The following is a 142,237-nucleotide window of genomic DNA, read 5'->3' as shown; positions in this document are numbered from 1 at the left end:
GATCCACACTGACTGTGGAGCCTGCTTAAGACTCTCTCCCTCTCTCTCTGCTCCTCCCCTGCTCACAAGTGCATGCTCTCTCAAAAAAAAGAAACAAAAATACACAAAGGGAAAAAAAAAAAAAAGAGAGAGAGACAAACCAAAAAAATAGACTCTCAACTATAGAAAACAAACTGACGGTTACCAGAGGGGAGGAAGGTGGGGGTAGGTGAAATAGGTGAAGGGGATTAAGATTACGTTTATCTATCATGATCAGCACTGAGTAGTGCGTCCAATTGTCGAATCACTATATCGGACACCTGAAGTGAATATAACACCGTATGTTAACTATAGCGGAATTAAAACTAAAAATTTAATTAGAAACAAAAATACCAAAGGGGGGGGTGGAAACCCAGGGAGAAGCAACAAACATTGTCTACATTAATAAGGGAAATAAACATGCCCATAGTCAGGAAATTACAAGGGTTGTAGACACTCTGTGCCAGGAACCAGGGCGAAAGACCAAATACATGTTTCTTACATCACAATACCACACGAGGGGCTGTCACCTTCTTCTGTCACATTTACATTTTGTATTTGCACACAAGGAATATTCCAACTGTTCCCATGTCAGTGTAATGAGCCCCCAAACCGACACCTTGCCCCCAATAGCATCTTTTTCCAAAATTCTTTTTTGTTTTAAGTTTACTTAGTTGAGAGAGAGAGAGAGAGAGAGAGAGAGAGAGAGAGAGAGAGAATGAGCGGGGGTGAAGAGGGCAGAGAGAGAAGGAGACAGAGAGAATCCCAAGCAGGTTCCATGCTGTCAGCACAGAGCCCGACATGGGGCTCAAACTCACGAACCGTGAGATCATGACCTGAGCCGAAATCAAGAGTCGGATGCTTAACAGACTGGGCCAGCCAGGTGCCCCTCTTTCAAAATTCTACATATACATCTTGGTTTCCATCGTTTACAGGATGCTAAAGGATCACATTTCTGATCCTAGACCAAGACTCTTGGTGGCTTTGCCTTCCATTTTTCTTAGAACTACTGGATGCATATACACCACTGCCACTCAGTTAAAAAGGGAGACCACACATCCAAGGACAATACAAATCCAACTTACAGCTCCACCATTCTACCTCACTTACTAACCAACTCCCGACAGTTAGCCTGGAAATAAGTTACGTCTCCAACGATGACCCCATTTATCCATGTTTCCCCCACGAATTCCTTCTAAACCTGGCCTTCGTGTGGCTGCAGTCAGGCTAATCCTCTGACAGCCTCCACACGGCTGTGCCCATTCCCACACTCACACCTGCGTTCTTTGCCCTTCATCATCTTTACTCCAATCTTATTTATGCCTCCCACATATCATGCCTCCCTTCTCCCACTCTGCATCACTGTGAACTGTTTCCCCTCGGTTTCTAAAGTACTCCTAGCTTTACCGTTCACTGACAATTAACTTCACCCAGCCCAGGACTGTAGCACGAGACGCCTCATTCAAAGCGGAACTTCCATGTTTGACATGCCAATTTGTCCCGTTTTCTTTTTTTTTTTTTTTTTTATGTTTATTATTTATTTTTGAGAGAGAGAGGAAGAGTGCACTCATGCATGTGAGCAGGGGAGGGGGAGAGAGAGAAGGGGGACAGAGGATCCAAAGTGGGCTCTGTATTGACAGCAGAGAGCCCGATGCGGGGCTCCGACTCACGAACCTGCAAGATCATGACCTGAGCCGAAGTCAGACACTCAACCAACTGAGCCGCCCAGAAGCCCCTGTTCTCTATTTTCTACTAAAATCCTACTTCTAGAATATATTGCTTTACTTCTCACTAAATTCAATTTCTTCCAGCACATATGAAGACTGTGGCTCGACCAATTAGGCTCAAGAGGGCCTGTTTTACAGCATCATATATAGACCAGCCCAGGCCATCACCCTGAAGCTAACAAAAACACGCTCTCAAAAGAAAGGGTCTGGGAAACCCTGCGTTTAACAAATGGCCACCTTTCTGATTCCTAGCTGTCCAAGGCTCCTTTATTTATTTATTTTTTTTAGATATCTATTTATTTTTGAGAGAGAGAGACACACACACACAGAGCATGAGTAGAGAGGGGCAGAGAGAAAGGGAGACAGAATCAGAAGCAGGCTCCAGGCTCTGAGCTGTCAGCACAGAGCCTGATGATGGGCTTGAACTCACAGACGGCGAGATCATGACCTCAGAGGAAGTTGGACGTTTAACCGACTGAGCCACCCAGGCACCTCTGTCCAAGGCTCTTCTTAATCTGTCCACATACCACACGAGATATACTCAATCCATATTTCCATCTCTAGTCCTAAACTCTCCCTGGACTCCTCTGCCATATCCAAATTCTCCCAAATTCCCATGCATGCAGAGTGGGAGAAGGGTCAATGGAAACCAAGATGCCCATGCATCTCCCAAATTCTCTGAATTATTCTAGCAAATAATCAAATTCAAGGGGGAGGAGGTCATGGGAACCTCGAATTTGTAGCCAAGTCAGACAGAAGCTGTGAGTAACCTGATTGATATCTAAAGTGGGGGGCAGTCTCATGGGATCTGCCCTTAACCTATGGGATCTAACACTACCCTCCAGGAAGATAATGTCAGAACTGAGTTCAATCGTAAGACACCCAGCCAGTGTCACAAAGAACTGCTTGGTGTGGGGAGAAACCCCAACACGTAGCATCAGAAGTTCTGTGCATGTGGCCGTGGTGTCAAAGGAGAGATACGAGAGGTTTTCTACACAGCCCGGATGCAAGATGGGAAGATCAGAAGTTACGTCCCTCCCAAATTCACATGTTGAAATCCTAACTCCCAATCAAAACCGGAAGTGAATGTTAGGAAGGGAAAATGACGTTATCCAAAGGGACAGGAAGGGGCACTGGTCAGAAGACGGGGCTCAAATTGAACACTTCTCTTTGGAGAGAGGTGTGGAAGGTGGAGTTTCGGAGCAAGGGAAGCAGAAGGAACAGGTGATGATACAGCACTGGGCAAAGAAGGCTGATGAGATTTGAAGATTTGAAAAAGAAACCCAGAGAGAAAAATAACGGAGACCTGTATGAAACAACCACAAATTGAACCCAAGCAGAGACAGGTCCTCTAAGCACCTAAAAGAGAAAGGACCCTTCTACGGGAGATTCTTGGAGCTCTGTGACACACGTCCTCAGACACCCTTGCAGCCGTGACACTCTGAGTGACTAAATGCGACCTCCTCACCATCTACCCCACTGGCTCTCACCTGGACAGATCCAACGGCGGGTTTCATCTTCTGTCATCCACCGTCCCCCTCGTTCCAGTCTGGAGAGTGCAGCCGGCATGCTGGCCACATACCCTGTTCGTGGGAAACGACAGAAGAGGCAGGCTCTGTGAACTGGGCCGTGGTCTGCCAACACAGAACAACGTTCTATGTCAGGGGCCATGCAATTGCAATTTCCAGGCAGGCAAAGATAAAGGGCTTGTCTCGGGAAAGGCACATGACACCCTCGAATCTGGGGCCAGAGGGGACGGACTGAGAACCTACATGTCAGAGCAGCACAGACACGCCAGAGCTCTCCGAAGCTGACAGAGGAAAGGCCACTGACTGGGAACCCCCTAAAAGAGAGACACAGGGGAGCCGTCCTCACCCACTGACACCAGGTTCCTGAAGTTCTCCAGCATCACGTCCCGGTACAGGTCCTTCTGGGCGGGGGCCAGGAGCCGCCACTCCTCCTGGGTGAAGTCCACAGCCACATCCTCCAGTGTCAGCGATTCCTGTAACAACACAGTCCTGTTTAACATGACTGTTCCTTGAGTTCCTGAAATGGAAGGAATATAAGGGGAGTTGTTCTCATTTTCGCCACATAGACCACATATGTACATTTAGGTCTTTGGATATATTTTTTTAATTTATTATTTTTTGTTTTATTTTTAATTTTATTAAAAAATTTTTTAATGTTTATTTTTCTTTCTTTTTTTAACGTTTATTTATTTATTTATTTATTTATTTATTTATTTATTTTTTAAACGTTTATTTATTTTTGAGACAGAGAGAGACAGAGCATGAATGGGGGAGGGTCAGAGAGAGGGAGACACAGAATCTGAAACAGGCTCCAGGCTCTGAGCTGTCAGCACAGAGCCCGACGTGGGGCTCGAACTCACGGACCGCGAGATCATGACCTGAGCCGAAGTCGGCCGCTTAACCGACTAAGCCACCCAGGCGCCCCAATGTTTATTTATTTTTGAGAGAGAGAAAGATAGTGTGAGCAGGGGAGGGGCAGAGAGAGAGGGACACACAGAATCCGAAACAGGCTCCAGGCTCTGAGCTGTCAGCACAGAGCCCGACGTGGGGCTCGAACTCACGGACCGCGAGATCATGACCTGAGCCGAAGTCGGCCGCTTAACCGACTAAGCCACCCAGGCGCCCCAATGTTTATTTATTTTTGAGAGAGAGAAAGATAGTGTGAGCAGGGGAGGGGCAGAGAGAGAGGGACACACAGAATCCGAAACAGGCTTCAGGCTCTGAGCTGTCAGCGCAGAGCCCAACGGGGGGCTTGAACTCGTGAACTGCAAGATCATGACCTGAGCTGAAGTCAGACACTTAACTGACTGAACCATCCAGGTGCCCCCAGGTCTTTGGGTATTTAAAAAAAAAAAAAATTTTTTTTAACGTTTATTCATTTTTGAGAGACAGAGAGAGACAGAGTGTGAGCAGGGGAGGGGCAGAGAGAGAGAGGGAGACAAAGAATCCGAAGCAGGCTCCAGGCTCTGAGCTGTCAGCACAGAGCCCGACGCGGGGCTCGAACTCACGAACCACGAGATCATGACCTGAGCCAAAGTCAGATACTTAACTGACTGAGCCACTAAGGCACCCCAGATATTTTTTAAACTATGTTGCTATAGAAGCAAAATACATCCATGTTTAAAGTATGTATAACAAAATGCTCAGTAAGCACGCAGTGAAGTATCATTCAACAGATCAGAAGTTTCTGTAATAAGTAGTCATTAAATTCTGCTAAACTAAAAACATTTCTAATATATGTATTTGAAGCACTGGCTGTATATATACATGAAGAAGAATCATAGTTTTGCTATATAACTCTGTAATCATTAGAGTTTTTTACCTTTAAAATATATCCAGACTGTTCTATGGGGTTAATATTTAAAAGGTAATAGAAGATGGCACCTGGGTGGCTCAGTCGGCTCACTCTCGATTTAGGCTCAGGTCATGATCTCACAGTTCATGGGTTTGAGCCTTGAGTCACAGGGCCTGCTGGGATTCTCTCTCCCCCTCTGCCCCTCCTTCACTCTCACACACACTCTCTCTCAAAATAAATAAACTTTAAAAATATACTGTATTTCAGTGGGGTGCCTGGGTAGCTTAGTCAGTCAAGCGTCTGACTTTGGTTCAGGTGTTGATCTCACAGTTCATGATTCAAGCCTCACGTCAGGGTGCTGACAGCTCAGAGCCTGCACCCTGGTTCAGATTCTGTGTTTCCCTCTCTCTCTTCCTCTCCCCCGCTTTCTCTCTCTCTCTCTCTCTCTCTAAAATAAACTTTAAAAAAATCCTTAAAAATATACTGTATCTCAAAAAACAAATAAAATAGGGGCACCCAGGGGCACCTAGGTGGCTCAGTCAGTTAAGGGTCCAACTTCAGCTCAGGTCATGATCTCACGGTTCATGGGTTCAAGACCCGCGTCGGGCTCTGTGTTGACAGCTCGGAGCCTGGAGCCTGCTTCTGATTCTGTCTCCCTCTCTCTCTGCCCCTTCCCTGCTCATGCTGTCTCTCTCTGTCTTTCAAAAATAAATAAATGTAAAAAAAAAAAAATTTTTTTAAATATGGGTGCCTGGGTGGCTCAGTCGGTTAAGCATCCGACTTCAGCTCAGGTCATGATCTCGTGGTCCGTGGGTTCAAGCCCTGCATCAGGCTCTGTGCTGACAGCTCAGAGCCTGGAGTCTGCTTCAGACTGTGTCTCCCTCTCTCTCTCTGCCCCTCCCCTGCTCATGCTCTGTCTCTCTTTCTCTCAAAAATAAACAAACATTAAAAATATTTAGTAAAGGGGCGCCTGGGTGGCGCAGTCGGTTAAGCGTCCGACTTCAGCCAGGTCACGATCTCGCGGCCTGTGAGTTCGAGCCCCGCGTCAGGCTCTGGGCTGATGGCTCAGAGCCTGGAGCCTGTTTCCGATTCTGTGTCTCCCTCTCTCTCTGCCCCTCCCCCGTTCATGCTGTGTATCTCTCTGTCCCAAAAATAAATAAATGTTGAAAAAGAAAAAAAAAAAAATTTTAAAAAAAATATTTAGTAAATAAAATAAAATAGGAGACAGTAGAAATTGGCTTTGAACATGAGCAAGGAGCATGTACTATCTTTCATTAAGGGGGAGTTTGAAAGCAAACTGCCTGGATCCCAACAACCTTACCCAACAGTACCTTCAACTCTCTACTGCCATATTTGAACTCAAACACCAACCAGTTCAGCCCCCTGTTCATAAGGACTTTTTAAAGTCATGCAGTCCTTCCATTTTCTTAGGTCACCTGGGTTTTATTTTCAGAATAACCCTGATGGTCGCAAGGCTGGATCCATGGGCTCTCTAGTTATGGTCCCAGAAAAAACTGTGCCCACTGAGGTCTCCTGGTCTATTCTCAAAGAGGACTCTGAGGAACCCTGTTTTGCATTTAGGAGAAAGTGGAAGTTCAAGACACCATCTCACATCTAGGAAGCACCCCTAGACAAAAGTCCGGATGCCTAGGTGCCATGAAATATATAGTGACATCCTTGTGGAACCAGTCTGCTTTCTCCTCAGTCATGGTCTATCCTGTGATCATCGTGATTCTCCGGTTATGACGGCCATCAAAGACATCAGACATAAGCCGACAGCTAACGTAGCCCAAAAGATGCTCCAGTCACACGGGATGTTCTAACACGAGTTAGTGTGGATCCTAACAACAACATGTTCCTGAGCCTATCTGCCTCGATACTGGAGTTGGAATCTAAATCTATTTCTGCACAAATCCTATTTACCAATGTATACTCTTCCATTTTTTTTTTTTTTTTTAATTTTTTTTTTTTTTTTTCAACGTTTATTTATTTTTGGGACAGAGAGAGACAGAGCATGAACAGGGGAGGGGCAGAGAGAGAGGGAGACACAGAATCGGAAACAGGCTCCAGGCTCTGAGCCATCAGCTCAGAGCCCGACGCGGGGCTCGAACTCCCGGACCGCGAGATCGTGACCTGGCTGAAGTCGGACGCTTAACCGACTGCGCCACCCAGGCGCCCCTCTTCCATTTAATTCAGTTGCATTTTAAAGTCCTCCAAAAATTGGGGCGCCTGGGTGGCGCAGTCGGTTAAGCGTCCGACTTCAGCCAGGTCACGATCTCGCGGTCCGTGAGTTCGAGCCCCGCGTCAGGCTCTGGGCTGATGGCTCGGAGCCTGGAGCCTGTTACCGATTCTGTGTCTCCCTCTCTCTCTGCCCCTCCCCCGTTCAGGCTCTGTCTCTCTCTGTCCCAAAAATAAATAAACGTTGAAAAAAAAAAATTTAAAAAAAAAAAAAAAAAAAAAAAGTCCTCCAAAAATCAATCACAGAATTAAGGGAAGAATAAAATAAAGTCACCTGGTCTTTAATCATTTTCTTCTGTTATTGGAAAACAGCCAGTAACGGGGACGCTGTGTCTCTAGTTTCTCCTTGCATTGCCCTAAATTCCTGGTTAGAAATCTTGGTCTCTGGTCAGTGGTGTCCCCACAAATGACCGCACGCAGGTCCTGAGACCCGCTCCTTGCTTCGCTTGATGGATTTTGCTCCCAGAGCTGGGACCTGTGGGCTGAAAAGTAAGTTCACTTTGAGTGCACATTTCCTCTGGGCCCAGATGCTATCACTGCTACTGTCACTCACCTGATTTCAAGGCCATCTGTCCCTTTGTATGGAGCCCCAAAGGCTACTGCACTCTGGAGCAAAGAAACACCAGGCTGTGAGTGTGTGGGCACTTTCTTCTAGGAAGTGAAAGTGGGGTCTGCAAAAGGCGCCATGAAAGGAGAGACAACACAGCGTGACGCCCTCAACGGGGGCCTCTCACACAGGTCAGTGTTTGGGAGAAGAAGTAAAAGGTGAGAATTTGGACATCTATTCCTTTAAAATCACATGTGTTAGTGTACCTCCTCAAAAGTCTTCATACATGGCTCAGTTTGAAGACCCAATGTGCTCAGCAAAGCATTATCTAACAAACCATTTTCATTAATTGTTATGTGAAAGAAATAAAGCCAAACCAATGGGAAAAAAAAATTAAAGCATATTGGACAAGGCTATTCTTTCTGGCTATATACACATTGAATGAAACTATAAAAACATGCTTTATATAAACCGAGTTCAGGGGCGCCTGGATGGCTCAGTCGGTTAAGTGTCCGGCTTCAGTTCAGGTCATGATCTTGCAGTTCGTGAGTTCGAGTCCCACATTGGGCTCTGTGCTGACAGCTCAGAGCCTGGAGTCTGCTTCCGATTCTGTGTCTCCCTCTCTCTCTGCCCCACCGCTCCCCACCCCGCTCGCACTCTGTCACTCAAAGATAAACATTAAAAAAAATTTTTTTTAATAAAAAATAAAAAAAATAATAAGCCAAGTTCAAGAAAGTCATAGTAGTGCTTGGCTGGCCCAATCAGTGAAGCGTGTGACTCGATCTCAGGGTTGTGGGTTCAAGCCCCATGATGGGTACAGAGATTACTTTAAAAAGGTAAAATCTTAGGGCGCCCGGGTGGCTCAGTTAAGCGTCTGACTTCAGCTCAGGTCATGATCTCACAGTCTGTGAGTTTGAGCCCCACATTAGGCTCTATGTTGCCAGCACAGAGCTCGCTTCAGATCCTCTGTCCCCCTCTCTGCCCTTCCCCTGCTCATGTGCGTGTGCGTGTACTCTCTCAAAACTAAATGAACTTAAAAAAAAAAGGGTAAAATCTTTAAAAGAAAGAAAGAGAAAGAAAGCCATTATCTCTGGGGGGGGGGGGTGGATTAGAGGCCATCACTTAAGTTGCATTTGCAGTCAGTGAATTTTTTTTTAAAGATTTTTATTTGTTTATTTATTTTTAAGTAATCTCTACACCCAACGTGGGGCTCAAACTCACAACCCCAAGATCAAGAGTGGCACACTCCTCCGAATGAGCCAGCCAGGCGCCCCGCGATCAGTTTATTTCTTTAAAAAGTACCAGTGACCAACAAAACAAAACAAAACAAATCAGGTACATCATGAAGGAAAATTCCCACTGAATGACAATGACAGAGTGGGAAGTTTCAAGGGCCCATAACTCCACAGAAACATCAAAAAAACAAGCAAGAACTGTCAGAATAAAGAACAAAACAAAACCTTTATCATAACTCTGAAGAACTCTAAACTCATAGGTTTATAGCAGCAGAGTGATCACTCAATCAAGAAAGAGGCAATTTGGGGGGGTGCCTGGGTGGCTCAGTCTGTTAAGCGTCCGACTTCAGCTGAGGTCATGATCTCACGGTTCATGGGTTCGAGTCCTGTGTCGGGCTCTGTGCTGACAGCTCAGAGCCTGGAGCCTGCTTCCGATGCTGTGTCTCCCTCTCTCTCTGCCCCTCCCCCTTACTCATGCTCTGTCTCTCTCTGTCTCTCAAAAATGAATAAACGTTAAAAATAAAGAAGAAAGAAATAAAAGCACCAGTGCATACTGGGGAATGTATAAAGCCAAGTACATGCACAGGGCAGGACACCTACTCAGAAAAAAACCTGAGAAGACCCTAAGCTTTCCCTCTGGCTGATCTCTACACTCAATGCAAGTAGGAAATGAACGGTAAGGCAGAGTTGTAAACAAAATAGTCTGGCTAAGCACTGAAGGAGCACTCCGGGATACAACACACAACCATGAGCCATAGCAAGTGAAACAAGCCAGACACCAAAGGTCACATGTTGTATGATTCCACTTCTATGAAATATCCAGAATAGGTAAATCCACAGAGACAGAAAGCAGATTGGTGGTTGTCACAGTCTGGGGGAGCAGGGGAGTATAGAGTGACTGCTTAATTGTTAGAGGATTCCCCTCAGAGTGATAAAAATTGCTCTGCAACTAGACAGAAGTGAGGGCACAATGTTACATGTGTACTAAAATCCACTGAATTGTTGACTTTAACATAGTTGACGTTGTTTTGTGAATTTCATTCAATAAAAACAATCCAATACCTCCTAAATATGTTCAGTAAAACAATAAAGTACCTTCTTTAAACCCGAGAACAAGAAAAGGATGAGCAGTAACACCTCGTCACATTATCTGTACCTATTCTGGAAATGCTACCCAGTTAATTTCATAAAGAATCAAGTAAGAGAAAAAAAGAATCAAATAAGAATAATCAGTATCAGAGAAGAGGAAGGATATGATTAAAAGTTCCTTCAATGTGATTAAGGGTCAGAACTTCAGAGATTTGAGCGAACATATATCAAAAATAAGTTTTTCATCTTAACATTCTATGAACTAAAAAAACAATATTTCTCGTATAAAAAATAAGTTTTTGGTCAGATGGCTGATTATAGGACTTCTATCTAAAAGTGGATAGCATTCTGGGGGCACCTGAGTGACTCAGTCAGTTAAGCATCTGACTTTGGCTCAGGTCATGATCTTGTGGTTTGTGAGTTCGAGCCCCGCGTCGGACTCTGTGCTGACAATCAGAGCCTGGAGTCTGCTTCACATTCTATGTCTCCCTTTCTCTGTCCCTCCCCTGCTCACACTCTGTCTCTCTCTGTCCAAAATAAATAAACATAAAAAAATTTTAAATAGATAGCATTCCAAAACACACATTTCTTACAGCAGTGTTACGTGACTGACTATTAGGGGAATGGCTTAACACTTCGTATTGAACACTTTCAATAGAGATTTCGCTAGAATCCAAAAAAAAAAATCCACTTTTAGGAAAAGTTGCAAAAGAAATAATGGAACAAGCAGGCCAAGTTGATATAAAAGTATAATTTTAGGTCTGCTAATAGAGAATTAATTGAATGAATAAAAGTATACACATCCAGTGAAATATTATGCAGCTATGAGAAATGCTAACAATCTATATTTAGTGAAAAGATATATACCTTGAAGTTATGCATAGCATAAGCACATGAAAAGATGCCCAATATCATTCTTCTTCAGAGAAATGAACATCGAAACCACAATTGAGATATAGTAAAAAAAAAAAAAAGAAAAGAAAAGAAAGAAAAAGAAAAAAGAAAATTGCAAGCGTTGATGAATATGTGGAGGAAATGGAACCCTCATAACTGCTCGTGGAAATGTAAAATGGTGCAGCCACTTTGGAAAATAGTCTGGTGGTTCCTCCAACAGTTAAACATATTTACCGTGTGACCCAGCAATTCCACACCAGGTTTATATCCAGAAGTAAAGGCATGTCCACACAAAACTTTGTACACACGGGTGCCTGCGTGGGTCAGTCCCCTGAAGCGTCTGACTCTTGATTTCCACGCAGGTCCCGATCTCACAGCCATGAGAAAGAGCCCCACTTCGGCTCTGTGCTAACGGTGTCAAGCCTGCTTGGGATTCTCTCTCCCTCTCCCCTCTCTCTGCCTCTCCCTCGCTCTCTCTCACAATAAATACATAAACTTTATATATATATGTATATATATATATATATATATATATATATATATATATATATATATATATTATTTTACTTGTGTTACAGTGGCATCGAAAAGAAGTGTCTCCAAGTGTGTGTGTATGTGTGCACACAGTAAACTTCCAGAAAGGGCAAAATCCTCATCTTTAGTAGAAACCTTACCACTTTGGTTGTGTTTAATGCTCGATTTCCAACAAAGCTCTCATATCTAGGGGGTCGAGAGGAAGAGATGCGACCCCGAGGAAGAGAAGAAGAGAGGAAGGAAGGCAAACTAGGGCTTGGATTAGAAGGGCTGACAGGGAAAGAAACGTTGGAACCCACCCACCCACCTGCTTCAGCCCTCACAAACCTCTCAAGGGCCGACACACCTGGACTTCCCCCAAACACTCGTCACCCCCCACCCTGGAATAATCCCGAAACCTGTACCAGACACCTGTGTTAGCTAACCGCGCGCCCTCGCTCCTGTCAATGAGCCACAGGGTAAAACCCGAATCCGAAGCGGACACCGCTTTCATGAACAAAACCCACTTCCAAAACTAGTCCTCAGTCGCTGGGCGCTACAGACGGGCACCGAACCTTGACCACAGACTCGGAAACGTGGATCTCGACAGACGTGTAATCACTGACCCTCACAATTCTTCAGGACCGACTCCAGAGGCACTGCACCCACACACACCCGACCACGGGCTCCCACTTCCGTCCTCTCCCCATGGACCCCACAGTCACCTCGGTCCTCTCACCCTGTTCCCCAGACGGACCCACACACAGACCTGATTTTCTAGAGACCCCACGATGACCTCCTACAAACTGCACTTCCGCGAACTCTCCTGCCGCGCCCGTGCCCAGCTCCCCGCCAGCGACGGCGGCCGGCGAGGGCCAGCGGCGTTTCTACGGAGCACGGACGCCTGGACTTCCGGCTTTTCCCGGAGTCAATATGTCCGCGCCCATTTGGCCACGGGTGTCCCAGGCGGCCATCCTTCTGTACTTGACGTACAGAAGGCGAAGTAGTCCTATTGGCGAGTCGCCAGGTAAGGCTCGGCACAGTGAGCACCTACCGAAAACACTCCCATTTCTCGCACCTTAAATCTTGCGCTGCAAACCGCACGGATATTCAGAAGCTCGAGTTTACACAAGACAAACATGGGGTAATAAGCTATGTCCATCTCAGCGGGCTCGCGAGAAAAGTAAACGACTTTGCGCAAAGAAAGATTGCCGAAAGACACAAGGCGCAGTCTTCTTAGAAGTTTGGTGTCTCTACAAAGGAAAACACCTGTCAATGGAGGATAAAGGGCAAACATAAAGGGTAAATACCCCAGGAACGCTGATGACTGGATATAGAGGGCAAGAGGAAGATTTGGAGAATCTTCAGTATCTTCTCCAGTATCTGGAGAAGCACTCACAATATAGGGAGAGTGATAACGCCATCCAAGGAAGTCAAGAACAGCGACTGGAAGAAACCAAGCTTCCTTTGGGGAGGTGGAGGGAGTCACTGCAGCAGGATTCTCACACAGAGAGATGGGACACATAGGCTTTTCAGTCCAATACGCAACTTTATTTGTCGTGCCTGCACAGGCTCAGTGGGTTCATACCCAAAAAACTGAGCTTCAGGCACAGAGGAATGTAGCTTTTACGCAATTTATACTTCTTTGTCTCCCATGTATGGTGACATACAGTCTGACCGGACACAGTCTAAGTTACAGAGTAATGTCAGAGCTACGCATATGCCTATAGGAGTTGATTGGGCTACATTACCTTCCTTTGTTCTGAGGAGGCCTCCACCACATTCCTTAGGGAGGGACTCTACCACATTTCCTCCTTTGATGCTGGAACCCCCTTCCTTTGGGTCAAAGAGCATCACCTTGGTTTAGAGGTATGTATTTCCATAACATCATCACATGCATGGCCATTTCTTTTTGACCATTGCCTCAATGAGGCTGGAGACAGACGGTATAACCAGGGGAGCTAGGCAAGGTAGGATTAAGCAAGTTCCCAAAATCAAGAGAATAATATCTATGAGGGTTTTGAATCCTCCAAGAGTTGAAAACCAATCTCCAAATAACTCCCCGGGGTCCCAACCTTTCCAGATCCGGATGGGACATGAGCAATCTTTCTCATTCGATCTGTGATCTCCTCTATGACTTTTCCTTCACCATCTATCTGTAGGCAGCAGTTGTTCAGGTTAAACTTTCCACAAAGTCCTCCTTCAGAAGCAAGCAGATAATCTAAGGCCAAGCGATTTTGATAGATGGTATTGCACATTTTGGTTCTCTGTTCAGCTAGGAAGTTAAGAGCCCTGGCAGTTTCATTGGTTATAATTTCTACAACTGCTTACAGTCTGACTAGTCTGTTTAGCATGTAAATGGGAGTGTGGTAACCCCAGGTCCCATCCTCTGCCCAGGTGGCAGGACCATAATATTGGATTATATGCTAGGGAGGCCATTCACCACCTTTCCAATTGCCAATTTGTAGGGCACATCATTTCCTTTGAGTCTCTCTGTCCCCATACACTTGGACTCCAAAATATTCCCCTCTGGCAAGTGGGAGCAGGAAGAGAGGATGGATGAATAGTTTCCAGCACACATAACCCTGACCAGCCTGAGGGAAGTGCTGTATAGGCTGTCCTTCCACGTATCCAGTATATTCACCTGGGCCCGCCATTTGATGGCTGTGTCAACATGATCCCAGGCCTCTCAGAGATGAGAGAAGTTAGACAAGGGGTGGGGATCTGGTTCAAGGTGATCTGGGGACCCCCACCATTGGGTTTCCCAGGTGGTTGAGTTATAAAATCTTTGGCCTAGGCATATTATGTTTCCAACAGAAATGGTGAGCTTTCTTCCCCACTGGGCAAGGCAATTTTTCCCTATAATTGAGTTTTTGAGGAGCCAAGCCCCAGTAGTAGGACTGGGGTATTCTGTTCCATTATAAGCTTCACAGGGATCTAATTCTATAGCCTCCCATGGCCATTGATCCCCCATGTTGGTTCCCCTGCATACATAGCAAGAAGAGATCTTTAGAGTTTGGGCTATGTCTCTCCTAGGGCTAGAAACAAGTTTCTTACTGTGACTGAAGTGGGAAGGGGGCTACTTCTTATTTCTCCATAGAAGGCATGGAAGACTTGATGGAACATGGTTGGATGGGCGGTAGTGACTCTCTTGAAATATAGCACAGTCCCTGGGTCTCTGCCTCACCCATGGATCCAGATGCCAATTCAGGTGCCCCATTGCCATTTGGAATCTCCTGGGTTAATAATGGTAAAATTAACAGGGTTACAGGCCTTCGATCGACAATCTGATGTAGTAGCCCCTTCTGAAGGAGCACTGTTGTGCCTTCTTTTTTCCAAGTAGCCCATGAAACACAGCTCCAGCTGGGGCATAAAAACTCAGGTGTATAGGCACATAAACCGCTTTCCTCACACACGTATTTGTCATTGAGTCAGTATTCCGGCTCCCAATCTAAGCCTCTGCATGGTATATCAACAGTCTGTGGGCCCTCTATGACGAGCACCCGCTTTTTTCGTATGACAGATGCCCCTGGGCCAATACTTATAACCACACAGACGTCAAACAGCATTGACACAGGTCGCTTTGGGTTAGTAATTTATGTCTGGCTGACAAGCCCCCCCCTCCAGCCCCCACCCTTGGTAGGATTGGACTTCTAACCAATCTTCACTGGGGGAGTATTGTGGGCCAAAGCAAATGTATTGACTCTCCCGTTGGCAGATAGAATAGGTGGTCTTATTGTGTCTGCAGGGCCCCAGGACCCTTCCCTGGCATGAGAAGTGGGTATGGTATAGTAAGGTCCAAGTCACTCCCTGGCCTGACCTGGTTATGTGAATACATGGGTCACGTGATGAAGAATCTAGGTCTACAGAAGAGGTGCAGATTAGAAGCAACCAATGCCAACAAACTATCCTATCCACAAAAGGAAGGCGAATGCTAACAGAAACCTCTCACCACACTCCCCGCTGGCCGGGGTGGCCTCTGCCAATCCTATGGCAAAAAGTAGAGCAAGAATCACAATAACATCGAGAGATGAAAGGCGACAGTGCATCAGAGTAAGGAAACAGATACAGAAAATACAGACAGTCTATTTGTTCCACCGGACCGTCGACTCCTCAAGCTTCTGCCATGCATGGATCAGTCAGCTTCCGGAGTGACTAAAGCAGGGCTGCAGTCTCCCGGAGCCTCTGGAGTTGCAGATTGCTTCTTCCGTATGGTCAGCTTGCATGGCATTGATGGATCAGGAATGCACTCCCAGTTTGGAGATGCCAGCTTCACTCTGCTGTGGTAAATCCAAGGGACCCACCTCGGCCACCTTTACTGCAGGAGGGGCAGACAAAATGACAGTGACCGGGTCCCTCTAGAGGGGTTTTAGGGACTGGACATTCCACTCCTTCACCCATATAGCATCTCCTGGTTTAAAGGGGTGAGTGTCTCTGTGGTCAGACTCACAGGTAATTGCTCCCTAACCCAGTGGTGGAAGATGGTTAGGGTAGAGCCAAGGGCCCACATCTGTTGTCTTAGGATTAGATTCCCTATCGCATTTAGATCCCTTCTTATGCCCTTGAAAATACAGGGAAGGCGCACATAATGGATTTCATAAGGGGAGAACCCCATCTGCTTAGTGGGGCTACACCTTTCTTTTAAAAGTTTTTTTTTGTAATTTTTAATGTTTATTTATATTTGAGAAAGAGCAGAGAGAGATGGCCACAGAATCCGAAGCAGGCTCCAGGATCTGAGCTGTCAGCACAGAGCCCGACGTGGGGTTTGAATCCATGAAACATGAGATCATGACAGAGCTGAAGTAGGACGCTTAACCTACTGAGCCACCCAGGGACCCCTACACCTTGATTCTTAACAAGGCAATTTGCAACACCTGGTCCCAGTATAGGTGGGTTTCCTGACATAGTTTACTTACTTGCAGCTTCAGGGTTCAGGTCATTTGTTCCACCTCCCCGGAGCTCTGGGGTCGGTATGTTGTGTGTAACTTCCAGGTGATTTTTAACCCCTTTGCCACCAGATGCACCACCTTGGCCACGAATGCTGGCCCGTTATCTGATCCCATAGTGATAAGGATCCCAAATGGAGGAATGATTTCTTTTAGAAGTTGGGCCACTTCATGTGCCTTTTCTATGTGAGTAGGGAAGGCTTCCATCCAGCCAGAGAAGGTGCACACCAAGACCAACAGATATTTACAGACTTGGACCTGGGGAAGCTCAGTGAAGTCCACCGTCATATATTCTTTTTTTTTTTTAATTTTCTTTTAATGTTTATTTTTTGAGAGAGAGAGAGAAAGAAAGAGAGCGTGAGCAGGGAAGGAGCAGAGAGAGAGGGAGACACAGAATCTGAAGCAGGCTCCAGGATCCAAGCTGTCAGCAAAGAGCCCAATGCAGGGCTCAAACCCAAGACCTGAGCCAAAGTCAGATGCTTAACTGACTGAGCCATCCAGGTGCCCCCACCATGATATTTTCAAATGGGGATCCCCCAACACTCTGTACCCCAAGGGCAGCCTTGGGTCCCTGACATGGGTTATGCTGGGCACACATTTCACATTGCTTGCCTACTGCTCAGGCTATGCTAGAGAGTAAAGGGATGTAGAAATGTAGGCTCAAAGTAGTCTCAAGAGCTGTCTGGCCAATATGGGTTTCCTGATGGAACTGCTTGACAAGAGTAAGGGCCAGGGCCTTAGGAATCGCTACTCGGCTGTCTTCGAATTTCCACCATCCACCTAGGAGGTAGCTTCCATTTTCAGTCTTAAACCAGGTACATCATGTTGTGAGTAATTAGGGTCCCACTCTGCCCAGTGGACTAGGGAACAGTGTGGTGGTTAAAGCCGCTGATTCCGCTGTTCCTTTGGAGGCTGCAAGCTTTGTCTCTTGGTCTGCCTTACAGTTTCCCCGTGCAGCCGTGGTGTCTCCCCTTTGATGTCCCCAACAATGCCTGACTGCCACTCTTTTAGGGGCTCACACAGCGTCTAAGAGTTCAAGGATTTCCTTACCATACTTTGTGTATTTTCCTCGTGAGTTTATTGACCCTTCTTTTTATAGAAAGCCCCATGTACGTGGAGGGTGGTGAAGGCATACTTACAGTCTGTGTATATATTAACACGTATCCCTGCCACCAGTTGGAGGACTCTGGTTAGTGCGATGAACTCTGCCTTCTGTGCCGAAGCCCCCTTTGGCAGGGGTTTGGCCTCGATACAACTCAGGGTCACCATGGAATACCCTGCAAGGCGTTCTCCCTCTTTCACAAAACTGCTACCATCGGGGAAATACTCAGAGTTGGGGTCCTTGAGGGGCTGGTCCCTCAAGTCTGGTCAGCTGGAGAACACCTCATCCATGACTTCAATGCAGTCACGATCTGGTTGACCTGGCCTGACAGGCAATAGGGTTGCAGGGTTTAGGGGCTGCACTACCTCTAGGTGAATGCATGGGTTCTCACATAGCATTCCCTGATATGTGATCATCCGGGCGTTGGATAGCCAGTACTGTCCCTTGTACTCCATAAATGTCAATACTGAATGTGGCACTCAGACTGTCAGTTCTTGTCCCATAGTTAACTTGTCAGCCTCAGACACTAAGAGGGCCGTGGCTGCAAGTGCCCGTAGGCAGGGTGGCCAGCCTTGGGCAACAGAGTCAAGTTGCACAGATGTGCCACTGGGAGGTGCCATGACCCCAACATCTGAGTTAGGACTCTCAGCACAATGCCAGTATGTTCATGAACATACAAGAAGAAGGGCTTGGACGTGTCTGGGAGCCCCAGACCAGGCATGTTGGCAAGGGCCCACTTGAGCTCTTTAAAGGCCCTTTGTTGTACTTGCTCCCGTAACAGGCATTCCTGCTCTCCCCGCTTGTGGCCTCATAAAGGGGTTTTGCCAAGACTGAGAAGTTAGGTATCCAGATTCTACAGAAACCTGCAGCCCCGAGTAACTCCCGAACCTGACGTCGGGTCGACAGGACCGGAATTAAACATATGGCCTATTTTCTCTCCAGGCAGAGTTGGCACTGTCCCTGGGAGAGGTGAAAGCCAAGGTGCTTGACTTTCTTTTGACAGATTTGAACGTTTTTCTTGAGACTTTATAGCCAGTTTCCCATAGGAGGGTAAGGAGTTCCCGAGTTCCTTCCATGCAATCCTCCCGAGACCTTCCAGCCAACAGTAAATCATCTAATACGGAAGCAGGACACAGCCATGTTGATCCGCTGGGAAGGCTTTTAGGTCTGAGGCTAATGCAGTGCCAAAAATAGTTGGGGAGTTTTTGAACCCCTGAGGCAATCTGGTCCAAGTCAACCGGTCGGTGTCACCATTTTCAGGATTCTCCCACTGGAAGGCAAAGACTGGTTGACTCTGGGGGGCTAGGTGGATGCAGAAGGCATCCTTGAGCCCTAGGCATGTGAAGAAGGCAGCTTCTGTGGGGATAAGATCCAAGAGAGTGTATGGGTTTGGGACAACCGGGTGTAGGGTGACAACGGCCTGGTTTACTGACCTGGTGATAGCATGCAGGTCTTGGACTGGCTGATAGTCATCGGTGCCCGGCTCTGGACTGGTATGAGAAGCATGTTCCAAGATGACTGACGGGGTTGGAGGATCCCATATTTTAGAAGTCTCTCCAGGTGCTTCTGTAGCCCTACCTGTGCCTTACGAGGGATGAAATGTTGTTTTTGGTGGATAGGCTCTGCCCCTGGCTACAATTACTGGAGGTATGTTCCAGGCCAGTCCTGGGGGGTTGTCCTCAGCCCACACAAGGGTACTCTGAAGGGCAGCTCAGGTCCCTGTTGTGGTTCCTCCATGAGACTGTAGAGGCGCCATTCTTCCCCTTGAGGAATCCTGACAGTCATAATCTTTGCTTCCGGCTTTCGTAGGGTCCAGAGCAGCTTGTCCATGGGAGTTGAAAGTTATCTGGGCCTGCAGCTTTCCCAAGAGGTCCTGGCCCATTAAAGCCACAGGGCAGGAGGGGAGGTACAGGAATTCATGGATGACTTCATGGCCGCCTGAACTGCATTACCGAGGCAGCAGGAAGGGACTGCATGTCTGATTGCCTGTGGCCCCCACAACAGTAGCTTGTCTCTGCGAGAGGGGGCCCACTGGTTGCATCACCACCGAGTGTTCTGCTCCAGTATCTACCATGAAGTCAGTGGGTCAGCCCCCCATATTCAATTGGACCATAGGCTCTTGGGGGCCTAACAAAATAGAGCCCAGTCTGTCCTAGTCCTCCTCATAGTCCTCCATGGCAGCTCCACAAAATCATCTTTGGGGGCCCCATGAGGCCATGATGCTGGTTGGTACTGGCCCTGGACCACATGGCCCCTTTGTTTCTGCTTGGGGCCCTGCTGAGAATTACCCAGCCGCAGGGGGCACTCATTTTTCCAGTGGCTCTCCTGATGGCAGTGAGCACACTGGTTCCACCCTAACTTTGGTCCTGGGCAAGATGATCCTCCCCGCCTGTCCCCTTTTTGGCCCCGGCTCCATCCCTATGGGGCACCTTTCCAGGAGTGTTCCGATTGCTCCACCAAGGCAGCAGCTAACAAGTCTGCCTTCTTCTGCACCTTCTGGCATTCTTTCCTCCATGCCACCTGGTCACTAATGACAAACACCTGAGTTGCTACTTCCAGCAACTGACTGGCATTCATGCCAGCAAAACCCTCCAGCTTTTGCAGCTTGGGCCAGATGTCCCGTTGGGCCTGACTGACAAAAGCCCATTGACCATACGCTGGGTCACGGGCGCTTCTGGATCAACACGGGTGTAGAGATGAAATGTCTCACATAATGTCTCGTAGAACTGGCTTGGGCTCTCCTCGGGTGCCTGGAGCACTTCTGATGTTTTACTCACATTTATGGCCTTTTCACCCCCTTCCTTCATGCCATTTAGAAGGGCTTCTTGAGACTGTTCAGTCCTTGCGAGCCCTCCATCTACACTTGAGTCATGTGGGATCCTCCCCAGGGAAGTGAGCTTGAGCATAAGCCTGGGTGTCTAGCATCCCAGCCGGGGCATTCTCCTGTAAGCATTTTAGGGCTGCCTGGGTAATTCCACAACGCCCCTCTGTGTCAAAGAGGGTCAGGAGGAGTTGGCGGCAGTCCATCCAGGTAGGTTTGTGGGTGTGAATTATGGATTAGTTCAATCATAGCCTGGGCTTCTCCGTATGGGAAGGAGTATGGTGCTTCCAACTTAGGAAGTCTGTAGTGGTAAAGGTTGGGTACACAAAAACATGCTGGTCTCCTCGGATCTGGCCTTCCTGATCATAAGAGACAGGTCCCCTAGTTTCCCTTAGTGGCATCTGTAGGGCTCTGGTGTTGCTGCAGGAAGGGACTGTCTCTGCTGGCCTGATCTTCTAGTTGCTTTCCAGGAGGGGTGTATGGGTTTAGGACAAGTTGTCCAGGCAAGCCCATCACATCTGGAGAGGCCGGTGGTGCTGGAGGTGGTGAGGTCTCAGGACTAGAGGCAGGCTCCGGTAGGGTTTCGGCAGCCCAGTGGCTGGAGGCACAGGTGGCAGTGAGGGGGACAGTGGGGCATATCGTGGTGGGGTCTCAAGTTCTCCTGACAGCATGGGTTTTTCAGTTTTGGGCTGGCATTTGAAGAAAGCTGTGACACGAGCCATCGTAACTTTACAGTTCTCCTCAATACAGACTTTTAGCCAAGGTAGCCAGGATAGGACAAGGTCTTGCCAAAAATCAATGTAAGGAAATTGGTTGGGGTGGCCTGGATCCCCCACAACAACCCTGAACACTCGGCCAACTAGTTTCTTATCAATGAGTCCTCAGAGGGCCAGCCCACCTTGAACGATGGCCAATCAATTTCACAGATTGTCTGGAGCTTTCTGGGAGTTAATTTCATACCATAGTCTTCTGAATATCGCTTTTTGAAATTCCTCAACATACACTCTAGGGGAGTCAGTTTACTCTGCTTTCCACCCATTTCCTCCCCCTAACGGACAACTTTCACGCACAAGAGAGGAAAAAAGGGGAAGGGAGGGACTAATTTGGACAGGATGCACACTCGCTTTGCCAGTTTCCTACCGCTCTCCTCTAGGAGATATTGTAGGCGCCTCTTAGCATTGGCGGGTTCAGTATCAAGTCCTGACAGGGATCAGACTCCTGAGGAAGTCTGACACCACCCTAAGCCGTATGAGGTCCCCACGGAACCGCAGCGGGGACTCAACACTTACTGTGGCCCAATGGTCAGGTAGGAACCTTTCCACTGTCTGTCTCATTCACACACAGTCACATAGGGACTCCAACCCACCGTCCAGCACCCAGCGCCTTGAAATTGCAGTTTTGTCCCTTATGGAACTACTCAGGCAACTCTGGGAGATGATCAGGCTCCCCTTCTGCCTCTTAGGGACAGGTCTACCAAAATGAACCCAGGTTCTTACCAGTCTGATGGGCGGTGCTCCCTGAGCTGGTTCCTGGGCCTCACTGGGTTCCATTGTGCATCCTAGCCAAGTGGTCCACTGACGCTAAGCAAGGTCACTTCTCCTGGAGCTCCAAGGTTCGCACCATGGTGACAAAGGAAGTGGAAACACAGTCTCTGGATCCCAGATGTGAGCCCCCAAGAACACAATTACCGCCCAGTAAAGGTGAGGAGAGCAGTCTCCAGCCAATGTCCAGATGGCAAGTTACATGTGGTAGCAGGCTCCCCATCCTGCTGTGGAGCCAGTGACAAGGACCATTGGTTCTCTGAGAACCAAAGGCCAGAATTTCTGGAAGGAAGGAATAAGGCAACTCCAGGGAGAATAAAAAAATTGTGCAAGAAAGGAAAAATAATCATAGTATACTACATGGCTGAGCTATAAGTAGTATTTACATAGTTATCATAAAGTAAACACCAATCTAATCCAACCAAAATTGACATGTAACTTGGGGGTGCCTGGGTGTCTCAGTTGGTTAAGCACCTAACTCTTGATCTCAGCTCAGGTCATGATCTCCGGGTGTGTGAGTTCAAGCCCTGCACTGGACTCTGCACTAATGGTGCTGAGCCTGTTTGCGGTTCTCTCTCTCCTCTCTCTGCCCCTCCCCTGCTTGTGCTCACTCGCTCTCTCCAAATAAATAAATAAGTAAACATGAAAAAAATATATACAACTCGATTGGAAGAATGAGGAAAAGGAAATGCCTATGGCAGAAGACTATATTTGCGGGAGAGTGTTTTGAAGTGTCCTTCATGATAAATCATGCCCCCAAATAAATCCATTAGAAGTATATCCATCTTGGGGCACCTGGGTGGCTCAGTCGGTTGGGCGGCCGACTTCGGCTCAGGTCATGATCTCGCGGTCCGTGGGTTCGAGCCCCGCGTCGGGCTCTGTGCTGACCCGCTCAGAGCCTGGAGCCTGTTTCGGATTCTGTGTCTCCCTCTCTCTCTGCCCCTCCCCCGTTCATGCTCTGTCTCTCTCTGTCTCAAAAATAAATAAACGTTAAAAAAATTAAAAAAAAAGAAGTATATCCATCTTACTTAAGATATCAGAAATCTTTAAAAGACTAAAAATCCTTTCAAAACTAACTCCTAAGATTAAGAGAATTGCAAAATAAAACTGAGAACCATATGAGAGCAGCAGTTCCACTCCTAGATATCTACTCAACAATGCTGAAATGGTATATCTTCAGGAAGATTTACACAAGAATGTTCATAGCACCTTTATTCAAATAGCTCCAAATGAGAAACAATATAGGTGTCTGTAAATATAAGAGAATGGGGGTAGAATTAATAGGTATAAATGCCCCCAATATGATTAAGAAAAAGATAACCAATTTAAAATACTGAGGGAAATGGAAGTAAACAATTTATAAAATAAACTAGAATAAGATTTAAAAAAAATTTTAATGTTTATTTTTGAGAGAGAGAGAGAGAGAGAGAGAGAGAGAGAGAGAATGTGAGTGGGGGAGGGTCAGAGAGAGAGGGAGACACAGAATCTGAAGCAGGCTCCAGGCACTGAGCTGTCAGCACAGAGCTGGACACGGGGCTCGAACCCACAAAAGGTGAGATCGTGACCTGAGCCAAAGTTGGACACCCAACCAACTGAGCCACCCAGGCACCCCACCCTTAAAATGGGCACAATTTAAAAGATTGATGAGGTGTTGAGGAAACAGACATTCTGATACATTTGGCCTTCCCCCCCCCCCCCATATGGGAAGTGAGGGTAATGTTTAGGATCACCATCTATAGCTTTCAGAGTACCAAGATAATCTAATTATTATGCCTGAAATAGTTTCCTGTTCAAAAAATGTGTATACACTTACTAAAAATTAGCTATTAGTTTTAGGATATAGTCCTTCAAGAAGGGAAGCAGCCAGTAAAATGTGTCATCAATAGGACAGTTTTGGACAACAATCTGGAATTATCTACCCAATTAAACTTTTACATTCTCTTTGACTCAATTCCAATTACAATAACTTCACTAAAAATTAAATGTGAAAACATTTGAATTGAGGTAAAGCCTGTTAATTAATTTCTACCAACAATTTCTAGTCTTCTATTCCTAGCATTTCGCCACCCCTCTACCTTGGCCAATACCGTTACCTCTCCCTCACTACTAGCTCTACCTACCCTGTCACCTTTCACCGGGAGATGTCACCGAAGGGCCACCAGCAATCCTGTCAGGAAGAGATCTTTTCCTTAAACTAAATTAGTTTACTCTGTGCCCACAGTGAGGCATGCTGCCTTTGTCATACTACTTTGGCTTCTCCAAGCCCTATATTGTTCTTCATAAGCACTTCCTGAGATTGTCCCCCCTGCTTTGCACTCCCTAAAGGACGACTCCCTTTCCAGCACGGATATGTGCACCTTTGTCAAAATGGCCGCGCCTGCTGTCAAGTTTTGCTGCTTGCCAAGTTTTGCTGCCTTTGGCTTGGTGCGCCCCCGGGTTCCAAGCAGACGGGAGCAAGAGCATCGCCCTTTGCGTCGCTCACAATTGACGTAACGTGGAGTAGTACTGTTATCTAGGGCAGAAAAAGATGTTGTACGGCATCTTCCAATATGGCGGCTCCCGCATAAATCGGCCAACAGGGCGCCGCCATACTATCTCGTAGTGTCTTTGTCTAAAAGACCGAAAGCTGAACGGAATCTTCATCGGTGGAAGGACGCCCCCGGTGCGGTGGTTGGCAACCCGCAGACTCGGATACCAAAGACGTTAAACTTGACCTGGGAGGTGCAATAGTAGCGCTTGTGAGTCTAAAGCCGAAGTGATGGACCGTGGCCCTTTCTACCAACCCAACTGGTGCGCGAAGGCTCTATTGAGGGGTCTCAGTTTCGCGTTCTGGGAGCGGAATCAGATTGAGCTTGGCTTGTGGAGATTTGGGGTTTATGGTAGGGAGGTTTTGGGTTGTCCGTGAGGGAAGCAAGCCGTTGTGGGCGGTGGATGCATTCCATGATTGAGGAAGCGGGATTGTCGGAAATGGTGCAGGTCTGGGCTGGTGAGGGATTGGAGTGGCCTGGAGAAAGGTGTTAGGACTTGGGGTATTGCTTTTGTGGGGTAGGTCAGTGACTTGGGCTGCGGTCTTGGAGGTAAATCAGTGACTGGCGTTTCCTAGACGTTGGGTCAGTGTTTGGAATGCGCTTAGGGTTAATGTTTGGGGTGTCTTTCAGGTTAAGTCACTGATTAGAGGCAAATGATGGGGAGGTCAGTGTTTGGGGTGTTCATGAAAGAAGTCAGGAATGGGAGTGCCTTTGGAGGTGGTCAATGAATGGAGTGGCTTGTGGTCAGTGCTTGGCCAGCTTTGTTGTCTTTGAGCGTTTCCAGTGGTTATTTAATTTTTTATTTTCTGGTAGATATAAAAGCAGCTATTAAAAAAAATGTTTTTCTCTTTTCTTTCTTTACTGAACCCTTATTACTAATGTAACTACGAATTGATTCTTGTAGGTTTTCCAGGTAAGCAGTCAGAGTACCTGCAGGTAAGTTTAATTCAGAGAAAAGAATATGGACTTTGGATTTGGGCAGACCTAGGTTTTTATCCATATTCTGTCACTTTACTATGTAAACTTGAGCAAGTTTCTCAACCTCTCTGAGATTCTTTTCTCATTTGTTAAAAAAAGCAAAAAAACAGAACAGTACTAACTACTCATACAGTTAAGGATCACACAGTGGATACCCAAGACAGGTCAGCAAGCAGTATTCCAGTATTTATACCCGTTTCTCTGGATTTTTTAGGCTTTTAAAATTTTCCCATTGGACATTTTTCTCCCCTACTTCTTTGCAATGGTCTTTCTCTAGGTGTAGATTTAGTTTTGAGTACAGTTTCGGTAAAATTACATAATTTAATGGTGACACTTTATTGTTAGTGTTTATTACATAATAATTATTGAGCCATCAGGTAATACATATTACTTGTTTTCTTTAGACGATTATATTTACCTAAAGAAAACAATTTTTTGATATACCTGTATTTGTGTATATCTAAAATACATATACACATACAAATGAGGACTCAAACAACTCAGAAAAATCTGTTATACTCACAGTTACAATTTCTATAATTCCCAGGTCCTGGCTTCCTGGGATAAAATAGTTCTTATGAAGGAAGGAAGTGAAGATACAAAGACCAACGCTGCATCCTTGACCAGAGACCTTGAACTAGAGCTTCAGAAAACAGCCCAGAATCAACAACAGAGCAGATATTAGACTTTCTGACGGTGTCTAAGGGCCCCAGAAAATGTCCAAGTCCCCAGTGAGTTGTATATTTATATATATTTTTTCCATTAGTCTTTGCAGTGGGTTTGGGGAGATTTAATAATACACCTATTAAAAGAATATGTTTATTCAGTATTTATGCTGACTACTCTATACCAGATAAGGCATGAAGAGATAAATGTCAGAATGTGGGGAAAAATAGACAAAGAATCAACCTCACAGCCAGGTAGCAATGAGGATATGTAAATCATATGTTATACACATTGTTCTAAGTTAGAATATAGATTATAGTCCACAAAGTTCTAAATCATAAAATTGAGCTACAAACTTGTCTTTAGTATTTCCTGTTCCAGTTATTTATTGCTGCATAACAAGCCACCCTGAAACCTGGTGATATGCATTTAATTTTATCATCCTCATGGAGTCAGTGGGTCAGGAATTCAGTGGGTCAGACGGGGCCCCTTGGTGGTGCCTTACCTGTTCATGAGTTCCCAAGACCACCCTCAGAATCAGTGATTTGTTAGAATTCAGAGTGCTCAGAAACATTGTTATATTCACGATTATAGCTTATTACAGCAAAAGGATACAGATTAAAATCAGCCACAGAGAAAGTCTGTAAGGTCAGATCCAGGAGACACCAGGCAAAAAGTTCTCTCCGTGGAGTCACGTGGACAGTGGTGAATTTTCCCGGCAGTGATTTGTAACAACACATATTGAGTATTGCTAATCAGGGAAGCTCACTCACACCTTAGTTTCCAGGGTTTGGAGTTTTTAAAGAGAGAGAGAGAGAGAGTGTGTGTGGTGCAAGAGCAGGGGGGGAGGGGTCAAGGGAGAGGGAGAGAGAATCTCAACATGGACATGGGGCTTGATCTCACGACCCTGAGATCATGACCTGAGCCTAAATCAAGAGTCAGACACCTAACCAACTGAGACACCGAGGCGCCACTGCAGGGTGTTTATTTGATTCGGGCACGTAGGCAACACTCACTACATCAATGGCTGACTTTAGTCTCCAGGCCTTTCAGAAGTCAAGCTGCTACGGTGTGGCCCAAGCCCCCCACCGTGAATCACATTGATAGCATAGATCATTTGGGGTAGCTCAGAGTTCTCAGGTAAAGATATTTCCAGGGCTCAGAGGTTACTTCCTATGAACAGGTAAGGACCAAACCTTTCTTTGGCATGTGCAGGGTGTGGACAACCCAGACTGCTGTGTTACTCCTTTATTGCAGTTTGTCTCCACACCATGGTTCTGGAACCTCAGCTGGGAAGACTCAAAGATTGGGAACTGGAATCATCTGAAGGCTTCTTCATTCCCGTATCTGTTTTCCAGGACGACATGACTCAAAAGCTAGGCTGGGCTGGGGCTATTGGAGTATTTATGCACGGCCTCCCAGGGTGGCTCGGGCTTCTCAGAGAATGATGCTATATGATGACAGAACCAGACTGAAACTACATGGCCTTTTCTGCATCATCCCTTCAGCTGCATCCTCTCTGTTACAAGCAACACCTTAAGACAAACTAGATTCCAGGAGAGGGGAACAGGTTCTGCCTCTTGACAGGGGAGTAGCAAGGTCATGTTGCAGAAGGCTTTGGAATGGGACATATTATTGTAGTCATCCTTGGGAAATATAATCTACTGCATGGCTGTCAATAAAAAATTGTTGGTGAGGGGCAACCAGGTGGGTCAGTCAGTCAAGCATCTGACTCTTGATTTTGGCTCATGTCATGATCTTTAGGTTCATGAGATCAAGACCTGAGTCGGGCTCTGTGCTGAAGGCAAGGAGCCTGCTTGGGATTTTCTCTCTCTCTCTCTCTCTCTCTCTCTCTCTCTCTCTCTCTCCCCCTATGCCTCTCCCCTGCTCATCTTTGTATACTCTCTCTCAAAATAAACTTAAAAAAACAATCATTGGCAATTTGCCTTACCTTAAGGAGAAAGCTCCTCTAGAAAAGTAGATAGTTTCTGTCACATAAGTAGAAGACATTTCTTTGGTGGGTATTTAGGTTAGATTGCTTAGTGCTCAGTGCCTTCTACATATAGAAAATGACTAAAAAAGTGGTGAGTTTCCTTTGATTATTTCTCAGCCATCCACAGATAAGCCAGTGGTGTTACACCAGAGCCAAACTCAGTGATCAGAGTGCTTTAGGGGTTCAAAACAGTGTAGCTCACGTCCACAGCTTCCTGGTGGTCTGACTGTATTCAGGGATAACACCTAGATTATCAACAAGAATGGATGGATTCTAAGACCATCATTTGGTCTTCCACAAACAGCTCTCAAAATTAAATTTTTTCTTTAAATCAGTGATTCTCAATTTGAGATGATTTTGTCTTCCCAGGGGACATTTGACAATGTATGGGACTTTTTTTTTAAGTTTATTTATTTACTTTGAGAGAGTTGGAGACATCACAAGCAGGGGAGGGGCAGAGAGGGAGAGAGAGAATCCCAAGCAGGCTCCGCACTGCCAGCTGCAGAGTCCAATGTGGGGCTTCAACCCACAAACTGTGAGATCATGACTGGAGCCGAAATCAAGAGTCTGACACTTAACTGAGCCACCCAGGCACCCCTCTGGGACATTTTTGATTGTCATGACTGTTAATGGGATCTAGTAGATAGAGGCCAGGGATGCTGGTAAACATCCTACGGCACACAGTACAGGGCTCTATCACAAGAAGTTATCCAGCCCAAAATGTCAGTAGGGTTGAGGCTGAGAAACCCCAACCTATTAGTGAAGTCTTAGAATATTTCCTTTGTAATCTTTTCACACCCCAAAATGCAGATGTCAACTGTCAGTTCATAGTTCATTTCTTCTATTATAAAATTTTTCCAATTATATTAGTAAACCTTAAAATAGTCTCAATGTCTAAAGTTGCAAATAGTACAGAAGTTTCTAGAGATAAACTTGTAAGTCCCTCATTGATCCTTTTTCACCACCCTCAAAACAAATAATCTAAAAAGTTATATGTATTGTTTTGAATTTCCCTGTCAGCAATTACATGTATAACTATGAATTTTTATATATTTGAGTTGGGGGTCCTTGACCCACCCTCCATCTTGATGATTCTCCAGAAGAACTCAAAAGGACTCAAAAAAGCTGTTATACTCACAGTTATGGATTATTACAGTGGAAAAAATACAGACTAAAATCAGCAAAGGCAGGGGCACCTGCTTGGCTCAATTAGTTAAATATCTGACTCTTAATTTTTTTTTTTTCTAATTAAGCATCTGAGTCTTGATCTCAAGGTCATGAGTTCAAGTCCCGTACTGAGCTCCACTCTGAAATTTTTTTAGGGGCGCCTGGGTGGCGCAGTCGGTTAAGCGTCCGACTTCAGCCAGGCCACGATCTCGCGATCCGTGAGTTCGAGCCCCGCGTCGGGCTCTGGGCTGATGGCTCGGAGCCTGGAGCCTGTTTCCGATTCTGTGTCTCCCTCTCTCTCTGCCCCTCCCCCATTCATGCTCTGTCTCTCTCTGTCCCAAAAATAAATAAACGTTGAAAAAAAAAATTAAAAAAAAATTTTTTTAAGTAAAATCAGCAAAGGCAAAAGATACAGAGTAGCATCCAGGAAAGACTCGGCATCAGCCTCCAGCTATCCTAACCCAGTGGAGTAACTCGAATAGCACTTAATTCTCCCCATGACGATGTGTAGCAACAGGTGGAAAGTGCTGCCATCCAGGGGGGCTCACCTGCAGCTTGGTGTCCAGGGTTGTATTGAATGTCAGTCAACACAGGCATTTAGCATATGTGACTGACCTCAGCTACTCAGTCTCCAGGCCCCCCAGATTCTAACTGATAGAGCGTAGTCCAAGCCTCAGGAATGTGGAAACACCTTTATTGGGCTGGATATTCCAGGGGTTCAGAGGTTATCACCCAGGAGCAAGTCAGTGGCTGGTCTTCCTGAAGACAGGCCTTTCTTTGGAGCATGCGGGGTTTGGGCAACCCAAGCCTGCGGAGTCAACCCTTTTCTGCACGGACCCTAATAACCCATTGTCATAATTGAGATTATAGTTCATGTACTTTTCTGTAACTTATTAAGTGTACTTAAGCCAGTACCTTGGAAATCCATCCCTATCAACATTTCAGTAACAAAAAATAATAAGTGAACATTTTTTTTTTTAAGTACTTACAGTGTGCTCTACCTGCTTTAAATTCAGTCATTTGATTTCACAACTCAGGATGTATTTGCGGGTTTTAAATGCTCATGGCTTTTCATTGTGCTGTCATTCATGTTACTTCTTTCTTGTATTTTTTAATGTTTATTTTTGAGAGAGAGCACACGCATGCTCATGAGTGGGGGAGGGGCAGAGAGGGGGAAGGACAGAGGATCCAAAGCAGGCTCCGCTGTGACAGCAGAGAGCCCTATATGGGGCTCAAACCCTTGAACCATGGGGTCACGACCTGAGCCTAAGTCACACACCAACCGACTGAGCCACCCAGGTGCCCCTCATGTTACTTCTTTCTTGAATTCCATGTACCTCTCTCCTTACCCCTCTGAAGTTCAACCTTTATAATTTTTCTGCTCCCCGTTGGTGCCCACATGGTATGTATTTCTTTCTTGTCTTCTATATATGTATTGTAGACTTGTGCACCTCCATTCCTCTTTCTGCAAGCCAGTATGCTCCTTCAGGGTGGAAGCAAGTCTTCCGTACAAAGGAGTATCCAGTGCAGTGTCTGACATAGAGGTGCGTTCACATAGGTTGTAGTTGGTTCCAAGATTAAAGGATTTGAGGATGCTCTAGTCTATGTCTCTTATGAAAGAGTGAACATGTACATCAGTGAATGATTGGAAGCACCAAGATAGGATATTTAAAAATTTTTCATGTTTATTTTTGAGAGAGAGAGACACAGCGTGAGCAGGGGAGGAACAGAGAGAGAGGGAGACACAGAATCCGAAGCAGGCTCCAAGCTCTGAGCTGTCAGCACAGAGCCCAATGTGGGGCTCGAACCTACGAACCATGAGATCATGACCTGAGCCGAAGTCAGATGCTTAACTGACTGAGCCATCCAGGTGCCCCAAAGATAGGAAATTTTAAATAAAAAATTAGTTTTTCCTAAAAAGTATGATGCAAAACTAGTTATGTAGAAGACAAATGACTTACCACCTGAAAAATTATTATGTGATACTTATTTTTGTAGTATTAACCAATGATGATCCCTTTAGAATGAATAGGAACGTTCTATTGCAGGGCTTACTGTCATTCAAGGATGTGGCTGTGGTTTTCACATGGGAGGAGTGGCAGCTACTGGACCCCATTCAGAAGCACCTGTATCAAGATGTGATGTTGGAAAATTACAGCAACCTGGTATCAGTGGGTAAGCAGAGCCTTCCGAGGGGAATGCAGGCAATCAGTTGCCTTTCTTTTCTCAGCAATGAAATGTGTGGAGCCTTACAAGTACCTTACTTTTTTGAACTTGAGTTTCATACCTCATAGATTTTAGTACATTCTGGCCTTTAACAAACAGAGTGCTTTTCTCTCGCTCCCAAAATAAAAGGCCTTTACTTGGCTAAGAGGCAAATTGTTCGGGCCCTTAAAAACAACCTTCCCCGTTTTTCAGAGGCCTTCTAAGCCCAAGTATGTGGGTCCATGGATCCGCTATAATTTTCCTTGAGTAGGGTGTCAAGTTACCAAAGCAGATGCATTCTACCAGTTGGAACAAGGACCACCATGGATAACAGAGGAAGAAATCCAGAGTCAGATTCATCCAGGTGAGTGAGAAACCATCCCCGGGGCATAAATGGAAGTAAATTTCTATTTGGTCAGAAACGGGGAGGTACCTATTGTTGTTCAGAGAAATCTTGAAGTTTTTAAGCTCTGAGTATGACTTAGAACAGGGGATGTAAGCTCCCACATAACATTAATACTGACTCCACAAAAAAAAAAAAGTGTTTTTTTTGTTATCTCATTCTTTTTTTTTTTAATTTTTAATTTTTTTAAAGATAATTTATTGTCAAGTTGGCTAACATACAGTGTATACAGTGTGCTCTTGGTTTTGGGGGTAGATTCCCGTGATTCATTTCTTACATACAACACCCAGTGCTCATCCCAACAAGTGCTCTCCTCAATGCCCATCACCCATTTTCTTCCCCTTTCCCCCGCACCCCCGCCGTCAGCCCTCAGTTTGTTCTCTGTATTTAAGAGTCTCTTATGGTTTGCCTCCCTCCCTCTCCGTTTATAACTTTTTTTTTAATGTTTGTTTATTTTATTTATTTTTTAAAAATTTTTTTTTCAACGTTTATTTATTTTTGGGACAGAGAGAGACAGAGCATGAACGGGGGAGGGGCAGAGAGAGAGGGAGACACAGAATCGGAAACAGGCTCCAGGCTCCGAGCCATCAGCCCAGAGCCTGACGCGGGGCTCGAACTCATGGACCGCGAGATCGTGACCTGGCTGAAGTCGGACGCTTAACCGACTGCGCCACCCAGGCGCCCCTAATGTTTGTTTATTTTTAATGTTTGTTTATTTTTGAGAGAGAGACAGACTGTGAGTGGGGGAGGGGCAGAGAGAGTGGGAGGCACAGAATCTGAAGGAGGCTCCAGGCTCTGAGCTCTGAGCTGTTAGCACAGAGCCTGACACAGGGCTTGAACTCATGAACCGTGAGATCATGACTTGAGTCAAAGTCCGATGCTTAACCAACTGAGCCACCCAGGTGCCCCTAATGTTTGTTTATTTTTGAGAGAGAGAGAGAGAGAGAGAGACAGAGTGTGAGCAAGGGAGGGGCAGAGAGAGACAGAGGGAGACACAGAAACCGAAGCAGGCACCAGGCTCTGAGCTGTCAGCACAGAGCCTGATGTGGGGTTCAAACCCACGAATCATCAGATCATGACCTGAGCCAAAGTCCGGCACTCAACCAACTAAGCCACCCAGATGCCCCTTGATTTCACTTTTTAATCTCTCCATATTAGGATTCTTTTGTTTGGTTTTTATTTCTTTTTAATGTTTATTTATTTATTTTGAGACAGTGAGATAGAGAAGAGGAGGGACAGAGAGAGGGGGAGAGAGAGAATCCCAAGCAGGCTTCACACCATGAATGCAGAGCCTGACATGTGGCTCAATCTCACAAACCATGAGATCATGACCTGAGCCAAAACCAAGAGTTGGATGCTTAACTTACTGAACCACCCAGGCTCCCCTTTTTCTTGGTTTTTAAAAGAATACATTTCTGGGAGCACCTGACTGGCTCATTCAGTAGAGTGTGAGACTCTTTTTTTTTTTTTTAATGTTTATTTTATTTTTGAGACAGATAGAGACAGAGCATGAGCGGGGGAGGGGCAGAGAGCGAGGGAGACACAGAATCCGAAGCAGGCTCCAGGCTCTGATCTGTCAGCACAGAGCCCGACACAGGGCTCAACCCACGAACCGCGAGATCATGACCTGAGCCGAAGTCAAACGCTTAACCAACTGAGCCACCCGTGTGCCCTGAGTGTGCGACTCTTGATCACAGGGTCATGAGTTCAAGCCCTGTGTTGGGCATGGAGCCTACTTCAAAAAGAAAAATTAAAAAGAAAATAAAATAAAAGAATACATCTCCTTCTCTTTTGTATTTGGATCAGATCCCCCTCTAGTGCATCTTGGAACTTGCTGACCTAATTAATCTTTCTCCCTGGCATCCTCAGTTTACCTGCCTTCTCCTCATCTTTGTTTCCCTAACCCACAGTTATAGCTTTCTTTTCTTATATACTCAGCATTTGTAAATTGTCCCTCTTCTCATTTTCTAGTTTATTCCCTTTTTTTTCTTCCTTCCACTTAGAAATGTCTCAGACTTTCACTGTGTACCCAGTCTCGTTTCCTCTTCTCTGCTTGGCCTTTGCTATGAAATTCCACTCCTTCTATTACATGATCATTGTGGTTCCTTGGTCTCCTTTCTAGATGACACCTGGCAAGTGGATAGTCATACAGACTGGCACCAAGAAAACCAAGGCAACCTTGAAACTATGGAGAGTCACCACATAAATAACCCATTTAGAAAAATATTGTCTCTAAGCTTAAATTCTGATGTCCCTTTAGCACAAAGATCCCATACCTTTGACGTACTTGGGAAACACTTGAAACCTAACGTAGAGCACATTATTCAGAATAAAAGCTACGCAAGAAACGAAGTGGAATTTAATGGGTACGACAAAGTAGTTCTTTATACCCAGCATGGGAAAATTCATAATGGAGAAAAATATGATGAATTTAATGAACATTTGAAGGCTTTCGGCCATAAGTCACAGCTTATTGAACATTGGAAGACTCGAGCAGGAGAGAAACAGTTTAACTGCAGTGAGTGTGGGAGAGACTTTTCCCAGAAGGCAGACCTCCTTAAGCATCAGAGAACCCACACAGGAGAGAAACCCTATGGTTGCAGTAGATGTGAGAAAGCCTTCAGCCGGAAGTCCCATCTCATTTTACATCAGAGAACCCACACAGGAGAGAAACCTTATGAATGCAATAAATGTGGGAAAGCTTTTACTGATAAGTCATGCCTTAACAAACACCAGAGAACTCACACAGGAGAGAAACGGTTTGAGTGTCGCGTATGTCAGAAAAGCTTCGGCGGTAAGTCACAACTCACCTCACATCAAAGAACGCATACAGGACAGAAGCCCTACAGGTGCGGTGAGTGCGAGAAGAGCTTCAGCAACAAGTCACAGCTCATTATTCATCAGAGATCTCACACGGGAGAGAAACCTTACGGTTGCGACAAATGTGGGAAAAATTTCCCCCTTAAGTTTAGCCTCATTTTACATCAAAAAACTCACACAGGGGAAAAACCTTACGGATGCAGTGACTGTGGAAAAGCCTTCATCCAGAGATCTGAGCTCATTAGACATCAGAGAACTCACACAGGAGAGAAACCTTATCATTGCAGTGAATGTGGGAAAGGCTTCAGTGTAAAGTCACTCCTCAATACTCACTGGAGAACTCATACGGGAGAGAAACCCTATGGGTGCAGTGAATGTGGAAAGACGTTCTCCATCAAGTTTAGTCTCATCCTACACCAAAGAACACATACGGGTGAGAAACCTTATGAATGCAGTCAGTGTCAGAAAGCTTTCACCCAAAAGTCACACCTCACTATTCATCAGCGGTCTCACACCGGAGAGAAACCTTACGAGTGTAGCGAATGCCACAGAGCCTTCAGCCGGAAGTCCTATCTCCTCATTCACCAGAGAATTCACTCAGGAGAGAAACCGTATGAATGCATCCAGTGTGGGAAGACTTTCTCTCACAAGTTTAGCCTTATTATTCATCAGAGAATCCATACAGGAGAGAAACCCTATGGATGCAGTGAATGTGGGAAAACTTTTCCTATTAAGTTCAGCCTCGTTTTGCATCAGAAAACACACACGGGAGAGAAACCCCACGAATGCAGCGAATGTCAGAAATCTTTTGCCCAGAAGTCACATCTTATTATCCATCAAAGAACTCACACGGGGGAGAAGCCTTATGGATGCAGTGAGTGTTGGAAAACTTTCTCCCACAAATTCAGCCTCCTGTTACATCAGAAAACTCATAGGGGAGAGAAATCATGAAATATCCAAAACTTGTCTTTGAGAGTGAATGGCTCATAACACCAGAGCTTACATAGGAGCAAAACAAAGGCTACCAGTGTGGACACGCTTTTTTTTTTTTCCCCAAGCTCGCACGTCATCGCTTATAAGAGGATGGTACTGGGTAGAATGCCAGACAACAGGAAATCCCTTCCCCAGTACATTTCAGGTGAATGTAGCCCAGAGGGAACAAATAGGAGGGAAGATTTGTGTGTGTGTGTGTGTGTGTGTGTGTGTGTGTATAGATTGTGAAGACGTTGTTGGCATGAAATCCTGCTACGCTGATAATCAGAGAACTGACACTGAGGAAAAAAAATCTATACTTTAATGAATCTGAGGAATCATCTTTCATGGGTGTTGTTTTATGAGGGATGTCATATTCTGTAATTGTGACACAATAGACAATTATGGGAAATATTAAGTATGTAAATATACCTGTCAGAAAATAAAGCAAAAATTATATAACTATATGAGAATATGGGTTTTACATCTATTTTTACTATTGAAATGATTGTTCATAATTGGGAATTGCTTGTATTATCATACCAATTGGGACTCCCTAGGACACATATTTAAATGTACACAAAACTTGCCAAAAGAATATTTGCATTGCATTTTTACATCATTACATCTGTTGTAATTGAACTACACGGTTCATTATTTTAGTAATAAAAAGTTATTAATAAAAATAAATTTATATTATAAAATTAATAAAATTTGTTTTATGAATAAAAATTAATAAAATACTGAATATCTCCTCCTCTGCCATGCCTCTATTTACTGGTATTTGTAAATGGGCCTGGAAGATTTGTAGCCTTTCTTGAGTAAAACATTTTTTCAACAATTCCAAGATAGAATTTTTTCCCCCACATAATTAAAAATGAAGTTAAAATGGAGCATACAGTTGATGGTTTGACATCTTTAAATTAAAAAAAAAATTTAATGTTTATTTATTTTTGAGAGAGAGACAGAGCATGAGTGGTGGAGGGGCAGAAAGAGAGAGAGACACAGAATTCAAAGCAGGTTCCAAGTTGTCAGCACAGAGCCCGACACAGGGCTCAACCTCACGAACTGTGAGATCACGACCTGAACCAAAGTCGGACACTTAACCAACTGAGCCACCCAGTTGCCCCAACATATTTAAATTTTTTTAACGTTTTTGTTTATTTTTGAGAGAGAGAGAGAAGCAGAGTGTGAGTGGGGGAGGGGCAGAGAGAGAGACACACACACACAGAATCAAAAGAGGCTCCAGGCTCTGAGCTGTCGGCACAGAGCCCAATGCAGGACTCGAACTCATGAACTGCAAGATCATGACCTGAGCTCAAGTGGGACGCTTAACTGACTAAGCCACCCATCCGCCCTTATGGTTTAACATATTTAAATAGAGAGCTTAGTACATAAAATAATGGTGCATCACACAACCAAAGGTATTTTAGATCGGATGCAATACAATGGAAGTATCTTTAAGAAAGAATTTTGTATCTTCCAAACTGATCAGATATTTAGGGTTGGAAAATGCCAAGTATTCACACATTGTATACCCCTGTGAATTCTAAACAGTTTGCGAGATAGTCCCTGATATTAAAAGACAGAAATAAATACTAGCTTTGGTCCTGGTATTGCTTGATTGGACAATGTAACTTGTTCCCATAATAAATAAAATAGGCTTCTATTTTCCCTATACTACACAAGCTATGCTTCCCTTTGAAAGAGCGTAAGTGAAACTTTAGAGGTGTTATTAATCCTTCCGTAGAATGTAGCTGGAAAGTCTCACAAATTATTTTCTTTTTAAAAAAATGTTTATTTTCTTTTTTCTTTTTTTTCAACGTTTATTTATTTTGGGGACAGAGAGAGACAGAGCATGAACAGGGGAGGGGCAGAGAGAGAGGGAGACACAGAATCAGAAACAGGCTCCAGGCTCTGAGCCATCAGCCCAGAGCCTGACGCGGGGCTCCAACTCACGGACCGCGAGATCGTGACCTGGCTGAAGTCGGACGCTCAACTGACTGCATCACCCAGGCACCCCCAAAAAATGTTTATTTTCAAGGAGAGAGAGCAGGGGAGGGGCAGAGAGCGAGGGAGAGAGCCAAGCAGGCTCCACACTGTCAGCACGGAGCCTGGAGCCCAATCAATTTCATTGACCATGAGATCATGACCCGAACCAAAATCGAGAGTCAGAGTGGAGCCATCCAGGCACCCCCTCATGGGAATTAAACTCTAAGACAAAATGAGCTTAATTTTACTAAAGTAGGTTTCCTTTCCAAGCACATTGTTTTACATTAAAATGGGGGAAGTACCACTACAGCAGGTACCCAGTTTGAGGTGACTGAATGGACTCCCACAGCTCCACGACTTACACTTACAGAAGACTCCAGTAAAGACAAATGCTACCACATAGCCTGAGAAAAAATAAAACAGGTAAACCTCAAGGTGCTCTGCAACATGCGGGCACAGATTCCAGGGACCTTTTTCAGTCACAGCACACTGTCTCTAAATCATAAGCCACCAACATACATGTGAAGTGTCTCAGTTTCGGGGAAATCAAGGTACAAGTTTACTCAGGGGTCTTTTATACTCACTGGTCACACAACCAGAAGCAGCCTTTGTAAAGGGGGTAGATCCTCTTCCTCTGTTTTCAATAAGCGATGTAGACTAGGTGGTAATGCCCACCCTGAGCAGTACAGTACAGCATGAGACAAAAGTCAGAAAGGCTCATGTTTGGGGCGCCTGGGTGGCTCAGTCGGTTAAGCGTCCGACTTTGGCTCAGGTCATGATCTCATGGTTTGCGGGTTCAAGCCCCACATCGGGCTCTGTGCTGACAGCTCAGAGCCTGGAGCCTGCTTCGGATTCTGTGTCTCCCTCTCTCTCTGCCCCTCCCCTGCTCTCACTCTCTCTCTCTCAAAAATAAATAAACATTAAAAAAAATTAAAAAAAAAAAAAAAAAGAAAGAAAGGCTCACGTTAATCCCAGGGACGCTGACAGACTTTCTATCCCAAACCCAGGCACCGCTAGTCTTGCACATGGGGAAAGTTTGCAAATCTTGAGGGTGTGAAGGGTCATAATGGCATGTCAACTACAATGTGACATTATGGTTAGCAAAATAAATACTACTGTTCTACTGTGTGCATTCCCAAAGGATTTGTTCTGGAATGACTGGAAGCTCTCCATTGTCTTGAGTGTAAAGCCTGGGAAGTTGAGAACACTATTGTCTTGAAGACAAAGATTCTTACCTGTGAGCCCAGAAGCATTTCAGTGAATCAAGAGTCTTCACCATCTTGACCCTCCAGAGCTCCCACCCCAAACCACTTTCCAACAGGAAAGTCAGCAGGATAAGTGCTTCCCAACTTTGCCTGGCCATGTTCAAAATATTAAAAGGGGAAGAATCTACTCACTACCAAGGTGGAAAATATGTGGTTCATCGCTCATCCTTGCTCGCTCTGTCAGTCAAACTGTATTTGCAGGGAAGGAACTGCTATCAGATACCAACCAAAGTACAGCAAAGACTACTCTCACTTCTCTCTCAAATTTTAATTCCAAACCTAGACTTTCATCAAAACATTTACAGCATCTACAGGATCCTGTGAGATTGAAGGTTAAATAAACTACCTCTTTCTTGACAAACCCATTGGCAATGTCATTTGACTCAATTCTTTCACTATGACGTGAGACTAGGAGCTAGTGATCGAATTGCGGGCCCCATGGCTTCTCTCTCAACTAGCCATGGTTTGCCTGGGGTGCAAGAAGTGTAACAGTGACAGAAGACTACTTTGAGCTACAGAATCTTTATCTTTTTCACCTTGTGCTGACTGTCAGCATTGTGGGGGCTGGTGCAAAAACATGTCAAGCCCATATTAAAAAAGAATAAAGCTTTGCATTTATTCTCACAACATGGTACGGGCCCCTCCGAGTTTACTTCCCCATCCTATCGTAACAGGTAACAGCCCTAAAATTGGCAGTGGGTTTTCAGAACTGGCATGTTGAAGAAATATCTGTAGAGGACTTATCTGGCGATGGTCTCCTTGTGGACCCTTGTTACCACGTGGACTCAGGTCCTGTTGGTATTTTTACATCAAGACTTGCCCTCTACTGAGCATCAGATTATATAAACCCAAGGATCACTGGTTTATCTCAAAATTCCTCAATCAGAAAAATAATCTTGATGAATGGAAGGCATATATTGTTGCTGGATAGTGGGAATTAAGAATTTTATTTGTGGGGCGCTTGGGTGGCTCAGTTGGTTAGGTGACGAACTTTGGCTCAGGTCATGATCTCACAGATCGTAAATTCGAGCCCTGCGTCGGGCTCTGTGCTGATGGCTCAGAGCCTGGAGCCTACTTCAGATTCTGTGTCTCCTCCTCTCTCTACCCCTCCCCTGCTCATGCTCTCTGTCTCTCTGTCTCTCAATAATAAATAAATGTTAAAAAAAATTTTTTTAAAGAATTTTATTTTTTATGTGACTGAAGTTTTTTTTCTTTTTTTTTTTTAATGAAAGATAAAAGCAAGGAACACATGGTCCCAGAAAGCTGTAAAAAACAGAAGGCAGAAGGCAGAGGTATACACTTGACATTACTGACTAGCCCTACATTCCTTAAGCTGGATATCCAGGTTGGCTCACCTGTGTGACTGAGGCTACCCCCAGTGTACATGGGTTTTAGAAGACGTTGCAAAATGCTCTTAAAATCACTGACTTGTCTTGTAATCCAGCAATTTAGCCATGAGGTCCCTGGTTTTGTCAGTGTTAAGTACACGTTTCCAACACCTATCAGACCCTCTGATTTAAATGCTATACTTTCTAGGGCCTACAGTCCTATGCACAATTGCATCTCCATTCTTTCTGTCATTTTCATTTTTCATACCCCCATTATTTCAGTCCTTGTAGAGGGCTGTGAAAGTCATTAGGGCTGGCCGTTCACAAGTCTTTCTCCTTTGGGACACACACAGAACAACTGTGCTTCTCCACGTATTTGAAGTTACATATCACCATGAGGTAGGCTTGGTTGACGAATCAGCAGAAGCCTTAGCCAGTTTGTACTCTTCTATCTTCTGGTTCCATCTCTTCTAGGAACCAGTAATATTCCAGGGAGGAGTCCTATCCAGGGGTCCCGAGTGAGGACAATGATGATGTGGAGCAGAAGTCCCAGGCGACCCACAGGCACATGCAATACGAGTGAGAAGTTGATCTTTGTTGTTTTAAGCCACAGATATTTTGGGGTTGGTTTTATTATAACATAATGCAACACGCTCACTCAGTCTGGAAATCCTATTAAGAAATTCATTGGGGCGCCTGGGTGGCTCAATTGGTGAAGCGTCTGACTCTTGATTTCACTTCACGGCAGGATCTCATGGTTCGTGAATTTGAGTCCCACTTCGGGCTCTGCACGGACAGTGTGGAGCCTGCTTGGGATTCTCTCTCTCCCTCTCTCAAAATAAATAAATAAACATTAAAATAAATAAATAAATTCATTTGTAGCTCTCTATGGACTTAAAAAAAAGTCCAATCTCCTTGACATGCTATGCAAGGACCTTGTATTATTATCTATTGTGTAACCAAAAAGCATCCCGATCGGGTTTCTATAATCCTAACAGGCCAGTCCTAAAATTCTCACAGGAGACAAACTGCCAAAAAATATTTCAAGCAATTCTAACACAGAAACATGATGGGGGTTTTGCTCTACTTGATAACAAACAAGATTTACTCTAAATGAATAGTAATTAATATATTGCAGTATCAAGTACAGGGATAGAGACAGATTACAAATTGTAAAAGACAGCTCAGAAATTGATCTATACACATGGAAATTGGATATGGATATCTGAGATGGCATTACAAGTCAGTGCAAAAAGGGGTATGATTCAGAGTTAGTTAAAATCAAGGTTAAGGGTACTGTCCTCAATTCAGCCACCAGCTATAAGTTCAGGGGTTCCCAGGGCCACTCTCACCTTTTGACCAATTGGCTACAAATTTAGGAGTTCCCATATCCACCCTTAGATAAGAAAGACTTACAGGGGTGCCTGGGTGGTTCAGTCGGTGAAGCGGTTAAGCGACCAACTGTTGACTTTGGCTCAGGTCATGATCTCAAGATTCATGAGTTTGAGTCTCCGGTAGGGCTCCATGCTGATAGTGCAGAATTTGCTTGGGATTCCCTCTCTCTCAAAAATAAATAAACTTGAAAAAAAGAGAGACTTACAGAACACCAAAAGTCCTATTCTTATTCTAGTTTTATAATAGCATAAAGGTACAAATAAGAACAACCCAAAAGAGACACATAGAGAAAAGTCTGTAAGGTTGTAAACCTAAATCTTCCATCACCCTTCCAGATGCATCACCCACCGGGCACTGAGAAATGACATACTGAAAAGAGTATTGCCAACCAGGGAATTTCCCCTGAGCTTCCTATCCAGAGGTCTAATTTGGGTTTTATTACACAGACATGATTGATTTGGGGTCAAACTCAATCTCTAGTCTCTACTACGTCCTGGAGGTCAGAATGATATCGTATGGCTCAAGGCCTCAATCTTCTAATCACATGGTTGGTTTTTCTGGCTGGCCAGCTCCTGAGGTGAGTCATCTCCTCAGCAGAAACTACCTTGTGGTTTGGGGGCCCTTCATGTATAAAAAGACACCCCTATCACTCAGGAAATTCTAAGGGTTTAGAGATTACCTCTTAGGAACCTGGGACAAAGGCTAGCCAAACCCCTTATGGTGGTTATTTTTAAAACAGTCCAATGATAATTAGTTATCCTATGGAAAAAGTAAATTAAGGTGTCTACTTGACACCCTACACAAATCAATGCTTCATGTATTAAGACTGAAAAACAACAAACTGATTTGACACAGGGCCAGACAGTATTTTAGAATTTTCAGGCCACATACAACCTCCATATATTTAACCCTTGAAAAATTTAGAAACCAGGGCCGCCTGGATGGCTCAGTCGGTTAAGCATCCGACTTCAGCTCAGGTCATGATCTCACGGCTCATGAGCATAGGGCTCTTTGTTCACAGCTCAGAGCCTGGAGCCTGCTTCGGATTCTGTGTCTCCCTCTCTCTCTGCCCTTGCCCCACTCACGCTCTCTCTCTCTCTCTCAAAAATAATAAACATTAAAAAATTTTTAATTACAAAAAATAATTTAAAAACCAATCTTAAGGGCAAAGCCAAACAGGCTGGGGGCTGGATTTTGCCCATAAGGTGCTGACCTGTGGAACCCTAAAAGTTTTAGAAGAAAAAAGAGACTCTCTTTATGATCTTAATGAGGGGAAGGATTTCTTTTAAAAGACAGGTAGAAACTACAACAGGAAAGATTGTTAAATTTCAGCTACATTAAAATTAGATATTCCATCTGAAATACATCAAAAACAGTAAGAACAAGCTGCGCACTGAGATCATCTTTTTGTAATGCTTAACCGAAAAAGGATGAAAACTTAAGATTATATAAAGAACTCTCACGAATCAGTAAGAAAATGACAAGAGTAAAAACCAATAGGCAAATATTCACGGAGGAGACAACTCTCAATAGCCAATGAACACAAGATACTTTTTTTAAAAATTTAAATCTCTACACCCAACATGGGGCTCAATCTTCCCAACCCGGGATCAAAAGTCGCATGGTCCTCAGCCAGCCGGCCAGGCGCCCCAAAGAAACTACATTTTAAATTGGAAGCAGCCCAATTTGTGCATGAGCCAATTCTCAGATTTCTTTGATCTTTTCAAAAAAAATTCACAGCAGCTCCTATTGGAATGGGTAGTTTTAACAGCTTTCGGAGATTTTCACAAAGTCACGGTTGACCCATGTATATTGTCTGAAAAGTTTGCAGCACTTGATATGTCTCTGTCAGGGCTCAAAGCCGCTGCACGTGGGGCAGCCTGGCCTACAGCGCAGAGAAGTAAGGCGGGCGCAGAGAACGCGGACCCGCGCACCAAAGCGGCAAAACGGCACGCAGACGCTCCAGAATCCTCGGAGGTTCCAGTAACGTTAGCTGCAAGCAGCGGGCTTTAAGACCTGATGACACTGCCATCAAGAATGCTGGTGCGTGATTTCTTCAAAAACCATTCGCACCGCATTGCTGAAGCTACGATAGCGTCACAGCTGCTTTTACATCCCGTTATTTCATAGCCCATACTTCCAGATTTCAACAATTGGTGTTTTCCAAACAGGCCCGGAACAAAAGGCGACCTTGGCTGGGAATTTATTTATTTTTTTATTATTATTTTTTTTTGCAACGTTTATTTATTTTTGGGACAGAGAGAGACAGAGCATGAACGGGGGAGGGGCAGAGAGAGAGGGAGACACAGAATCGGAAACAGGCTCCAGGCTCTGAGCCATCAGCCCAGAGCCCGACGCGGGGCTCGAACTCACGGACCGCGAGATCGTGACCTGGCTGAAGTCGGACGCTTAACCGACTGCGCCACCCAGGCGCCCCTTGGCTGGGAATTTAGATCGCGACGCTCCAGCACACCTTCCAAGCCTAACCTCAATGGCTGGGATGCCCACTTAGATCCCAGCCGAGCGGACCCTTCCTTCCCCCGCGCCCCCTTCCCGGCTCCACAGACCCCTGACATTCCGCCAACACGGCCGCGCTCACAGCCCGCTCGTTTCCGACCATTTCTCGGGCGGGCGCAGCGTTGTTTGCGAGCTTCCCCATGGGAGGGACACACGTAGGCGCCAGTAATCTGACCGGAACCCCCCAGGTGAGCGGCGGAAAGACCGCGGGGGCGAAAGACCGCCTTGCAGCGCGCGTGCGCCCAGGGTGCCGCCGGAAGTGGGGACGCTCGCGCGCCCCCGCCCCGGCCGCCGTAGCCGGTGCCCCCAGAGCTGGGTGTGCGGCCGGGAACGGGCGAATTCGCAGAGGTGAGGCGTGGCCGCCGGAGGTGGCAGTGGACTCGGGGGGAACCCAGATCAGCGTGCGAGTCTCGGCGGAAGAGCTTAAGGAGGGGAGAGGATCCACGGAGGTCCGTGGCTCTGAGGTTGCGATGCCTTTGCCGCCAGGCCCGGGGGACTGCGGTGGTCGGGCATTCAGGCTCTGTGGAGATCGTGAGGTCAGAGTTTGGGGTCTGTGCGGGTCACTGTGCCAGGGGCGTTCCGGGATTGAGAACTGGAGGGGAGTGGGTATCTGTCGATGAAAGCGCTGTTCAGTTTCCTCTCCACCGACTGGTGTGCAAGGCTCCTCAGGCCCCCACAGATAAGAATTTTAGGGAGATCAAGGATTAAGCAAATCTAAACTGCTAAGCCTTCTGTTAAAAATGACTTTACTGTAACTAAACTTCCGTTTTCACTGGAAGTTTATTTGGATATTTGCTTTCAGATTCTGACACCAGTAAAACAACATTTGTAACCTCCCAAATTCTATTTCCCAAACATAATTTTTAATCAAAAATGTATTTCAAGTCTTTTCTCTTTTCTTTTCTTTCCCTTTCGTTTAGAGAGAGTGCACAAGCTGGGGAGAGGGGCAGAGGGAGAGAGAGAATCTTAAGTAGACTCCACGCTCAGCACAGAGCCCTATTCGGGGCTCCATCACACAACCCTAACCCTAACCTGAGCCGAGTCGATCATTAACCGTCTGAGCCACCGAGGTGTCCCTCTGCTTAATTTTCACAATTCAGATAAACTCTGGAAATACTGGGATAATTTGCTCTTTTTAGTTAATTTCATATTCTAAACATTTCCATGAAACAAATTCTTATGACAAAATTGTTTTAGTGGCTACACTAATAAACAGGTAGAAGAAGGAGTGATGTTGTGACTAGAATATGATTAAATACTTGCATCTATTTGGATTGCTTTTGAATATTTAAAATATTTAGTTATTCTCTTGATTTTGGCTCAGGCCATGGTCTCACCATTGGCTCTGCCCTGGGTGTGGAGCCTGCTTGGGATTCTCTCTCTTCTTCTCTCTCTCCCCCCCTTCCCCCTCTCCCCCTCCCTTGCTTGCAAGCTTGCTCTCGAGCGCTCTCTCTGTCTCTCTCGTTCGCTTGCTCCCAAAATAAACTAAATATATATATATACACACATATACGTATATATATATATACGTACATATATATACATAGACATATGTGTATATATATGTGTACGTATATGTATGTGTGTGTATATATGTATATATACGTATATATGTATGTATATGTATATATGTATATATATATGTGTATATATATGTATATATGTGTATATATATGTATATGTATATGTGTATATATATGTATATATATATATAGTTTTCGTCCCTGTTCCTGGCAAGAGCTCCTAAAATCCTTGGGATTTTCCAAGTGTGAGAGTGGTTAAGGTGTCTTTTGTTATATTAATGAGGCCACTTTTGCTAAGCATCTGTGGGTGGGGGCTGGTTGCCAGGGGAACCAACTTTGTGATTGGAGGGTTGAAACTCTTAGGCCACCCCCTAACCTCTGGGGAGGGACCGGAGCTGTAGGTGGAATCGGTCACCACTGGCCAATGAGTTAATCATGCCTATGTAATAAAACCTCCATAAAACCTCCATAAAACCCCAAATGGCCACGGTTCAGGGAGCTGCTGGCCTGGAGAACGTGTGGAGCTGGGAGAGTGGAGAACCAGGAGAAGGGCAAGGAAGGTCCACACCCTTTCCCCATGCCATCTGCGTCTCTTCTGACTGTTCCCGAGTGACAGCCTCTTATAATAAGCTGGTAACCCTAGTAAGTAAAAGGTTTGACTTCTGTGAGCCACTTTCTCAATTTAATTGCACCCGAGGAGGAGGTCATGGGAACCTGATTTATAGCCAGTTGGTCAGAAAGATAAGTCACAACTGGATTTGGGACTGACTTGAAGCAGTGGAGGGGGGTGGAGGTGCAGTCTTTCTTTCCTTCCTATAATAACTGCTATCTTGTTTTATATCACACGTCTTCATGCTTTTACTAGATGTGTATGTATCTACAAACAATACATAATCTTTTGTGCGAGTTTTAGAAACATGAGAATGGTAGTATATTGTATGTATTAAGAAAATTACAGGTAGGGTGGCCGGTTAGCTCAGCTGGTTAGAACGTGGTGCTAATAAAAAAAATTACAGGGGCGCCTGGGTGGCGCAGTCGGTTAAGCGTCCGACTTCAGCCAGGTCATGATCTCGCGGTCCGGGAGTTCGAGCCCCACGTCAGGCTCTGGGCTGATGGCTCGGAGCCTGGAGCCAGTTTCCGATTCTGTGTCTCCCTCTCTCTCTGCCCCTCCCCCGTTCATGCTCTGTCTCTCTCTGTCCCAAAAATAAATAAACGTTGAAAAAAAAAATTACAGGTAGTGTTTTGTTTTGTTCTTCATGCTGTGGAAGTAATGAATTCCTAACCGACTAAGGGCTCAAGTTTGAAATAGGTTTTGTATTTTTATGGAATGTTTTTCTCAGCATCAATTTTGGTGACCGTAAGACTTTTCTAACCTGCTAATATATTGTAGCAGACACAGTTGGTTACTTGCTGTTGCAGAAAAGAGTTAACACAGCTCTTTTTAGAAAGGCCTTCTTACAAGGTTGCTTACAGGTCCCTTGCCTGGCATCTGGGAACTTAGTTTTGGGGAGGGTTCCCATCACTCCCTATTGAATGGCTCACTGTGCTTAAACCGTTCTTTCAAGCAGTATGGTTTATTCTCAACATCTGCTCTCCTCTGGGAATCTGGGATTTTGGCATGTGCTAGGCAGTGGGTGCCTACATGAACAGCCCCCAGTAAGAGCCGTGGGCACCATGTCTCTAGTAAGCTAACACATTGTGTGTTATCACAGCTTGTTGCTGGGGGAGGTGAAGGCTTCCTGTGTGACTTCACAGAGACAGGACTCTTAAGAGCTTGCACCTGATTTCCTCCAGATTTTGCCATTTGGACTTTTTCTCTTTGCTGATTTTGCTTTGTATGCTTTTGTGGTAATAATTTGCTGAGGTCTGTCAGTCCTAGTTAATCACTGACCCTGGGGGGTGGTCTTGGGTATTTCCAGCACATCTGCCCAACATCCATTCACTTCCTTCCCTTTTTCTAACAGATTCTCCAGGTGTTCCTTGGCTTCTGGCAGCTTGTCTCGTCTCTGCCTCCATGTTCACGTGGTCTCATCTTCCCTGGATGTAGGGTCCATCTGGATACTCCTGGATTCTCTTAAGATCATTAATTACATCGGCAAAGACTCTTTTTCCACATGAAGTCTCATTCACAGGTTCATGGGGTTAATACATGGATACAGCTTTTTTTGGGGGGGGGGGACCATTTAACCAAGTACAAATGGGGATGTGGATTTTAAGGGATTATATGTCCAGAGTCTAACCTTCTGTATGTCCTTTTTCCCACTTTCCCTTTCTCATTCATGCTGCTGCTTCTTTTTTATTTATTTTGAGAGACAGCATCCCAGGCAGGGTCTGCACTGTCATTGCACAGCCTGATGCCAGACTTGATCTCACAAACTGTGAGGTCATGACCTGAGCCATGATGAAGAGTCAGACACTTAAATGACTAAGCCATCTAGGCACCCCTCATTCAGGCCACTTCTGCTTCACAGAAGAAAGGCATGCCTCCCCCACATTCAGATGTTATGTTTTATTTGCCTGGGTTAGAAAGCCTTTGGGGGCACCAAGTAAAGAGAAAGTTACAGATACTGACTTTGACTTAAGGTGGGTGCACAGCAGCAGTGTCAGTGTCTGGGCCCAGAGCGAATGGATCATCCAAAATGAACTTGCCCTTCACCCCACAGGTCCTGGATTCTCAGGAATAGGAGAGATCCAGTAAAGGACAAGTAGGGGTTCTTGGAGTTGCATACGGCCATTCATGGGACATCCTTGTCCTAAGACCAAGATTTCTGAACAGAAAATTAGGGCAGATCCAGAAGAACTAACATCCCTGTTACTGGGCATTTTCTGAAACAGCAGAAAATGATGAAGGCCCAAGTGACTTTTGGTTTGTTGTATTCAAAAGTTGAGTCTTTCATGGATTTGGGGAGGCCTGAAAAAATCAGTTTAACTAAATAAAAAGTGTAAATGGGGAAAAATGGGCTCTGGGGAGAAATAGATGTCCCTTCAAAATTAGGGCAGAGTGGGATCAGGAACATGTTGTTCCTAGAGTTCGTGCATGACTAGTGCTGGACTGTGGTGTATGGATCTGCAGGATCCTGCTGGTACAACCATCAGTGTGTACCTACTTACTATCTCTGACAGTCATTGCAGCCAGAAAATCACGGTAAGTTACATCAGATGCCTTGACTCAGGACAAAGCATATCAGTTCCTCAGGAGAGGTCACCATTTCATGGCACGTAAGCGTTAGGAACTCTCTTTGATGGTTTCTTTCCAGAGGTGACCTGGTAGGCTGTGTGATCTCAGCAGCCTTCTTCAAATCAGTGTACGAGCATGTCTGTTACTTACCTGATTATTCTGAGTCCCCTTTGGGAGTAGATCAAGTAGAATTCAATAGACACTGGTTTTTGAGGAGACCACAGCCCGATGACTTCCATACCCAGCCTTACTTCCATCTGGATTTGTCCTTGAGTAGAACTGGAAGTGCCCAGGGGCGCCTGGGTGGCGCAGTCGGTTAAGCGTCCGACTTCAGCCAGGTCACGATCTCGCGGTCCGGGAGTTCGAGCCCCGCGTCAGGCTCTGGGCGGATGGCTCGGAGCCTGGAGCCTGTTTCCGATTCTGTGTCTCCCTCTCTCTCTGCCCCTCCCCCACTTGCGCTCTGTCTCTCTCTCTCAAAAATAAATAAACATTAAAAAAAACATTTTTGGGGGCGCCTAGGTGGCGCAGTCGGTTAAGCGTCCGACTTCAGCCAGGTCACGATCTCGCGGTCCGGGAGTTCGAGCCCCGCGTCAGGCTCTGGGCGGATGGCTCGGAGCCTGGAGCCTGTTTCCGATTCTGTGTCTCCCTCTCTCTCTGCCCCTCCCCCGTTCAAGCTCTGTCTCTCTCTGTCCCAAAAATAAATAAACGTTGAAAAAAAAAATTTTTAAAAAAATAAAAAAAAAGAACTGGAAGTGCCCAGTAAAATGGAAGGTTTGCACACCTTTCAGAGGCCCTCTGTGAACAGGTCGCTGGACTGGTGTTTGAGTACAGATTTGGCCAGAGGGAGTTACAAGTTCTTATCTGGTGCTGGCTCGGGTTGTTGAGATCTACACAGGGTTGCCTTAGAACTTCAGCTCATCTCAGAAAACACAGAGCCTTCTGTGTTCAAAATCGAGTTGTCACCTTCCACCTTTGTACTGCCTTTAATTACACAAATGACTCATTGTGGCATAATAAAAAATATATATGTATTTGCTCTTTGTCTCTGGTTCCTGGCTGAGCTCCTATATCCCATTATTTCTCCTAAGTGGCAGGAGTGTCTTTTGTTTTCATGACAAGCCCCTTTGAGCATATCTAAGTTTATGCTAATGAGGTGACTCAAGGTAAGCCCCTAGATAGCTTCAGGATGAGGGCTGGTCCCCCAAAAGACCAAGCTTTGATTAGAGGGCTGGAACTTTCAGCTCCACCTGGAACTCGGGACAGGAGAAGAGCTGCAGCTGGAGTTCTGTCACCAGTAACCAGTGATTTAATCAGTCGTGCCTGTGTAACGGAACCTCCATAGAAACTTGGGGTGCCTGGGTGGCGCAGTCGGTTAAGCGTCCGACTTCAGCCAGGTCACGATCTCGCGGTCCGTGAGTTCGAGCCCTGCGTCGGGCTCTGGGCTGATGGCTCAGAGCCTGGAGCCTGTTTCAGATTCTGTGTCTCCCTCTCTCTCTGCCCCTCCCCCATTCATGCTCTGTCTCTCTCTGTCCCAAAAATAAAATAAAAAACGTTGAAAAAAAAAAAAAAAAGAAACTTGACAGGGTTCAGAGAGAGAGCTTCCACGTGGGCAGATCCTGCTAGGAGGACAGTGCACCCCAACTCCTTGGGGACAGAGGCTCCTCCACGCAGGACCTCTTTGGACCTCACCTGAGTACCTCTTCATAGTATGATTTATAATAAACTAACTTTTTAATGTTTGTTTATTTTTGAGAGAGGGGTAGAGAGATAGAGACAGGGAGACAGGAAACAGGCTCTGCACTGAGAGTAAAGAGCCCGATTCAGGGCTGGAACTCACAAACCGTGAGATCGTGACCTGAGCCGAAGTAGAATACTTAACCAACTGAGCCACCCAGGTGCCCCCATAATAAACTGTAATTTTAAGTCCAATATTTTCCTGAGTGAGTTCTAGCAAAATCACACCTGAGAGGGGAAGGTTGTGGGAACCCCTAAATTTATAGCCACGTTGCATAGAAGTGCAGCTAACATGGGGACCTGGTACTTGTGACCGGTGTCTGAAGTGAAGGCAGTCTTGTAGAACCGAGTGAGCCCTTAAGCCGGTTAAGGTCTGATGCTGACTCTGAATAGTGTCAGATAGGATTGAATTATAGGACGCCCAGTGTCTGAGAATCAGAGACTTGGAAAATTAGTATTGGAAGAGACCATGTATTTGGTGTCAGGAAGAACCACAGAGTCAGATACATTTTTTTTTCTTTTTTTTTTTTTTAATTTTTTTTTTCTTTTTTTCAACGTTTTTAATTTTATTTTTGGGACAGAGAGAGACAGAGCATGAACGGGGGAGGGGCAGAGAGAGAGGGAGACACAGAATCTGAAACAGGCTCCAGGCTCTGAGCCATCAGCCCAGAGCCCGACGCGGGGCTCGAACTCACAGACCGCGAGATTGTGACCTGGCTGAAGTCGGATGCTTAACCGACTGCGCCACCCAGGCACCCCATATATTTTCAATGTAAAAGGCTCATTATATAGTACACATAGTGATAAAGTTCCCCTCCATACATTCTTTGGCCCACAATTCTCTGGTACATCATTAACACATGCTTGGTAGTGTGTTCTGTGTTCTGGCATTTACCTATGTGTATCTATGTGTGTGTGTGTATATGTGCATGCCTGTGTGTGCATATATCTACGTGAATCTATTTAGGCAAATGCTTACACCTGTGAAGACATTTTTACGAGCATAAACTCATACTATGTCACCCTGATGTCCCTAGCATTTCATACAGTGACTGACAAATAGGTGCTGAAATACACAGATTGCAAATGATCTCAGGGTAGCAAGAGGATTTAATGGCTGCATATCACAGATATCTGTGATTTGTGGGATAAAAGAATGACTGAATATTTTAATGACTTTGCTTCTTTTGTGATTAATTGAAAAAAATAAGAATAGAAACAGCTTACAAGGTGAAAATGAGCAGAACCACTTCCTTCACATTCCTTTTGAGTAGGGAAAACCTCGCCCTTCCTCCTTTGTGTCTCCTTAACTCTCATATCACTGCCAGTCACATCACTTCTGATGCCAGGCATGGGGACCCCCCCCCCCCAAACAATTCTCTGACACCAGCTGGGTGGCCTACAATTCAAATCAATTCTGGCACTTCCTAGAGTTAGCATCAGATTCCAGGTTAAGGGCTCACTCCCACAAGACTGTCCCCTACTCAGATGTTAATTGAAAAACAGTAGGTCCCCAGGTTACTCACAACTTCCGTCTGATTTGGCTACAAATTGGAAGTTCTCCACGACCCCTCCTCCAGTTCAAATTCAGTTTCAATGAATTTGCTAGAGTGGCTCACAGAACTTGGGAAACACACTTACCAGTTTATTAGAAAAGGTAATAAAGGACACAGGTGAATAGCTGGGCGGGAGAGATGTGTAGGGTGAGGTGTGTGGGAAAGGGCATGGAGCCTCTACCCCCTCTCCAGGCACCATCCTCCCAGAAACTCTCCAAACCCTGTACTTTAGGGATTTTATGGAGGCTTCCTCACCTAGGCATGATTGATCATTAACTGTTTTCCAGCCCCTCTCCGGTCTCAAGAGAATAGATATCATATCTCAAGAGATATGAGAATTAAGGAAAGTTAACTGGTCTGAAAGTTCCAAGCTTCTAATCATGGCTTGGTCTTTCTGGTGACCAGCAGCATCCAGGAGCCCAGCCAGTTGCCCCATCAGAACAAAGACATTCATACTGTTCTTAACACTTAGGAATTTACAACAGTTTCAGGAACGCTGTGAGAAATTGGAGTTAAAGACCAATTAGAAAATAAAAGATGCTCCCAGGGCCCTTATCACCTAGGAAATTATAGGGGTTTTAGGAGCTCTGCCAGGAACCAGGGACAGAGCCCAATATATATATTTTCTATTACCTCGCACCTTCCATTTCAATAAAAGGGAAATACTTCCAAAGAGGACCGTTTTGTTACAGGAATCGCTGACACTGGAGGATGTGGCCGTGGACTTCACGTGGGAGGAGTGGCAGCTCCTGGCCCCCGCCCAGAAGGACCTGTACTGGAATGTGATGCTGGAGAACTACAGGAACCTGGTGTCACTGGGTGAGGACAGCTTCCCTGTCACTCGGAGGCCTTTCCTCTGTCAGCTTCTGAGGGCTGTGGCGTGTCTGTGCTGAAGTGTAGGTTTTCAGTCCCTTCCCTGGCCCCTGATGTGAAGGTAGAAGCTCTCCTTGTCTCAGAGAAAAGGATGTCGCCTTTGATTTGCGACATGCAAATTGTGCAGTCCCTAACATGTATCGCCCTCATACCATTGCAGAGCCCAGGGCAGTTTGATGAGCCTAATAAGTCTTCTGTCATTTCCCATATACAGGGTATCAAGCTCACCAACCAGATTCACTCTCTGATTGGAACAAGAAGAACCACCATGGATTTTCAAAGATGAAGTCCAAAGTCAAACCCATCCAGGTGAGAGAAAACCAGCAGTGGGGGAGGGGGAGAGGGGAGGGGAAGGCTGTGGAAATCACTTTCTTGTCATTTCAGGAAGGCATCATAGTGGTGAGGGTGTCTGGGGCTACAGAACTGGAACTTCTATGTATCTTTCTCCTCAGATGAGAACTCTTTCTCGCTGTAGGAATTTAGAGGAAAACATACTGCTTGATCTCTTCATGGAACTAATCCCTATCTATCTTTTCTTAGATGTCAACATTTTTTACCCTAGGACTATTCTTGCTTAGATTTGCACATCTTCCCACTTCATCACTTGTCAGAGTCCCTTTCACCTCTCTTTATGAAATTCTTCCTTCCATGTCTTGCTAAGAGAAAACTTTGAATTCATTGTTGTCTCCTAATACACCTTCCTGCCCCATTGGGAAATACTTATTTCCCTTCAAAACATCCAACCCCCCCCCACCTTGGATGCTTTGCTTCCACGGTAACCTCATCTCTCTCTTTTTTAAAGCTGCTTCTTTTTTTGAGGGAGTGCACACATGGAGGAGGGGCAGAAAGAGACAGAGACAGAGAATTTCAAGCAGGCTCCACGCCCAGTGCAGAGCTCAATGCAGGGCTTGATCTCAGGACCATGAGATCATGATGTGAGCCAAAATCAGGAATCAGACACATAACTGACTGAGCCACCCAGGCACCCCAACCTGGTCTCTTCTTATGCATCTATCTGCTTCTCTCTTTCCCCACTCTGGGGTTACTCAAAGGTTCTCTTTTTATTCTCTGCTCTGTCTCAAAGGCCTTAAAACCTTACTTTATTAAAAAATGTTAAGTTCCTGTTCTTTGTGGAGATTCCCAAGTTGAGATCTCCTTTAATATTGTCTAATCTATATACAGTTGACTCTTGAACAACATGGGTTTGAATTGCCTGGCTCCACTTATGCACGGATTCTTTTCCATACAGTATAGTACTATAAATATACTGTCTCTTCTATGATTTCCTTAACATTTTCTTTCCTCTGCTCACTTTATTATAAGAATACAGTATATAATACATATACAAAATATGTGCTAACTGGCTGTTGGTAGTAAGGCTTTCAATCAACAATAGGCTATTACTAGTTGTGTTTTGGGGGAGTCAAAGTTGCATGTATATTTTCGACTGCCCCAGAGGGTCGGTACCCCAACTCCTGTGTTGTTCAAGGGTCAGCTGTAGCTTACCTCTTTCCATGGCAACTCCCTAGAGTTCACACTTATGTGAGAAACTAGAATGATCTTCCCTCTAAGAAAACCCTTTTCCATCATCTTTTTCATTAAAAATTTATTTTTAATATTTGCTAGGGTTTTGTTGAGGTATAATTGACATTACATATTTTACAGTTTCATTGTCTTTTTATTTTATTTTTTAAAACAATTTTTTATGTTTATTTTATTTTTTATTTTTGAGGGAGGGAGAGAGAGAGACAGAGCGCCAGTGGGGGAGGGGCAGAGAGAGAGGGAAACACAGAATCCAAAGCAGGCTCCAGGCTCTGAGCTGTCAGCACAGAGCCTGACACAGGCCTCGAACTGTGAGATCATGATCTGAGCCGAAGTGGGAGGCTTAACCGGCTGAGCCACCTAGGTGTGCCCCAAGAGAATTTCAGTTTTTAAAAAGACAATGATAATGTTTAAATAAACATTTAAAAAAAATTTTTTTTTTTAATTTGAAATTCTCTTGTACTTCTGTACATCTTAAATCCTGGCCATGCTGTGATTACCTTGAACCTTCTCTACTCTCTAGGGTATTTAAGGTGTCTACTGTTTCTCTTCTTTAATTAGGATACAATTTCTTCTTCTCAGTTCCTAGCCTAAATAAAGCCTCCTGTCTGCTTTACTGTAATTCCTTTGTATATTTGTTAATTCTACTCTTTCTTAATTTAACTTAGATTTTGTTAATGGATTATTGTCCCTAAAGCTTTCCCTTGTCTCCCCATAGATTGATGACAGTAAGTTGCAGTTGACCCTATTATCATCCATGACACAGAAATTTTATTTCTTTCAAAGACCTAAAGTTTCTACTCTCAGAAAGGGGGAGGCATAAATATAACAAAAGTAAACATGCAGAGTTTCAATTTTATTAGATGAAGAGTTATGAAGATGGATAGTGATGATGGTTGCATGACATTATGAATATATTTGATACCACTAAACTGTAAACTCAGAGTGGTTAAGATGATAAATTTTGTGTTGTGGATTTTATCACAATTTAAGAAGTGGGAAAAGTACATAGAAACTATGTCTAGTGGTGAAAAGGGCTGTGAACACCAATCCGTTGGCATCACGGAACAGTGGGTGGAAGGGATGGGGTCTGCCCTTCTACAGATAGGAATGTCTGTGGACTACAAGACGCCTGTGAGCAGAGGATGAGTGACAGGGAGTAGGTTTCCTGGGTGAAAAATGAAGAGAATGGGAAGTGCAGAGCCAGAGGCAAGAATGTGTCTGAGGAACATCAAAGAAGCCTGTGTGGATACTGCAGAGTGAGCAAGAGGGAAAATTACTGGAGATGAAGTCAATGGAGTAGTGGTGATTGATAGGTTGGTTGGTCATGGAGGGCCTTGTAGTCCATTCTGAGGACTTGATTTTACTCCTAGTAAATTGAGAAACAAAGTTTATAGTATAGCAGTGACAGATATAATTTATATTTTGGAAGTGTCACTTTGACTATGGGTAGACTGGAATAGGGCAGAAGTTGAAGCAGAAAGCCAGATAGGAGACCTGGTCATTGGTGGGCTTCCCTAGGCTTGAGATGTGAGTAATAGAAGATTCTGGAGATATATATATATATAAAGACTGAATTTGCCATCAAAATAGATATCAGGTATCTTAGTTTCCTAGGGCTGCTTAACAGAGAACTGTAAGTTAGGTGGCATAAAACAACAGAAATTTACCTTCTAGTTCTAGATGCTAAAAGTTGGAAATCAAGGTGTTGGCGGGCTATGTTCCCTCCAGAGTCGAAATAGGAATCTTTTCTTGCCTCTTTCTAGCTTTTGGTGGTTGTTGGAAATTCTTGGCCTTCCTTGACTTGTAGGAACACCTTTCCAGTCTTTGCTTCTGTCATCCTATGGCCATTTCCGTGTATATTTTCTGTGTCTGTGTCCCAAATCTCCTTTTCCTTATAAAGATGCCAGTCACACCCTAATCCAAAGTGAGCTCATCTTAACTTGTTTATATCTGCAAAGACTATTACCAAAAAAGGTCACATTCACAGGTACCAGGGGGTTAGCAATTGAATATATCTCCTTGGGGAACAAGTTCAACCCACAACATGGGGTGAGAAAAGGAGACAGATGAATGATGATGCTAAGAATTTTTAGCATGAGTCACCAGAAGAGTGACTCTTCTGTCATTTACTGTGATAGAGAAGATATGTGGGAGGAGGAGATTTGGGCTGGGAAGTCAAGAGTTCTATAACGGAGATTGTAAGTTAGATGTGCTTGTTAGCATCTAAGTGGGGCTCTCTGTTGCAGTTTGATGTACCTGGAAAGGTCAGGGAGAGGTGAGGTGCAGAGAAAGAAATTTGGACCAGATGAGATCTCCTGGGGAGTGGATCCAGATAAAGAAAACAAGAGCCTTGGACAGTCAGGGATCAACAGATGAGTGTGTAACAAACATGGTAGAGAGAGAGTGCATGATGAGCAAGTGTTTTGTGAAAGACAAAGTCAAACATTTTCTAGAGAGTTGACAATGCATCAAGTAAGGTAAGAACTCAGGGAGAAGTACGTCATTTTTTGTTCTTCCCACTCAAATAATATATATTTTCACTTTTGTTTGTTCTTCCCACTCAAATATATATTTTCACTTTGAATTCTTCCCATGAGATGGTTTATTGCTAAACAAAAATATAGTATTATCTTCCTTCTCTGAATTGTACTTTGGCCCCAGTTAACCAGCCACTCCTAAAGATACTGTATCTCTATGATTTGGTGGTATCTGAGGCTTCTTTACTATTCTTGTGTCAAGGGCTTGCTTTTCATTCCTCCTTGTACAAGAAGAAAATACATCTTGGTCATCCATTTATGTCTTCATCAAATAACTATTGTAGCCAGGTTGGAGAGAGACCCACACTTTTCCATCTGTATATCAAGGATTTCTTAAATGCCAGATTGGTATTGAAGGAGTTTTCATTATAATCTTAACAACGCTGCTTCCTCAGAGAGTTGGGTTTTATTAGAATAGGGTTCAGGGCCCACATATGTCTTTATGCAGAGCCCCCCAAGGGTGCTATTGTGACCCAAGCTGATGAACTACAGTCCTAACACACAGTAAAAGAGCTTGAAATTAGTGGGAAACAAAGTTAAGTGTTTCTCTACACCAAAGATTTGATAAGCAAAGATTGGACAGATCTTCATGTAATATTTAGAAATGAAGCTTTTGATTGTGTGAGATGTTTTTGCTATAATTCAAGGCTCTACAAAATTCAAGCAAATAATAAACATAGGGACTACAGTTGACCCTTGAGCAACACAGGTTTAAAAGGCACAGGTCCACTTATACACAATTTTTTTTTCCAGTACAGTTCTGTAAATGTAATTTATGATTTTTAAAAAAAATTTTTTTAACATTTATTTATTATTGAGAGACAGACACAGAGTATGAGCAGGGGAGGGGTAGAGAGAGGGGGAGACACAGAATCTGAAATAGGCTCCAGGCTCTGAGCCGTCAGCACAGAGCCCGACGTGAGGCTTGAACTCACAAACTGTGAGATCATGACCTGAACCGAAGTCAGTCACCCAACCAACTGAGCCACCCAGGCACCCCTAATTTATGATTTTTTAAATAACACATTTTTCTCTACTTTTTTTTTTTTAAATAAGAATACAGTATATAACACATATAACAGACAAAATATGTGTTAATGTCTTTATGTTATCCGCAAGGCTTCTGGTCAACAGACTATTAATAGTTAGGTTTTGGGTAAGTCAAAAGTTAATGTGTATTTTCAACCACAGGGAAGGGGGGGTTGGCACCCCTAACCTCCCATGTTGTTTAACAGTCAACTGTGTTTTAGAAGTTTAGAAGAAAAGTAACCTAAAGTGGTATAGAAGGAATGGAGAATGATAGTATCACAAAGTACCTTACGTTGCAAGAGATATAGCTAGGCTTTGAAGAAGATGATGAAGAAACATGCCAAAAAATTGGAAATATGCACAGCCATATGGGAACTGTCAAAAGATTGGCCTAAAACCAGCCACATGAAGATCAAGGTCAGAAGGTATTTGTTGGAGACTAGTGAGTGGAAAATTGGGTAAACTGGGCACATTATGTTAATGTAAAGGTTTATCACCAGGCTACTTTTGTGATTTTTCCATGTTAGCAATAAACAGGGCATGGTAGAGATTAGGTTTTCTAAATTTCTGTAGGTGGGCACTGTAGCAATAGTAAGGTGTAGCCAGATGTTCTAAGTAAAACTAAAGGCAAACCTGCCAGAGTCTTGATTCAGGAGGAAGGTGGTCCATTAGGACCCCTTAAATGATACCCCATAACCTAACTATTAATAGTCTACTGTTGACCAGAAGTCTTGCCGATAACATAAAGAGTGTAGAATTAAGGAAGAAGCTGTTAGTGGCAAGACGAGAGATTAGTCTGTCAGGGACAGTGAAATGGGAGAAACTCTAGTATGATCTCCATGCAGGTACAGTATGATGAAGAAGGTGACAGTTCCCACATCTGGTGCAGCAGATCTGCTTGTAGAGAAGACTGTGCATGTTGTAAAAGTCTGTAAGGATGATCAAGTCCCTCTTTCTGTGGGAACATATGAGAATGTGTCACACCTAGAAGAAAGGTTAGTGTTTGGGAAAGTTCATTTGATGATGGTCTACATAATGAACAAGAATGACGTGTTTTAGCAACAAGGTGAGGCCCCGGAGTCTGTTAGAATTTTTTTTTTTTTTAATTTTTTTTTTTTCAACATTTGTTTATTTTTGGGACAGAGAGAGACAGAGCATGAACCGGGGAGGGGCAGAGAGAGAGGGAGACACAGAATCAGAAACAGGCTCCAGGCTCTGAGCCATCAGCCCAGAGCCTGACGCGGGGCTCGAACTCACGGACCGCGAGATCGTGACCTGGCTGAAGTCGGACGCTCAACCGACTGCGCCACCCAGGCGCCCCAGAATTTTTTTGAAATCAGATTCTATGCATCCAACATTCCGACTTGTCTCTGGGATATTTGTTCTAACACTGGGTCCGCTTATTTCTCTATCAGTGTGGTTGATGCTTGGGTCTCTTCAGCGGTCTCTCAGAGTCCCAAAGCTCTGTATGTTGAAATGACTAAGGACATAGTCTTGTGCCTTCATCTGCTTTCAGTCTTGACCTGAAATGTGATCCCGTTTAACACTCTGACCTTAGTGATATTTACGTTCTGATGATTTCCACATATCTCCATTTAAGACCTCTCTCAAGTTTTGGGGCGCCTGGGTGGCGCAGTCGGTTAAGCGTCCGACTTCAGCCAGGTCACGATCTCGCGGTCCGGGAGTTTGAGCCCCGCGTCAGGCTCTGGGCTGATGGCTCAGAGCCTGGAGCCTGTTTCAGATTCTGTGTCTCCCTCTCTCTCTGCCCCTCCCCCGTTCATGCTCTGTCTCTCTCTGTCCCAAAAATAAATAAACGTTGAAAAAAAAAAAAATTAAAAAAAAAGACCTCTCTCAAGTTTCATATATATCTGACTGGGTTTTCCATGTCTGTACTTGGATATCTAATAATTACCTCAAAGGTGAAGTGCTTCAAAATGCACTTGTTCTCATCCTATTTGAACTTGAACAACATCTTCATCTTATTAAAAGGCATCACCCACTTACCCATTAGCTCAAGCCACATACTTAGGAACACGCTTTGATTTCCTCCTGTTACTTATCCCCAGATAAATCCAGTAATGGGTCTTATCCATTCTTCAAAACACATCCAGATTTCTTCCACTTTTCATTCCCTTTGCTTCCTCCAACTAGGGTCACATTTGCAATTGCCTACTTTCTTCTTTTTCTTACGTGTTTATTCTGTTTCTCTTTCCATCCTTAGAGTAGGAGTTCAGTGAAAATAAAGAGTATTTTTTTATTTCTCCAACACTAACATGATACCTGGTATATGGTAGTAGCCACTTAAGAAGGATGTATTGAATGAGTGGATTTTGTCTCTTACCATTTTGAATCAGGTATCCCTCCAGCCTCTGTGATCTGATGCTGCTAGTGACTTCCTTGTATTTTACTGTCTCCAGGGCCTTATTTACAAAGCAGATAATTCTTGATCTGTTGTGAATTTACCCTATATGACACTGACAGCTGTCATCTTTTGGTTTGTTTTATTTGTATTACTGTGTTTTTAAACATTTCTAACAGATAAGTTAGTATTTCATGAGTACAGAATTTTTTTAGGTGGGGAAGATAGAAATGTTCTAGAGATGGATGATGGTGGTGGCTCCACCACAGCGTGACTGTACTTAATGACACAGAACTGTACGCTTAAAAATGATTAAAATGGCAAATTTTACCTTATGTGTATTTAGCTATAATTTTAAGAACTTTTTTAAAAAAGAGATAAGGAATATGTATACAAGGATATGCTTGGAATTTCTTTTATGTTGATACTAAAAGTTTTCCACTAAAGAGCCAGCCCACCCCACAGTACTTTTGAAGCAGTTTTATTCCATATGATGGTCATGGAAAGATTCACCGTTGTCTTCTTTCCTAGAAATTGAGAGAGTTGACGATCATCTGCCTCAGCACTTAGAAAATCTCAAAATGCCGAAGAGGATGGAACAGTGTTATGAACTGAACACATGTGGAAAGACTGTTCATCAGAGCAAAAGTCATTTTCCTTTCAGGCCAAATCATGATAGGTTTCACTTACGTGGAAAAACTTTGAAGCCACACTTAATCAACCGAAGTAGAAGCTGTGACAAAGAGCCTGCTGAGTCTGGTGGAGACGGGAGATCCTTTCTCAGTGCTAATCACAAGCAAACTCACACTGAAATTCAATTCCATGAAAGTAGAAGGCCCACCAGCACTAAGTCACAATTCCTTAAACATCAGCAAATACACAAAATAGAGACGGCCCACGAATGTCCTGAATGTGGGAAAGCCTTCCTCAAGAAGTCTCGGCTCACAGAACATAAGAGAATTCATACAGGAAAAAAACCCCATGGGTGTAGTGTATGTGGGAGAACCTTCTCCAAGAAGTTCAAGCTCACTGAACATCAGCGAATTCACAAAGGAGAGAAACCCTATGAGTGCTGTGAGTGTGGGAAAGCCTTCCTCAGGAAATTTCAGCTTACTGAACATCAGAAGACTCATACAGGAAATAAACCCCATGGCTGCGGTATATGTGGGAAAGCATTCTCCAGAAAGTTCAAGCTGACTGAACACCAGAGAACTCACACAGGAGAGAAACCTTATGGATGTACTGAATGTGGCAAAGCCTTCTGCAGGAAGGCAGAACTCATTATACATCAGAGAAATGAAAGAGGAGAAAGGCCCCATCAGTGCAGTGAATGTGGAAAAGGTTTCGCCAGAAAATCACAACTCATTCTACATCAGAAAACTCATACAGGAGAGAAATCTTATATATGCAGTGAATGTGGAAAAGGTTTCATTCAGAAGGGCAATCTCCTTATACATCAACGAACTCATACTGGAGAGAAACCCTATGGATGCATTGAATGTGGTAAGGCCTTCAGCCAGAAGGCGTGCCTGATAGCACATCAGCGATTTCATACAGGAAAGACTCCCTTCGTATGTACTGAATGTGGAAAATCTTGTTCACAGAAATCAGGACTCATTAAACATCAGAGAATTCACACAGGAGAGAAACCCTATAAATGCAGTGACTGTGGGAAAGCCTTCACTACAAAGACAATGCTCACTGTCCATCAAAGAACTCATACAGGAGAGAGACCCTATGGATGCAATGAATGTGGGAAAGCTTTCTCCCACATGTCATGCCTTGTTAAACATAAGAGGATACACACAAGAGAGAAACATGTAGATTCAGTGAAGGTTGAATATTCTTCCACAGAGGGTCACAGCTTATTAGATACTAGTGAATTCATGCAGGGGAAAAGCCCTGTTAATACAGTGACTGCACAGATGCCTTCCGCGATCCCTCAGACCTCATTAAACATCAGTGGGCTCCTCGCAGATAGGAATGCAGTCCTAGTGGGACAGCCAGCTGCCAGATGTGCACCCTCAGGAAATAATGGAGAATTTGTACAGGAGAGAAACCTTATGAATGCAGCGAATGTGGTTGTGCCTTCAGTGGTCAATTACATCTTATTTTATGTCACGAAAAACACATAGAAAAAAACTGGTACATTCAATTAGGAAAAGCCTTGAGCAATAATGTCTTGCTGATAATATGGTTATACACAAACAAAACCCATGAGTGCAGAGGCTAGTTTTAGAAGATCGACTCTGTCTGTCATCAGTGATCAACATAGCTCATCAGGGAGCTTATAGTGAGTAGAGACATGGCAATAGTGGGAAAGTCCCTACCCTTAATATGCGTCAGTTCATACTGAGGAGAAACAGGAGGCAATGAACGTGGGGCACCTAGGTGGCTCAGGTCATGATCTCATGGTTCGTGAGCTCAAGCCCCATGTCGGGCTCTGCGCTGACAGCTCAGAGCCTGGAGCCTGCTTCAGATTCTGTGTCTCCCTCTCTCTCTGCCCCTCCCCCGCTCAGCTGTCTCTCTCTCTCTCTCTCTCTCTCTCTCAAAAATAAACATTAAAAAAAAAAAAGGCAGTGAACATGGCTGGGATTTCAGTGGTACATTCTGCCTCATGCATTAGCAGGTAAAATCACAGAGAAATAAAACTCTGTTAATCCACTAATTGTGGAATTCCTTTAACGAAATACTAAAGTTCCTTGTGAAACAAAGGTTTGTGAAGATGAGGAACATTTGAGAGCTTTATGTACCTTTTCTAATTTGACCTATGTCATGTAATACACCTGATGTACATTTTCAGACAGGGTACCTTGAACCACATTCCTAATTACCATGTTAGTGATTCCATAATTTAGAGGAGATAGTTTCTGCCCTACATCACTGGCTAACATTATCACACTATATTCACTTTTCCCGTTTGTGGATTTTTTTTTTTTTTAATTTTGTTTGAGAGAGAGAGAGTGTACGCATGTGAGCTGGGGATAGGGGCAGAGGGAGAGAGAGACTCAAGCATGACCCTGGGATCATGACCTCCACTGAAATCAAGAGTTGGAAGCTCAACCAACTGAGCCATTCAGAATTAAAACAGGGCCAGGAAGAAATTAAGTAAATAATAAAACAGGGCCAGAAAGGACCAAACTTTCCAAGTAACCTCAGGTGCACCTCTTTCTCTTTTTCTAAAATTTTCTTCAATTCTAAAATTCTTCAGTATCATATAATGTTTACCCTGTTGCATTTCTTTGGCTTTAGATTTTATTTCAGGCAACTGAAGTCCTTCAAAAAGAAATGAATATTTTAAACTCATGAATATAATTTAATGTCCTTTGATGAGTTTAAGTTCAATTTAAAAATAAGAGCAAGCATTACACAATGTCACCATAAAAGCGATTTTTAAAATTTTCTAGACCTGAAAAGATAGAGAAACCAGGTTTGCAAAATGAACTAAAAGCCCAAGTACAATTAGTAATTTAAACCTACACATTAAATAACAAAATACATTCCAACAAAGCTCTCAGTAGTCATTTTCGAAAACATGAGAAAGTAAGGTAGGCAATTTGAACACAAATTAAGAGGATTACTTCCATCCTAGCTCTCTCTGTCCCTTCCCTGATTATTGAATTCTCAGAATGCTGGGAATCTGAAGTTCTAAATGCTTGGATAACTATCCAGTTGCCTCCCCTTGGAGGCAGTACCCTGTCTAACCCTAACTTTTGCTTCATTGATGGAACCACCCCAACATTCTTCCTGGTATCTATTCCCATTTTCTCTCAACTCAGAGGGATTCTGAGTCCTACAAACACGAGGAAGACAAAAGTAGATCATAGAATCAGCCTTGGACCGATATCTCATGCTCCACAAAGCCAGACAGACTTGGATTTGGACCTAGAGTAGGCATAGGGTTTCTGGAAGAGTAGGGTGAATCTAGTGCTGGAATTACTGAAGGCCTGTAACCAGCCTGGAAAGTATTTTTGGAATCTGATATGTATAATTAGTTAAATGTAGTCAGGGGTAATCACAGGGGCTGGCATAAACAATACAGGAAGAAGTTCAGACCACGTCTACTGGTGAAAAACTGATCTGAAAAGGGCATGAGGTCAGGTCTCAGGGAAAAACTAAAGGTAGAGGTCTGTCAGACGAGATAGTTGAGTGGCATTTAAGCAGTTGATTTTTTTTTTTTGTAAATCAGTGACATAAACACCACTAGAATCATTGGAGAGAACATTTCACTTGTTTTCTTCGAGATTTTGATATGGAATATAAAGACCTTGGGTCATGTATAAACGTTACCAATTTTAATACAAACCATATTACAATATCAACTTTATGCGCATGTAAGGTCTTGAATGTAAGTTATACACTGTAAAAGTTAGACTATAAGCTTCATGAGGGTAGGGAACTTCTGATAACCCCTGTATACAAGATGTCTAGAAGAATATGTGATACAGGGTAGGCACTTGATACACATGGTTAGTTGACTGAATCCCATCCAATAAGCAATCTTGTCTTGCTTAACAGATTTAAAGCAGGGCCAGGAAGAAATTAACTAACCAAATAATAAAACAGGGCCAGAAAGCACCAAACTTTTCAAGTAACCTCAATGTATCCCAAAACAATTCTTTGTAAGAGGGGCGCTTCAAGAATATTTGTAAGAGAGGCGTCTGGGTGGCTCAGTCGGTTAGCATCCAACTCGGTTTTGGCTCAGGTCATGATCTCACAGTTTGTGGGTTCGAGTCCCATGCTGGGCCCTGCACTGACAGTGCAGAGCCTGCTTTTGGATTCTCTCTGGCCCCTCTCTCTCTGCCCCTCCACCCCCACTCTCCTCTCTCTCAATAAATTAAATAAATAGAGTGCAAAAATATCCTGATCTCCCCTGTTGTACCTACTCCCCCATAATCCCATAATAAAGTTGACAAACTTATCAGGCAGGAAAATATGACCAGTGTTGAAAGACCAATCAAAAGTGACCTAGAACTGATATCAACGCTAGATTGAGCGAACAAGGACATTGTATAAACGGTTATAGCTGTATTCCATTATATCAAAAAGAGGAATGATTAACATGTTAATAACAACAATGTCTTGGGTTGATAAGATATGTAATACATTTTACTTCATATTTTATAAACCTTCTCAGAATACTGTTGTTTGTTCACTATCTTGATCAGAGAGTGAAGGGCAGTTAGCAGTTTCCCCTAGGCATTCCTCACAATACCTCTTTTGCCACTTGGCCAAGAACATAAGGCCGCCTTTTTTTTTTTAAGTTCAGGTTCTCTGAACAGTTTTTCACTTTTTAATAAAATCTTTTGTCCTCATTATGCTTAAATTTGTACTTTCTTTTGCCTTGCCATAAAGTTCACTGATGTTTTGCATACACAAATAGGGTAAACTCCTAGTTTTTAGACTCCCGCCCACCTGTTTTTCATTTTGGATAGTTTGTATTGCTGTGTCTTTTCAGTTCACTAATTTTTTCTTACACAATGTCTACTCTGCTAGGGACACCTGGGTGGATAAGTCCTTTAAGCTTCCAACTTCAGCTCAGGTCATGATCTTGTGGTCCATGGGTTTAAGCCCCACATGAGGCTCTGTGCTGACAGCTCAAGGGCCTAGAGCCTGCTTTGGATTCTGTGTCTCTCTCTCTCTCTGCCCCCACCCCTCACTCACACTCATCTCCCTCTTTCTCTCAAACATAAATAAACACTAAAAAGAAACAATGTTTACTCTGCCATCAATCCCATCAAGAGTATGTCTTATTTCTAGAAATTTGAATTGGGCCTTTCTTTTTAGATCGTTCATATCTCTATTTAATATGGTTTATTTTTTGGGTCTGGGTGGCTCAGTCAGTTGAGTGTCTGACTTCAACTCATGTCATGATCTTGGGGTTCATGGGTTCAAGCCCTACACTAGGCTCTGTGCTGACAACTCGGAGCCTGGAGCCTGCTTCAGATGCTGTGTGTGTCTCTCTCTTTCTCTCAAAATAAATAAATAAGCACCAAAAAAACAAAAACAAAACATGGTTTACTTTTTTTTTAAGTTTTTACTTAAGCAGTCTCTACAGATCACAACCCTGAAATCAAGTCGCATACTCTACCAACTGAGCCAGCCAGGCATCCCAACATGGTTTACTTTTAACCTAATTGTGACAGTATTTAAAGTGAGTTTTCAGTATTTAAAGTGAGTAGTTCAGTTAAGCATCTGACTCTTGATTTTGGTTCAGGTCATGTTACCATGGTTTGTGAGTTCGAGCCCTACACTGGGCTCTAGTGCAGAGTGTGCTTGGGATTCTCTCCCTCTCTCTCTCTCAAAAATAAGTATTTTTTTTTTTTAAAGTAGGCAGCATATAGTTAGACCTCGGTTTTTGTTTGTTTTGTTTTTTAATCTAGTTGACAATCTCTTTTTATTGGGGTATTTAGGTCATTCATAATTAATGTGGTTATGTTCAAATAATGTGCAATTTGTTATTTATTCTATCTGGTTTTGCTCTCCTTTTTGTCTTTTTCTACCTTCTTTTGGAGTAGCTATGTTTTATGATTATTTATATCCTTTGTTGGCTCATGAGGTGTAATTTTGTTATTTAAGTGGTTCCTTTAGAGTTTACAGAATGTATCATTCACTTAACAGTGTATCTTCAAGTTATCCTACTTTTCACATGTAGTACTAGAATCTTGTAATAGTATACTTCAGTTTTCTGCAGCCAGATCAGCTTTGTTGAAGAGATTATCTTCTGGATGCTCCTGGGACACTTTTTTTTTTTTCTTTTTAAACCCTAGGATATATTTTTAGGGGATGGATAAACTGGCTTTACATAATTACACATTAGCATTTCTAACTCCATATACTTTCAGAATCTTTACAAAATATGAAGAAATTTCTGGCATTTAAACTTTAGGCCACCTTTGAGTCAGGTTACATTCAACCAACAAAGCAAACTAAAGGCATTCTAACTGAGCTTACACATTAAAGCCAGAATCCATTCATGGTCAGCCCGTAGTTAAGTTTGCCTGATCCAAATTTTTATTCCTTTTTACCATAATCCCACAAATGTTTCCCAGGATTCTGTTTATATAAGCAATATATATAAAAAAATAAATACTTCATAATTACATTGTGTTTATCCAAGGGATGCAAATTAAGTTAGTTCGTTTAATTTTTTTTTTTTTTTTTAATTGAGAGAGGATGCAAGTGAGCAAGGGCGGAGAGAATCCCACAAGGGGCAGAGAGAAAGAGAGGAAGAGAGAGAGAAGCGGGGCTCACCCAAAATGGGGCTCAAGCTCACCTAATGTGGGACTCAAACTCATTAACTGTGAGATCATGACCTGCGCCTAAGTCAGATGCTTAGCCGACTGAGCCATCCAGGCACCCCTCACCACTGTATTAGACTGCTTTGGCTGTCATAACAAAATAACAGTGTTTGAAACAACAGAAATTCATTTTCTTACAGTTCCTGAGGCTAGAAGTTCACAATCCAGTTTCCAGCAGATTTGGTTTCTGGTCAGGACTCTAGCTGCCATCTCCCCATGTCCTTGCAAGGCATTTCCTCAGTTTGTCTGCACAAAGAGCACTCTGGTGTCTCTTGTACTAAGGACACCAAACTACTAAGATCAGAGCCCTACCCTTTGACCTCATTTAACTTTAATGACTTCATTAGAGGTCCCATCCCCTAATATGGCCACACTGGGTGTTAGGGTTTCTACCCGTGAATCTAAGAGGACACCAACATTCAGTCCATAATATTCCACCCCTAACCACCCCCCAATTCATGACCTTTTTGCATGCAAAACACATTCCATCCCAACAACCCTCAAAGTCTAACTCATTCCAGCATCAACTCTAAAGTCTATATAATCTAAGTCTCACCTAAATCAGATATAGGTGAGACTTCTGGTACAATTTACCCTGAGGCAAAATTCCTCTCCAGCTGTGAACTAAAATTAGAGAGGTGATTCACTTCCAAAAAAAATGGTGGGACAGGGGTAGGATAGACATTCCCATTCCGAGAGAGAGAAATTAGAAGAAAGGGGGTGATGAGTCCCAAGCAAATCCAAAACCTAGCAAGGCATATCCCATTAGATCTTAAGACTCAAGAATAATCATCTTTGGAGTGCCTGGTTGGCTCAGTCAGTGCATCCAACTCTTTTTTTTTTTTTTTAATGTTTATTTATTTTTGAGAGAAGCAGAGAGAAAGGGAGACACATGATCTGAAGCAGGCTCCAGGCTCTGAGGTGTCAGTGCAAAGCCTGATGTGGGGCTGTACTTCATGGATCACGAGAGCATGACCTGAGCCGAAGTCCGACACTTAACCAACTGAGCCACCCAGGCACCTCTCGGTGGGTCCAACTCTTGATTTTGGCTCAGGTCATGATCCTGGGGTTGTGGGATGGAGCCCCAAGCCTGGCTGTGTGCTGAGCATGGAGACTGCTTAAGATTCGCTCTGCCTGTCCCCCGGCTCTCTCACTCTCTAAATTTTTTTTTTTTTCCTTAAAGCATGGAAGCTAATAATACAGGCTTTAAAAAAAAATAATGAGGGGCGCCTGGGTGGCTCAGTCGGTTGGGCGGCCGACTTCGGCTCAGGTCATGATCTCGCGGTCCTTGAGTTCAAGCCCCGCATCAGGCTCTGGGCTGATGGCTCAGAGCCTGGAGCCTGCTTCCAATTCTGTGTCTCCCTCTCTCTCTGCCCCTCCCCCGTTCATGCTGTCTCTCTGTCTCAAAAATAAATAAAAAACTTTAAAAAAAATTGAAAAAAAAATAATGATCTTTGGTAATTTATCTTCGGTTATGCTCTGGCTGCTAGGCATTGTAGGTAGGACTCATAACAGTCTTGCAACTGTACATTCAAACCATCAATTTTACATTCTGCATGTCAGTAGAACGTTAAGCTCCACGAAGGGTATTTTTGCACTTATGTGCAAAGGGTATGTCTGCACTTATAGCGTTTGTATCCCCAGCACGCAGAACAGTGTTTGCCACATTTTATAAGCATCTGCTGAGTGAATGAATGAATCATTAATCCCTTTAATGGGGAGGCGCTCTGATTGTGGTTGTGTAACTATGGGGAATGAGTTTTGCACTGGGAGCTCCTCAGTTTAATCATTTGGGCTGAAATATTGAATACAACCACTTCCCTTTCTTAGAGTTTTTTTTTTTTTTTTAAGTTTTTAGTTTTAAATACAATCTACCCCCAAGATCAAGAGTCACATGCTCTACCAACTGAGCCAGAGAGGCCCCCTCAGCACTTTTTTTTTAATGTTTTCAATTTTTTTTTTAAAATTTATTTTTGAGAGAGAGACAGACAGACAGAGTGTGAGTGGAGGAGGGGCAGAGAGAGAGGGAAACACAGAATGGAAGCAGGCTCCAGGCTCTGAGTTGTTAGCACAGAGCCCAACGCGGGATTGGAACTCAGGAACCGTGAGGTCATGACCTGAGCCGAAGTCGGATGCTTGGCCGACTGAGCCACCCAGGGCCCCCCCCCCACAGCCCCCCCCCTCCCCCCCGCGTCAGCACTTTTGATGCAAGGAATTTTCCATCTTTATGGAAGGAAAATCTTGCCCAGCCTTTGGCTCCTTCCACCGTGGGAGAGCCACGATTCTCCATTGGCTCTGCCCCTTCTGTTGACCCCTAACAACCACCAGCCACATTTTCTCCTACACAAATCATACCAAGAGCTCTATGATTCTGTTTACCTACTCTCTGACCAACGGCTTTTTCAGCGGTTCTCTACACCCTAGACTGGCTGAAATGCCACTTTCTCCACAAAGCCCCCTCTAGCCAGCATTCCCAAGATGCTAGCCGGGTTCCCTCCCAACTGTTGTTCCCTTCGGCTCGGGCTTCCTCCCTGTCGAACTTCTACGCTGGCTGCGCCCACCCGGCTTTTCCCTAGCCTTGAAATCAAAGTGTCAAAGTCCGCCACCTTCTCGGCCCGTCCTGAGAAGAATTCTGGGCAGGCCAGAGTTTCTGAGAAGCTAAGCAGTTTATGCACTGCCCCTGGTGGAAGTTGTAAATTCGGGGCCCAGGGGGTCAAGTGGCCTGGAAATGAAGCGAAATAAAGCGTTTTCAATAGCTTCTCACCGTCTTGGGCTTTCCCGCGAAAAACAGAAAAAGAGATGACCCCCGCCGTAGGGCAATAGGTGGAGAACTGGCGGCTCCCTTCAAGTAGCCTGGAGCGGGCGCTGCAATATGACGTCACAGAGGCCGAACCTAGCGCCAGAATTCGCGTCTCTGAAACGACGCGCGCTGACCCTTATCGGTCACCATCCTTTCCGTTTCTGAGGGTCTGGGAGAGGCTGAGGTGGGACTCGGGGGGTTCTGTGGACACAGAGGCAAAGTGTTCAGAGGCGTGGTACCGTGGTTTTCTCCAGTGGTGAAGAGCGAGGCCATCGCCAGGTCAGTGTCGGTTCTGGGAGTGTTTCGGGGCCAGAGAGAGCTCGTTGGTTTTTTGTTTTTTTGTTTTTCAAACCCCGGAGCTCGTGGGGGGTCGGTGTTGGGGGAAGCTAGTGGGAATTCCCGCTGGGGTGTTCTGTGTCGGAGGGTCACGTGGGGGTTCCGTGTTGGGACGTGTACTTGGAGAGAGCAGCGCTGTGGGGTGTCTGTGGTCGGGGAAAGCGGGAGTCGTGTCCGTGTCGGTGACCGCCTTTGGGGAGTTCCGTTGTTGATGCTTTTCACATCCTTCCTTTCAAAGATGGGGTTTCTGGCCACTTGCGTCCATGTTTACTGTATATTCTTATTGAAAGTACATGTTTCCAGTTTTATTTCCTGCCCATGTAATGACATGCCCAAACTCCTACATACTCCAGAAAATAACTCTTGTTAAAATACAGTGTATTTCGTTTTTAGTGTTGGGATCAGTTTTGTGTAGGTAGTGACATAATTTTATCAGCTATTTCCATATTTTTAACTCTGGAAATTTTCATCTTTCTTTTTTTTTAATTACTGCAGTTATGTTCCATCAAGTGGGTGCTTTAATTTGGGTGGAACTGATGAGGGTTAGGTCCACCACTTTCTGGAACATTTGATGGATTTCCTTTAACCCAAGTGTTTAAAAAGGATTTGACCAGCTGTGGTGGTAATTTTTCCACATGTGTCTTAGACATATCTGGTTATGTTTATTCCTAAATAGTTTATACTGTTGGGTTGCCCGGGTGGCTCGGTTGGTTAAGCGTCTGACTTTGGCTGAGGTCATGATCTCACAGTTCTCGAGTTCCAGCCTCGCATCAGGTTCTGTGCTGAAAGCTCAGAGTCTGGAGCCCGTTTCCGATTCTGTGTATCCCTCTCTTTCTGCCCCTCCCAGGCTTGTACTCTTTCTCAAAAATAAATAAAACAGGGGCGCCTGGGTGGCGCAGTCGGTTAAGCGTCCGACTTCAGCCAGGTCACGATCTCGCTGTCCGGGAGTTCGAGCCCCGCGTCAGGCTCTGGGCTGATGGCTCAGAGCCTGGAGCCTGTTTCAGATTCTGTGTCTCCCTCTCTCTCTGCCCCTCCCCCATTCATGCTCTGTCTCTCTCTGTCCCAAAAATAAATAAACGTTGAAAAAAAAATTTAAAAAAAAAAATAAATAAATAAAACATTTAAAAAAATTTAAAATAGTTTATACTGTTGTTGTAATGGTAAATGGTGTGGTTTTTCTCCTTATGACCCCACTCCCTCTTTTTTCTTTCTTCTAATTTTATATAATGCACAAGAACAAAACTTTAAAAGGTACCCTTATTCTGTCACCTCAGTCTACTACCGTTACTGCTACTAGCTTATAAATCAATTCCTTTATATTTTCTAGTTGACTGTTTTTGTTATCTGCAAATAATTTTGGTCAGGTGGCAAGTGTATGGACTGTGGAATAAGAAGAACCTGCTTCTGCCTCTGACTTGGGTAGGTTAATGTCTGAGTCAGTTTCTTCATTTGTGAAAAAGCTATCGTAATTCCTAGTTCGTAGCGTCATTATGAAAATTAAATTAGCAGATGTTCTTTAAATACAAAGTGTAGTGCCTGGCACCTAGTCTAGTCTGAATAAATGGTAGCCATGATTTATCAAGCTTTATTCCTCTTTCTCAAAGATCCCCCCCACCATTCTCAAAGATCCCCCCCAGCTTTAGTGAGATATAATTGACATATAACATTCTGTAAGTTTAAGGTGTACAACTGTGTTGATTTAATATACTTATGTATTGCAAAATAATTATTACCTTAGGCTAGCTAACACCTGCATCATGTCACATAATTACTATTTCTTTAAAAAAAAATTTTTTTTTTAACATTTATTCATTTTTGAGAGACAGAGAGAGACAGAGTATGAGCAGGGAAGGGGCAGCGAGAGAGGGAGACACAGAATCTGAAGCAGGCTCCAGGCTCTGAGCTGTCAGCACAGAGCCCGACGCGGGGCTCGAACTCACAAACTGTGAGATCATGACCTGAGCCGAAGTCGGACGCTCAACCGACTGAGCCACCCAGGTGCCCCCGTAATTACTATTTCTTTTATGTGGTGAAAACATTTAAGATCTACTTGCTTAGATCTTAAAGCTTTCAGTTCTATGGTACAGTGTTGACTGTAATCACTATGCTGTATATTAAAGCTCTTCGAATCACTTTATAAAATTATTTTCATTTACATTTTTCCTCTCTCTAATATTTGCTTTATAGATGGCTAGATTTCCCAGTGTCTTATATTCCTGGGAGAAACCATACTTCTCCATAATGATTTGTTCTTTTAATATGTGGTTGGGTTTTATTTGCTAATATTTTACTTAGTATTTTTGCATCTAGAAATAAAAAGATGTCTCAGATTTGCTTTAGAATAATCCAGTGGTAGAGGGAGATGAGTGGTGGTGTAGATACACAAAATTAGGTTTGCGTTGCTAACTATTGAAGACACAATGGATGTGAGGAATTTGATTATACTGTTCTTTCCTCTTTCTTTGTGCATGGGGTTTAATTATACTGTTTCTTCTTCTTTGATTTGGAATTTTTCATAATAAAATTTAAAAATATTTGCTTCTACATTTATAAGTGAAACTGAGCTGTACTTTTCTTTAAGAGTATTTTTCAAGTAGGGGCGTCTGGGTGAGTCAGTCCAGCTTTTGATTTCGGCTCAGGTCATGATCTTTCAGTTCGTGGGTTGGAGCCCTGCATGGGGCCCACTGCTGTCAGCACTGAGCCTGCTTCAGATCCTCTGTCCCTGTCTCTCTCTGCCCCTCCCGCCCCAAATAAATAAACATTAAAAAAAAATTAAGTGGCGCCTAGGTGGGCCAGTTGGTTAAGCATCCTACTTTTTTTTTTTTAATTTTAATATTTATTTTTGAGAGAGAGACAGACAGCATGAGCGGGGGGAGGGGCAGAGAGTGGGAGGCACAGAAATCTGAAGCAGGCTCCAGGCTCTGAGCTGTCAGCACAGAGCCTGATGCAGGGCTCAAACTCACGAATTGCGAGATCGTGACCTGAGCTGAAGTTGGAGGCTCAACTGACTGAGTCACCCAGGTGCCCCAGTGTCTGACTTTTGATTTCAGCTCAGGTCATGATCTCATGGTTCGTGGGTTCCAGCCCCACGTTGGGCTCTGTGCTGATGGCCTGGAGCCTGCTTGAGATTCTTTATTTGCTCTCTCCTTTCTCTCTCCCTCTCTCTCAAAAATAAATTAATTAAACATGAAAAAATTATTTTAAAGTATTTTTCAAGGGACACCTGGGTGGCTCAGTCAGTTAAGCATCCAGCTCTTGGTTTTGGCTCAGGTCATGATCTCACGGTTCGTGAGTCTGAGCCCCGCATTGGGCTCCATGCTGGCAGTGTGGAGCCTGCTTGGGATTCTCTCTCGCCCCCTCTCTCTGCCCCTCCCCTGCTCATGTTTTTTCTGTCCCTCTCTCAGAAATAAATAAATTAATTAAAAAAAAATTTTAAGAGGCGCCTGGGTAGCTCAGTCGGTTGAGCGTCCGACTTCAGCTCAGGTCACGATCTTGCGGTCCATGAGTTTGAGCCCCACGTCGGGCTCTGGGCTGATGGCTCAGAGCCTGGAGCCTGTTTCAGATTCTGTGTCTCCCTCTCTCTCTGCCTCTCCCCCGTTCATGCTCTGTCTCTCTCTGTCTCAAAAATAAATAAACGTAAAAAAAAAAAAATTAAAAAAAATTTTTAAACATTTTTCAAGTATAAATGAAAAATGAAAAAATAAGCTATTATAACAACCTAGGAGTGCCAACTCATCCTAATCCCCTTCTTCTCTAGAGGTATTCTTATCCTAAAAACATTATATTAAATTTGCCTTGTTGTTAACTTTATGCAGATGGAATCATAGGTTACCTGTCCTTTTGTATCTGCCTTCTTTTGCTCAGTATTTTGTTGTGAAATTCATCTAAATTGTTGCATATAGCAGTAGGTCATTTCTTTTCATTGCTGTGTAGTATTCTCTGGTGTGATTATATTATGTATCCATTCTGCTATTAACAGACATTTAGGTTGTTACTGACTTGTGTCTATTATGAGTAGTGCTGACATGAACATTTTTGTACTTTTTGGTGCATAAAAGCTGTACTGGGTATACACTTAGTAGAATTCCTGAATGTAGGGTGTACTAGATACAAGGAGAAATGACAAATGCCCAGTGATAATGGGAGTTCTCAGCACACCTCTCTCAGTAACATAGAACAAGGAGAGAAAAAGCTAGAAGGCTATAGTTTAACAGTGGTCAGCAAACTTTCTGTAAAGGGCAGCGAGAGTAAATATTTTAGGCTCTGCGGGCCAGATGGTCCATCTGCACCTGCTTAGCTCTGCCATTGTAAGATGAAAGTAGCCATAGAAAATACATAAACAAATGGGTATGGCCGAGGTCTGGAAAAACATTATTTACAAAAACAGGTCACCAGCCTACGATAGTGCTAACCCTGAACCGTTAGAATAACATGATTAACAAGAATAACATGATTAACAAACTTGATTGATGTGAAACACTCCACCCGACAATTTTCCTAGATGCACATAGAACATTTATAAAAAGTTTGCATGTGGTAGGCCATAAAGCCAGTCTAAACAAATTTCAAAGGATTGAAATCATTTGGAAGATTTTCTCTACTACAGTGTAATTAAGCTTAGAAAGCAATACCAAAATGATATCTAGAAAAATCTCCATTTTGGGGCACCTGGGTGGCTCATTCGGTTAACATCCTACCCTTGATTTTGGCTTAGGCCGTGATCTCACAGTTCGTGAGTTCAAGTCCCACATCAGTCTCTGCACTCTTAGCACCAAGCCTGTTTGGGATTCTTTCTCTCTCCCTCTCTGTCCCTGCCCTACTCATGCTTGTGCTCTGTCTTAAAATAAACATTTTTTAAAAAGAAGGAAGAATGAAAATCAGTGTATAAGCAAGCATCTATGTAGTTCTCTCTTTTTCTAAAAAAATCTAATGATTAGTATTTTATTTACTTTAATATTTATAAAAAAATTTTTTTTAACATTATTTATTTTTGAGAGGCAGAGAGAGACAGAGCATGAGCAGGGGAGGGGCAGAGAGAGAGGGAGACACAGAATCCGGAGCAGGCTCCAGGCTCCGAGCTGTCAGCACAGACCCTGATGCGGGGCTCAAACTCACAAACCTCGAGTTCATGACCTGAGCCGAGGTCGGATGCTTAACCAACTGAGCCACCCAGGCACCCCTAATATTTATTTATCTTTGAGAGAGAGAGAGGGAGAAAGAGAGAGAAAGAGAGAGAGACATAGAGTGAGCAGGGAAGACACAGAATCTGAAGCAGGCTCCAGGCTCCAAGCTGTCAGCACAGAGCCCGACATGGGGCCCAAACCCATGAACCACGAGATCATGACCCAAGCTGAAGTCAGATGCTCAACCAACTGAGCCACCCAGGCGCCCCATAGTGATTAGTATTTTAAAGTGCTGGCTTCATACAATTAGTACAGAAACTTCTCCTACTTTACTGTGATCTGTGAGAGTTTATATAATACCAGAATCATCTGTACTGTAAACTTTAGGTAGAAGTCATCAGGCCCTGATGACTTTTTTCTTTTTAGCTTTTTTTCATGGAGATTCAGAGTAGAGAGAACAGTACAATTCATGCCCATCACTAAGCTTCCACAATTATCAACTCATGGCCAGTCAGGTTCATCATGCCTCTGCCACTTCTCGTTTTTCTCTGGAGAATGTCATAGCACATCCAAGGCCTGTTGCCCTTAAACTTGTAAATATTCTCTTGTGCATCTCTAACTGGTAAGGTCATTTAAAAAATTCATAACCAGTAGGCCATTTTCAAATGTATCAAAATGAATAATTCTTTTATTTGATCCAAGACCCAGTGCATATTCATATTCAGATTTTTTCTGATGTTGGCAATGTTGCCCTTAACATTGGATTGTTTGAGTTATGACCCAAATAATGTGCATTACATTTCCTTCTTATACCCCTTAGGTCTCTGTTACTCTTTAACAGCCCCTCTTCTGTTTCCTTTTTTCCTCCTCTTATGTGTCAACATGTTGCATTAAGTATATGGCACCATTAATGAAAGATTCTTGCCAAAAGAGTCATCAGACCTCATAAGTCCAACTACCCAGTTTATAAGAAAAGTTTAAGGGAGGTGGGGAAGAACAAGTTAAACTATAGAATGATGAAGCACTCAGCCAAATCCTGAAGCTAGGGTATCTTATGGGCCAGGGTACTTGTTTTCTTCTGTCCTCCCTTCATTCCTTCTCAAAGCCTATGGCTGTCGATTTACAATGACTTGCAACATCTTTAGTTTTATTTCAAGTGGAGGTTTTTTTTTTATTTAAAAATATTTAATTAAAAAAAAAATCCTGTGGTATTGCAGGGAAGAAAAAAGATGTGAATTCCATTTTCCCAATCTACAGAGCCAGCTATAACAGTTATTCACATTGTTATATTTATTTTTGTGTGTATAAACACACACACACACACACAGATATAGATGTATTGCTTTACTTTGGCAGAAATACAGTATCATATTATATACGTAATGAGTAGAAATGTGCTTTGTTCATTGAGCTGTATAGCGTGGACATTTTTTATTTCCGGAAATATGTATTAACATATTAAATAATCACATAATATTCCATTAGATAGAATATAATTATTCATTCAGTTAATCCTCTATCAGTGGACCTAAACAGTACCTCAGGGGTTTCTACACACCCCCTCTCCTCAAGTTCAGTAATTTGCTGGAACAGCTCACAGAACTCAGTAAAGTAACTACTTTACTTACTATCACCAGTTTATTATAAGAGATACAAAGGAACAGCCAGGTGAAGAGGTACATAGGGTAGTGTCCAGAAGGGTCCTGAGCACAGGAGCTTGTGTCCCTGTGTGGTTGGGGTACACCACCCTCTTGGCACCTCGAAGTGTTCACCAACTCAGAAGCTCTCCAAACCCTGTAATGTAGGAGATTTTGTGGATTAAATAGGCCTGACTGATTAAATCACTGACCAAGCTCAATCTCCAGCCCTTCTCTGCTTCCCAGAGGTTCCAGAGGTGAGGCTGAAAGTTCCAACCCTCTAATCATGCCTTGGTCTTTTTGGGGACCAACTCCCATCCTGAGGCTATTTGGGGACCCCCAGCCACCCATAAATCATTGGCATATAAAAGCTACTGTTGTCTCTCCAGAGAGTCCAGAGATTTTAGGAGCTCTGTGCCAGGAATCTGGGACAAATACCAAATATCTATTTCCCATTGTACCATGAGTCTAAGGAAGTAGCCACTCCATTCCTAGGTTTGTAACAAAAAGAATACTGTATCTTATGAACTGCTTTTTAAATATCAATTTAGGCTTTTCTCCTGTAACCTGTTAATTTATTTTAGTGGCTACTAAAATAAAGGACTATAGAATAAAGAGGTTGGCTGCCAACCTGACATCTATGCCCCTTAAAAAAAAAAATCCCTATTTTATTTAGACAGCTATCCATCTGGGAACTTGACCTTAACATTCAGTTCAGCAGGAAATGCAGATTAGTCCTACCAGTCAGGGTACGTCCATTGCCATCCTCAGTTTCATTGCTGTGTTCCAGGCATGAACATTTTATGCAGCTCTGATCTGTTAAATGTGAGGGAAAGTCTGCCAAGGAGCTTCTTGGAAACAGTTGGGTCCTTGATCTCCATTCCTAGAGATCTCAGTTGTAAACTCATTCCTATCTAACTCCCTAGTTGCTGCCTTGTAGGGTGAAAGCAGTATTCAAATTGACTTCATGGTGTTGGTGTCCTTGGTGTGGGTTTCCAGTTTCCAGCATGACTCCAGGGCTTGGCCCGTGGGGAGACTGATCTCTGATCTGCTGCTACTGAGGCAAGAATGAGGCTGCATTTGCTTTCCTGATTATGTGGAAGGAGCTGGCTGGGGGTGCACAACAGATATTACAAGAGACAGTTGCAGGGGCTCTGTTTTTGTAACTGTGACCATATAGCCACTCCACAGTGTGATGTGCCAAGGGAGTAAAGTTCATAAAGTGCATGAGAAAGAGAGAGAGAGGAAAAAAACTGTATCTTGAGGCTATTGGAAAAGGGATATGTCATAAAGGAGAGAGGCAGATGTGGATTCAGATCCCACGTTGCTACTTAGGAAGGATGTTAACCTGGACAACACACTTCACCTGACCAAGCCTCAGCTTACTTGCGCTTAAAATGGAGACAATGCTGGGGCGCCTGGGTTGTCTCAGTCGGTTAAGCGTCCGACTTCGGCTCAGGTCATGATCTCGCGGTTGGTGAGTTCAAGCCCCGCGTCGGGCCTTGTGCTGACAGCTCGGAGCCTGGAGCCTGTTTCGGATTCTGTGTCTCCCTCTCTCTGACCCTCCCCTGTTCATGCTCTGTCTCTCTCTGTCTCAAAAATAAATAAACATTAAAAAAAAAAAATTAAAAAAAAAATGGAGATAATGCTTACCTTATAGAGTAGTACTGAGGATTAAATAAGACGATGGTCATGATTTGTATAGTACCTTGGTCTTCAAATGGGATAATTGCTCCAGTGCAATAAACAAAAATTTTAGGGTTGTGTAGGCACAGGTGGGTTTAAGGCAGTTTCCAAAGCCACCACTTATATACATTATCTTTCCTAAAATTGATCTGTGTGAGAAATTGACAGCAGGCAAGACCATGAGCCGTGTTCTTCTCCCATTTCTTTCATATCCATTCTTGTCCAACTTTGCCCCCCCCCCCCCAAAAAAAAAAAGGCATTCCTCTCACCCATTCCGTATCTCCCCATGGAGCCTGGCCTCATGATGTAAAAGCTTCCTGGGTATTAAAGAGACAGAGGAAATGTTGGGGACTGTTGTTAGAATCCACACAGCCATAGAGAGCTGTGGTCCCAGGTGAATGTCCTCTTGCCATTGAATTTGCTCTTGAATCCACAGGTTCTAGTCCAGGGGAACAAGGCATTATTGGTCCTAGAAGAAGGAGGAGGTTCCAGGCCTGGGAGATCATCATTTCTGGCAGCAGCCTGACCTGAGATACCTTGACCGTATCTTCTGGGCAGGCCCAGAGCAGACAGAAGACAGAGCATATCCTGGAGTTTCTAGCCCTTTTTAAGAACAGGAGAAAATGACCAAGGCCCAGGTGAGGTTTGTTGTACCTTTCTGTCCTTTGTTTCCCAGTGGATTTGTGGAAGCTTCTAACAGACAGTCTGATAAAATGAGACAGTATATGTTGATAAAAGTCAGGATCTGTTGGAAAATAAGTTTGGGTTATAATCTTCAAATCTGGGCAAATTAGGAAGCAAGGGATATATATAGGTCCTAGGGTCCATACAAAGTCCTTAAGGATGGGAGCTAAATGGCTGTATAAGGCCCTGTGGGCTGCCTTAGCTTTGAATTTGTGTCTCCTCCTCTTGGCAGCTGTGGTACTAAGAAAAACACGAAATATTACACGATTTGCAGTGTCCGTGAGGGGAAAGCAAACCATTTCTTCAGGGAAAGTAATCTCATTGCTCAGAGAGTCTAAGAAATTTCTTTCCCTAGCTCTCCAGAGAGATTTTGTGGTAGACAGTGTCCTCGATATCAACCATGTAATAAAGGCATAGGATGCTTCCTTTGGCTTTTTCTCATCGTGTTCCTCAGAGTAAGCTCAGGGGGTAATGCCAGAGCAGAACTGGATTGGACAGAATTCTTCAAAAGCAGCGTACCTTGACAATAGAACCTTCCAGCAGTCCACACTTTATCCAGGAATAAAGCCTGGATTATTTAATAGAATGAATGGGCTGCTTGACCTTTGAGCCATTCTCCATGAAGAATTCTGCCATTTGGCGGAAGACAGCTAAAAGTTCCATTCTTTGATAACAGCTTGGAATACAGATAGTGACAATGCTCCCTGTACACCTTTTCTAGGGAGAGAAAAAGAGAGAGAGGATGCACCTGCACGCATGTTATGTGTGAGAGGAGCAGAGAGAGAAGGGGAGACAGGATCCAAAGCGGGCTTTGTGCTGATAGCACGGCCCCTCCTTTATACCTTCTTTTTTAACTTTTTAAATTTTTTAATGTTTATTTAATTTTGAGAGAGAGAGAGAGAGAGAGTAGGGGAGGGGCAGAGAGCTAGAGAGACACAGAATCCAAAGCAGGCTCCAGGCTCTGAGCTGTCAGCACAGAGCCTGATACAAGGCTCGAACCCACAGATTGTGAGATCATGACCTGAGCCGAAATCGGACACTTAAGCAACTGAGCCACCCAGGCGCCCCTATACCTTCTTAACCACAGGTTCAGAAAAAGAAGTCAGAGTCAACTATTCTTAGTTTGGCCTTTGTATTTTTATTTTATTTATTTTAATTTTTTTTAATGTTTACTTATTTTTGAGAGAGAGAGAGAGACAGACAGAGCACGAGTAGGGGAGGAGCTGAGAGAGAGAGGGAGACTTAGAATCTGAAGCAGGCTCCAGGCTCTGAGGTGTCAGCAAAGAGCCCGACACGGGGCTCGAACTCATGAACCGTGAGATCATGACCTGAGCCAAAGTCAGATGCTTAACTGACTGAGCCACCCAGGTGCCCCTGGCCTTTGTATTTTTAAATACTTAATGGTGCATGGCTATATTTAAATGTGAAAAAGTCAAGCAAAAAGAAGTATTTGCACTAAAAGAGAAGATCTGCTTTTACCTTTTCCTGCCCAACCCCCAAACCAAGGAGTAACAGATGTTAATAGTTTGGGTCTCTGACTAATCTCTGTATAATTGACATGTGGTAGAATATATTTATACACATTTCTATATGCATACGTATGTGTATATGTTAAGATTTTTTAGGGGCGCCTGGGTGGCTCAGTCAGTTAAGCATCCGACTCAGCTCAGGTCATGATTTCATGGTTTGTGAGTTTGAGCCCTGCATCCGGCCTGCTGCTGTCAGCTCAGAGCCCACTTCAGATCTTTTCCCTCTCTGTCTACCCCTCTCCCACTCGCAGTCTTTTTCTGTCTCTCTCAAAAATAAATCAAAAAAAATCTTAAATCTATAAAGATTTTTGGTCTTTAATCTATAAAGATATGTCTGGAATACATATATACTAGTTGGGGACTTGATTTTTTTTTTTTTTTTTCATGTAAGAGAATACCTTAAAGATCATTGATACCAATGTTTATATCTACCAAATTGATTTTAACATTTGCATGGTATATTACAGCATGGAGGTGCTGTAATACATTCTTGCCTGCTTTTGATGGGTGTTTAGATGATGGATAGTTTTTCACTTATAAACAAAGAATGAACATTTCCTTCTGCACATTGTTTTGTCTCTGAAAATATTTTTTTTCGAATATTATTTTGATACTCTTTTAGCCTACAAAGAACTAATTAGTAGAATTCCATGGTGCTGTTATCTGAATGTTTGTGTTCCCACAAAATTTATATGTTGAAATCTTGCCCCCCAGGGATGATGGTGTTAGGCGGTGGGGGCCTTTGGACCAGCAGGTGGGCCCTCAACAGAATACAACCATGCTGGCTCCTTGATCTGGGACCTCCTACCTTCCCCAACTGTGAGAAATAAATTTCTGTTTTTATAAGCTACCCAGTCTGTGTTATTTTGTTATAGCAGCCTGAGACTAAGACACAGGGTCCTGTGGTATGTGAAATAGTAACCGTGCACATAATTTATCACAGGAAGTCAATCAGAACGTGTTCCTGTCCCGCTTTTCTGCATCATCTGTTCTGCCTTAGAGTGCATTGGCATTTGTTGTTACAGGCACCGTTATCATTTGAGGACGTGGCCGTGAGCTTCTCCCGGGAGGAGTGGCGGCTCCTGGTCCCCGCCCAGAAGGACCTGTACCGGGACGTGATGCTGGAGAACTACAGGAACCTGGTGTCAGTGGGTGAGGACAGCATCGCAGTCAGTTGTCTTTCATTTCTCATTGAGTAGAACCCATAGTGTCTCTGAAATATCTCCTGGTTGGCACTAACATGTTGTAGGGTATAGACTTTTATTTTCCCGTTTGGCCATAGAGTGTATATGCTCTCCCTTCCCCCAGGAAAAAGATTTTACTTTACTGAAGTACAAATGATGCATAAACTTTCTCCGGTTTTTGTAGGTGCCCAAGCTAAAATACTTGGTGCCAAGTCTTCAGTGATTTCCCATTTTACAGAATACCAAGCCAGCGAACCAGATTCACTCTTCCAGTTGGAGCATGGAGGACCACTGTGGGCAGTAGAGGGAGCAGCTCCGAGGCCACCCTGTCCAGGTGAGTGACTGAAAGGAAAACCAAGAAAACTAGAATTCCAGTCGGTCAGGGAAAGGTTAACACTTTGTTGTGTGGAGAGCTTTTCTTATACCAGTTGGTGACACAAATATAATCAACTCCTTTCTGTATCTTTGTTCTTTATTAGGGCTGTTCTTTGTCAGCTATTAAAGGATGAGGTTTTCCCCCCACCCCGTTTTTTTTTTTTTTTCCTCATTTCTAGATCTGATTACAGTCTGTCCCACCTTGGATCCATATACTTACCTGGTTCTCTCCTGCCTCAGCTTTGCACACCTTCTTCCTTATTTATTTATTTATATGTATTTATTTATAGAGGTCGCCCAGGAGTGGGGGAGGGACAGAGGGAGAGGGAAAGAGAGAATATCAAGCAGGCTCTGCACTGTCAGTGAGGGGCCCGATTCAGGGCTCGAACTCATGAACTATGAGATCATGACCTGAGCCGAAATCAAGAGTCAGATGCTTAATTGACTGAGCCCCCCAGGCCCCCCTCCCTTTCTTTTTCTGCAGCGTTCCCACTTCCTCTTCTCCGCCTGCTTGCTCTCAAACAGATGGCTTTGCACTTGGCCCAGCTCTCATCTTCTGCACATCCCTGCCCCTTTTGAAAGGGCTGATATCCCTCCCTGACAACTCACGTCCCCTGAGGTCATCTGAAACCACACGTACCTTGTCTCTCAGGGTACCTCTATCTATTTCTTCACCCTCTGCTTCCCCAACTTGCAGGTTCTGTTGTTTTTTTTAAATCTTCTGCTTGATTCTCATATTAAAAGTTTCATTCATTGTCAAGGCCTAAGCTCCTGTTCTGAGAGAGTCCCAGGTTGGGAGAGTCCCAAATTGACCTCTTCTGCTAACGTCTAATCTGCACTGTAATGCAGGTACGTTGCCAGCCACCAGGGCAGCTGCCCTTTGACGTCCTACTCCCCATATGCGAAACCAGAGTCCTCCTTTCTCCCAGATGATGTCTTCGCCATCAGAGAGCGTATTCATATATACTGACAAGCTAAGCTTTCTGTAGTCTGACAGTTATTTCCAAGTGGACACCTGCCCTTCTGTAGTCTGATCTGACCTCTAATTCTCTATTTTGCCTGCACCCAGGCAAATTATCCTGTGAAATCCTTTTTCCTTCTGCTTCAGTGCCGGAACCTGAGATCATTTTTCCTCCTGGTGAATCCTTTCATTCTAGTGCATTTTACTTAGTTTCTGCTGTACTGCTGTTCACACTGGTGCCTGGTCACCGGTGAGTTTTGCCTTGAGTTTTCCGTATTACTCTATTACTTTTTGGAAGGTCTTTGCTGTTTGTATTAAATTTGTTGTTTTGGGGTGCCTGGCTGGCTCAGTCAGTGGAGCATGCGACTCTTGATCTCGGGGTTGTGAGTTCGAGCCCCGCATTGAATGTAGAGATTACTTAAAAATACAATCTTTAAAAAAGCTCTTTTTGTTGTTTTGGAAAGGCCTTTGGAAATTTCATGCACATGCTCAATTCCCACCTCAGAGTAGGCTGTGGTCATTTAGACTTGGATTGCTGAGTTGCTACACTCACCCCCACACTGGCTGTTTCCAGTTTTTGGTTTGTCCCTTTTTTTTCTTTTCTTTTGAGAGAGAGAGTATGAAGGGGAAAGGGGGGCAGAAGGAGAGGGTGAGAGAGAATCGTAAGCAGGCTCCACACCCAGCACAGAGCCTGACATGTGGCTTGATCTCATGACTGTGAGATCATGACCTGAGACAAAATCAGGAGTCAGACACTTAACCGACTGAGCTACCCAGGCACCCCCAGTTAGTCCCTTTTCATGGTATGGCTGCATTCCTTTGTGGGCAGGGGGCATTAAAGCAGTGAAACTTAATGAGAAAACGTGAAAGTGAGAATTGGTTAAAAAAAAAAAAAAAAAAAGGCCCACATATATTTAGAAGTTGAGAAGATAAGAACCCAGCCAGGTAGAGTGAGAAGTATCAGGGCTCTGGGAGGAGGAGGGTCAGAAGATGTCCCAGAAACAAGCCACAAACTTATTCCGGGGAGGCAGAAGTGATATAGTTTATTGAATGCCACAGATACCACAATGTCCAGTGAACTAACGGCTGGCATCTATGCATTTGATTGTGTTGCATTTTTACGTCCAGATACTGCCTTCTTTTTATCTCCCCAAAGTTCCAGTGCACACTTGGAACTCCATCTTCCCTAACGTCTCTGTACTCTATCTAAACTGCACTGACTCAGTCATGATCGACAGGTGTTATTGTATTGCTTCGCTGGTTAGGATGAGGCTTCCTTTTCCATACAGAGAAAGGGTTTCTATCTCACTCTTCCTTACTGCGTACAGACTGCATAATCATTCACGTGCATCTGTTCATCACATCTTGAAAACAGGTCTTGCTTCGGTTTTTTGTTTGTTTGTTTTGTTTTTAAATCAGGGATCTGCGTAAACTGTGTGGGAAGTTTTTCAAACCACAGACTTTGTCTCTTAAGATTTATCTTCTGATCTACTAGGTATGGGGAGGGTCCTGAGCAAATGAGGTTGGAAATGCTCGCTAGGCCAGCTGTGCTCTGATCCCTGTAGTAGAACTGCCACCCAAATACAGCTCCAAAAGGTTCAAATGTAATGAAGGACAGAAATACCTTCCAAGTGTCCAAAGTCCTCAGTTGCGAAGGGTTGACAGAGATGCCTGAAATTCTGAAATTGTTAGCATTTGATTATGAGGCATAGAAAGGACTGTTTTTATAAAGTTAGAGAAAATTGAGCTTTGATAAAGTGTTACAGAAAGAATGAAGTACTTTTTGGAAGCATGATAAAATAATTTCTGCAAGAAAGATGTTAGAGTTTCAAATAAAAATGATGATGGAAGGCCTGTGGGTCAGTAAAAAGATTTTGGAGATGGAAATGAGGAAGGCAATTGAGAGATGAGACTATGTGAAAGGAAATGGCTGATTACTGTGGATTTTATGTTAATAATTGGCTTAGAAAGTGTGACTTTGGTTCTGTCTGAGCTTTTCTTTGCTATTTCTAGAGAGTCTTGCTTGATAGATAGCTGGATAGTAGCATTGGAACAATAAGAAGTTAGAGCTTGGAGCTCAAGAATAAGTGGAAGATAAGGCAGGTCAATGTTTTGTTCCTGGATAGAGGATGATTCTTCAGAATCTCTTAACTGGTGCCAGAGGAGATAGGAACAGAGATTAAGGAAGAATGTAGCATTAGTTGAAGGGAAAAAATTGGGAGATGAGTCTATCAAGTAGATTATAATGGCAAATATGGATATTACGGTATATACGGATGTGATGGTCTATACTGTGCCGTCCATTGTGCTGGCCACTGGTCACATGTGGCTACTTAAATTTATTTAACATTACGTAAAGTTACAAATTCAGTTCTCCTGTCACTCTGGTCACCCACATTCAGGTGCCCAATAGCCACACACAGCTAGTGGGTACCATATTAGAAAACACAGATATAAAACATTCCCCTTGTTGCAGAAGATTTTATTGAATAGCACAGTACACAGTTGCAGTATGATGAAACTGAGGAGAAGCTGATGTTTCCACCAGTTAGGACAGCTATACTCTTCTCTGGGGCAAGGGCGGATGGCCCAAGGACCTATTTTTAAATTCCAGGTGGACATATACGTTTCTGGATATATTGGACTGAGGGAGGTTGTATCGTTTTTACATAGAAAGTTGAAGTATTGGCTACTCTACTACTCTAAATAGGTAATTGGTGTTATTATAAAAGTTTAGTTTTGATATGCAGGTGGAATGAGAGGGGAAAGGTTTAGTAACAAGGGATTTTGACTATTTTGCCTCAATAATCTTGGGATAAGATTCCGTAGATCCTGCATTCTGATTTTCCAATTTCAGCCCTTTCTTATGAAAACCTCCATTGTTTATATGTTTGGTCAGCATTTGTTTGATGTTTCTGGATGGGATTTTCATATTCTCTTTGCATATCACTCTTCCAAAACTCTTAAGACTTGGAATCCATGAAATTCTTGTCCAGGGCCTTCCCCTTTCTCTGTCCATTACCTCATCTGGTTCTGTGTAGTCCAAATGTTTAAGTACTGTTTATATACTCAACTTAAAATTGTTATCTGAAGTCTGGAACTTTCTCCACACTCCTAGATCTAACCGGATACTTCGTATTTGTTCTTGAATGTTTATCTCAGACCTGATGCATTCCTCAAAACGGAACGCTTGATTCCCCACACATACCAAACCTAACTCCCTGATTTTCCTCATCGTATTAAATGGCACCAGCACCCTACACAAATGCTTAAGCCACATATCGAGGAGCTATCCTCAATGATTCCCTTTTCTTCTTCTAGCACTCATTCTTGACTGAGCCTTCTCTTTTCCTCCTGTCACTCTTTCCCTTCTCTGTACTATGTCCTTGTTTTCGTACATTTCTCTAACTCCATTGTAGTCAGTCATACTGAAGCTGCTGTTTGTTACCTCTTTTGAGCGGGGGAGAGGCAGAGAGAGTCAGGGAGAGAAAGAATCCCAAGCAGGCTCCACACTCAGCACAGATCCCGGCACAGGACTCTATCTCACAACCGTAAGATCACGACCTGAGCCAATATCGAGTTGGACGCTTAACCTACTGAACCATCCAGGTTCCCCAGAAGGTGCTGTTACCTCTTGCCTGAACTCTGCTGTTACCTCTTGCCTGAACTCTGCTGTCGATTCTTGTGTATTCTTTCAATATTTTCACCTCTCCAGTTCATTCTTCATGCAACAGCCATGTGGCATTTGGAAATACCAATTCAGAATGGGTTGTATTCCTGCCAGAAAATGTTTGGTGGCTTCTGGCCATCGCTCTCATCATAAAATCCAGTTTTTTTTAACTTTTTTTTTTTTTTTAATGTTTATTTATTGTGTGAGAGAGAGAGAGAGAGCACACATGTGCATGCAAGCAGGGGAGGGGCAGAGAGAGGGGGAGATAGAATTCCAGGCGGGCTGTGTGTTGTCAAGTGCAGAGCCCAATGCGGGGTCTTGAACCCATGAACCTTGAGATCACGACCTGAGCCAAAATCAGGGGTTGGATGCTTAACCAAATGAGCCACCACCCAGGCACCCCAATAGAAAATCCAGTTTCTAACAAAGTCTCCCTACATCATCTATATGGTCTCAGTTCTGCCTCCCTTTCCAAACTTACCTGTTTCTACTTCACTCAAGCCAAGGACATAGTCGAGGTACACCAGCCTCTCTTATGTTTCTTGATCATGCCTAAGTTTTTCTGCTTCTGAGTTTTTGCATTGGTTGTTCCTTTTTGGAATGTTATTCATCGAGTTATCTGTATAACACCGTTCATTCTTACCCTGTGATGTCACCTTAACTTCCTTGTCTCATGGATGATTATTTTATCTAAGACTAAACCTACTACTACTCTGTCACCTTCTTCATACACACTGTTTTACACGTTCTGTAATTTTTTTATTTCTCTGGTTACTTGTTGATCCTCCCTTCCCCCCATCTTTTTCTCTGTCTGGTTACTAGAATGACAGCTCCACAGAGACAGAATATATAAGTTACCTTAGTGTGACCGATATATTGTAATTCTAATATTCAAACATAGTATGGTAATATTCTAATATCATATTCTAATGTATTCCCAAACACCAGCGCATTCAGTGTTTGTTGGATGAAAGGATCCATCCCCTCCATCTTCTTTTGTTCTGTTCCAGTCACAGTGTGGTTCTGTTTTTACTTGTCTCCATTTTGCAAGGTCCTATTTGGAGAGAAGCCCAAGTTATATTTATTCATTGTAGACTATCCACTGTTGTTTCTAAAGTACGTGTTTTTCCTTTTGCTGTTTTATAGTGTTGTCTTTTTCTCACAGAGCACAGGGTACATTTCTCTTAGACTTCGATCTTAGAGCTAGCCCAAACCATGGCTTTTTTTTTTTTTTGTAACCTTCTTTTCCCCCTAAAATTATCATGGATGTTTTCATTGTTCTTTTTCCTAGAAGAAATATGGGAGATTGACCATATGCAGTGGCACCCAGAAAACCAAAACGAGATTAAAACTTTGGAAAGATGTCAGCAAAATTATGCACTTGGAAATAATTTCAATTTATGCAAAAGTCTTGTTCCTTTAACACAAAGACACAATAAATTTGGTTCACATTGTAAAGGTTTAAAATCACATTTAGGTTTTGTTCTCCAGAATAGAAGATATGCAGGAGAAGATCCTGATGAGTTTAGTGGATATGGGAAATCCTCTGTCTACATCCAACAGGATACAACTCTTACTGGAATTAAATGCACTGAATCACAGCTTGGTGAACATCAAAAAACTTACGCAGAAGAGAAACCACATGAATGCAGTGAGTGCGGTAAGGTCTTCTCCAGGAAGGCACAGCTCATTAGACATCAGAGAACTGAAAGGGGAGAAAAGCCCCATGGATGCAGTGAATGTGGGAAGACATTCATGAGGAAGATTCAGCTCACTGAACACCAGAGAATTCATACTGGAGAGAAGCCCCATGAATGTAATGAATGTGGAAAAGCGTTCTCTAGGAAGTCACAGCTTATGGTACATCAGAGAACTCACACAGGGGAGAAACCCTATGGATGCAGTGAATGTGGAAAAGCCTTCAGCAGGAAGTGCCGGCTCAATAGACACCAGCGATCTCACACTGGAGAGAAACTCTATGGATGCAGCGTGTGTGGGAAGGCCTTTTCCCAGAAGGCGTACCTCATTGCACATCAGAGACTTCACACAGGAGAGAAGCCTTACGAGTGCAGTGAATGTGGAAGAACTTTCTTTTTTAAGTCAGACCTGACCAAGCATCAGAGAATTCATACAGGAGAGAAACCTTATGAATGCAGTGAGTGCGAAAAAGCCTTCAGGAGCAAGTCAAAGCTCATTCAGCATCAGCGAACTCATACTGGAGAGAGGCCGTATGCATGCAGTGAATGTGGCAAAGCCTTTGCCCACATGTCAGTCCTCATGAAACATAAGAAAACTCATGCAAGAGAGAAAACTATAAATTCACTGAAAGTGGAGAAACCTTCCTCAGGGAGTCATAGCTCTTTTTACGTGAGTAAACTTGCCCAGGAGCAAAACCAGATGAACACGGTGCCTGTGGAAATACCTTCTTCGGGAACTCAGCCCTTGTTAAACCTCAGTGAGCTCCTTGGGGGTAGAAATGTAGTGTTTGTGGAACAGCCTTTTCTAAGAAGTCAGGCCTCAGTAAGTAATCTGGAATTTGCACAGGGAATATGTCTTGCAAATGCAGTGAATGTGACCACACCTTCTGTAATAAATTATGTTTTATATGTTACAGACATTGTGTAAGAAAGAAAATCCTCTGGTACCAGGATCTATCTGATACTAGAAAAGCCTTTAGCAAGAATCCTCCACACATTCTATGTGAGAGCTCATTTTGGGCAGAAATGCTATGGAGGCAGCGGTGGTGGAGGCTACGTCTGTGAGAATTCAGACTTATTAAATATCCATGAAAGCCCAGTCCACAGAAATGCAGCTATTGTGGGGAACCCATTTCCTGGAGATGATTATCTCCATTGCTATCAAAGAATTCCCACAGGACCAGAACATGAGGAAAGAATGTGATGATGTTTTCAATGATAAGTTGTACCTAATCACATGCCAGAGAAGTGTAGAAAGATATTAGAGACACTGAATACAGACAGCATTTTTAGTAAAATGTGGAAGAACTCATAGGAAAGAGAGACCCCTGAATGCAATAAAAGATGGAAATTCTATCACCAAACTAACTAATGTGTCACAATTTTATACCTTGGGAATGAATCTGGGAAAGACTTCTCTAGTAAATGAAATCTTGGGCACCAGGAATTGCGTTATGTAGCAAAAACCTATGAATATGATGAATGTGGAGATACAAGTGTATTAGTTTCTTATCGCTGCTGTAACAAATTACCATAAATTTGTTGGCTTAAAATAACAGAGATGTATTATCTTATAGTTCTGGAGGTCTCAAGTCTGAAATGCATCTCACTGGGCTCAGAGCAAGGGGTTGGCAGGACTGCATTTCTTTCGGGAGGCTCCAGGGAGAACCTGTTCTCTTTGTCCTTCCAGTTTCTAGAAGCTGCCCAAATCTGTGGCTTGCAGGTCCCTTCCACCTCAAAGCCAGCAATGGCCAGTCAACTCCTCCATCACTCTGGCACTGCCTCCTGCCTCCCTCTCCCACATTTAAGGACCTGTGTGACTACATTGGGCCCACCCAGATAATCCAGGATAACCTTCCTATTTAAAATCAGCTAATTAGCAACCTTAACTCCACCTAACTACCTTGATTCTCCCTTGCCTTGTTCTCGGACATATTCACAGGTCCTGGAGATTAAGATGTGGATATCTTTGGGGGGGCCATTATCCTGCCTATTGCAAACCACCATCTGGCACCCAGTGATTTGTGTCCATACCACATGGAAAATATATTCGCTCTATCCCAGCACCTCCAAATGTCGCAAACTGTTAACAGCACCAACTCAAAGTCCAAAAATCCCACCCAAATCTTATCAGCTCAGAAGCTCTAAATCAAGCATTGGGTGAGGCTCTGCGTACAGATTGTCCTGAGGCACAATTCCTCTCTTGACTGTGAGCCCGTGAAACTCCAGAAACGAGTCACATGGCCCTAAAATACCCAATTGCGTCTTTTACTTCAAATGCCCTGTGCCCTCTAGCGTAACATATTTACAGGTTCTGGGGATTAGGACATGAATGTCTTTGGGAGGTCATTTTGTCTACCACAAAAACATTACATTTCAGAGAATTCACACTACAGTAAATTCCTACCTAGCCATTAAATAAATGTAGAGAAGCATGTTCTCAGAGAAGTAATTGTCTTTAGTTATCATGGTCCAAATACAGTAACTTTTTTCCCTGAAATCAAGGAATCTTACACTTGTGTCATTAGATGTGATCACCGTGGAATGCTCTTGAAATATGTAAATCAAGTGATACACTGGAGAAGAACTAAATGTTTTAAAGGAACATGAGATTTATGTGCTGCAGATGTTGCCAAATGTATGTTTGTATCTATTCTGAAATTATATAAATTATCCCGTTCTGAGTATGGTACTCCATACCACACCTAAGTGTGAGAATTTTTCACAGCCAATTCCAACAGCCCTTTTTCGTTAACAGTAAATGTTTAATGTATATACCCTCATTAAATAATGAAAAATACAGAAATGGACTGAAATGGACTGTAATACAGAATGGAAAATAATAGAAAAATACAGGAATGGACTGCAGACATAGGGTAATAGGGACATCAGGACAGCTGTCTCTCAGAGAAAGGAAACAAATGAAGGAAGCCTTACGATTGCCCTCAGCTTATAGCCTGGAGAGAGTTTCCATTCTGCAGCACAGGGAGAGGGAATCTAATCAGATCCTGGCAGTCTGTGAACTGAGACAGTTTAGAGTTCGGGGAATTCAAAGCGACTCAAGTTCATGGGGCAGATCACAGGAGAGGACAGAGCTGCACCCAGGGTGAGAGAGTTCCCCCCATAGGATTTTCAGTTGTGAGCAGCACATATATGTGCGGAAACTCCCAGGGCTGGAGAAAGAACCACTGGAAATGAACAGGCAGAACCATCCTTGGAGGTTGCACACGTGGGGAATAATTTGTGTTTCCAACAGCTGGAATGGAAACCCCTCCTAACATCAGGAGAATCACAGTGGGACTTCAGAAAAATAGTGACTCTACTGGGTGATTCATGTTGGCTCTAGACTAAAGGCTGCTCTGAACCCTTCTGACAAAGTAGAAATGCAAGCGGCTACCAACGCAAAATTTAACTCCTTCCCAGACCAAAGCCCAGTAGTATTTAAAGAATAGAAAGGAATCCCATCGACCAACAATGTCAAACTCAGTGTCTGGCATCTAGTCAAAACCTACCCAGGGATGCAAATAAAAAAAACAAAACAAAAACAGGAAAACAGGACCTGTAAACGTGAAGAAAAGTCAATAGAGACCCAGAATTGGCATGGGTGACAGAATTAACAGAAAATGATGTTAAAAACAGCCATTGTAAGTGTTCTGTATGCTCAAGAAGGTGGTGTCAAGTGGATTATAAGAATTATAATTTCCTGGGGTTTCTCTCCACAGGAGCAAAGGGATAGATGAGGCCCAGTCTGGTCATTGGAGCCCCTAGCACCAGGTTGTTCAGCCTCCCAGGAAGAGGCCAGAAGATCATTTCCATCAGTGAGGACCAGGTCCTGTGAGGAGGAGACCCAGACCCAGCTGAAGTTGGGGAGTGTAGTTTGATCTGTGTCTAGTCCGTCTTTGGTTTTTGTGGGAACTGAGGCACCTGTGCACGGCCACAGGTTTCTGGAAAGTGTGGTTTGGGGTGCATGGTCTTCCTAGTTACGGGCTGGTGCTTCTTGGCTGTTTGGCTGCCACGGGGGTTCTGGCACATGTAGTTCATCTGCCTTTGTCTGTTTTTCTTCACATGAGAATCTGGCCTGGGTCCAAGCGGTTGTTGAAGAGGGTGCCTGTCAGAACCTTATCAAAGACCACTGGGGCTTCTGTATGCAGCATGTGAGGGAACTGGCTTTCCATGGGTCAGTTCCAAACTCATCCTGTGGCTCAGCTTGGGCAACGTCAGATCTTGGTAGGTCTGTCCTGCTGTATGGCTGGGGTAAGACATGGCACTAGACAGCTCCTTTGTTGTGTGGGAGGCATTCGCCCTTGTTCCTCCGGGTTCTAGGTGGCTAGATGGACCCCGTGTTGGGAGCTTGGGAGGGGAATTTGATTGTGGGTCCTACTGAACCTTACTATACCTTCTATCCCACCGCTTCCCCTCCTGGTCCCCAGAAAAACTTGGAGTGTCTTTGTGTTCTGTGGGGTGACTTGTCCTGGCCTCCTCTTACCTGCTGTGTCACCACGAACAAAAAACTTCTAGAACAGTGTCTGCCATGCAGTGCCTTGAGGACTAAGCAAGCAACTTTCAAATAGTATTCTTATGAATGAGATGATTTAGGCAGAAAGAAATTTGATTTACACACTTTAGAACATACAACAATCTGTACACATTTATAGATTCTACCTACTTTGTCTTGATTTCCAGCCTAGAGCTTCAGTCTCTAGATTTTAGAACCTGCCAGACCTCAGAGGAGAAGTCCAGAATCAGCTACCCCACAACAAGTTGTCTGGTACTGGTTTGGTACAGGGGAGGATTTACTCCAGGTTTGCCCTTTTCTGTGTTTGTAGGTTTGTTTTAGGGGTGAAGGTAGAAGACTAGAGATTCCTAGTTGGTGTGTGGGCTGATTAGTCCCCTGTCTGAGGCTGTCTTCCTAACCTTAGCTTTGTGCTTTTGAGGGTTCATCCTTCATGAAAAGAGGGGAGTTGAGTAATTGTCAAAACCCTAAAAGCTAGCCTCTCATTGAAATGTCTCCTTTAGGGGCGCCTGGGTGGTTCAGTCCGTTAAGCGGCCGACTTCGGCTCAGGTCATGACCTCATGGTTTGTGGGTTTGAGCCCTGCATCGGGCTCTGTGCTGACAGCCTGGAGCCTGCTTCAAATTCTATGTGTGTGTCTCTCTCTATTCTTCCCCTGCTCGCGCTCTGTCTCTCTCTGTCTCTCTCCCTCTCAAAAATAAACATTTTTAAAAAATGGCTCCTTTATCCTTGGTCAGCGCTCTCTTGTCAGATGTTCAGAACCAGAAAAGACAATTGACTAAAAATGCTGGCCATTTCCTAAGAACAAAAGAAAACTTGAAGGTCCTGGTGGGTTTTTGTTTGTTTCTGTGTTTTGCCTTCATTCTCATGGGTTTGCAGAGGCATGTAAAAATAATTATCAAATGGAAACATACGCTTTCCTAAATTCAGAATTTAAGGAAAAATAAGCCATAACATTAAGATTAGGACAAAGGTAGAATAGGGAAATGTAGACCATAGAGTTCACTTAAAGGAATACTGGTGAATAGATACGTAAGAATGTATGATGTATGTAAGTTGAATTACAAATACTTTTTAAGATTTTATTTTTAAGTGTCTCCATGCTCAACATGGGGCTCAGACTCAACCCCAGGATCAAGAGTCTCACACTCTACTGACTGAGCCAGCCAGGTGCCCCAAATTACAAATACTTTCTAATGTTTCCATTATCAATAATGTGTTAGTTTTCTCTTGCCCAAAAAATTCTCACAAACTTTTATAATGCAAATTTATTATCCCACAGAGGTTTGGATTGGCTTGGCTAATTTCTCTGCCCTGAATTCCATAAGACTGAAATCAAGGTGTGGACCCACAGGGCTTTTTTTTTTTTTTTTTTTTTTTAAATTTTTCTTTTCAACGTTTATTTATTTTTGGGATAGAGAGAGACAGAGCATGAACGGGGGAGGGGCAGAGAGAGGGAGACACAGAATCGGAAACAGGCTCCAGGCTCTGAGCCATCAGCCCAGAGCCTGACGCGGGGCTCGAACTCCCGGACCGCGAGATCGTGACCTGGCTGAAGTCGGACGCTTAACCGACTGCGCCACCCAGGCGCCCCCCCACAGGGCTTTTTAAAAAATGTTTTTATTTATTTTTTTTTTGAGAGAGAGAGAGAGAGAGAGCGTGAGCGAGTGGGGGAGGGGCAGAGAAAGAGAGAGACACAGAATCTGAAGCAGGCTCCAGGCTCTGAGCTGTCAGCACAGAGCCCAATGCAGGGCTTGAACTCATGAACCGTGAAATCATGACCTGAGCTGAAACCAAGAGTCAGACGCCTGACCAACTAAGCCACCCAGCCACCCCGACATTTTATCTTATGAATTTGGTAGATTCACTCATAAATTTTGTAGTTTCTGTAGGCTTTCTTGGGTTTTCTTTATACAGAATCCTGTTGTCTGCAAATAACAATATTCTTTTCTGATATTTAAGCCTATTATTTTTCATGTCTTATCGCGCTGTGAGGTCCTCTAGTATGATGTAGAGTATGGGAGTGAACATTTTGTCTCATTCTCAGTCTTAAAGGAAAAGTGCATTTTGCACATGGAATGGTTGTGAATTTTGGTGCCTCAAGGACAGACTGTGCTGGGTTGAATGCTATGTCTTGTTTTTATTATTGTTGTTGATTTTATTATTATTATTTTTTTTTTTAATTTTTTTTCAACGTTTATTTATTTTTGGGACAGAGAGAGACAGAGCATGAACAAGGGAGGGGCAGAGAGAGAGGGAGACACAGAATCAGAAACAGGCTCCAGGCTCCGAGCCATCAGCCCAGAGCCTGACGCGGGGCCCGAACTCACGGACCGCGAGATCGTGACCTGGCTGAAGTCGGACGCTTAACCGACTGCGCCACCCAGGCGCCCCGATTTTATTATTATTTTAGTGGTAGCTATAGAGCTCACAGTGTGACATCTTTTAATTCATCAAGGTTGGCTTAGAATTGATATTGTGCCGTTTTACACTATTCATTTCACACATGACACCTTACCTTTCCTACTTCACACTTGTAATTCACACATTCCACATCACACTTCCAAAAATGTAATAACCTAAGGGCTATATAATTCCTTTTAGGTCCACACCTTGTCTTTTGAGCTATTGTTGTCCCACTTTTTAGTTTTTTATTGTTATAAGCCTACCTTACAGTGTTGTTTATTTTGTACTAAGTCAATAAAGGGTGAGATAGTAAATATTTTCAGCTTTGCTGGCTATACAGTCTCTATCACATCTGTTCAATGATCTCTTCTAGAGCAAAAGCATTCAGAGATATGTAAACAAATGGATGTGGCTATGTTCCAATAAAACTTAATTTACAGAAGTATTCAGGGAGCTGAATTTGGCCCATGGACCTCGCTTCTAAACAATTCACCCTTTAAGGAAAATAAGAAGAATATCTTATTATTTACCATATCTGGTGTTGACTACTTTCTACTGATCGGAGTTTTCAACTAGAAAATTTTCTTTCAGCCTGAAAACATCGTTTAGGATTTCATTTGTGCAGATCTTTCAGCAGTGAATTCTCTCAGATTTTGCTTATTTAAAAATGTATCTCCAGTGGCTCTGTGGTGTAATGTGTAGTGCATTGGACTTCTAGTGACGAAAATGTCTTTATTTCGCACTGCTTTTAAAATAATATTTTCCCTGAGGATAGAATTCTGGGTTAACAGTGCTTGTTTGTTTGTTTGTTTATTGGTCACTTTATTTTAATAATTTTTTTTTATTTTTTTAAGTTTATTTATTTTTGAGACAGAGAGAGACAGAACATGAACGGGGGAGGGGAAGAGAGAGAGGGAGACACAGAATCGGAAGCAGGCTCCAGGCTCTGAGCCATCAGCCCAGAGCCCGACGCGGGGCTCGAACTCACGGACCACGAGATCGTGACCTGAGCTGGTTGGACGCTTAACCGACTGAGCCACCGAGGCGCCCCAAGGGTCACTTTAAAGATGTGATTAAAGTATCTTCTGACCTCCCAGAATTGTTTCTGGTTAGAAGTCAGCAATCATTCCTATCGCTGTTTCCCAGTATATAATGTGCCTTTTTTCCCCCTCTGACTCTTTTCAAGATTTAGTTTTTATCTTTGGTTTTCAGCAGCTTCAGTATGATGTGCCTGAAATGTGCTTTGTCATTAAAAGATATCATATTTTCCTTTTAATGTCTTTAGGGTTAGTAGTGTTGATTAATTTTTCATCACTTTGTTTTAGTTTCTCTTTTGTTAATCAGTCTCCCTATGGCTTTACCAATTTTAGTAATCTTTTCAATTTTCTTGTTTATCAGTTTCCTATTCATTTGTTTTTAGCGTGTTTAGTTTGTTTGCTGTTTTTCCCCCTAGCCTCATAAAGTGGCAATTAGATCATTGATTTTACACCTTTCTCTTTTACCTATAACCACTGGTAGGCTGCATTTATGTTATGTAGACCTTATCAGTATAACTGCCAAGCACACACAATGATTTTTTTAATTTTTAAAAAAATACTCTTTTTTTTTTTTGAGAGAGAGACAGAGCATGAGTGGGGGAGGGGCAGAGAGAGACAGGGAAACACAGAGTCTGAAGTAGACTCCAGGCTCTGAGCTGTCAGCCCAGAGCCTGATGCAGGGCTCAAACTTGTGAACTGGGAGATCATGAGCTGAAGTCAGATGCTTAACCAACTAAGCCACCCAGGCACCTCTAATTTTTTTTATTTGTTTTTGAAAAAGAGAGAGAGAGACATGGAGGGAGGGAGGGAGGGAGAGGGAGAGGGGCAAAGAGGGGGACAGAGGATCCAAAGCAGGCTCTGTGCTGACAGCAGAGAGCCCGATGCAGGGCTTGAACCCACCAGCTGTAAGATCAGGACCCGACCTGAAGTTGGATGCTCAACCAACTGAGCCACCCAGGCACCCCCAGAATGATATTTTTAAAGTGGGCCATGGTTTTGAGAATTGGTAAAGATCAGTCATGCCTGGTAATAACCCACTTTGTCAATATTTTCCTTCCTAGTTAGTGCTTTTTGCATCTTGTATATGAAATCTTTGCATATCCCATAATAATCGATGAGTCTTGTAAGTTTTTCCCTAGAAATTTGAATACTTCATTGTTTATATTTAGGCCTGTGATCCATCCTGTATTTACTTTTCGGTATGTGTGAGGTGGGAGTGAAAATCTTGCCCCCTCCCCGTATAGTTATCCAATTGAACAGCTGTTGTTGAAAAGACCATTATTTTTCCCCTACTGAATTACATTGGCATCTTGTCATAAAATAGGTAATTTTGTATACTGAGTCGTCTTTCTGGGATCTTTGTATTTTTTTCTATTGTTGTGTTTACTATCCTCGTACTAATAATACTACCATATCTTGATTACTATAGGTTTTTATGTATTAAGTCTTAAAATCTGTGAGGGTTATGCTCTCCAGGTTTTTTCTTCTTCAACATTGCCTTGGATATTCCAAGTCTTTTCTACGTCTGTATACAGTTTAGTATTGACCTCTATGTTTCTTATTCTCTCCTTTGCATTTCAGGCTGGAGGTTTAGATCTCTATTCCAATATACTAATTCTTCATCTGTATCTGTTCAGCTATTAAATTGTCAATTAGGTCACCAGTTTTAGTTACTATATACACTATATACAGTCAATTCTTATTATTGACAATAGTTACATTCTGTAAAGTCACCATGAACACTGATTACCAAATATTGAACAATTGCTGCTAGGAGAAATATGGGTTAGATTCCTGTGAGCCCCTGGTCACAACATTTTCGTCAAGCAATGCATAACCTTGGTTTTTGTGTGCTTATGTTTAAAGACACCTTATTTAACATATATCATTAATTTATTGATATAAATCTCATGACCAACTACATTATAACTCATGCCTATACAGAGCTTATCTAACACATATATTTTCTCCATAAGGGGCATCACTGCCTTACTGCCTTATTGCACTTAGGAACATTAAACAGTTTTTCAGCACGTGCTTGGGGACCATTTCAAATAGCAAAATCACTAAGAAAAAAGCAAAAACTTGGGGGAAAAAACCCAAAAACAATGGCATTAAATAGACCATGAAAAGGACCCTGGTTTACAGTATGAGAACTGAAACAAGAAGGCAGGACATCATTTTGTTCAAACTCAACTGGGAATATACCCAAGGGGGCAATTCCAGTTACCCACTGCTCAAATGACTCTTCGCTCCCTGCAGAATTTCACTGTGACTGTTGATATCGAGGTTACAATGAAATATTAGCAGGTAGGTGAATTCACAGTCAAGAAACCCTCTGTGACTAATGAGGGTTGACTGTACACTTGACCTCTTGAACAACATGGGTTTGAACTGCGTGGATCCGTCACATTTCTCTAACATCCTTTATTGAAGGACTACAGTATTTAAACATACACAAAATATGTGTTAATGGTTTATGTTATTGGTAAGGCTTCTGGTCAACATTAGGCTATTAGTAGGTAAGTTTTTGGGGGGTCAAAAGTTATACATGGATTTTTGACTGCATAAGGGGTTGCTGCCTCTAACCCTCACATTGTTCAAGGGTCAACAGGTTCATATACTTCTGAATAGTCATTAAAAATTTTTTTATGAGAGCCTGGGTTGCTCCATCATTAAGTGTCTAACTTTGGCTCAGATTAGGATCTTGCAGTTCGTGGGTTCAAGGCCCAAAGTCTTGCTTGGGATTCTCTCTTCCCCCCTACCCCCACCCCCTTCTCTCTCTCTCAAAATAAATAAATAAACTTAAAAAAAAATAGGGGTGCCTGGGTGGTTCAGTCAGTTAAGCCTCTCACTTCAGCTTAGGTTATGATCTCACTGTTCATGAATTTGAGCCCTGTGTCGGGCTATGCGCTGACAGCTCACAGCCTGGAGCCTGTTTTGGATTCTGTGTCTCCTTCTCTGCCCCTCCGCCACTCACACTCTGTCTCTCTCTCAAAAATAAATAAACATTAAAAAAAAAATTAAGGGCACCTGGGTGGCTCAGTCGGTTGAGCGTCTGACTTCGGCTAAGGTCATGATCTCACAGATCGTGGGTTCGAGCCCCACATCGGGCTCTGTGCTGACAGCTCGGAGCCTGGAGCCTGCTTCGGATTCTGTGTCTCCTTCTCTCTCTGCCCCTTCCCTGCTCACGCTCTGTCTCTCTCTCTCTCAAAAATAAACAAATGTTAAAAAAAATAAATAAATAAAAAATTTTAATATATTTAAAACATTTTTTAAGTTAGTTCATTTATTTATTTATTTACGTACTTAGAGGCCACAAGTGAGTGAGGGGCAGAGAGAGAGGGAGTGAGAGAGAAGCAGGGCTTGTGCTCACACGAAGTGGGGCTCAAGCTCACCCGATGCAGAGCTCGAACTCCTGAACTGTGAGATCATGACCTGAGCTGAAGTCCGATGCTTAACCGACAGCCACTCAGCCACCCTTGAGTTTATTTATTTTTAGAGAGAGAAGAGTGTGCACGCATGAGTGAGAGCAGGGGGTTGGGCAGAAAGAGAAGAGAGAAAAAAGAGATAATCCCAAGCAGTCTCTGAATGCTGTCAGCACAGAGCCCAATGTGGGACTCAAACTCATAAACTGTGAGATCATGACCCGAGCTGGAATCAAGAGTTAGATGATGGGGCGCCTGGGTGGCTCAGTCGGTTAAGTGTCCAACTTTGGTGCAAACCATGATCTCACGGTTCACGAGTTTGAGCCCCATGTCAGGCTCTGTGCTGATGGCTCAGAGCCTAGAGCCTGCTTCAGATTCTGTGTCTCCCAACCACTCTGCCCCTCCCCTGCTCGTGCTCTGTCTCTCTCAAAAATAGTAAATAAATATTTTTAAAAAAGGGTTGGATGCTTAATCAACTGAGCCACCCAGGAGCCCCAAGATTTTATTTATTTTTAATTTTTTTAATGTTTATTTATTTTTGAGACAGAGAGAGACAGAGCATGAACGGGGGAGGGGCAGAGAGAGAGGAAGACACAGAATCGGAAGCAGGCTCCAGGCTCTGAGCCATCAGCCCAGAGCCTGACGCGGGGCTCGAACTCACGAACCGCGAGATCGTGACCTGAGGTGAAGTCGGACGCTCAACCGACTGAGCCACCCAGGCACCCCAAGATTTTATTTTTAAGCAATCTCCACACCCAAATTGGGGCTCAATCTCACAACGCTGAAATCAAGAGTCACATAGTCTTGGGGCGCCTGGGTGGCGCAGTCGGTTAAGCGTCCGACTTCAGCCAGGTCACGATCTCGCGGTCCGTGAGTTCGAGCCCCGCGTCAGGCTCTGGGCTGATGGCTCGGAGCCTGGAGCCTGTTTCCGATTCTGTGTCTCCCTCTCTCTCTGCCCCTCCCCCGTTCATGCTCTGTCTCTCTCTGTCCCAAAAATAAATAAAACATTGAAAAAAAAAAATTAAAAAAAAAAAAAAAAAGAGTCACATAGTCTTCCAGCCAGGTGCCCTGAATGGCCATTTTATTTTATTTTATTTTTTTAAACGTTTTTTATTTATTTTTGGGACAGAGAGAGACAGAGCATGAACAGGGGAGGGGCAGAGAGAGAGGGAGACACAGAATCGGAAACAGGCTCCAGGCTCTGAGCCATCAGCCCAGAGCCCGATGCGGGGCTCGAACTCCCGGACCGCGAGATCGTGACCTGGCTGAAGTCGGACGCTTAACCTACTGCGCCACCCAGGCGCCCCTGAATGGCCATTTTAATAATATCTCATTCTTTCCTCATATTTTGGATGTGTTATTTCTCAATATATTACAACATACTAATGGCCCATGCTGATAATTAACGCATGTGCAGTCATTTCATGTCTGATTCTGTGTTCTCTCTGTTGATACATGTTTCCCTGTAACTGTGCATTGTGATAGATGTTAACTAGACTTACTGCGACAGTCATCTCACAGATCTTTTGCAAATCATTATGTTGCACACCTGAGACTGATATAATGTATGTCAATTATACCTCAATAAAAATAAATAAAAGGTAGTGTTTAGTTGGAAACAAGATAAAAGGTCCTTGAGGGCTACTTGCTGTGTTTTTATGTTAGCACTTTGCTCTCTACCTTTTAAGTAGATGTTAAAAATGTTTTTCAGAGGGGCGCGTGGGTGGCTCAGTAGGTTAAGTGTCCTACTCTTGATTTTGGCTCCAGTTGTGCATCTTACGGTCATGAGATTGAGCCCTGTGTCAGGCTCTACTCTGACATCAAGGACTCTGTTTAGGATTCTCTCTCCCCCTCTCTCTGCCCCTCCTCTGTGTCCCCGTGCCCGTGGGCACACCTCCCTCCCTTTCTCTGTCTCTCTCTCTCAAACACTAAAAATGTTTTTCAGGGGCGCCTGGGTGGCTCAGTCGGTTGAGCGTCCGACTTCAACTCAGGTCGCGATCTTGCGGTCCGTGAGTTCGAGCCCCGCGTCGGGCTCTGGGCTGATGGCTCAGAGCCTGGAGCCTGCTTCCAATTCTGTGTCTCCCTCTCTCTCTGCCCCTCCCTCGTTCATGCTGTGTCTCTCTCTGTCTCAAAAATAAATAAATGTTAAAAAAAATTAAAAAAAATGTTTTTCAGGGGCGCCTGGGTGGCTCAGTCGGTTAAGTGTCCGACTTCAGCCAGGTCACGATCTCGCGGTCCGTGAGTTCGAGCCCCGCATCGGGCTCTGGGGTGATGGCTCAGAGCCTGGAGCCTGTTTCCGATTCTGTGTCTCCCTCTCTCTCTGCCCCTCCCCCGTTCATGCTCTGTCTCTCTCTGTCTCAAAAATAAATAAACGTTAAAAAAATAAAAAATAAAAAAATAAAAAAATGTTTTTCAGAGATTTCTATTTCAGGGATATTTTACCTGTAGGATTTAAGTATTCCTTTCAAAAACTCCTAATTTACTTATTTATTTTTTAAAGTAGGCTCCACATTGATCTCACAACCCTGAGATTATGAGTCACATGCTCTACCCACTGGCCAGCCAGGTGCCCCCCAAACTTCTAATTTATTGGATTAGTTGATAGTTAAGTGCACAATTGCAATATATTTTTTAAATTGAAATATATTTGACATATAACATCATATAAATTTAAGGTGTGTAACATGTTGATTTGACACATCTATGTATTATAATATGGGAAGGCAGATTTAATGGCATTTTATTTCTTACCATAATGAATAATGAAAAGTATTACACAAAAACATAGCCTTTGTAAGGTATGGTAAAAACAACCGAAACATATACCTAGAGATCTTTCTCACGACAGTAACGATCACCACAAATTGAAGAAGAATGTGTTATTATAGGGATTTGTGTCATTTAAGGATGTATCTGTGGACTTCAATGGGGATGAGTGGTGCCTTCTAGTTCTGCTCAGAAGAATCTATACCAAGATATGATGTTGGAGAATTATAGCAACCTGTGACAGCAGTTCAAGATGATTGCCCTGTGTCAGAGTGTCACAGACAGTAGCCTTTCCTTTTTCATTTGCCCTGGCTTCCAAAGAGCTTCAACATACTGGACTTTAGTTTATAGGCAATAGATTCTTTTTTTTTTTTTTTCAACGTTTATTTATTTTGGGGACAGAGAGAGACAGAGCATGAATGGGGGAGGGGCAGAGAGAGGGGAGACACAGAATCGGAAACAGGCTCCAGGCTCTGAGCCATCAGCCCAGAGCCCGACGCGGGGCTCGAACTCACGGACCGCGAGATCGTGACCTGGCTGAAGTCGGACGCTTAACCGACTGCGCCACCCAGGCGCCCCGGGCAATAGATTCTTAATCTGTCTTCTGTTCCCAGACAGAATTTATGTGCTGCCACCTTCAATAGATCCTTAATCTGCCAAAGTGGAAGTATGTCAGTTCCTGAGACCTTGTGCTTTTCCTGGGTATCCCCCACCCAGTCAGATTATAAGTGTCCAAGTCTTTGTCGTTTCCCATGAACAGGCTATCCAGCTACCAACCCACATATGATCCTTAATTTCGAGCACGGAGGGAAGCCATGGAGCATAGAAGATGAAATGCAATGCCAGTACTCTTCAGGTAAGTGAGCAGCTGAGAACCAGGAAGCTGTGAGACTTTGAAAGTAAAGTAGTTGCCCATGAGGGGATGACCCCTTCCAAATGTGTTTAAAAAGGCCAAAACGTTAAAGATCATTGCAAATACCTAAGTCATTAACGAGGCTCTCATTTGCCTGGTGTTTCAAGGGAACTGCACCTCTTGTTCTCTCTTTTGGGTTGATTCATATTCAGGAGGAAGTTTTCTTTGCAGCTTGCAGACTTCCTTCTCCTCTTCTGCTTCCTGCCTGGCAATGTCCCTCCCTGTGTTCTCCGCAGCTCTTGTTTTCACCCCTCTCACCTGACTGAACATGTCACAATTCACCTAGTTAACACCGAAGCCTTTTATCCAGGGATCTGGTTTTTGGATTTCTGTGGGCCATGTGAAAAATGTATCAAAACAAGCGAGAAGTTGGGAATGTTGACTGACCACAGTGGTATTCTCTAAATATGATATTAGAGCGTTGGGAAGGTTCACTGTCTATAGCATGGAGAACTAGAGAAGAATCAGTACGAGAGAATAACTATGCTTATCTTGCAGTGAGAAGCCGAAGGTCCCTAAATTTAACCTGCTTCTCCCAGGTATTTGTTCAAGACTTAAGTTGGCATCTTTCCTTGGTCATCGTTTGCACCTGATGGATGGACTTACTTCATCCTCTGGGCATCTTCTAAAGTCTCCAGAGTCAGAGAGCATGAAGCTTCATCCTTGCCCATTTCCATCATTTGCTCTCAGTGGTTTCATTCATTTTCATGGACTTAAGAATACCATTTATGTGCTGATGACCCCCAAATGTTTGTTTGTAGGCCAGACCTTCTTTTATCCATGCACATTGACCTAGATATTTCATTTCTGCATTTGGAGACTTAATAGCTGCTTCAAACATCATGTCACCTGGTTCCTCTTTTCACTTACACCACAAATCCAATCCATAAGCGACTTCAGTCTATACTTTCTCCTTATTGTATCTGGAGGTCCTCCACTCCTTTCTGTAACTAATGTTTCACCCAAGGCCCAACGTTCATCGTCTCTTTCCAAAATTAATATAGTTTTCTTGAAAATGCTCTCACTTCTTTACTCTTGCTTCTCTCTGTTCGCCACATAACAGCCAGATTTTTTTTTTTTTGTCTGATTTTATTGCTTGTTTTTAAATTTTTTTTTTCAACGTTTATTTTTATTTTTGGGACAGAGAGAGACAGAGCATGAATGGGGGAGGGGCAGAGAGAGAGGGAGACACAGAATCGGAAACAGGCTCCAGGCTCCGAGCCATCAGCCCAGAGCCTGACGCGGGGCTCGAACTCACGGACCGCGAGATCGTGACCTGGCTGAAGTCAGACGCTTAACCGACTGCGCCACCCAGGCGCCCCATATTGCTTGTTTTTAAAAGTAATAGGGGGAGCCTGGGTGGCTCAGTTGGTCGAGCGTCTGACTTTGGCTCAGGTCATGATCTCACAGTTTGTGGGTTTGAGCCCTGCGTTGGGCTCTGTGCTGACAGTTCAGAGCCTGGAGCTGTTTCAGATTCTGTGTCTCCCTCTCTGTCTGCACCTCCTCCACTTACACTCTGTCTCTTTCAGAAATGAATAAACATTAAAAAAAAAAAAAAAGTAATAGAAGTCAGTTTTTCCAGACTTTCACCCTCCAAATTCATGGACACAGAAACAAACAAACTTTATAAATCTGGATTTATAACGATATCACGTTCTGACAGTTACTTGGGTAGGAAGAAATGGGTATGGAAGTTAATTAAGCCATCATATAGAAAGAATGATCTTCTGAGTTAGAGAATAGAGGGAAATATCTAAAGTATAATCCAAGAAAAATCCTGTATGCAATAGTAGATCTTTACCAATTTTCACAAGCATAGTCCACAGTCCTAAAAATAGTGTTTACGTAGCAATACTTAAGACCTTATTAGTGTGATAACGGATATATACACACAGGATGACATTCTTAAAGAGAAAATCAGGACATGTCACCTGTCTCCCACCGTTACCTTGAATGGCATCTTGCAACTATTAGTATAATATCTTAATTCTTTCCAGGATCCTCCCACATGTGAGCATTTCCTGACTCTTGCCCAAATTTTTGCTTGCTTTTTTATGTAAAAAATTTTAATGTTTATTTATTTTTGAGAGAGAGAGACAGAGAATCCCAAGCAAGCTCTGAGCTGCCAGCGCAGAGCCCAACACAGGCCTCAAACTGGTGAACTGTGAGATCATGACTTGAGCCGAAATCAAGAGTCGGACGCTTAACCGACTACCCAGGCGCCCCTAAAAATTTTTTTTAAGTATAGCATACACACACAAAAGTGTATAGATACAAGGGTCCGGCTCAGTTAATTTTTACAATCAGTATACTGTGTAACCAGCAGTAGATCAAAAGTACTAGAGTTCTATGCAAGATCCACTGTGTGAACATAAAATAATCTCTTCCACATTCAGGTGTTGTAAGTAATATTCCTATATATCTTTACATAGATGTCCTTTATTTTTTATTTTTCTCCATTTGAAAATGTTTATTTCTGAATAGTTTAACTCAATGAGAAATCCCAACATTATACACAAATTTCTTACACATTGTTTTTATAGGTTTCCCTAACTGGTAATATTCTACCACATTTGCTTTATCATAGTATATCTACCTATTATTCCATACATATGTACATACTGTTTTTCTGAACTCTTTACCCCTAAATATGTAAGTGTGTGTTTCCTAGGAACAAGTTAGTTTTTTCATATAACCAAAATATTCAAAAAATTATCAAAAAAATACTCCAGGGGCGCCTGGGTGGCGCAGTGGCGCAGTCGGTTAAGTGTCTGACTTCAGCTCAGGTCACGATCTCGCGGTCCGTGAGTTCGAGCCCCGCATCAGGCTCTGGGCTGATGGCTCAGAGCCTGGAGCCTGTTTCCGATTCTGTGTCTCCCTCTCTCTCTGCCCCTCCCCCGTTCATGCTCTGTCTCTCTCTGTCCCAAAAATAAATAAACATTGAAAAAAAAATTTTTTTAAATAAAAAAAAAAAATACTCCAAATCAGAATACTGACATTGATGCAGAACTATTTCACAATATACAGAGCTTCCTCAAACTTTACTGATTTTCTCATTAATTTTTTTTTTATAGTAAATGAAATAAATTTTTTCTGGACCTTTCCTTATTATCTCGCTCATTCTGTTGTGGGTACACTGGCTTTCACCCAGAAGTCAGAGCTCACTAATTATCACCTAACTCCTTTAGGGAAGAAACCATATGGATGCAATGAATGTGCAGTGAACGCTTTTGAACCACTCATGAATGTGCTTCAGAGAACTCGTGCAGGAAGGAAATCCCATGAATGCACTGATGGTAGGAAAGCCTTTTCCAGTAAGGTGAAGCTAATAAGTAAAGCTACTCATCAGCAGATTCACACAAGGGAGAGACCGTTCGGGTGCAGTCAATGTCAAAAAGCCTTCGTTACAAAGTCAGCACTCAGCTGCCATCAGAAAACTCATCATAGAGAAGGGAAATCCTATGCATGCAGTAAATGTGGGAAAGCTTTTCCTTGGAAGTCAAAACTCGAATTACATCAGAGAACTCATTCAGGAGAGAGACCTTTCAGATGCAGAGTATGTGATAAAGCCTTCATGGTTCAGACACATCTGACTGTACATCAGAGAACTCACACAGGAGAGAGACCATATAAATGCTTGGATTGTGAAAAAGCATTCTCAAAAAAGGCTCAGCTCGTAATCCATCAGCGAATTCACACAGGAGAGAGACCATACAGATGCAGTCAATGTCAGAAAGCGTTCATTACAAAGTCAGCACTCATCTATCATCAGAAAACTTGTCATAGTGAAGGAAAATCCTATGGATGCAGTAAATGTGGGAAAGCTTTTCCTTGGAAGTCAAAACTCGAATTACATCAGAGAACTCATTCAGGAGAGAGACCTTTCAGATGCAAAGTATGTGATAAAGCCTTCATGGTTCGGACACATCTCACTGTGCATCAGAGAACTCACACCGGAGAGAAACCATATGAATGCTTGGATTGTGAGAAAGCGTTCTCAAAAAAGGCTCAACTCATGGTTCATCAGCGCATTCACGCAGGAGAGAGACCCTATGAATGCAGTCAGTGTCAACAAGCCTTCATCCAGAGGTCAGATCTAACTAATCATAAGAAAACTCAGCATGCAATAGGGAAATCTCACGGATGCGGTGAATGTGGGAAGGTTTTGTCCTCTAAGTCAACTCTCGTTATACATCAGAGAACCCATACAGGTGAGAAGCCCTTCAAGTGCAGTGTATGTGATAAAGCCTTCACATCAAAGGCACATCTTATTGTCCACCAGAGAATTCATACAGGAGAGAAACCATATGAATGTTTGGATTGTGAGAAAGCCTTCTCCACTAAGGCACATCTTATGATTCACCAGCGAATTCACACAGGAGAGAGACCCTATGAATGCCGTGAATGTCAACAGGCTTTCATCCAGAAATCAGGTCTCACTAACCATATGCAAAATTGTCATGCAAGAGTGAAATCTCATGGCTGCAGTGAATGTGGAAAGGTTTTGTCCTGTAAGTCAACTCTCATTATACATCAGAGAACCCATACCGGTGAGAAGCCTTTCAAATGTAACGTATGTGATAAAGCCTTCACGGCTAAATCGTATCTCACTGTCCATCAGAGAATTCATACTGGAGAGAGACCATATGAATGCTCTGATTGTAAGAAAGCATTTGCTACTTTGTCAACTCTCATAGGTCACCGGAGAACTCACACAGGAGAGAGGCCCTATGGATGCAGTGAATGCCAAAAAGCCTTCTTTCGGAAGTCAGCTGTTCTTAATCATCAGCAAACTCAGCATAGAGGAAAAGTGTCTATGCAGTGACCATAGGAACATGAGAAATAGGTTTTGATGAGTCAGTCCTCTCTGTTCAGAGAACTCATTCAGAATAGAAATGCCATGAATGCTGTGATTATAGTAGACCTTTCTGAAACTTCAATAGGAAGTAAACCTTATAGATGCAAGGAAAGTTGTAAGCCTTTCATCCGAAGACTCCTCTCAGTATACCACAGGGATCTCACCAAAAGAGAGAAACCTTATAAATGCAGTGATTGTCAAAAATTTCATTCGGGGGCCTCTGGGTGGCTCAGTCAGTTAAGCATCAGACTTCAGCCTAGGTCATGATCTCGCCATTCCAGAGTTTGAGTCCCACGTTGGGCTCTGTGCTGACAGCTCAGAGCCTGGAGTCTGTTTCAGATTCTGTGCCTCCCTCCCCCCCTCAAAAGTAAACAAACATTTAAAAAATGTCATTTGGAAGACGCTGTGCATTTAGGAGGCAATACCGTGAGATACAGGGAAAGTGGGAAATCAATTTCAAATCATTTTCAAAGCACATTTGTTATACTTTAGGGTATTCGTTCAGGAGAGGGATCCTAGAGTTGCAGTGAGTGCAGAAAAGCCAAGGAAAATCACATCTCATTGTACATAAAAATAAAAATTACAGGAAGGTTGTGATAAAGGACTTAACCATTCTCTGGAAAGTCAGACTCGTTGACCATCTTGTGCAGGAGAGAAATACTGTGAATGTGATACAGTCCTCCAATTAATGCATATCTCTGTACATCAACAAACTTGTGTAGGAGGAAAACCCTATTAATGCAGCAAATGTAGTAAAGGCTGCATCTAGACGTCAGAGCTCGCTAATTATCTGCAAACTCATATAGTAGGTAAATCCTTTGGCCACAAAACTCATTGCATAGCAAGAAAGAAATGCCATTAATTACACTGATTATCTAAAATGCTTTATTTACATGGGGTTCCTGGGTGGCTCAGTCGGTTAAGTTTCCGGCTTCGGCTCAGGTCATGATCTCACAGTTTGTAAGTTTGAGCCGTGTCAGGCTCTGTGCTGACAGTGTGGAGCCTGGACCCCAGAGCCTGCTTTGAGTTCTGTGTCTCCCTCTCTCTCTGCCCCTCCCCTGCTCACAATCTCTCTCTCTCTCTCTCAAAACTAAATAAACATTAAAAAAAATTTAATACTTTATTTACAATTCAGAGCTTTTTAAATTGCTTTTTATTTTTTGTTTTTATTATTATTTTCTTGAGAGAGAGAGAGAGAGAGAACAAGTTGGGGAGGGGCAGAGAAAGGGAGACACAGAATCCAAAGCAGGCTCCAGGCTCTGAGCCATTAACACAGATCCCAATGTGGGGCTCAAACTCACGAACTGCAAATCATGACCTGAGCTGAAGTCAGATGCTTAACCGACCGAACTACCCAGGCACCCCTACAATTCAGAGCTTTTTAAAAATAATTTCATATCTTGTTGAACAGAGGGATCTTTCACCACTTCTGAAATGTAAAGCTAAAATAAGACTTTAAGAATGTAGAAGAGTGAAGGGGGGTGAAGTCATAGTCATACATTTAGTGAGTAGTAAACTGGAAAGGTATGTAAAACTTTGAGTTGCAATCAGAGGGGAGACCTGTTCAGGGCTGAAGGGATGTCCTTAGTTTCTTACTACAAAAATCTCTTCTTAACTAAAGGCTACACAAATAAGAGTGTCCGTTTATAGAAAAACTCCAAATGGCACAAAACCCCATGAGGCAGGAGAAATGGACAGGATGGCAGGATATGGGCAGCCAGTCTGCAGCAGGGATGGCTGGGCTGGACCTGTAGGAGACAGCAGGCTGGCAAGTACAGAGGCAGAGGTTAGTGCATTCACCCAAAGCCCTTGCTTTCCAATCAGACTTTCTAGGATGCTGACGCTTTCCTCAAACAAGATACAATTCAGAGCTTTTAAATTGCCCCCTAACTCCCATAGCAGAGAGATCCTATTCTCAGACGAGGAAACAATTTCCAGGTTCAGTGAAGTTATAAAACCCATAAGGAATCACGTCTGATATATTATAGAAATACTGTGATCAGGGGCGCCTGGGTGGCGCAGTCGGTTAAGCGTCCGACTTCAGCCAGGTCACGATCTCGCAGTCAGGGAGTTCGAGCCCCGCGTCGGGCTCTGGGCTGATGATGGCTCAGAGCCTGGAGCCTGTTTCCGATTCTGTGTCTCCCTCTCTCTCTGCCCTTCCCCCGTTCATGCTCTGTCTCTCTCTGTCCCAAAAATAAATAAACGTTGAAAAAGAAATACTGTGATCATAGTCACTAAAAATGCTTTCTGTGGAGGATTGGATATCATTGAGCATAATAAGCTCTTAAAAATAGAATTTGCTGTCCACAGAGCAGTGAATGTGGCAAAAGCATCAGTAATAGATTGTGTTTTACTTTTGCATTTCTGGGTTTATTTCTTCACATCTGACCATATCTTACGTGTGATGCATGTTAGATTTGATGGAATGTCAGGGTTTTTCTATGTTTGATGGCATTTTAGATTTGGGTTATTAGCTAAACTTGGAAGGTATATATAGAACGAAATTATTTTATAAGGGATTAACATAATGGTTTTAGAAAGGATTCCAGAGATATCAGATATTTTCCCTGCAAATATGACACCATTTGAATACATTTAAAAAATCAGAATAAGGAGAAGTTGAATAGTGACAAAGGTTTATAGGAGTTATGTTCTGGACTATACTGTGTAATGTGGACTTTATGTATTTACCTTTATTATTTCTTGGAGTTACATGAAGGAACATTATTTTTAGGGTTTATTTCTCAGCATAGACATAGAATATTGAGTAACACAATCTTGTGTAAATAGGGATGTTCTATTTCCTTATGAGTCAGAATGTCTTGTAATATGTAATTTGACTCATTAATAAGTATTATAAAGAATTAGACTGCATAAGTCTGCTCTCCTTATTTTTACTGTGTTTTGTAATGTTTCTGCCAAGTGTGATAATCATCACTACTTGAAGCCTCCGTTTTTCTAGAGCCTTATTTCTTAAATATGCAAAAGTGATAAAAGATTTACATGAAATACTAAAAACCAAGCAACACATGAGACAAAGGGGGAGAAAAGACTTGGGTTTGTGTGTGTGTGTTCATGTATATTTATTGCAAGTGCTGTATCATGCAGGAACTTTGGATTTATTATGAAAACACGTCCTTAAGCACTAGAAACATTTTCTGTCTTAGCATTTCCTAAAATACCCAGTATTTACCAACATTAGGAATGACATTGCAGAAATTGGAATTCTTGAACATAACTGGAATGTGAAGTGGTTCAGTTGCTGTGGAAAACAATTTGGCGGTCCCTCTAAAAAGTTAAATATGGAATTACGTATGACCCCAGAATTCCACTCATAGGTATATATTCAACAAAATTGAAAACAGGTACTTCAATACTTGTACATGAATGTTCACAACAGCACTATTCACAATAACCAAAAGGTGGAAATAATCTAGATGTCCATCAGTGAATGAATGGGCAAATAAAATGTGGTATGTATATACATACATGTATATGTTATGTGTATGTATATATATATGTGTATATATATGCGTGTATATATATTTATGTATATATGTGTATGTATATATGCGTGTATATATGTATACATATATACATACGTATATATATGTATACACGTGTATATATATGTATACATGTGTATATATATGTATATATGTATACGTGTATATATACGTGTATATATATATACACGTGTATACATATATATACATGCATATATATACACACATACACACACGTATACACTCATATATCTGTGATGGAATATTGATTACCTATACAAGTGAAGTGTTGTTAAATGTTATCACAGAAGCCTCAAAAACATGCTAAGTGAGAGAAGCCAGACAAAGAGGACCACATGTTGTATTCCTGTTTACATAAAATGTGCAGAATAGGTAAATCTATATAGAGACATAAAGCAAATTGGCGGTGGGGCGCGTGGCTGGCCCAGTCAGAGGAGCATTCAAGTCTTGATCTGGAGGTCGTGAGTTCAAGCCCCACAATTGGGTGTAGAAATTGCTCAAATAAATAAAACTTGAAAAAAAAATACAGCAAATTGTTGGATTGGCTATCAGGGCCTGGGGAGAAGAGGGCATGGAGACTGACTGATTCATGGTCACGGGTTGGGTTTGGTTTTAGAACGATGAAAATGTTTTGGAACGAGGTGGAGATGGTGGTAGCATAGCATCGTGAAGGTGTAAACGTCACTGAATTGTATACTTTGAAAGGCTAACATATTATGTCAACTTCTACATCAATAAAAATATACTTGAAAAGAATATCATTGCAAGAACCCTGGCCCTCAAAATACAGATAAAAGTCAACAGTTATTTGTGAAAAACATAATTTCTCCGCAAAGCAGATGTAAATATATCTTCTCAGCTTAATGGGTATTGGCTAGCAAAACTTTACAGCTAACATCACATTTAATGATAGACCCTCAAAGATGTTCCCAGGTTGTTGGGCAATGGGGTACACACATCTGCTGCCACCTTTCTCCTGAGCACTCCTGGAGATCTCAATCAGCACAATATGACAATAATAAAAACGAAAGGGCTTAAAATTGGAAACAGGAAAATATTGCCATTATTTGCAGATGATATGATTGCCTACATGGCAGGAGAATCCACAGGCAACCACGTAGAATAGTAAGGGAACCCAGGAGGATTCTCTGGATGTTGATCAATATGCAGCTTCAGTTGAGTGCTAGGCAATAATCAGAACATTTTTGAAAAGTACTCTGTTCACGGGACACCTGGGTGACTCCGTCGGTTAAGCGTCTGATTTCGGCTCAGGTCATGATCTCAGTTTGTGAGTTCGGGCCTTGCGTCGGGCTCTGTGCTGACAGCTCAGAGCCTGGATCCTGTTTCAGATTCTGTCTCCTATTTCTGCCCCTACTTGTGCTCTGTCTCTCAAAAATAAATAAATGTAAAAAAAAATTTTTTTTTAAGTTCTCTGTTCACGATAAACATTATAAGAGAATTAGACAGTTTTACACCACTTTATTGAAAACTACTCGAGATAACCGAAATAAAGGAAGAGGTAGATAGGTTCCTAAATGTGAAGGCTCAGGGTCACTAAGACCACCTTCACCTCCAATAAATAAGTCTTCCAAGTGCCAAGATGCCGTCAAACATTGTTGAACAGGCAAGAACTGATGAAGTGTAGTTCCCATGAACTTCTTCAAGAAGTTACTGGAACGTGAATTTTACCCATAAGAGATGAACAGGTAAACAATGGCAAAAGAACTGAGTGTAAGCGTCAAATCCCCTTAATCAGAGATATAAAAGCCTTTAGTAGATTATGAAAATTTTAGTCACAGAGCCTAATGTAAGTGCTAAAAACAATGATAATATAGAAATTGTAAAACAAAAATTTGGGAGAGAATTGGGGAAAGAAGGTGAAAGGTAATGTGAGAACCTTGATCTCATCATTTTAGGGAGGGAGGTAAATATCTAAACCGACTTATCAAAAAATGGAAGAACAAATACACATAAAGTATATAAAGAAACATCGAGGAAGATCTGTAGTCAGCTCCGGGTAGTGGAAGGAAAGAAAGGAAGCAGAACGGTGTGAATTGTACTATTCCTCATAGTAGGGATTCCAGGATTAGGGTGGAGGCACCTTCAGAAATGGAAAGCGGAGTCACTTGTGGACCATGCTGCCTTGGCAGGACAGCTCGAGAAGACAAATTTGGGAACGGCCTGAGAGGTGGGTAGGACTGGCAATAATGGCCAGGGCCCCCACCGGAGGGTGGGGATAGCACTTGTTGCAGCCTTCCCAATGTCTGGGTGACTCAGACTATCAGCAGAGGTCACGCCCTTAACAGTGAACCATTAGAACTCAGAGTCTAGTGTGTATGTGACACATCTCATCACTGTGACCCTAAGTGGGAGCAGGACTTGGAAATGACGATTCACTTTGCAGACACTGGTAGGACCTTTCTCAGCACAGAGCTGAGCACGCCCTGTCTGTCCCTCACTCCCTTAGACGCAAGGTTCACCGCAGGGGGCTCGGCAAAGTTTTCTCGCAGCTGCACCTGCTGTTAATTAGTCTATGTCTTAATGATCCCCAGGAACTGCTGATGCTGACTTGTCTTGGGACTAACATTTACAGCTTCTCTGCAGATGCACCGTGGTCCCTTTGCAGAAGTTGTCAGTGCCTCGCAGATGACAGGGTAATTGCGGCTCATGGGGGGAAATGAACTTGGGGAATCTCAAGACAGATGACTGCTCTGGTTCTACTTGGCATATATTTACTGATGGCCACAGACCTGCTGCCGGTTCCTGTAGCCCTGGTGAGTGTCTCATTACGGCTTAGACTCGGATAAGGTATGGGGGGAATGTCTGAGGGGAGAGGGCAGGTACAGAACTGAACAGGACAGCAGTTTTCCCCTTGGGTCTCGGGGCAACTTTGCCTCAGCTCTGGATTCCTTTCTTGGCTGACAGAGTGGTGGGACAGCGTGACCACAGAGACCCCAAGACAGGCAAGGGATGGTCATGGGTACGAGTCTGGATGGGGCTGGACATTGCTGAGGCTGAGGCCAGCCTGAGGGGAAAGAGTTGCAATTCTCCCTCCACTTTCCCCTTAAGAGTGCAGACGAGGAGTTTCATTGGCTCAAACCACTGAGAACTGGGCTGGGAGCAGTTGATAAATTTGATGTCAAGAGTTCGGGGTGAACACACAGACTCCTGCTGCTTCAGGACCTCCCGCAGACAGATTTCAGGATTTGGAATGGAGCTGGAGAGATGGATGGATGTGGGTTGTGATAGCGTGTGGCTTTTCTTCACCACTGAAAGGCACCATTTAAAAGCAACACTGACGAAGAGTCCAGCCTTTAGAACGAGGGACAGCTTTTTTTTTTTTTTTCAATTCCTGACTCAGCCTCCCTCCCTGAGGGACTGGGAGCTCCTGACCGTGCGTCTCAACGTCCCAACCTGTGAGCCAGGGATAGGAATGCAGGGTCAGTCCGCACACCAAGTAGAGTGACTGAAAGAGGGTGGCGTTGCTGGTACACAGGAAATCTCTAGCAAATAGTAGTCATAGGTCCCTTCTGCATGATTCTAGAGCCAGTGTTTTGCAATAAGATGAACACACAGCTGGCAGCCGCATCATCAAATTCACCCCGTCTCTGTGTGACTCTCCCTATTGACGTCCCAACTCCATTTCTGTGTGGTTTTGGACACTTTGTGGGATGAGTCTGAATGACTCTGTGTGTGTGTGTGTGTGTGTGTGTGTGTGTGTGTGTGTGTGTGTGTGTGTGTTTGGGTGACCAAAGCTGGACATGGGTATCTAGACACCATGCTTACCAGTATTCTGGTGAATTAATCCTCTCCCAGATATGTATGAATAATGAGACATTACATACCTCAGGTCATCAGACCTTGTCTGCCATGTACTGGAATTGAGTGACCTTGAGAAAGTTGAATTCTCTCTGCCTCATTTTCTATCCATGTAAAATAGGATAAGAATATTCTTTAACACCGAACACTCCGTGTTAACTTATGTGAAGGCCCTGTACTTCCCCCTAATGCCCAACATACAGAGAAGGTCATCAAGCAATTGTATCTGTTCATAGTTTGTCTGAACAGACTGTGAGCCACTTCTTGGGAAGTGGGTTAGAAATACAGGAAATGGTAGCTCTGTTCTAACGTCTTCTTTCCGTGATCTGCATTTCTCTCTTCCTACTCCTTCTCTTTTCCTCTCCTGCCTCTCATTATGCTCCCCCTTAGGTCACTTAGGTCACTAGGTTCTTCCCGTCCCATTCTTCTTCCTTGGTCATCTCTAAGTGAGACCCAGGGGTTATTTCCAGAACTCTTGAAGCCAGGAGCTCTCTCAAACATCGCTCCCGCTTGGCTCCAGCTAGCACATCTGACTGTGCCTAAGTCACCGGTACTGGACCTGTCCCTCACAGTTCCATTTATTTTAATTTTCATGTTTATTTCTGGTGAGGGCTTGCCCCTGGGGCACTTACATTAATGGAGTTTTTCCCCCCACGTTCCTGCTGTCAGCTTAAAATTTGTTTCCGTAAAGAAGACCCCACAAAGCACAGGCACCCAGGGGAAGAAGGAAACCCAGTGGACATCTTGGGGTCCACTGCAGAAACTTTTAGTCCATGGCAAAACAAAGCAGGTGACACAGGATCCCTAAGACCTGGTTTGCGGGGGTCAGCTCCCACACCCACCACTAACTAATTGTGTGACTTTGGGCAAGGTTTGCACTGTCTGGGTTTCATTGTCGCTACCTGCCAAATGAGAAGAATAATTACTCTATTTATCCCATTGGGTTACGTGGGCATTAAATGAAATCACTGTATTCAAAACCCTGAGAGCTGGCACAGAGTCAATACTCAGTGAGTTTTCACTAATTCCTTATTATCCTTATTGTCCTGGTCTTACAAAGCATAGGTTATAGTGCACGTTTCATTTGGAGCCTGGAGCAGGGCTGGGATTTGGTGGGATTTGATGTATGGGAACCATGTGTCACCTTTCCAGAAGGAAACACTAGTTCACCCAGCCCCAATTTGATCCATGACCTGGCTGTGCTATTCTCTCGCGCACGTTCTGCGGTTTCTGGTCCTGATGGTGCCCTCGCTGCTGGAGAACAGGAGGGTGGCCGTGTCGACGAGAGTCAGCGTGAGCGGGTTTTACAGGAACTCAGCAATACTGTCTGTGGGTGTCACAGCTCTTTATGGAGCTGGCACTGTCACTCTATAGAAAAGTCTCCCTGGGACAGACAAGCCAGTGGGTCTTGTTAGAGTCTGGACTGAAAGACAAATGTTAGAAGGAAGACATAATTAGGTGGCAAAACGCAGAGCTGTGGCTGATAGTCAAACAGATTTGCAGGTAGATCTGACTAGTCCTAGACTGTAACCCAGATCTCTCACCTCTGTTCTTCAGGCCTAGATGCTTTCTTTACTAGGTGGGGCACTCTTTGTCCTTACTATGGGGAGCCTCTCGGGATATTCAGACAATACCATCATTATATATTGTGGTAAGACCTTTTTCTTAAGCATGAGATACATGTTCCCCGGTACACCATATTCACTTTAGAATGGAAAAAAGCAGGGGCGCCTGGGTGGCGCAGTCGGTTAAGCGTCCGACTTCAGCCAGGTCACGATCTCGCGGTCCGTGGGTTCGAGCCCCGCATCAGGCTCTGGGCTGATGGCTCGGAGCCTGGAGCCTGTTTCCGATTCTGTGTCTCCCTCTCTCTCTGCCCCTCCCCCGTTCATGCTCTGTCTCTCTCTGTCCCAAAAATAAGTAAACGTTGAAAAAAAAATTAAAAAAAAAAAAAGAATGGAAAAAAGCAGAATCTTGGAGGTATTTGCTACTTACTATTTTTGAAAAAGAAGTCTTGCGTGTTGGTAAAGATGGTGGTAAATTCACCTCCAGGGTTATGTTGAGCCCTTAGTCTGTGTCCCCTTGTGTGTGTGTGTGTGTGTGTGTGTGTGTGTGTGTGTGTTTTAACTAGAATGAAAACCTGTGTCAAAAATTCACAGTCCTAAATCTTGCCTCCTCCGGGGCCATGCATAACTTCGCCGCCTCCAGGAATGATTGACGGCCACGTGGGGGAGTGGTTGAGAAAGTTGCCAATGAAACTCAAGCCACTGCCGTCATTTCGAAACTATTTGTTGACGTGTCCTGTGGGCCAGGTAGCCTGCCGAGTGCTGGGTAGGCAGAGACCACAGAACAAACGCGTCCCCTGCTGATACTGAATTTAAGCTGGGGGGCTGAAACACAAAGTGGCTATAAAATCTTGTATGAGTAGCAGAAAGAGGCCTGAGTGAAAGCTGAAGGATTTTTGCTCCAAGGGAAAAAATAACTGGTGGCACCTGACTTAGGAGGAAGGCTTAGCGCCAGTGTCGCAGACAGAGCAACCGTAGCTGAGACCGAAGTAATGACTCAGAGTAATGCTGGCCTATGGACTGTGGAGGATGTTGCAGGCAAAGAGAACATTCTCTGTCTTGAAAATAGGAACGGGCTTGAAAACAAGTCCTGAGAAGGACAGCTGCAACCCGGGGGCGTACTGGCTGTGCACAGGGGCAGGAAGATGAAGCCGGGAAGGTAGGACTTGGGGAAGGATTTTGTCTTTTAATCCTAAGCACTATGGGATGTCAGCGAAAGCTTATCCGGGGAGTGAGGTGATACAATCCAGGTTCCAAAAGTATTAGCCTGCTCTGGAGAATGCGTTGGTGGGAAGCAAGGGCCGTGTCGGGTATAAATGGGACAAATTGTCATCGCAATTACTGATAATGTAGCAACACTGCTGGACAGTCCAAGAGAATTAATGGAAAAAATATGAGTAGTAATATGCTTGTTCAGTTAGGGAAATAAGAGATGATGATCATTAGCTTTCTTATACAAAAGCAAGAAAATAGGAAATAAGAAATAGGAATAGAAATTAATAGCAAATAGGAAATAAGAAATTAATGTGGCAAAATGTAGCAGTAAATGGAATAAGTTTGAAAGAAGTGTGCAGAAAAAAAAATGTGAGCTGAAAATAAGCAGAGCAGTAAAGAAAGAGAAAAAATTAGGAAATGTATCTCACAATATTATAAGGATATTAGTTCTTCTCCTTTTTCTCTATGAATTTAGAGAAATTCCAGCCAAAACTTAAACTATTCTAATAATTCACTTAAAGAAGAAAATGTGGGAAAATGACAAATAATTTGAAAAGAAAACAATACTGACAAGAGACGTGCCAGATACACTTATCTGAAGCCAAATTTATAAATTTAAAAGTTCCATTTTTAGTTCTTCTTTTTGGCAGAGGAGGGGATATTTATTTCACTAATTTTATAAATGTTTGGCATTTTATGTTCAGTTTTTTTTTTATGAAGTGACATACAGTATTATGTTAGTTTCAGGTGCACATGGTGATTCAGCATTTATATACGTTATGAAACAATCTCCATGCTAAGTCTAGTTACCATGTGTCACCATACAGAGTCACTAAAATGCGATTCATTATTTTATCTATGCTGTACTTTACATCCCCATGACTTTTTAATTTTTATTTCTTTAATGTTTATTTATTTATTTTTGAGAGAGAGAGCAGGAGAGGGACAGAGAGGGAGAGAGAATCCCAAGCAGGCTCCACACCATTAGGGCAGGGCCTGACTCAGGACTTGAACCCACAAACCATGAGATCATGACCTGAGCCAAAATCAAGACTTGGACACTCAACTGACTGAGCCACCCAGGAGCCCCATTATTTTATTTTATTTTATTTTATTTTATTTTATTTTATTTTACTTTATTATTTTTATTATTTTATTTTATTATTTTAATCTAAAAAGTATTTTTAATGTTTATATTTGAGAGAGAGAGAGGGAGAGAGCACAAGCGGGAGAGTGGCAGAGAGAGAGGGAGACACAGAATCTGAAGCAGGCTCCATGCTCTGAGCTGTCAGCACAGAGCCCGACACGGGGCTTGAACCCACGATTTGCGTGACCTGAGCCGAAGTCAGATGCTTAACTGACTGAGCCCCTTGGGCGCTATTTTATTTTTAAAGATTTTATTTTTAAGTAACCCCTGCACCCAACAGAAGGCTTGAACTCACAACCCCAAGATCAAGAGTTGCCCTCTCCACTGACTGAAGCCAGCCAGGTGCTGCCCCCCCCAACCTTGACTTATCTTATAACTAGAACTTTATACCTCTTAATTTTCTTTCTCTATCTTCTTTCTTTCTCTAATTTCTTTCTCTTTCAACATTTAGGATATACATTTACCTCTGAGAATAGCTCTAACAAACTCCAAGGGTTAGAAGTATAGTGTTTTCAATATCATTCAACTTTAACCATTTTTGAAAACCCTTTTATATGGGAATAGTTTAGAAGTCACAGAAAGTCCCTCTGCCTTCTGGGATCTCTCCTGCACCCGTTAGGTTTTGGTGTGAGTCGGTGGTTTTAGAAGTATCCATATTTATTTTTTCAACGTTTATTCATTTTTGGGACAGAGAGAGACAGAGCATGAACGGGGGAGGGGCAGAGAGAGAGGGAGACACAGACTCGGAAACAGGCTCCAGGCTCCGAGCCATCAGCCCAGAGCCCGACGTGGGGCTCGAACTCACGGACCGCGAGATCGTGACCTGGCTGAAGTCGGACGCTTAACCGACTGCGCCACCCAGGCGCCCCAGAAGTATCCATATTTAGATGTGGGTGTTTATTTCGTCTTCAGTTCTCCCACTTCTGGGATTTCCTTAAATTTCCAGCTTTTTTTTTTTTTCTTTATCCCTGAATTCTGTTCCCTGGCACCTTGAGATGGTAAGCCCTGCTGTTGTAACTGTGATCAAGGGACTAAATGAAGAGAAATTCCCTTTGCTACCCTGATCACCGTTATAAAATCTGTTTTAAAATCATTGTCTGCCAATTCCAACATCTGGGTCATCTTGGGTTTAGTCTCTATTGTTTACTTTATTTATTTATTTTTCTTCCTTGAGCATGGGCTACGTTTTCATGTTCCTTTGTATGTTTAGAAATTGCGGGTTGTTTACTGATACACTGTACAGAGTGGATTTTGTTACGTTTCCCCAAAGAATATAGATTATTTTCTTTCAGCCAACATTTAATTTGGCTAAGTTTAAATACCATGTTTTGAAATCTCAGTTTGGATAGTTTAGGCTTAGATGGACCACTTGCCATCTCGTCCACGTGTGCATAGTCAGGGGTCAGCCAGAGCCTTGGATAGAGGTTACATCCAAATCTATAGTTCCTCCTTTGTGGCTTTCTTTTTTCACAGACTTCCTTCTCCTTTGCAGCTTCTGTGATCATCCTGAACTTTGTTTTTTGGTTCTTTAGACCAACAGGACTACGGAGATCTGTTTGGCTTCAGGCATTTTGCATGTTGCCAGCTACAGCCTGAACCTCAGAAACAGTGTCATTAAAAAAAATGGAAAACCTGGGGCGCCTGGGTGGCTCAGTCAGCTGAGCGTCTCACTTCAGTTCAGGTCATGATCTTACAGCTCGTGAGTTCGAGCCCCGCATCAGGCTGTCTACTGTCAGCACAGAGCCTACTCTGGATCCTTCTCCCCCGCTTTCTGCCCCTCCCTCCCTTGTGCCCGCAAGCTCTCTCTCTCTCAAAAATAAATAGACATTAAAAAAAAAAAAAAAAAAGGAAAACCCATAGCTCTTCCAAGTGTCAACCCCTTCCAGGATCTGCTTGTTGTTGTTCCCTCTTTTGTGAACTAACTCTTTAGTTAGTCATTAAAAAAAATATTTTGTCTGGAGTCTATGGCGATTGTTTGCAAAGAAGCTGGTTCAGTGAGAGTTGCTCAGCTATTACCAGAAGCAGGAACTGCTCTTTCTTTTCTAGTTGACTGTTAGTGTTTTGGCCAGGAAGACCTCTTTCTTTTAATCTTTGGTGTAGTTGACTTCATTGATATTTTATTACCTTCTGATTTTGAGTCCATTAGAAAGCATTTCCCAGATTTTACATCTTCTAATATCTATATGGAGTGTTTCATTTTAACAGACTTATTTATCTTAGTTATCTTTCTGCTCTCATCTGCTCCACTGTTCTGTTTGTCTGTGTGCAAGTATGACACTCTTAATTACAGAGACTTTGAAGTATGTTTTAATTTCTGATAGAATTACTCTCTAGCTCATAGCAATTTTATACTTTTCCTACCTAACCTAGCATGTTATTCTTCATTTAATCTTTAGAATCCACTCATTGGGAGTGGAGGTTATGTCCTGGGCACGAACACTCAAGGATTTGGGAATAGACTAAATAATGAACCATCTTGAATGGCTATGTGAACATAAGCAGAAACATGCCAGGATGGCTACTCTGAGGGGCAGTTTTGAGCTCACTGGTGTGGAGTGCCCTTCCCAGAAACGTTATTTCCATCCTCAGAAAGGGTAGTTGTCAAGGACCCAAGAGTCCCTTTCAGAGCTGGAAATATTGGAACAAATCTGTGACCGATGCTGTCACACTGAGTTCTAACTTTGTGACCTTCAGGCTCTTTGCTGAACCGCTTCTTCCCATGATCCCAAGAGAATGATGTTTGGCGACTTGATCCTGATGCTACTTTTCTTTGTCCAGACTGGGATTGGGGTCCTGGGGAATACCTTTCTTCTCTCATCCTATGCTTCCACGTCATGTACTGACCATGCCCTGAGGCCCATACACTTGATTCTCACCAACATGGCTGTGGCCAACTTCTTGGTTCTTGTCTCCAAGGGGATCCCCCAGATGATACTCATCTGGGGAGTAACACGTGTGCTGGGCACCATCGGGTGTAAATTTGTCTATTATATCCATAGAATGGCCCGAGGCCTTTCCCTCTGCACCACTTCCCTCCTGAGCAGTTTTCAGGCAGTCACCATCAGCCCCAGAGCCGGCAGGTGGATGGGCCTCAAAGAAAGAGCTTGGAAAAACATCAGGTCTTCTTGCTTTTTATGTTGGATCTCCAACCTGCTGATAAACATCTTTATTCCCATAAATTTAGAATCTCTTCAGTCTGTTCACAATTCTACCAACATACAGGATTATGGACTGTGCTCTTCTAAAACTCCTAAAACACCTGGTGCTACAAAATACACAATTCTAATGACTTTCCCAGATGTTGTCTTCATGGGAGCCATGATTGGGGCCAGTGTTTACATGGTACTTTTCCTTCATAGACACCACCGGAGAGTGAGGCACATTCACACCCTCAAAAACGCCCATAGATTCTCTCCAGAGGGGAGAGCCACTCAAACCATCTTGCTTCTAGCAAGCACCTTCACATTTTTTTACTTCACCAATTCTGTCCTTACATTTTACAGTGTTTTGTTCAAGTCTCACCTCTGGATGCAGCAAACCACCACCTTTCTGGCGGCATCTTATCCCACCCTCAGCCCCCTGATACTGTTGCATCGAGATCCCCAAGCGCCAAGATTCTGCTCTTAAATAGTGCGGGAAAAATCCCGAGTTACTAACGATGCATTCACAACACTTTCTCTTTTCTTCAAAGAATCTGGTTATTCACTGACTCAAGCAAAGATATAGGGCTGTCTAGAACGTGACAGACACGTACCCAAGATACTGATGATAAAAAGATTTACATGACGTCGTAGTCATGGAGAGTCTTTCAGCTTCGCTTAGAAGGCAATCAAATAAATACAATAATGCATAAATGTCTATATTGTCTCAGCGCTTTGTGATTTTTTTTTCTTTGAAATAATTGATGGAAGCATGGCCAAACTGTCACCTGCCTCAGCATTGAAGTGGTGCCTCAACACACAAATTATTCTTGGCAAAAGGGGAAGGCTTCCAAGGCAGCTAAGGAAATCCCTGACTAATCTGATAGCCAAGCAAGGATTTCAGTGACCACATTCTACAGTGAAAACAGACTTTACTGAATTAGTCCAGGAATGTCACCAAACACACAAATTGCAACAACAGTAACTGCAACAAACCATGAGGCAAGGGGCACAACTTTATATTATCTAAAATGTCTAGTTTCAATAAAAATTTGTGATACACAAAGAATCAGAAAAGTGTGGCCCATACACAAGGAGAAAAGCAGTCCATAGGAACTGTCCCCGAGAGGTCTTCTGTGTCAGACTTAATACACAATGACATTATCAGCTGTTAGAAGTGTGTTCGAGAAGCAGAAAACTAAAGAACTAAAGGGAAGTATGATAATGGTTCTTCACCAAATGGCATATATCAACAAAGAGATAAAAACGATAAATTTTCTAGAGGGGCTCAGAGCAAATTTGATCTGGCACAAGACAGAACAAGCCAACACGAAGAAAGATCAATAAACATTATCCACTGTGAGAAAAAGGAAAAAGTGAAGTAGAAAAAAAGAAAAAGAAAAAGTGATCCGAGCCTCAGAGATCTATAGCACACCCTCAAGCATACCACCATATGCATAATGGAATCCCTAGAAGGGGGAGAGAATACATGGCAGAAGGTATATTTGAACAAATAATGACAAAAGCTTCCAAATTTGATGAAAACACTCCATACATCCAAGAAGCTCACAGACTCCCAAGTAGCGTCAATTCATTACCTTCCCCACAGGCTTTCAGTCCAGGAAGCCAGACAGAAACCCTGCTTCTCCCTGGGGATGAGTATAGAATGGGTTCTTCCAGATGAGTGCTGATTTCTACCAGTAATCTAAGTTTGGACAGAACCTCTACTTTCTTCTCCCACTTCCTCCCAACTGCAAACAAACACACTAAGGAGAATCAGTTACATATCCAAAAGCAGTCACTAGTAGTTTCCCAAGCCTTTTATCATAAAAATCTTCATGTACATACAAAAACTCAAAGAATAGTACAGTGGACACCATTATATAGATCACGTAAGTTCAGTAAATGTTACATTTTGCTGTATTTGCTTTATCTGTGTATCTTCTACTTATCCATCCATCTCTACTATCCAATTTACTGCTTTTTTAAAGTAAACATTTTTTAAAGTTCATTTATTTTTGAGAGAGGAAGAGAGAAAAAACATGAGTGGGGGAGGGGCAGAGAGAGAGGGAGGGACAGAGGATCTGATGCATGCTCCGCACTGACAGTAGAGAGCCCGATGTGGGGCTCGAACACGTGAACCATGAAATCATGACCTGAGCCAAAGTCGGATGCTTAACCAACTGAGCCACCCAGTCACCCCCCAATCTACTTTTGATTGAACTAATTGAAAGTAAGATTGCAGACATATGATCCTTCACTGCCAAATACCTCAATTAGAATCTTCTTTAGTTATTTTTGAGAGGGGGAGAGAGAGAGAGAGAGAGAGAGAGAGAGAGAGAGAGAGAACACGAGTGGGGGAGGGGCAGAGAGAGAGGGAGAAAGAGGATCTGAAGCGAAGTGGGCTCTGTGCTGACAGCAGCGAACCAGATGTGGGGCTCAAACTCATGAACCTGAGCCAAAGTCAGATGTTCAACCAACTGAGCCATCCAGGAGCCTTCAACTTGAATCTTCTAATAATAAAAGATAACTCTCCTACAAACCACAGTGTCTTTCTGATGCTAATCCTTTGATAGTGTGGTATTTGGGAAAAAATAAGGCCCAGATACTGAAAAGAGAAACCTCGCTTCAATGAAAGTGTCAGACAAGAAAGCCACAGTGAAGCTTCCTGGGGCCAGGAAGCCCCCAAAGCCAAAGATACAATATAAAGCAGCAACAGAACCTTCATGAAATTTAAAAATCCTATGACTGTGTTCAGAATCAGGCCCTACTATATTAGCTTCCACATGGTTACTAGGTCTTGGGACTGAACAACCATAGTCCTTTAAGTTGGGCAAATTGAAGACCAGAGTCCTTTAATGCCTCTGTGAAAAGAATGAAACAATTGAGCTCAACACTCAAGATCTAGCAGGTAAATGAAAAGGAGGGGAAAATGGGAGCTCTTAGGATAGTGCTCTTTTCACATGAGCTTTTGGCTCCTAGACCAGACACTCGGGCCTAGCTAAACACAATCATCTCTGTCTGTATTTTTTATATTTTTAAAAGATTTATTTATTTTTGAGAGAGAAAGAACAACAGGGGAGGGATAGAGAGAGGGAGGACAGAGGATCTGAAGTGGGCTCTGTGCTGATGTGGGGCTCAAACTCACCAACAGTGAGATCATGACCTGAGCTGAAGTTGGACTCTCAACCATCGAGCCACCCAAATGCCCCCCCCCTTTTTTTTTAAGATTTTTTTTTTTTTTTTTGAGAGAGTGAGCGAGAACAGGGAAGGGGCAGAGAGACAGGGAGAGAATCCCAAGCAGGCTCCATACTGTCAGTGTGGAGCCTCACATGGGGCTTGAACTTGCAAACTTCAGGATCATGACCTGAGCCAAAACCAAGAGTCAGACGCTCAACTGACTGAGCCACCCAGGTGCCCCTTAAAGATTTTATTTTTAAGTAATGTCTACACCCAATGTGGGAATCAAACTCACAACCCCAAGATCAAGAGTCACATGCTCCACCAACTGAGCAAGCCAGGCACCCCAAACACAATCCTCTCTTTTGGGATGTTTAAGCTATTTGGTTCCGTGAAGTATTCATAAAAGTGAAGGCAGTTGTTGCCTGTAACTAAAAATCTATTAATTCTACCTAGTTGCCAGCTGTGTAAAGTGGAGTATGTACAATTATTAAAACATTTGTATTCTAGAATATACCATACAGAAAAGTATATTAAATACAATCACACACATATGTATTAGTTTAACATAAAATGGCAACACCCATGTGTTGACAATTATGTACTACCACTCAGATCAAGCCATAGAACATTCCAGAAGCCCTATTTATCCCTTTCCAGTAAACACCCTTACATCATTTTTAAATTTTTAATATTTATTTTTGAGAGAGAGAGAAAGCAGAGTGCAAGTGGGGGAGGGGCAGACAGGGAGACACGGAATCCGAAGCAGGCTCCAGGCTCTGAGCTGTCAGCACAGAGCCCAACATGGGGCTCGAACTCTCGAACCTGGAGATCATGATCTGAGCCAAAGTCAGATGCTTAACTGAGCCACCCAGGCATTCCTCCTTCTCATCATTTTCAATGGTCCCGATCCCTTCACAGAGATAGCCCTGGAATGCTATTCTAGATTTTTTCCACAAACACTAATGTGTGTGTGGAAGTTCACAAGATGAGTTAAAATTTTATTTGAAAATATAGGGGTGTCTGGATGACTCAGTTGGTTAAGTGTCTGACTCGATTTTGGCTCAGGTCATGATCTCATGGTTCCTGGGTTGGAGCTCTGCTTCAGGCTCTGTGCTGAAGGCGGCAGCCTGTTTGGGATTCTTTCTGTCCCTCTCTCTGCCCTTCTGCCACTCACAGTCTGTCTCTCTCAAAAATAAACTTTAAAAATCTTATTTGAAAATATAAAGGGCCTAAAGAACAAAGACAGGCTCATAGAAAAAGAATATGGTAGGAGACCTTGCTTTATCGGATTGTGAAGACTTGGAAAGCTCCCATAGCTAAAACATAGTGGCACCGGCACAGGGATAAACAAAGAGACCAATGGAACAGAACGTCCTAAGTCAGAGTCAAGGTAAGGAGACTTGATTTATGACAGATGGTACTACATAGCAGTGGGGGAAACCGACTAAATAATGCTGCTGGGATCATTATCTGTGCGGTATTCACAAAAACAAATGACTGGTGGACTGTGACTAACGAGGATACACAGGATCCTTCTTTAATGTACTCAGTTTATGTTGGGACACGAGATACAAGAGTTATCATCTTTTGGCGTGGACCTCGGGTCCCAGTGAATGCTTCACAACCGTCTCTCATCGCGAAGCACACATCCAGAGCGCTCTCCTCGTACCGCCCCTGCTCCTCCAGATCCAGTTCTAGACTCCTATTCCCCGTTTTCTCAAATGTGCCGTGAACGCCTCCGGATTCCCAGCCCTGAAGTCCGCTCTTCCCTGTACGGATCCAGACTTTCCCAATATGGCCGCGCCCTCAGAGCGGCTTCCAAAGGGCGACGAGACAGAGCGGGAGCGGCCATTTCCGGCTCAGGCCTGGTCTGTGATTGGCTTAGCGTCCCGGTGAGGTTGGAAGACTGCAGGAGAGAGCGCTGAGGTCCTACTAAGCATGCGCGACCGCACTGACAGCCGCTGCCGAGGTGGAAAAACCGGACATGAGAAGTCTCGAAAAGTGGAGAAAGGATGGGCTGGATCTGCACCTTTCGTGTCTGGCCGGCCTACTCCGGTCGCCTACGGTGGCCATCTCGCTCTCCGTACAGCGCACGACCCAAGATGGCGGGCACGATCCGCAATGGCCGCTCCCGCCAATACGCAGCGAAATCGTCGCGGCGGAGTTAGCCAGCGGTAATTCTAGCCGGGGCCGGAGTGAGGGTTTGTGGCTTGATCGCTCACTCCAAAGTGCTACTGAATCTGAGTAATGGCTCTGGACACGGGCCAGCACACCAGGTGAACGGAAGCGGAAGTGGCGTATTGAGGCTTGGGTTCCCACGGCGTAAGGTCACAGATTCGCGGTCCAGGTCCTGTGAGGTTTCTACAGGCTCCTTTCAGAGTCCCTCGTTGTGGGAATTCCTCGACCTGAGCTGCGGTTTGCGGTGGGTGCTCGTAGGAAGGTGCTTGTTTAAGGCGGTTTGGAGGCTGTCGGAGTCTTCGGCTGGCATCAGTGTTTAGGACGAGAGACCATTCCTGCTGACAGTGACAGGTGTGCTTCGGGACGCGCCCCCAGGCCGTAGACAGAGGCTCTGGGGGAGCCACTGACCCAGGGGCCCATCGGGGTCCGGTCGGTGAGGAAAGGATTGGGGGTTAGTCGTCTGGGGTTCCTGTGGTCCGAGTTCGAGCATCCGAGGGGTTCGTGATCCCTGTGAAAATAGCTGTCTGGGGGGGTGGGGCTGTGAGTAGGTGCAAGAGCGAAGGGCAGGGTGTGCAGCAGCCTGGCGTCCGTGGGAGAGGTGGGTGGGGTTGGCACGCGAGGAGGCCTCAGGGAGACAGACATTTGGGTGTGTATGAAGCATTGAAGTATTACGTTTCCCAGCTTTTCATACTGAATTTTAAGCATAAAGAGAACTCGAAAGAACAGCAAAGTGATCACGAGTATACCTGCCATAAATAGATCCGTTGTTAAAAATTGTGCCATAAACACTGTGTGCGCGTGTCAGCCAGTGTATACGTGTTTGCATGCAAGTGAAATCATGTTAGTCCTAGCTTTTTATGTCCGTTCTGCTACTTGTTTGTGTGATTTGGGGTGAGGTACCAAGTTCTATCTATAATTCGCATTCTTCCCATTCAAACAAATTGGTATCTACCTCACAGAGGTACTCCTGAGGGCCCTACCTTCATGACCTCATCAAACCTAATTGTCTCCCGAAGGCCCTGTGTCCAAATACACAACTAATCCTGAGTTTGGGGGCTGTGAATTTTTTTTAATTTTTTTTAAGTAGGTTCCCCGCCCTAGGTAGGGCTTGAACTCACAACCCGGGACCCTGAGATCAAGCGTGGCATGCTCTACTGACTGAGTCAGCCAGGCGCCACCTAGACGACATAAATATTAAGTCCATAACAGGTAGGTACTTGACAAAAGGAAGTTATCGTTATATACTTACCATCAATAAAAGCAGATAAAAATCACCTTAAAGTGTCTGTACTATTTTGAAATGTATTTTTAAATTTTTTTTAAACGTTTATTTATTTTTGGGACAGAGAGAGACAGAGCATGAAGGGGGGAGGGGCAGAGAGAGAGGGAGACACAGAATCGGAAACAGGCTCCAGGCTCTGAGCCATCAGCCCAGAGCCTGACGCGGGGCTCGAACTCACGGACCGCGAGATCGTGACCTGGCCGAAGTCGGACGCTTAACCGACTGCGCCACCCAGGCGCCCCTTGAAATGTATTTTTAAACCGAATTATATTTTGTATCTATTTTCCTTTTTTAATATATAAAAGTAGGCCGGCATATTTCAAAGGCTTCTGGTTTAGTTTTACCAAACTCCCCAGTAATGTTCCATTATGTAATGCTTGCACACACCATGTGCCAGGCTTTTCTACATCTTTAGCGACAGTGGGTGTATCATCCTTTTATGAGTCTTTTCTAGTGTGATAACCCCATTTAGAAAAAGGTGATTAACCTCGGCTTTTCTTTATAGTTTTGTTTAATTAAAGGTCATATTTGATTATTTAAAAATGGAGAAGTCTCCATGCTTATTCATCTTCCTAGTCCCTCCTTTTAACTCTCCCAAACTTTGGAACTACTGTTCACAAATTAGTATGTAGTATTCCCTTGACTTTTATAATTTTATCACGTCTATGAATACCATAAGAGTACACTCTTTAATTTTTCTAGTTTGTAAGTGTTATAATAAGGATCTTATAATGTGGTCTTCTGAGGCTTGCTTTTCTTGATTCATTACAAGTCTGTGATTGCGGGCGCCTGGGTGGCTCAGTCAGTTGAGCATCTGACTCTCGATTTCGGCTCAGGTCATGATCCTAGGGTCATGGGATCGAGCCCTGTGTCAGGCTCGATGCTCAGCCTGGAGCCTGCTTAAGATGCTCTCTCCCTCTGCCCCTCTCCCCTGCTCGCACTCTCTCTCTAAAGTAAAAAAAAAAAAATTTTTTTTAATTATTTATTAAAAACATTTTTTAAATGTTTTTATTTTTGAGACAGAGACAGAGCATGAGCAGGGGAGGGGCAGAGAGAGACACACAGGATCAGAAGCAGGCTCCAGGCTATCAGCACAGAGCCCGATGCAGGGCTCAAACTCACGGACTGTGAGATCATGACCTGAGCTGAAGTCGGACGCCTAACCGACTGAGCCACCCAGGTGCCCCCAATTTTGTTTTTCTAATTAAAAAAAAAAAAGTCTGTGATTCATCCATCTTGCATGTAAGTTTGGCTCATTAAAATGAATTTCATTGCATGAATATAGTGTAGTTCACACATCCATTCTCCTACTGTTGGACATTCGTATTGTTTCTGGGTTTCGGCTGTTAAAAGTAGCGAAGTTCCAAAGTCTTATATATCTCCTGGTCATTGTGAGAATTTATATAGTCTAGCCCAGAAGTATAATTTCTGACATAAAATAGATGAATTTTCATCTAAAGGAAAAGCCAAATTTCTCTTGTACCACCTTACTCTCTCATCAGTATTGTAAAAGTGCCTGTTGATCAGTAAGCTTTCCAACACTTAGTATTTTCATTCTTGTTTTTGACCATCTTTTGGGTGTCAAAGTCCTCTCGTTGTGGTCTCCATATGTACTATTCCCATAACTATGATGGTTATCTTTTTTTTTTTAATTTTAATGTTTATTTATTTTGAGAGAGAGAAAGACACAGCATGAGTGGGGGAGGGGCAGAGAGAGAGGAGAGAGAGAGAATCCTAGGCAGGCTCCACGCTGTCAGCACAGTGCCTGATGTGGGGCTCAAACTCACAAAACCGTGAGATCATGACCTGAGCCGAGATCAAGAGTCGGATACTTAACCAACTGAGCCACCTGGGTGCCCCGATTATCTTTTTATATGTTCATTGGCCAGTTTTATTTTATTTACTTACTTTAATTTTTAAATTTCATTACAGTTGATACAACAACGTTACAGGTGTACAACATAGTCAATCAACATCTTTATATATTACGTTGGCCAATTTTAAAACTTACAAGTTCGTCTTTACTCATTTTAGAGAATAGTCACATACTTAGAAACTTAGTCTTTTGCTAGCTATTTTGTGATAAACCATTTGCCTGGGCTTTGTCCCCAGTTCCTGGGAGGTAGCCTCTAAACTGTTGGAATGTCTTAAGTGACAGGCGTGTCCCTGTTATTATTCATGGTGGGTCTATGGATAGTTTATGCCAATGAGGAGACTTGGCATGGCTCTATTTATGCCAGAAAGACCAACCATGCGATTAGAGGGTGGGGGCTTTGAGCCTGGTGAGACCAGCCTTAGCTCCAAGATGGTAGTGGTGCTGGAGGCTGAGTCAAATGGCCAGTGATTAAATCAGTCCTGCTTAGGGGCGCCTGGGTGGCACAGTCGGTTAAGCGTCCGACTTCAGCCAGGTCACAATCTCGCGGTCCGGGAGTTCGAGCCCCGCGTCAGGCTCTGGGCTGATGGCTCAGAGCCTGGAGCCTGTTTCCGATTCTGTGTCTCCCTCTCTCTCTGCCCCTCCCCTGTTCATGCTCTGTCTCTCTCTGTCCCAAAAATAAATGAACGTTGAAAAAAAAAAAATCAGTCCTGCTTACTGATTAATGAAATTCTAATAAAAACTACAGACACTGAAACTCAGATGCACCTGTGTGGTGGCAATACCGTACATATTGGCACTCGTGGATATGCTGGACGGATAAGTAATGTGTCCCGACTCCCAGAGGATAGGACAATGGAAACTTCTGGTTTGGGATCCTCCCGAACCTCACCCTCTTGTCCCTCTCTCCATTTGACTGCTTACGATTTGCATTCTTTTGCTATAATCTGTTACCCTGCACAGGTTCCCCCCAGGTACTTCATAGGTTTTGCTGGTATTGTAAATACTGGTTTTAACCCCTTTTAAACCTTAATTGTTGTTTGAATGTGAAATTCCAATTGATGTTTATATTGATCTCAAAACAGTTGCATAATGACAGTTTTGGTTTTTTTCCAGTCTTCTTTCAATTGGTTTTGCCCATTTTATTGCTCAGGTTCTGATCTGTGGTACATTTTTGACTAAAGGTTCAGTGAGAGGTTATCCATGTCCCTGAGTTTAAAGAAATGTGCTGTGGATTATTTTGTAGATACTCTTTCTTGTCTATTTCTAGTTTAGTAATATATATTTTTTTAATTGAGTGGCTTGGGGTTTTCTGACATCTCTTTTCTTCATCTTTTGAGAGAATTAAATGGTTCTTATTAAACTATCCTTGCATTACTGGAATAAAGTCAGCTGTGCGTAGTACAGTTCTTCTGTATTCAGTTTTCCTAGTATATACCTCCTACATACCAGTGGATACAGTTATCTAGCATTTTATTTCGAGGATTTTTTTAAATTATTTTTTTCCTAAGCAATCTCTGCACCCAACATGGGGCTCACACTCACAACCCTGAGATCAAGAGTTGCATCCTCAGGGCGCCTGGGTGGCTCAGTCGGTTAAACGTCTGACTCTGGCTCAGGTCATGATCTTGTGGTTGATGAGTTCAAGCCCTGCATCAAGCTCTGTGCTTTCAGCTTTGGATCCTCTGTCTGCCTCTCTCTCTCTGCCCCTCCCCCTCTCATGTGCACTCACTCTTCTCTCTCTCTCAGATATAAATAAACATTAAAAAAAGAGAATACCATTAAAAACAAAAGAGTTGCATGCTCTACCCACTGAGCCAGCCAGGAGTCCCTTATTTCAGGTTTTTATAGAGAAGCTAATAAATGCAATTGGCCTATAAATTTCTTTCTCCCATTGTCTTTGAAATCCAGTTCTGTTTTCTTCAGTTCTCCTACAGTCTAAGACACAGAGTTGTATTTTCTTTCAGAGTTCTCAGCAGTGTGATATTGAGAGTAATAAACTGTGTCCAAGTATTTCCAGGATGTCCTGGCATCTCCACATTACTCTGTGGTAAATTAATTTTGCATAGCCAGAATTAATTATTTAACAGTCAGCACTGCTCAGAGTACATAAGAGATCCAGCTGGGATTTTGTGTGAAGATAAAGTCTCAACAAGAGATAAGTGTTTGAGACCGCCCCTCGGTCTTTTAAATTATAGCCATTCTGGGGCACCTGGCAAGTCTTGATCTCAGGGTCGTGAGTTGGAGCTCCACATTGGGCCTAGAGCTTACTTATAAATAAATAAATACATATATACACACATATGTAAACACATAAATAAATGACCACTCTAACAGGTTTGTAGCAATATTTTATTTTGGTTTTAATTTGCTTTCGTTGTGTAACCTAAAACAGTTTTTCATGTGCTTAATTGCTGTCTCTCTATGTTTGGGAGGAAGTGTTTGTTTAAATCTTTTGTTCCTTTTTTTACTAGATTGTCTCTTTTGTGAAGTTGGAAAAGTTCTTCATATTTTTTACATAGAAGTCTTTCAATCAAGTATGCACTTCATTAATGTTTTACTCTAACCTCCTCTGGCTTCATCCTTCATTTTAAAACTATCTTTTGCATATCAAAAATTTTTAGTAATGAGGAAGCCCAATTTATCAATTTTTTTTTTGTTTATTGTGCGTTTTGTGCCCTGTAATAAATCTTTGCCTAATCCAAGATCACTTCAAGTTTTTCTGTGCTTGGAGCTCCTGGATGGCTCAGTCAGTTAAGCATTCAACTCTTGATTTCAGCTCAAGTCATGATCTCATGTGCACTGACAGCACAGAGGCTGCTTGGGATTCTCTCTTTCTCTCTCTCTCTGCCCCGCTTCCTCCCCTTCTCTCTTCTGTCTCCTAAAACAAATAAATAAACTTAAAATTTTTTTTCTGTGCTTTCTTCTAGAAGTATCACAGTTTCAATTCTTACAACTGTAATCTCAGTTAATTTTGGTATGAGGTAAACGTAAATGTCCTCCTAGTGTTTCAGTCACATTTGTTAAACATTTTAAAGTTTTTCATCATGTTCATGCTTGTCCCTAATGTGTCAAATATATGGAGTGTATATATATATATAATAGCATTTGTTTTTAATTTTTTAATGTTTATTTTTGAGAGAGAGACAGAGACAGAGACAGAGACAGCACAAGCAGGGGAGGGACAGAGATAGAGGGAGACAAAGAATCCAAAGCAGGCTCCAGGCTACAAGCTGTCAGCACAGAGCCCGACATGGGGCTCGAACCCACAAACCACGAGATCATGACCTGAGCTCACCCTACTGAGCCACCCAGGTGTGCCTATGATAGCGTTTTTAGTGTACTGGGTGCCAGGTCTCTCCCTTTGGCCATTTTTGTCTCTTTCTCTTGCTTGATTTCCCCCCTAGCCGTGGGTCATATTTCCTTGCTTCTCTGCATCTCTGGTCATTTTTGATTGGATATCATATATCGTCAGCTTCACACAGTTTGCAGGATTTTCTTTTATTCCTTTCACTACTTTTGAGGTTTGCTCTGGGATGTAACCAAGTTACTCTGAAAGAGTTTTGATTCTTTGGAGGCTTTCTTTTAAGCTTTCTTAGGTGGGGCCATAAGTCTTTTTGGTCTTATTTTGTCCCCATTATTGAGGTAATATTCTCCTGAGACCTCTGCACATTTGAAAAACAGGCATACTAGAAGGTCTTTCCACCCAGGCTGGTGGGAACACTGGCTGTTCCTGATCTGGTGTGAGCTCCAGGAATTGTTGGACCTTCTCCTTTCCTCACAGTCCACTAGACCTTAGCCAGAGACTCAAAAGAACCCTCTGCACATCTGCAGAGTGAGTTTTCCCTCTCTCTCTTCTCTGGTATACTGCCTGGCAAGTGCTTGTCATCTTTGCTTCCTCAGACTTTGACTTTTTTATCATTAATTCAGCAAGCCTGCTAGACTCTTTGGGTTCCTTCTCCCCAACTGTGGCCTAGAAGGTCTCCAGGCAGTGAGTCTCAGCACACAAATGTTCCCCTTCTTCTCTGACTTCTGTGTCTGAAAATAGTTGTTTTAGATATTTCCCCCATTTTTTTTAGTTGATTAGGCTGAAAGGATAATTCATCATTCTGGTAATTTCCCTGGAATCAGATTCCATCATTTCTGAGGGTTTGCGTCTTAATCCTTGGTCCACCAGTTACCGTGTGGCTTTTAGTTAGGTGTTTGATCTTTCTTTTCTTTCAAATGGAATAATTATAGTCTAGCCACTAGGATTGTGAGGGTTAAGTGAGAAAAGAAGACGCTTAAGAACAGTTCCTTGCCTGCACAGGAGCTTGCTTTTATTATTATTTCCATGCCAAACAAATCTTTCTTTGAATCCATAGATGCTGCCTTCCCAGAATGAGGCACTTCCTATAAAGGAAAAAAAGCAGATCTCGAGTCTAGAAATTCATCCTTACTGAGGATACTCTTGACACCGGAGACACCTGAATGCTGAAAATGACCAAGTCCCAGGTGAGCTGTTTATTTCCCATATTTCTAGAGGTTTATAAAAATGCATACAATCTGATGCTTGCCAGAGTTGGTAAGGGAGTGAGGAGTTGGGCAAAATGGGTGAAGGGAAGTGGAAGATACAGGCTTTCAATTTTGGAATGAAGAAATCATGAGCATAAAAGCTACAGCATAGGGTAGCACCTGGGTGGCCCAGTCGGTTGAGCGGCCGGCTCTTGATTTCACTCAAGTCATGATCCCAGGATCTTGGAATCGAGTCCCATATGAGGCTTCACGCTGAGAGCCTAAAATTCCCTCTCTCCCTCTGCCCCTTCCCTACTCACACTCTCTTTCTCTCTAAAATAAAACAATTAAAAAAATTTTTTTTTAATGTACAGCATAGGGAATGTAATCAATGATATTGTAATAGTGTTGTATTTAGACAGCTACACATGCAGTGAACACGACATGACTATAGTTTGTTGAATCTCTATTATACAACTGAAACTAACGTAACATTGTGTGACAACTAATTAACTAGTTAACAATTTAAAACACGTACACAATCAAAGTGAACTATGTATATAGATACATTGCAGCTGGGAGAGATGTGCTTAGACCCAGAGACGGAATAAATGATCCAGAGGAGCCAATGAGGAAGGGAGTTCTAGCTAATCTGCATGTCACATGTTGCAAGGTGCTAACAGTTGGAACATTGCCACATAAGCAGTGGGATCCAGAGCTGAGTTGCAGACATATCTGTGGTAATACTGGAAACCATCACAAAAGAATAAAAACATAAGATTTACTTTGTATAGGGGCACCTGGGTGGCTCAGTTAGTTAGTGTCTGACTTGCACTCAGGTCATGATCTAACCACTTGTGAGTTCGAGCCCCGCATCAGGCTCTGTGCTGACAGCTCAGAGCTTGGAGCCTGCTTCCAATTCTGTGTCTTCCTCTCTCTCTGCCCCTCCCCTGCTCATGCTCTGTCTCTCTTTCTCTCAAAAATTAATAAACATTTTTTAAAAAAGGGATTTACTTTGTATATAAGGAGGAAGCACATAAACTTTTTGAGTAAATATTTCCCAGGCATTAAGTGTGAAGAAGTGTCCTCAAACATCGATGGGTCTTCCTCTCCTGTCCTTCTCCAGAGTATGGACCCAGTGAATGGTCATCTTCCTAAGGAAATGTAGGAGATATAAAAGGCATAGCTAGAAAACTTAAAAAAAATATCTTCTTATTTGCAAAGAGTAATGCTCACCTAAGGGTCATTGTGCAGATCATTGTGTTAACACATATGAAGTGTTTAGAGCAATACATAGTAAGTGCTTTCTGTTTGCTTTTGTATCATGAGTTAATATGTAGCACGGTCAATTTCTAAAAGGTAATTCTGAGCATAACATACTTTTGTATATGAAAAACACTGCAGGCGCACCTGGCTGGCTCGGTTGGAAGAGCATGTGACTCTTGATCTTGGGGCATGAGTTCAAGCCCTGCATTTGGTGTAGAGATTACATACATAAACTAACTTTAAAAAAAAAGAAAAAAGAAAAACACTATAGTGTCTACCAAGTGTCTATAGGAAATATAAACACTTGCTCCAAGGTCTGTTGCTGCCTGTGCCCAGGGCATCTGTTCTCTTTGGCCTCTTTTGTCTCGCTGAACTTTTTGCAGTTTCTTGAAGCCAGTATGGTACTTAACACTTTTTTTTTTTTAACTTTATTTATTTTGAGAGAAAAAGAAAGAGCACAAGCAGGAGAGGGGGAGAGAGAGGATCCCAAGCAGGCTCAGCGCTGTTCGCACAAAGCCCAACCTGGGGCTTGAACCCACGAACCGTGAGATTGTGACCTGAGCTGAAATCAAGAGTCAGCTGTTCCACTGACCGAGCCACCCAGGCTCCCCAGGATTTTACACTTTGAACTCGTCCTCCCTTTGGAAGACCCGTGGCTCCCACCTCTTCTAGCTCCTACTGTGGGACACACCACTGAACATACCGGATGTAGCTCTAGCTTGACCACTTCTTCGGGACTGTTATTTCTCCACCTACTTGTGCCCATGTTTTGACTTGAGTATACTTCTGTCGTAACCCTTAAACCATAATGTCTTCCCATATGTCACCTCTGTCAAGGAGTGTACTTGCCACTCTGCACTATCAGAAGCTACATGAAGGCTGGATTATGCTTTATTTCCTTTTTTAGTGCATATGTATTCCTATTACAGTAGGTAACATTACTCATTTTTAAAAAGTTAACTTGAGAGAAAAGAGTATGCGCACGTGTGAATGGGGAGGGGCAGAGAGGAGCAGGGGGCGGGAGAGAGAGAGAGAGAATGAATGAATGAATCAATCAATCCATCCATCCATCCCAACCAGGCTCCGCGCTGTCAGCACAGAGCCGACTCGGGGCTTGATCTCACAAACCGTGAGATCATGACCCGAGCTGAGCTCAAGAGTCGGACACTTAACCAACTGAGCCTCCCAGGCGCCTCAACATTAAACACTCCTAAGGTGGGTTGCAGATGGTTTTTAGGCAAAGTTTTAGCAACATTTTGCATGGGTGAATGAATGAGTGAAGTGAATGAAGAATGCAGAAAGGATAGCTTAAATGAAGTTATTAGCCCACAAAGCATAAATCAAAACTAGGCATAGAGAAATACTTGTTTATAAATGTCTATAGCAAAAATAATCAGAATAATATCTGTCGCCTACATTTTTTCCATTATATTAACTCCAGATCAAAAAGGGTTATGTTATTACAGGGCTTAGTGTCATTCAGTGATGTGGCTGTGGATTTCACCTGCGAAGAATGGGAGCTACTAGATACTGTTCAGAAGAACCTCTACCGGGATGTGATGTTGGAAAATTACAGCAACCTAATGTCATTGGGTAAAGACAGCTTTCCTAAATATCTCAGCATGAGCCCATTAATTGCCCCCTTTCCCCCCCCCCCCATTTCTACAATTTATGGGTACTCTGATATCCTTAGTGATTTTGGACTTGGAAAGGTGATAGAACCTATTTTCCTTATGACCAGTGACGGTACTTATTTTCATTTTTGGAATAAAGAGTTTCTGTTCTGCTGAGATTTACTGTCTGTTCCCTAAAACAGAACTTTCCTTCAATAGGCCCTAATACTGCTCAGTTCTCTGTGATGACCCCTTGACAGGTTATCACGCTCCCTGGCCAGAAGCAACGGTTCCTGTGGAGAAAGGAGCGCAAGGACTGGTAGAGAGAGAATTCCCAAGTTCATGTAGTCCAGGTGAGTATACCAGCGCAGTGGGAGTTAGCGGAAGCCAAGTGACAGTTGATCTTGGTGCTTTGGGACCCTTGTTATTTTGGGTTTTCTTTCTCATTGTCTTTGAACCTTTAGAGGTGACTCTGAGTGAACAGAGGTCACCAGTGTGCATGGTGCTTCCTTCTCTTACCGTGTATGACTCATTTGCTAGCCACCTCAGAGAAGACGTACCTCCTTTTATCTGCCCTGGGTCAGATCTTGGTCTGTTTCATTCGGTCTTTCTTTTTTGGCTCAGTTGTTCTTTTGCAGCTTGTTAGACACAACCCACTTTCCCCATGTCTTACCCATATTCACTTAGCTCTCCTTCTTTTTCTTTCTTTTTTTTTTTAAAGAGGTATGCTTTTTTTTTTTTTAATGTTTGTTTTCGAGAAAGAGGGAGCGTGAGCAGGGGAGGGGAAAGGGAAGGGGAGACAGAGAATCCCAAGCAGGCTCGCGCTGTCAGTGCAAAGCCCAACATGGGGCTTGAACCCTCAAACCATAAGATCATGACCTGAGCTGAAGTTGTGGACACTCAACCAACTGAGCCACCCAGGCACCCCCACATAGCCCTTCTGTTACGCTTCTAGAGATTTCATAGATTCCCTCCAAAATTTGATGACACCCATGTCCTTCAGTTCATTACTTATTATCTATTTCTTTTATTGGATGCCTCTGACTTCCGTGCACCTGCTGTGTCACTTTCTCCATTCTCTTTAGATAGGGACTTGAGATTCCATCCCCCCTCCATTTCATAATGATAGGATTTTTTTTTTCCCCTGAAGTAATGTGGCAGGTTTAGGATTAGTATCAGGAAAATATTGAGAATGATGAATCTGTTAAGCAATAATGAAAATAATGCATTGGGAAAAAATTTTTCTGAGCAAAACTTTGTTCCATTTGTAGAAAGACCCCTTCAGTGTTTCTCAAGAGGAATACGTTTGAAACAATATTCAGATTCAAAACTTCAGAATAAAAATTCTGCAGAAATGAATTCCAATGAATTAAGTGGCCATGGGAAATCATTTTTCCATACTCTACATGAAACCTGCCATACCTCAGCCCAGTACAGTGAACATAATTTCTGTGTGAAGACTTTCAGCACGGTGAAAAATCTCAAAAGACATCACAGAATTCACACAGAAGGAAAACCTTATGAATGCAGTGAATGTCCCAAATCCTTCAGGTATAAGTCAAAGCTCATAATACACCAGAGAACTCATACAGGAGAGAAGCCGTACAGATGCCCTGAATGTCAGAAAGCTTTCAGTACAAAATGTCATCTTACTCTGCACCAGAGAACTCATACAGGAGAGAAACCGTATGGATGTTTTGAGTGTCCAAAGTCTTTCAGAACAAAGTATCATCTCATTTTACACCACAGGACTCACACAGGAGAGAAACCCTATGAATGCAAAGAGTGTGGCAAAGCCTACAGAGAGAAGACAAAGCTCAGGTTGCATTACCGCACACACACAGGAGAGAAACCTTTTGAGTGTAGTGACTGTGGGAAAGGTTTCATGCAGAAGTCAAACCTACTTATCCATCAAAGAACTCATACAGGAGACAGACCCTATGCATGTAAAGAATGTGAAAAGACCTTCTGCAGTAAGTCTCAGCTTGTTGTTCACCAGCGAACTCACACACGAGAACAATCATACGAGTGCAAGGAATGTGGGAAAGCCTTCAGTAAAAACTCACATCTCCTGACACATCAGAGAATTCATATAGGAGAGAAGCCTTATGAATGCAATGAGTGTGGAAAAGCTTTCGTACACACATCACAGCTCATTGTACATCAGAGAAATCATACAGGAAGAAAACCTTATGAGTGTAAGGAATGTGGGAAAGCCTTCAGTAAAAAGTCACACTTCATAACACATCAGAGAATCCATACGGGAGAGAAGCCTTATGAATGCAGTGAATGTGGAAAAGCATTTATAGACAACTCCCAGCTTATCGTTCATCGAAGAACTCACACAGGAGAAAAACCTTATGAGTGCAAGGAATGTGGGAAAGCCTTTAATAAAAAGTCATCCCTCATAACACATCAGAGAATTCATACAGGAGAGAAGCCTTATGAATGCAGTGAGTGTGGAAAAGCCTTCATAGA

General features: G+C 43.3%; 6 protein-coding genes across 18 annotated transcripts in view; 5 read left to right on the top strand and 1 right to left on the bottom strand.

Moving 5' to 3' along the window:
• The window catches only part of ZNF613 (zinc finger protein 613), a 17,057-nt gene extending 4,585 nt beyond the window's left edge, over positions 1–12,472 (bottom strand). Inside the window, exons 1-4 of one of the 4 annotated variants that reach the window (XM_047837261.1) lie at positions 12,355–12,472; positions 7,582–7,789; positions 3,621–3,747; positions 3,236–3,379 (exon numbers count right to left, since the gene is read on the bottom strand). In XM_047837261.1, coding sequence (XP_047693217.1) covers positions 3,236–3,379; positions 3,621–3,747; positions 7,582–7,596 — 286 coding nt within the window. In that variant the 5' untranslated portion in view covers positions 7,597–7,789; positions 12,355–12,472. The remainder of the gene's footprint in view (positions 1–3,235; positions 3,380–3,620; positions 3,748–7,581; positions 7,790–12,354) is intronic. The other 3 variants (XM_047837262.1, XM_047837263.1, XM_047837264.1) reach the window with 3 other exon arrangements.
• Positions 12,473–20,819: 8,347 nt separating this feature from the next.
• Positions 20,820–36,487, top strand: LOC125153764 (zinc finger protein 84-like). Of its 8 annotated transcripts, XM_047837268.1 has the most exons (7): positions 20,820–20,830; positions 22,150–22,154; positions 24,614–24,785; positions 26,049–26,232; positions 31,376–31,502; positions 31,804–31,896; positions 34,058–36,487. In XM_047837268.1, the coding sequence occupies exons 4-7, from the start codon at positions 26,218–26,220 to the stop codon at positions 35,704–35,706; spliced, it is 1,884 nt and encodes a 627-aa protein (XP_047693224.1). In that variant the 5' UTR covers positions 20,820–20,830; positions 22,150–22,154; positions 24,614–24,785; positions 26,049–26,217; the 3' UTR covers positions 35,707–36,487. The 8 variants fall into 8 exon arrangements, with proteins under 8 accessions (XP_047693224.1, XP_047693227.1, XP_047693225.1 ...); XM_047837271.1 differs by lacking the exons at positions 20,820–20,830; positions 22,150–22,154 and adding an exon at positions 25,428–25,436 and having other exon boundaries at positions 24,271–24,785; XM_047837269.1 differs by lacking the exons at positions 20,820–20,830; positions 22,150–22,154 and adding an exon at positions 25,428–25,459 and having other exon boundaries at positions 24,271–24,785.
• Positions 36,488–44,583: 8,096 nt separating this feature from the next.
• On the top strand, positions 44,584–63,018 carry LOC125153766 (zinc finger protein 613-like). The gene is given in 5 exon segments (XM_047837277.1): positions 44,584–44,760; positions 52,908–53,034; positions 53,303–53,332; positions 53,335–53,397; positions 61,090–63,018. Coding segments are annotated over 5 exon segments (1,890 nt in total). The 5' UTR covers positions 44,584–44,694; the 3' UTR covers positions 62,694–63,018.
• Positions 63,019–70,834: 7,816 nt separating this feature from the next.
• Positions 70,835–90,909, top strand: LOC125153771 (zinc finger protein 577-like). Of its 3 annotated transcripts, none has more exons than XM_047837284.1 (6): positions 70,835–70,938; positions 72,323–72,414; positions 79,878–80,079; positions 82,680–82,806; positions 83,077–83,172; positions 89,136–90,909. In XM_047837284.1, exons 3-6 carry the CDS (start codon positions 80,065–80,067, stop codon positions 90,467–90,469), a joined length of 1,572 nt encoding a protein of 523 aa, XP_047693240.1. In that variant the 5' UTR covers positions 70,835–70,938; positions 72,323–72,414; positions 79,878–80,064; the 3' UTR covers positions 90,470–90,909. The 3 variants fall into 3 exon arrangements, with proteins under 3 accessions (XP_047693240.1, XP_047693239.1, XP_047693238.1); XM_047837283.1 differs by having other exon boundaries at positions 83,023–83,172; positions 89,139–90,909; XM_047837282.1 differs by having other exon boundaries at positions 83,023–83,172.
• Positions 90,910–93,276: 2,367 nt separating this feature from the next.
• LOC125153769 (zinc finger protein 268-like) lies at positions 93,277–110,348 on the top strand. The gene is made up of 3 exons (XM_047837280.1): positions 93,277–93,768; positions 104,450–104,545; positions 107,791–110,348. Exons 1-3 carry the CDS (start codon positions 93,687–93,689, stop codon positions 109,425–109,427), a joined length of 1,815 nt encoding a protein of 604 aa, XP_047693236.1. The 5' UTR covers positions 93,277–93,686; the 3' UTR covers positions 109,428–110,348.
• Positions 110,349–137,781: 27,433 nt separating this feature from the next.
• Positions 137,782–142,237, top strand: part of LOC125153135 (zinc finger protein OZF-like) — a 4,788-nt gene continuing 332 nt past the window's right edge. The window contains 5 exon segments of the mRNA XM_047836047.1: positions 137,782–139,074; positions 139,227–139,361; positions 139,613–139,739; positions 140,020–140,112; positions 141,031–142,237. The exon segment at positions 141,031–142,237 is cut by the window's right edge and continues 43 nt beyond it. Coding sequence (XP_047692003.1) covers positions 139,284–139,361; positions 139,613–139,739; positions 140,020–140,112; positions 141,031–142,237 — 1,505 coding nt within the window. The 5' untranslated portion in view covers positions 137,782–139,074; positions 139,227–139,283.

The sequence above is a fragment of the Prionailurus viverrinus genome, chromosome E2, assembly GCF_022837055.1.
Source record: "Prionailurus viverrinus isolate Anna chromosome E2, UM_Priviv_1.0, whole genome shotgun sequence".
Classification (NCBI taxonomy): domain Eukaryota; kingdom Metazoa; phylum Chordata; class Mammalia; order Carnivora; family Felidae; genus Prionailurus; species Prionailurus viverrinus.
This window is presented reverse-complemented; position numbering and strand designations above follow the sequence as displayed.

Excerpts from the sequence above, each read along its gene's own strand:
- LOC125153764 (XM_047837266.1), top strand. The coding sequence starts at position 31,280 with ATGACTTACCACCTGAAAAATTATTATGTGATACTTATTTTTGTAGTA. Across the intron at positions 31,503-31,803 it reads CAGCAACCTGGTATCAGTGG|GGTGTCAAGTTACCAAAGCA; the intron begins GTAAGCAGAGCC and ends TTCCTTGAGTAG. Across the intron at positions 31,897-34,057 it reads CCAGAGTCAGATTCATCCAG|ATGACACCTGGCAAGTGGAT; the intron begins GTGAGTGAGAAA and ends TCTCCTTTCTAG.
- LOC125153769 (XM_047837280.1), top strand. The coding sequence starts at position 93,687 with ATGCAGCATGTGAGGGAACTGGCTTTCCATGGGTCAGTTCCAAACTCA. Across the intron at positions 93,769-104,449 it reads TTGGGCAACGTCAGATCTTG|GCTATCCAGCTACCAACCCA; the intron begins GTAGGTCTGTCC and ends TCCCATGAACAG. Across the intron at positions 104,546-107,790 it reads GCAATGCCAGTACTCTTCAG|GGAAGAAACCATATGGATGC; the intron begins GTAAGTGAGCAG and ends TAACTCCTTTAG.
- LOC125153771 (XM_047837282.1), top strand. Across the intron at positions 82,807-83,022 it reads CAGGAACCTGGTGTCAGTGG|GTGCCCAAGCTAAAATACTT; the intron begins GTGAGGACAGCA and ends CGGTTTTTGTAG. Across the intron at positions 83,173-89,135 it reads TCCGAGGCCACCCTGTCCAG|AAGAAATATGGGAGATTGAC; the intron begins GTGAGTGACTGA and ends TCTTTTTCCTAG.